Below are 144,179 nucleotides of genomic sequence, written 5' to 3' on the forward strand. Positions count from 1 at the left end.
CAAATATATATATTTACTGCCACCTACTGGAGATATCAATACCTTGAGTGAATAAAACGGTGGGGAACCACAGTAGGGGGCTCATTTATATGCTAAATGTGAGCATACAAAGTTTCCTAGATATACCTTTGAATGATTTATGTTGACGCCTGTTGGTGGTGGTGAGATTGATGGAGGGAGAAAGGCGATAGAGAGAGGAGAAAAAAGAGGAAAAGGAGCTTCTGAAAGTGGCCCGTTTTCTCCTCTTATCGCAGAGCTGGAAAACAAGCTGAGAAAGAGTACCAGACTAAAGCCGGATCACGTTGGACATTGGTCATAAAGATGTTATTGATTAATGAGCGATTCTTTAATAACGAGAACTTCTCCTTACGTTTTAGAACAAAGAATCACTTTCCTAAACACTGTTTTCATTATTAAACCAAACATTTTAGAGTGAAATTACCTTTAAGGACCTTAATGGTTTAGCTCCTGCATACCTAACTAGTCTTCTACCACGCTACAATCCATCACGCTCCCTAAGGTCGCAAAACTCTGGACTTTTGGTAGTACCTAGGTTAGCAAAGTCCACTAAAGAAGGGAGAGCTTTTTCGCATTTGGCTCCCAAACTCTGGAATAGCCTTCCTGATCACGTTCTAGGTTCAGATGCACCCTCTATGATTAAATCTAGATCTCTCTCTTTAGCCAAGCATTCACATAATGTATCTCATAACCTTGTACTTCAGTTACATCTGATCAAATGCACATCAACATTCTTTAGCTTGGTTGGAACAGCGGCCACGCTAATTAATTCTCTGTTTGTTTCTCTGTTTCTGCCACGGGATGTAACTAGGAATTACACAAGCTTCAGTCTGGATTCAGAATACCCGTGAAGAGATGATGCCAACCCCTCAAGGGACCTCTGATGATGCCAGCCCTGAAACAGGATACAGCATTACGAAATTTAGCTACAAGTTTGATTGCAACATATAATCATTACTGTTAATAGTGTTCATCGTCTGTTTGATTGCATCATTACTGATTTTACCATACATCTATGCCATATGTACATCAACTTGACATACAGTAGTTACCACTAGTAAGCTACTAAATATATTGTAGAAACCTAAATTTTCTGTACAGCTGCTTTGCAACGATTTGTATTGTGAAAAGCGCTATACAAATAAACTTGAATTGAATTGAAATTCAAATCAATTAATTTAAAGAATTTTGATTGAAGCATGATCTGAGAATAGCTGACCTGCAAGACATTTTGCTGCAAAGAATCTTTCATTCTTTAAAACCACCAAAAAGTGCTTAAAAGCTTGTTACCTCTCTACTGCAGTCTTGGCCAAAAACCTTTCAGATAACTAATAGTCTTTGGTTTTCCTTTTGCCACTGCTTTCTTCAAATTCAACCAAATATTTTCAGTGTGAATCAAATCTGGAGACTGAACAGGCCACTCAAGAACATTCTGTGACTGATCCCTGAACAAAGCTTAAGTAGATTTGGATGTATACTTTGAGGCGATTGTCCTGCAGGTAAATTCATTGATCATCAGCTTCAGTCTTTGCACCAAAGGCATCACAATTCTTGCCAAAATGGCCTGATACTTCAAAGAATCCATGATGTCCTTCATACAGTCATGATTTCCACTTCCTGCAACAGTAAAACAAGCCGATAACAGGTATGATCCACTTCACTGATTGATGATGGAGATGGTGTTCTTTTGCTTATAAGGTTTGCCTTTTTTGCACCAGACATACAGTACTGCTGATCCATGGGTCCAAAGAGTTCCAGTTTGGTAACATCACTCCATAAAACATTCTGCTGGAACTCCACAGGTCTATCCAAATGAATTTAAGCATTTTCGGTCAAGAGTGGTATTCGGCAAGGTGCCTCAACATGAATGCCATATTTACCTATTGTTCTTCTTATACACTGCATTGAAATGTTTTTCCTTTTTTTTTTGTTGGGTCATCTTGCAAGTCTTTGGCTGCACATTGCAGGTTTTTCCTCAGTTGTGAAACATTTTATGATGACCCTCAAAGGTTTTCTGGTACAACACATTTTAGCCTTAGACTTTCTAAAGTAATAAAATAATTTCTTATCTATAGCTTCTCTATAGCTTTTGTGAGAGCTCTCTTGACCTTGGCATATTTGTGACCCTGGACCACAAAACCAGTCTTAAGTTGCTGGGGTATATTTGTAGCAATAGCCAAAAATACATTGTATGGGTCAAAATTATCAATTTTTCTTTTATGCCAAAAATCATTAGGAAATTAAGTAAAGATCATGTTCCATGAAGATTTTTGTAAAATTCCTACTGTAATCATATCAAAATGTAATTTTTGATTAGTAATATGCATTGTTAAGAACTTATTTTGGACAACTATAAAGGTGATTTTCTCAGTATTTTGATTTTTTGCACCCTCAGATTCCAGATTTTCAAATAGATGTATCTCGGCCAAATATTGTCCAATCCTAACAAACCATATATCAACAGAAAGCTTATTTATTGAGCTTTCATATGATGTATACATCTCAGTTTTTGTAATTTAACCTTATGACTGGTTTTGTGGTCCAGGGTCACATTTACTACTCACATTTTAGCATGCATGTGCTAACTGTATGTATGTGTAACAGCTCAAGCAAAGTTTCTAAAGGTTTATTTGTGTTTTGAGACAATTGTTCCCCACCATACAAAAAAGCAGCAATGTTGAATAGGGGTTGAACAATTATGACATAGCTGTGTTTTATTAAAAAAATCCTTAAAAATATAAAAAATATTACATTATATATATTGACATTATCACTTTTAATATGCCAGTGAACTGTTATAGATGCAATTTATATAAAGTTCTGGATCTTCAGGAAAGCTTGTATTTGTAAAGTACTGCAGTCTCAGTTCATACTAATTTTATCTTTTAATAAGCCAGATTTGCCGTCATTAGAATTGGCCGCAGCATTGCTTCCCAGTCACTGTTTTCAACATCTTAAGTTAATTACAGACTACAAATTGGTTTTCAGTAGTCAAACGGTTTTGATTTGTGAACTAAGTCGTTATTTGAGAAAACAACTCCATCTAAGTGTCATTTTCTTTCTTTTAGCCTGGTCATCTCAAAAGCCTCCCCATGGAGATTGGACCAAAGCCACTAGAAGGCAAGCCTGCAACCTTTAGCCAAATAAAGTGTAATTGCTATTGCTAGAGAACAAAGAAGGAGACCAGAGGCCGATTTTTTAAAATGGATCTCAGTTTTAGGATAGGCTTTACTATGCTGAATAAACAGCTTTTGTGAGGAAACAGCTTATCATTTAATTAACCGATCTTTAACTTGTTTGTCATTAGACAATAGTTTTGGATTGAACTATTTTTAGAGTTTACACCAAAAAAAATGCCATTTTATAAGAGAATCCAACTTGTTGTGAACTGCTGTTGAAATATATTAAACATCAGACAAAAACGCTTTGCTCTAGGCACAAGAGCATACTTTCCAGCAGAGGTCAACATGAAGGGTACCACGCAAAGCTAATGACAGTGTAGTCACTAGGGATTCTCTTGTTCCCACAGACCATGACTTGCAAATTATAACAACTGGACCAGACCTGGCCTGTCACAAGGTCAGATGTTCAAAAAAGAAGGAAAATTTGTATTTTAAATAACACACAAAAAACACCTATAGCTTGAAAGAAAACTGGTGTAAAGTATAACTAATAATCAAAAGTCTCTCAGATAGTTTGGGATTGTCTGTAGCCTGATCCACAGCAGAGATTCATTCTGAAGAAGATGCATCTTCATGACTGGTTTAAGGTACGAGTCTAAGATTACCTAAGTGTTTTGTCATTTTTGGTTTAGTTTAATCATTAGCCATATAATCATTAACATTTTGCAAAGTCAGTGTATTTAGGGAAATAATGCTGTTTCTTTTTTTTGTTTCAGGTCATGGAGTAAGACATGAGGAACATCAGAAAACAACTCCTGTCAAGGCCAGCCAGTTGTTTTCTGTCTTTAGCCACCTTTGCGTCTGGCAGGCTGACATGAGTGGCCTTTCCATCCCTTTACTTTGCATATTATGTGGCTGGCAAGTCCTGGTGACGTCTGGCACCTTGACTTGAAGCAGCACTACTTGCAACTGGCAGTATTGCTTGCTTGGAGATGTGTAAATAATTGTAGTGTATTAGTCCTGCCAAAATTAGCGAGTTAACGCAGGCAATTAATTTTTCCAGTTTAACGGCGTTAAAAATATTTAACACAGGGGCGGGGATAGAGATAATGGGTTTATGTGAAGATTGTTTTAAGTTCACTTAAGTTAGAAGTTATTTTTTAAAGTCTAAAAAAATGTGAAATTGATAGCTCTCAAATACACTTTAATGTTGAGTGGCTGTAGTCAATGGTTAAATATTAGGAAAAATAACAATTCCTAGAGACATAAGTAATATTGGTATCTGATACCAATGACCTTCAGTCATAAAAAATTACAAATATTAAAAATATACTCTCTTTATGTTGTTTCTACATTAATTTGAAGATTGAATGTGAAATTATTGCAATATAAATTTATTTTTAAAAAACTCTGTTAGGTGGAAATAATCACAATTAATCATGATTATTTAAAAAAAAAATGCTGTAAAAAATAAATAAAATTATTTAATTTGTTTAATCGATTGACCACTTATTTACATAACTTTTTTTGTATCTTACAAAATGTTTTTATAAATTGTAAGACGATTTCGTAAGAATTCATAAGAAATTTTGATAAATAATAATGTTCTTGTTACACATTACTTGTACTTACTATAGTCATGAAAATAAACTATGCATAATTAATACATTTTGTAAGATGCATTTTCTTACAAAATGTTTTATAATTTATAAAAAATGTTGTAATAAATGTAAGAGAGTTTATATTTCGTAGGAATGTTAATGAAAATTTCCTAGGAATTTTGTAGGAAAACCTATATTATTTTAGATTTATATTGCACTGTTTCTTTGTAGAGTTTCAAAATACATTACCCTGTAAAGGTCACTTTTGTCACTTCTGATCTGAACCTGCTATGGCCCCAGAGCTCTACTACTGCCATCTGCCATATGCATGTAATTTGCTGTTTCTTTAGACTGACTTGTGCATATGTTCCATGTTTTATGAAGTTTTCTTTGTAAAAGGCAAATAGTTGATACTGATACTGATTTCAAAGTTAAGGATTATTTAGTCTAAATATACACTGAACCAAACACTATCTTAACATCTTAGTTGATCATTCAGTATACTTTATTTTTGACAACACATCCCATGTTTCATTTGTGACAGTAATGTTTTAGTATAGCGACCACATTACAGGATTTTAACTTGCATACTAAAAAAACTAAACATATGCAAAAAATGTTTGCATAACTGTACTAAAATGTTGTTTATTTCCCCCAAATAAAGGATTATGTGTTCCCTTTTGTCACTACAGAAACAATGATGACATGGTTCGGTCGTGACTGTTTCGGAAGTGACAATTTTATAGGATAACACCCAAAAAATCAAAGATGTCACTACTGAAACGCCACCAAATGTTTCGGTATAGTGAGTTTTTAGATTCTTTTAAACATAGCTCAAAAATGCTAATCAGCACATGGTTAGCTAGCACAGTTCTGAACAGTTGTACACATATAAAAACTAAATGTTATGGAATAACTCTCAGAAAAGTGTGTTTTTTATAGAAAAATGGTGTTCGGTAAGGATGTTCCTTAAAGTTACACACAGGTTTTTCATACTTTTGAACAGATCTACCTCAAAATGATGGGCCTATCTACTTACCATGTAGCTTTGAGAGAGAGAGAGACACAAATATTTCCTGATTGTAAATTTAGGGGCGTAGTTAAAATCGGTTTCAGTTAATGGACTAAAACATACACTGTTTCGGTAGTGACATTTAAAATGCAATAAATATATAAATATATATTTTTTAACTGCACTGTTTAAAAGAATCAAAAACATACTTTTAAAAACAACAATGGTAAAAAAATGCAAAAAGTATTTCAATATCATTTTCATAAGGATTTTTATTTTCAGGACAGCCACCTTTCAATTGAAAGTACCCAATAAACGATGATTTTGGATTTTGAAATGGTTAATATTTTACTTTTTTTCGACCTGCAATGAACAAATGTCATTTCCACATCTGTTATTTAAAAATAGAATAACTTTAATTTTTATATTAATTAGAGCATGATCTCATTTATTGTGGATACATTTTTAATGTGTGATGAGAACTTTTTAAATATTTAAAAAAAAAATGTGTGTGGTGGTGGAAATGACAGGGTATTGTGGAAATGCCAAGGAATTAACGTAAACGTAGGGAAGCTTCGTCCCAATGCAGGAACATGACTGTTTCTGGATTGAAACATTTGCAGTCATGCAAATTAACTCTTGCAATCCATATCAGTTGTACTTTGTAACCATGAATGTTATTTCCACCACAGAGGGCAGTGTGGTGGAAATGACATTTCTGTAGTTTTTTGTGAAAAAATGGAAGATAGCTTCACTGATTGGCTTTGAATTACTACTTAGCATTTCATGTATGTAAAATACTCTAATTTAACTTAAAAAAATTTTGCTTTTTAATAACACCCTTGAAGCTACAGCATGTGGTGGAAATGACGTATAAATATATTAACAGATTTCCATAGAAACCACCTAAAAAATCTTTCCCACAAACTTTTTAAAGATACATTACAGTGTTGTGGTGGAAATGATACCAATACTGTGCAACAGATATATTTTGTATAAAAAGTAATATTGATAGAGGTTTCACATTAAGTACTATAATGTATTTTAATAATTTTACTAGTGCTTAATTCAGGTACATTAATAGTTACCAGATAAGTCATATTTTTTAACTGTATTTTCATTGTTGAAGTTTAAAAGTCTGGGTGTGTGACAAGGAGAAAACACTGATTTTGACACCTATAAGGAGGTTGAAAAGTATAAAAAAAAATTATAATAGAAAGGTACTGTAGTAAAAAGTTTTTAGGGTGGTTTTATTGTTAGCTGGACAAAGAATTTGTCCAAAATTATATGTATTTTTAAAAATAAGGCCAAAGAACATAAAAGTGCCCATAGTCTAAGAATCACCCATATATATAGCCTATATTAAGCTTACTGATATTTTAAATATTACTGTGCACTGAAAAAAATGATTATGGCCCCAATTAAATTAAGCATGATTCAATTTCGCTAGTTTAAATAATAAAAAATTTAGTTTTTGATTTTAATTAATAAGTATTAATTGGTTTTAAGCGAATTACATGTGTTTTAAATCCAAGCCATGTGAATTAATTAAATTCAGTTAGAAAATATTAAGTAAACTTTCTGCGCATGCGCACAAATGCACATTCTCCCTGGCACCAAAAGGAGTTTCCAGTCACGACTCAGTCAGGTTCACGGTGGGAACTTTTCATTCCGGACCCGGAGTTTTCATCATTCGGTCGATTTACACGGTGAGTAATATTTATGTGAGTAATAATGTAGTGTAGCACTGTTTATTACAGTAAATAGTTTGTTCGCTGTATAAATAATATCTGCAAAATGAGTCTTTGGGAGAAATTCCACAGCGACCAACGGACGGTCACATATAACTTACACAAATAACACAAATAATACTTTTTTATGTGACAGAATGTACTTTTAAGATATTTTTGTATGAAAATGTAGTTGTATAAGCCTAAAATACGCCGTTTATTTGAAAGGATAGCGTCTATTTAAATGCTTAAGCGCTTTCGGAGATGCTCAGGCCGGTAACGTTATTGGTGTTCCCGCCTAGTTAACGTTACCACAGCCAGTCCTTCGGGAATCTGCCGGCTTCTAATGTGGTTAAACATGACATATAACGTTAAATCCTTTTGGACGGGTCATCTTTAATGTCCTTAACTTGTTTGTTCAAGAGCAGTTTGTTTTGGCTGAAGGTAAGGTAGTGCTTGCGTGATACCGAAAAAAATTATTAACTTCTGTGGCAACTATTGCATTTAAAGCAATGATGGGCAGATCGTATCCTTAACTGCGTGTTTGTACTGTAGAATTGTTTCCACAGACTCAAACTTTATTTGTGGTGTTACGTTAGATGTGTTTCGTTCATACTGGACACCATCACAACTCCAAATAACTATGCCTTGTAATAGAAAGTTCCGGGAAATCAAAAATATGGACGAAGGCATGAAGTTATGAGGGGAATTTCCAGTTAGTTCCTATCAGTAAATCTCACAATATAACATTGGATTTCTGAATGTTTTTAGTGTTCACAATTGTAATCATGTGAACATGCCCCTTTTTGCTAGCTTTAATGGTGCAGCATGTAAACTGTTTTAAACTAGCAATAATAATTATTGTGTTTTTACTTTCATTTGAGGGACTCTCTGCATGTTCCTGTGACTAGGACACATACCATTTCCTTGATGCCAAAGGAAGTTTCCAGGTTCGCCACTTTCCTGAAGTTGTATTATTCCAGCAATATGCACAGTAAGTATTTTTAGTATTAAAGCATTTTACAATAAACAGTTGACTTTAATGAAATATATCATATAATGTAATATGTTATGTTCCACAGATCACTGCTGTTTTCCAGAAAGGAGGTCTTACTGGGAGGAAAATGGTCAAATATTTCGGCATTTTACAGGAGGTATGTATTCATTTATCAAGTGTCTTTTCCTTTCCCATATGTATTATTATTTAACACAGTGATGTCAAATACAGTGTCCAGACAAAAATGTCTCTGCTTGAATTCAAATTCTACTTAAATTTCAAATACTAAAAGGGTTATAGTTGCCCAAAAAATGAAAATTCTGTCGTTAATTACTCACCCTCATGTCTTTCCAAACCCAGAAGACCTTAGTTTATCTTCAGAACCAAAAAAAATTAAAAATTTTTTTTAATGAAATCTGAGAGGTTTCTGGACTTGCATAGGCAACAATATAACTGGCCCAAAAACGTACTAAGGACATAAGTGTAACCATTTATGTGACATCAGTGGTTCAACCGTATCTTTACAGAGCTAAAGAATAATTTTAATGTGCAAAGAAAACAAAAATAACTTTATTCAACAATTCTTCTTCCTGCCTCCATTGTCAAGACTACAATGACATATGCGTGTGTTTTTCTTTGCTTATAAACATGGTTCAGCCCATGCATGTTCATGTCAGCAACACCAAACACTTGTGTCATGGTACTCTCATGAATGGCAGACGGTGGCGCGGAGGAGTCTGTATTTTTGTTTTCTTTGCGCACAAGTATTCTTGTAGCTTCATGAAATTACTGTTGAACCACTGATGTCACATGGACTATTTTACCAATATCTTTAATGTGTTTCTTGGCCTAAGAACATTTCAGTTGAGTTGCGTTGCTGTCTATGCAGGGTTAGAAAGCTCACAGATCTCATTAAAAATATCTGAATTTGTGTTCCATTTGCAGATTAGGAACAACATGTGGGAGATATACAAATAGATTTGTCAGTTTTCTTTCTCATCTGCTTCCTTTCACTTTAACTTAAAAAAAAAACAGCTGTTTATGATGACATACTGATTTGTTTTTGTGCATATTGGCTGGTAAATATCAGTTGATACCCAACCCTACTAATAACAGTTTCTTTTTATTTAAATATAGGACAGTCAAAGAGATGACTCCTTGAAAGACCCAGAAAACATCACCATGGGCATACCTGTAAAATCCATTACAAATTGCAGTTTGTTGCATGACATATGAACAGTTTTAGCACTATTGTTTTATTCACTATTGAAAAAATACAATATACTGTTTAATCACTATATACTGTTGCCTGTTTCCACATATTTTTATTAATTTTGCAATTCCAAGTCCACACTCAACAATGTGGCCTCTTTCACCTGTGAATTTTTGTTAATTTTTATTTTGTGAATGTGCAACGTTAAGTGATGTTTTTGAACAAATTTAGGGAGGAGCTCGCTCAGATAATTAACACGGCTGGTTCACCCTCAGCAATCATTCTCCATATCCAATCAACCCAGGAAATCCCTATAAATATCACAACATTCCTACCTTCACCATCTCTTGTCTCGTTAAAGCCCCTCCTCCACCCCGTCTCCTCACCTTCTGCCCTTAAGGGGGGAGCACTTATAGGGTTCGGGCCAGTGCTGAGCTCGGACCCCTCCCCCTGGGCGGGGGAGAGCCCCGGGCTCGGGAATGGCTACCGAGCTCGAGGCCCTCTCCCGGACAGCACGCCAAATACGCTCAACCTTTCACTCAGTTTATTATCTGTAAGAGGGAACTCGTTAAGTAAGCACTTGTCTTCCAAACACTTGTTGTATATACAAAGAAACTGTTACTGAATTTACATTTGATGACATTAAAAATAAATTCAAAACATTAAACTTGTTGTGTGTATTTGCAAAGCCATTTAAGAACCTCTCCTTAAGAAAAGGATTTTTTTTAAGGTAAGTGATTAAAACAATTTTGAAATTTAGTCAACAATATGTGATTATTTAAATGTAGCTAAAATAAATTGATTGCAACCACTTACCTTAAAAAATTTGAGTAAATTCAATGAATATTTTTTCTTCAGAAACAATTAAATAAATTAAGAGGAAGTAGCATATTTAAATTGGGCTGAAATTACTCATTTTTTTAATACTAAGTTAACTAAATAAAATTGTTTAAATCCAAATAAATGTGTTTGTTTAAATTTAGATCAAATCAATTGATTGCAACCACTTACCTTAAAAAAATTGAGTAAATTCAATGAATCATTTTTTCAGTGTGGGTTTTAATAGATAATAGAAGGATCTTCGGTAACTTCTAAGATTTAATTACTTAATGAGTATTGCCTATATCAGCACAACCAACACAATTTTTCGGCCTTTCAAAAAAGGCACTTTGCTCATTTTTTTTTTTCAGCATATACAGTTGTGGCCAAAAGTTTTGAGAATTACATAAATATTGGAAATTGGAAAAGTTGCTGCTTAAGTTTTTATAATAGCAATTTGCATATACTCCAGAATGTTATGAAGAGTGATCAGATGAATTGCATAGTCCTTCTTTGCCATGAAAATTAACTTAATCCCGAAAAAAACTTTCCACTGCATTTCATTGCTGTCATTAAAGGACCTGCTGAGATCATTTCAGTAATCGTCTTGTTAACTTAGGTGAGAATGTTGACGAGCACAAGGCTGGAGATCATTATGTCAGGCTGATTGGGTTAGAATGGCAGACTTGACATGTTAAAAGGAGGGTGATGCTTGAAGTCATTGTTCTTCCATTGTTAACCACGGTGACCTGCAAAGAAACGTGTGCAGCCATCATTGTGTTGCATAAAAATGGCTTCACAGTCAAGGATATTGTGGCTACTAAGATTGCACCTAAATCAACAATTTATAGGATCATCAAGAACTTCAAGGAAAGAGGTTCAATTCTTGTTAAGAAGGCTTCAGGGCGTCCAAGAAAGTCCAGCAAGCGCCAGGATCGTCTCCTAAAGAGGATTCAGCTGCGGCATCTGAGTGCCACCAGTGCAGAGCTTGCTCAGGAATGGCAGCAGGCAGGTGTGAGCGCATCTACACGCACAGTGAGGCTAAGACTTTTGGAAGATGGCCTGGTGTCAAGAAGGGCAGCAAAGAAGCCACTTCTCTCCAAAAAAAAACATCAAAAACATCATTCATGTGTGGGGTTGCTTCTCATCCAAGGGAGTGGGCTCACTCACAATTTTGCCCAAAAACACAGCCATGAATAAAGAATGGTACCAAAACACCCTCCAACAGCAACCTCTTCCAACAATCCAACAACAGTTTGGTGAAGAACAATGCATTTTCCAGCACGATGGAGCACCGTGCCATAAGGCAAAAGTGATAACTAAGTGGCTCGGGGACCAAAACATTGAGATTTTGGGTCCATGGCCTGGAAACTCCCCAGATCTTAATCCCATTGAGAACTTGTGGTCAATCCTCAAGAGGCAGGTGGACAAACAAAAACCCACTAATTCTGACAAACTCCAAGAAGTGATTATGAAAGAATGGGTTGCTATCAGTCAGGATTTGGCCCAGAAGTTGATTGAGAGCATGCCCAGTCGAATTGCAGAGGTCCTGAAAAAGAAGGGCCAACACTGCAAATACTGACTCTTTGCATAAATGTCATGTAATTGTCGATAAAAGCCTTTGAAACGTATAAAGTGCTTGTAATTATATTTCAGTACATCACAGAAAAAACTGAAACAAAGATCTAAAAGCAGTTTAGCAGCAAACTTTGTGAAAACTAATATTTGTGTCATTCTCAAAACTTTTGGCCACGGCTGTACAGTATATGTATCTTTCAAGTCTTAAGACTTAGAGTCAAGAAAATTATTATAATTAAGTGTCAGACAAAGGCTCATTGTGAGGTGAAGTCTTATCTCCATTGCCCTAGAGGTTTACACTCTGCAAATATACATATTCAACTCAAGTCCCCGTAGGGCCACTCCTCAACTGTTGTCATGGCAACGACCAAGAAGCCCCTTGAGGCTGCACCTCTTTTAGCAGTCAGGTACATAATTCGGTTTTTGGCTGATAAGAAAACTTCAAACTAAATGCAGTCTGTTTGATTCTTATAGGTTCAAATAGGCCTATATTCAGTTATACAGACAAGAAACACATCTATCATGAAGTCAAATTACATTTGAGCTACTCACAATCAAGTCTGTAAAACACTTTTTAAAACATAACAAAAAAATAACTCACCGTTGACATCAATGGCTCGCTCCAAATCCAGGTGTGACAAACTCTTAGTACTTGAAATAAAGGGAAGTGTGATATTAGTGTCTTTAGATTGAGTATATATGTTCAACTGAAGAAGAGCTCTAAGTAGATGGAGGAGCATTTTCTTCTTGTGCGCAGAAACTTTTTACTTCAGTCTTCAATGTCCAGTGGTATTCAGCGGAAGAAAATCTGGAATCCAAATAAATCCATTCAAGTAAGTCCAAGATATTTAAGATGCTGTTGAAAAAAAAATGGATGGAGTTATCTTGGCCTGAAAGCAGAGGTGAAACAAATGCATCAGTTCCAGCTATGTGGCTTTTGGAAATGACTACTGCCACTCTCTCTCTTTCTCTCTCTCTCTGTCTTTTTTCTGTCCATCTGTATCTAAAGATTCCCTAGAGAATCTGTTCAACAGATTGTACCAAAGAATCTATACGAAACATGTTTACCGACAGATCGCTTCTTTTGTAATTCTATGCAATTAAACCAGAGCCTCTTGCAAAGAAAAGAGTGCTGCACTATTAACTAACAAAAACATAAAACCAAGGAATGTGTTTATGAAGGCAGAATATAGGAGTCTATTGTCCCTGTGATGAGGTGCATTCTCACAGCTGAGGCTCACCTCATTGTTTCTTTATTCTCTCTTTTGTTATGTTGAATCTGAATGGCCAAGGGCCCCAGCAAAATTAAGGTTAAATCACTGATGTCACATGGACTGTTTTAATGATGATCTTACTACCTTTCTGGGTCTTGAATGTGGTATATTGCCTTGAAGGGTCAGAAAGCCCTCAGATTTCATCAAAAATATCTTAATTTGTGTTCTGAAGACGAACAATACTTATGGGTTTGGAACGACATGGGGATGAGTAATTAATGACAGAATTTTTATTTTTGGGTGAACACAGCTTTCATAGTTGGAAAAGTCCAAAATACCACTAAGAGATAGACAATGCTGTATTGTGCAATATTTGTACTGCTATTCAAGCATTAAATAATAATAAGAACCACTATTAATAATTGAGCACCAACTTAACATATTACAATTATTTCCCAAGAATCAGATTAGTCTGAAGACTAAAATAATGGCTGCTGTAAATTCAGCTTCGCCATCACAGGAATATATTTTAAAATAGAACAGAAAACAGTAATTGTTACATTTTCATAATATTACTGTTACTGCATTTTGATCAAATGAATGCAGCCTTATTAATAAAATAATCGAGATATGTTGTAATTGTCCTACCGTAAATAGGCCTATATCAAAACTGATTTTTTTTTTCAAAAATGAGTGATTTTGTGGTCCAGGGCTATATTTAAATAAGTAACAGAAGGATTTAATTTTGTACCTCGTTTCAATAGAACCACCAGGCGGCGGTTGTGTTGTTCCAGTGCAGCAATGTTGCCAAGTCGGCGGTTTTCCCACGGAATTGGGCTACTTTAACACTGTTGCCACGGGTGGTTTATCTTGTCCAAGGGTTGAAACGACCCCAAAAACGTTGTATTTATTCCCTGGAATGCGAACAATACCGGGGAACCCCTCCAAAAAACGTGTATTCTACCCCCCGAACGCGATTTTTACTGGGGGACCCCCTTCAAAATGCCTTTGGGTTAGTTTTGAGTAGCAATTGGGCGGGTTTTGTTGTGAAAACTTGGCAACCCTGCAGTGCAGGCCAACGGCGAGGGTCTTGAACACGATGCGGGAGACTTCAGGGTACGCAGACCGCCAGTGAACAAAAGTATTTTAGAGGCTTCTTCAGTGTCAGTACAATATATTACGTTCTAAAACAGTGAAACACTGGAGGAAATGCGTCGACACGTAGCCAGTGTTGCCAGATCGGGTTGACGATTTCCAGCCCAAAAGCTCACCAAAACCCGCCCACTTCAACAAAAACCAGCCCAAATTTTAACTGCCAAAACAATGAGAATTTTATTGCCATGTCAAGGTTGATAAGGACCATTTTTATCTCTTTAAAAAAAGAATAATGACAAAATAAAATAAAGATAAATCAATTTCACAGGATCAAAACAGTCCGAAAATATGGGTAAAATGTCTTCTTTTCAAAGAGGAAATTAACCGATGACTTTAACCCTGGGAAAAACACATGCATCATTTTCAATGTCCACAGTAAAAATATGCTAATTTCTGTGCAAAAAGTGGACAATAAAGTGATGAGAAACAAATGTAATGTAGCTGACATTTACGTTCATGCACACACCCACGTCTTCTTATTTCAGTTACAATTATATTTAGAAGTCTTCTATTCATCTCTCACCACGTGTAATCCACTTAAGACTTTTTTTTATCGTGTAACTTATATTTAGGCCACTTTGCCATGCAATTACTTAAAATGAATAAATGAATAAGCTGCATAATCAAAATCTTGCCCGTTATAGGGCCAAAACCCCGTCACTCACAAGTCATCACATCTCACTAACGTTAAAGACGTAAGTTGATTGACAGGTCTCTGTTAAACTAAACCAGTAAGGGTTGCGTTAAGCAAAAATGAGTTGATGACTGCACTACACATTATATTACTGTGATACTTTGAACTCGAAGGTATTAAAATAACAATGACTAATGATAAAAGCGAAGAAAAAAGTAGCTGATTGGGCGGCTTTTATTTTTTTAAAGCAGCCCAAATTTTGTCTACCCGCCCAATGCGTTATTCTCCGGTCCAAGCCGATCAAAAGAAGCCCAATTGGGCAATCTGGCAACACTGCACGTAGCTGGCCCGCTCTTTTCAGCTCAGGTGTGCTAACAGAACCTGCGGTGTCTCGGATGAAATGGCGGTCATAGCCATATTTTTTATATCAATGAGATTGCAGAAACTTTTAGGTCCGAGTTGCAAACCATCTTTATAAACACCAAGAGTGAGAAAGCAACAGGCTGTACAAGTAGGCTACATCTCTATCAATGTCACGTTTGGACTGACGTAGCTACTCTGGAAAACGTAAACATTTCCTACATTTATTGTATTTGTATAACATATTTTATATAACATAACACCCTGCTGAAAAAAACAATAAAAACTGTCACAGAATTTGTAATGTTTTTTCTGATTATAATGGGAATTGTACTGGCTTGTTAAACCAATAAATCCTAATAGAATATATCCCAAAACACAATACAGAAAACTTTTTATTTTTTATTTTTTTAATGGATTTAATGGCTAAAAGTTTCAGCGGGGCAACAAACAATAACAATAATAATGTTTTTTGTTACTGGTGTACCACAAACACACATGGAATGCAAAGTATTTACTTTACACAGCCACGAGCTGATTGTTTAGTGTGGAGGGCTGTCTCTCCTAGGGTTAGTTGCTATTAAGGGCTCTCCAGCCCATATGTCTGTGTGTACATGAGCTGTAATGGGTCAAAACCTCACTGAGTCAAATGTTTGGATTAATGGTTGCCTAATACCACTGGCAGTTATAGTTTTATATCAGCAGATTGTTCTATGTTATGGAGTCGGTTAAAGGTCAGTAAAGCTGTGTATGTTTGCCTTAGATATTAAACGGATTTAAAACCATTTATTATACAGCATATACAGTGTTTTACACAGTATCCTGTCCTAGTTGTCAAACACTTGTCACAGAGATATCTCAGTGAATTGCACAAATTTATGACACATTCCTTTTTTGGAAAATGAAATATTTTAAATGAATGTAGGCCTAATTTTGTTGTGTAGCAAGTTTTTGACATTTTTGGAGAGTCCTTCATGACCACAAGGTGGCAGAGACGACTTATATATTATCTGTTTAGAAACGTATGTTCAAATGAAGCTATGTTAAACATATATCACTTCATTCTTCAATTTTTGATTAAAAACTATTTCATTTTTAAATAGAAAGACAGTAAAAACAAAAGTACCATCAAAAGAATTTGTTAAAAATCTATAGAAGCCAAATATATGTTGCAGTCTTCTTCTTTTTTATTATTTTATTATATTTTTATTATAGACTGGTGTTTTAAAGTTCTTGTCTTATATAGAAAACATAAAACTGCACTATAAATAAAATGCCCATTAAAAAAATGAGAGGCAATTAGCTTAATAACAGTGGGCAAACCAGCATACAAATGTAGTTCAGTCAGTGTAAAATGATTAACCTCATGCCTAATAATCTAGTCAATAGGGGGTTCATGTAACCAGTTATCAGAAAGCACTTCCAGTCCATTTGTATGGAAGTAGCCTGTGATGCGCAAATGGCTTTGACCAAAGTGGCTATGATCAAATCCAGACAAGAGAAAAGACAAGCATCGTTGCATACAATTACAATGTATAATACTATATAAAACATTATATTATGCAGAACATGGATCCTAAAACATATTGTCATACATCCAAAATGTAGATGAGTTTGTTTATCAGAACAGATATGGAGAAATGTAGCATTACATCACTTGCTCACCACTGGATCCTCTGCAGTGAATGGGTGCCGTCAGAATGAGAGTTCAAACAGCTTATAAAAACACTAGATGTAAACTGAAGGATTGGAGTTGTGTGGAGTGCTTGTGGATTATTTTGACATTTTTATCAGATGTTTGGACTCTACGGCACCCATTCACTGCAGAATATCCATTGGTGAGCAAGTGATGCAATGCTAAATTTCTCCAAATGTCTTCCACTTAAGTAACACACTCATCCTTTTCAGCAAATTTTCATATTTTGTGACCTATTTCTTAAAGCATGGCATTCCCAGTTTTTTGTTTGTTTGTTTGAAACGCACATTATGTTCAGGCTGTGCTGTCTCTCTCTCAGTTGCATAGACAACATTGACACCCTGTAAAATCTTTTTATATATTGTCACTGCTTCATCAATCAACAACCATAAGATCTGATCATTTTTGCTCCTCTCCAAGAAGTAACAGTGCTGACAGCAGCTGTAACTTGCTGCCACTCAGTATTGACTTTTTTTAGTAGTGACACCCACAGACACCCCACATTTTTTTCTGGAATCTACTTTTAAATCTCTATTTATATGGCAAAATTTCTATGAATTTAAAATCAGTGCATAGAACATGATATATATATATTTTAATCCTGGTCATCCTGCTAGTAGTCAGTTGAATAAATGAATAGATTTTTCCGAATGTATTTGATTTCAAATATACTTAGTTCGCCGTCTGAAAATCGCTGTCAGGAAATGCATTCATTTGTACAGCGGGCTGCATTTTAACATTGAATAACTGAAAGGTACAGGGCCGGCTTGACTTACAACCAAGACTTCTAGTCCATTTTCACTTAATCACAGTCTTTGTGCCAGACACGTTGTACCTGTAGTTCACGTTAAGACAATCAAAGACCTGAGCTCACCAGTCCCCAATAATTGAGCAGCCCTAATGCATGAACTTCTGATGTGTTTCTATGGCAACCATCCAATCGGAGAGGGTGAGAATGAGCTTTGCTCGGGGTCTGTATATGCTTTCTCCTGTAGCCTACTGATTAGCCTAATATCACAGACCAAGTCATGTCATAGTGCATACGTGAAACAGTAATTGGTTGCTCCAACTCGCTCTGTTAGAAACTTACACTGAAAATGATTCTTGTAGGTCAAATAACCATAGGAAAATTTTCCTGATTATAATAATGCTGATTAACGGACTGTGATAGAGCTTTTATATAGTGTACTTTTTATTTTTTATCAACGAGCAGTTCAATTGAGGATCAATGCATTGTTTTTGGTTTTTTTTTTAGTTCAAATTAATCTACAATGAGAAAGAAATTGTTACCTGATTTAAATCCGTTCCCCATTATCCGTATGAGTTATTAATATACTTGTACTCTTGGTTTTGTTGCATGTTTTGTTGGCTTGTTATGTCAGGATGAGTTTGTTCCTGTTCTTAAAATGATCAGTTAGTTCATTGTGTGTTTGTGTGTTTCCTGATGATGTTGTAGGTCTATGTAATTGTTTAAATGTAGAACATTTACATAGAATTATACATAAGGAGGTGAATACAATATATTCAGTCATTATCATGGTAGCATCAAAAAAATATCCACCTTATTCTTTAGAGTATTTCTCTAAAGAATCTCTATAGAGGGTTTGCACTTACGTCACGGTTTGGTCAGTTATCCGGATGCGCGGCCATATTGGCGATACTCAGATGTAAACAACAGCATTGATTGCATGGTTAATCTACTACTGAATACATTGTTCTGCTAATTTATGCTGTCTAAACCAAGGAAAAAACATGTGGAAGCCACTAAAACATATAGAGAAGGCCTTAGTAAGCAGGAATGGGCGCAATATTTTTGCTAAACTAAAGTTTATAGGTAGTAAAGATACGTACAAGCAATATTAATTAAGATGATAGCTTAATATTTCACCTACCTGACTGGAAATGGTAAGAACAAACGAATGTTGTCAAAATTTTTGTCCTGGAAATCCTGGCCAACCACAAACGCTGTTTTGTTCCTCATACCGATTTTTTGCACTGTTCTCCTCACTTGTAATAACTTTTGGCAGTCTATAGTACTCCAAATGTTTTTTCAAAGTCCAACCGATTAGTACAGTCCGAAACATGACAATAATTGACAATTTAAAGCAGTAATAATCAGCTAAATATGCAAGTTTTGTTCGGTTCACTGGCATTGTTTACATTCAGTGCTGCTAATATGGCCAATTGAAGATGCGTCATGAAAACCAACGAGAAAAAATAACAACGTGCAATAAACGGTAAAACTGTTTGCAGTAGCCTACAAACCAGTGTGCTTATAATTAGGATAACACATTAAAACAATTTAGTAAGACATTTGCAATATCAAGCAACAAAAGGAGCTGTTTTGTAGCTTCAGCTAAAAATAGCTCGGCCATTAGACCGGAAGCCAGACCCATTACATTAAAAAAAATTGCAGCGTCCACTCTTAGGGGAAGAAAAAGGTGGATAGAAAAAAATATATCCAAATGTGTTCTAAACATTTGTTTTTATTTTTTATTTTGTATCTTTAAGAGTCTTAAAATAAATGTAACTAGTTCAATAACGTATGTTCGGTTGTATGTAATGTAGTTGCGATAGCAGATTTTGCGATACATTTTTAAATCATAATATATCATTTTTAAATAATATTAATATTCTGTTTATATTACAAAATTACATTGAGATAATTAAAGTAGTTTATGGATAAACTGGCTTTCCCTAGGGGATAATACAGAAGCGAGGAGCGCTCGTAACACCTGTAGGCTGAAAGGGGCGTGGCTTCCTGCACACATCTAGACTTGCAAAGGGGCTTCGCGCTCAGGTGACAAAAGCGCTTCAAACCATCCAAGAACAGCCCAAAACTTCAGCTATGAATGAGAAGACTTGCGTAACTGTCCGCAGAGAGCTTATTTAGAAGAAAGAACCACCGGAGCTTTCCAAAGAGCGTTTCTCCAAATGCCGTCCGCTGCGCGGATGAGAGAAGAGGAAGGAATGGGATTTATTTACAAGCTGGAGTCTAGTTCTCCTATCGGGGTTGAGTGAACTGATATACTCAGACAAAACAGTAATTTTAACAACAGAGGGAAGACAGAAGACAGCTCGGGGCAGAATAAGAAGAGCGAGAGAGTGACTGTCACTGGATGCTGTATGAGGTGTCGAGCGAGCCTTCGCTTTTTGAGGGGCGATGGAGATGCTGATGGACTGGAGACCTCCAACATTTCTGCTTCTCACAATGCTGTGGTTGTTTCCAGGTAAGACGAATAAGTAGAGAAATATCAGCTCTAGAGCTTTAACTCTTTACAATATAAATCCTACCTTTTTATAATTCGTAAGTGTAGGTAACGTATGTTGTTGATGCTGTGCTGAACGAACTCTGACAAAGTTAAACGAGACTGTTTCATTAGTGACGTCTCAAATTAATTTTCTTACTATGTTTTGTTTATTGTTGTATATTAATCTCATACAGTGAGATAACTGTTTAATATTGTAGTTAAATGTGTTAGCATTCAAGCAAAGTTGATGGAGAGACTCACCTAGGTGTACGTCCTCATAATATTTTTGTAGTTATGAAATATTATTCGATAAGTTATAAACGGATATTTACCCCTTACCAACATTGTTGTCCTTTGCGCATGGGAAGTCCTCACATTAACCCTTAATGACTTGAATCCTGATTTTCCCTAGTAAATCAGGTGGTAAAATGAAGATTGTTAACACAATAGAAACAATTGTAGCAAACACTTTAAAGTATTGACAGTGAACTCAGGTGCTGTGATATGACTATTGTCCTGACTAATCTCTAGCAAGCCTCAAGTCAGAAGAGCTTGTAATCCGTTGAATTACCCTGGCATTTTTACAAGCAAGGACAAGGTACGAATTCACTCTCTGTGCTGGCCGACGAGATTAAACTGTGTCGTTGTGTTGCAGTTTTTCCTTCCTTAAGCTTCAAAACTCACAGTTCATGGACAAGGTTGAATATTATAAAATTGCATTCACATGCCCTCATAACCTCTTGGATGTTTTGAAAGGTAGTGAGCCTTATTAAACTGGTATTGGTTGCTTTGTCAGGGTTTCGGTCAGTGTTTCCAACATGGCAAGTTGCTGATGTGATGGCGTTTTCTGTACCTCCAGGGAGGCACCATTATCGCATTTTATGGAGAGTGTGCCATATAATAGGGAAACTGCTAGATTACATTGCTGTAGCCTGCAAATATTTAGTTGTTTTGTGTGACCTGTCTTGAGTGACCCTGAAAGGATATTGCCAGCATATATGCTGCCTTGCTAAATTACTACATTGCAGTTACTTGTAGAATTAAGCATTAAGAGCTAATTCATCCAAAAATTAAAATAATTTAACAATTTACTCACCCATAAGACTTTGATAAATCTTTGAAACACAAATTAAGATATTTTTTAATGAACCTTGAGAGATTTCTGTCCCTACATTGAAAGTTTAGGTAAGGTACTCAGATTCTCAGATGTTATAAAGACCTTGTAAAATGAATCAAGATTAATCAAGTAGTTTAATCTAATGTAAAGCGATATGATTGCTTTATATGATTTACAGATTTAACTTTCATGTAACCTTTTATTCACATATAAACACAAACATAAAGCAAATCGTGTAGTTTGGTAAACATGAAAGATCCGTTACATGCTAAAACAAACCTCATTGGTTTTTACACGTCTTGCATCCACTTTTGAGCTTCCGTGTTTACCATGTTTGCTGTACTCTGTGTATGTGTGTCAGTCATTGTTTAGATGTAAATAATAGCCTTAATTAAATCTGTTCATCATATAAAGCAACTGTATCACAAGACTTTGAGTAAACCACTTGATTCACATAAATAATTTTTACGACGGCTTTATGACCATTTTGGATGTTTTGGAGGTTTGGTTTCCTGGACGGGTGGACAGCTCTGATTTCATAAAAAAAATGCATTACCAGTTAAAAGTTTTTGAACAGTAAGATTGTTAATGTTTTTTAAAGAAGTCTCTTCTGCTCACCAAGCCTGCATTTATTTGATTCAAAGTACAGCAAAAACAGTACAATTTTGAAATATTTTACTATTTAAAATAACCATTTTCTATTTGAATATATTTTAAAATCTAATTTATTCCTGTGATTTTAAAGCTGAATTTTTAGCATTATTACTCCAGTCACATGATCCTTCAGAAATCATTATAATATTCTGATTTGCTGCTCAAAAAGCATTTGTTAGTAGAATTTTTTCAGGTCTCTTTGATGAATAGAAAGTTCAGTAGAACAGCATTTATCTGAAACAGAAATCTTTTGTAAGATTATAAATGTCTTTATCATCACTTTTGATCAAAAATGATGGTATTTCTATTCATCAGAGAATCCTGAAAAAAGTACTCAACTGTTTTAAATATTGATAATAATGATAAATGTTTCTTGAACAGCAAATCAGCATATTAGAATGATTTCTAATAGATCATGTGACACTGAAGACTGGAGCAATGAAGCTGAAAAAATTAGCTTTGATCACAGAAATAAATTACATTCTAATATATATTCAAATAGAAAAGACTTGTTTAAAAAAACTTACTGTTCAAAAACTTTTGACTGGTAGTGTACATATATATAAATTTATGTTTGAAACAACGTAAAGGTCAGCAAATAATGAGCGAGTTTTCATTTTGGGTGAATTATCCCTCAAAGGTGGTCCGAAGGTTAAGTTCTGAGTCAAATCCTTATTTGTTATTAACAATGAAACATCACTTTGGCTTATTAATGCATGCTGTGAACTAAAATCTTCTGAAAATGAAAATGCCCAGGATTTAAATACTATGTATCAACTGCTTTTTAATCCTGCTTTTTAATGGCTTAAGTCAGTGTGACTCTGGGCTACATCTACTTGTGATTCTACAACCTTTGTGCAAACAGTGTACATCCTTTCTTAGAACGTACAAGGTCAATTGTGATTGTACTTTAGAAAAGAGTTTGAAATATGTCTAACATTTAGTACTCTGCAAAATTGTCATCTTTAGCAATCAAAATTGTAGAAAATAATGGGTTTCTCCAAGCACGAAACCACCTGTAGCAAATTGCGGCATGTTTAAACAAACTGTTTGATCCTCTGTGAAAAGCCGGAGGTGGATAATCAATGGCTGTAATTGAGTGCGGATCACTGGGCCTTCACAACAGAGATCTTTAGAAACGGTAATGCTCACTACCAGAGGCAATTATGTTTGCCCCCTGCACAGTAAAGAACATTCAATACTGGCAAAAAATCCATGTTTCAATTCATTAATCCTGCCTCCGGTCTATAGTTGAAATCAATCTTTTGATTTGTACTGATACAGATTATTATAAGATAGAGTTCGGCAGTTGGGCGTAAATCTTACGTGATGGCATAATATCACACTAACAGTACAGTATATGTCACTGTATAATTTGGTTTATTGAAAATGTAAATGCTACCTGATCTCATGGCGAAAATGTACCTTTCTTGCAAGATGCAAAAGATGTACCAATAAGTACATGTCTTAAGCTTGCTCGGTAGCTTAGCCAGCATAGAATTCGACTTGGATGTGGAATCCATGGGTACAAATCTTATAAAAAACATGACTCACGATGAAAGAGCTGAAAGATAGGAGACCGAAAAGCAAGCTAAAATGGCATGCTTGCAATTGCCTTTTTATGTCACATTCGCTTTTGTTCATAGTATATTATAGTTCATAGTATAGAGTAATAGCTCCACTAAATGGATATTTCAAGTCAGAACTGTGGTGACACATACAAAACCAACGTCAAATAAAACGTACCATATGTACGTTCATCTGTTCTGGGGGGGGGAAAACTAACACTCTTTTTGTGCCACTCAGTGGACATTTCTCATCCAATATGTCACAAAACATACATGGTGGTGTGTGTCTTGCAAAAAAGTTCCCACAGGTATGTTTTTGTCATGAGATCAATGTAAAATTTAAATAACCTTGTGGTAATGCTTACACTACACATTTTCATTAAAAAATTGCTAGTAAATTTTTACAAAAAATTACAAAGAAATGACAAGGAGCATTGAATTACTCATTCAAATTTGAAGTAGAAGGATGGAAATTGTAAATTTTTGTAAAACATACATAGTTTTATTTTAAAACTTATTTAAAAGTCCTTTTTTACATAGCTTTTTTGGGAATAATTTTGGGAATGAAATGTATTACAAATGAACAAATGATTTTTTTATTTGTAACTTTTGAACTTAGAGTAGGCCAACTTAAAACAGCAGATTATTCAAAACAAATAAAATGGATGTCTGACAGTGTAAGAATGGCTAACGTTTGTGCTAAAACAAAGACTTAAAATAGTAAAGCTAATATTGTAAAATTAGTTCTGACTCTAAATACTGATTGAATGAGGCACAACTGCACAACATTTTTTCTATATAAAATTTTGTATTAACATGTTGCGCTATTGCTCTAGTTTACACGTCCGTGCGGGACACGTCCCACTATGTATCTTTGGTTTACTCTCGTTTCTTTCACATGTGACATGTACATTTGTCTTGCCCACTAGCTATGCAAATATTCATACAGTTGAGGTAAAATGTTAATTATTTTACCAAAATAAGAGGTTATCATACAAAATGCAGGCTATTTTTTAATTTAGTATTGACCTGAAAAAGATATTTTACATAAAAGACATTTACATATAGTCCACAAGAGAAAATAGTAGCTGAATTTATAAAAAAAATGAACCCGTTCAAAAGTTTACATACACTTGTTACATGAACAATCCACAGCTGTGTTTTTTTTTTTGGTTTAGTGATAGTTGTTAATGAGTCCCTTGTTTGTCCTGAACAGTTAAACTGCCCCTATTTGAACCCTTTCCAGCAATGACTGTATGATTTTGAGATCCACCTTTTCACACTGAGGACAGCTGAGGGACTCAAACTATTGCAGAAGGTTCAAATGCTCACTGATGCTCCGGAAGGAAACGCGATGCATTGAGAGCTGGGGGGTGTAAACTTTTGAACTGAATAAAGATTTTTTCTTATTTTTCCCTAAAATCATATTTTTTTTCATTTAGTACTGAATGGTCAGAAGCTACAGAAGATACTTACATGTTTATCAGAGGACAAAATAAGTTAAATTTACCCTGATCTTCAAATTCAAAAGTTTTCACCCCCTTAACGCATCAATTTCTTCAGAAGCATCAGTAAGAACCTTCTGTAATAGTTGCAATAGTTGAGAGTCCCTCAGTTGTCCTTCAGTGTGAAAAGATGGATTCCAAAATCATACAGTCATTGTTGGAAAGGGTTCAAATGCAAAAAAATGCTGAAAATCCAAAAAATCTGTGATTTTTTCCAAAGAACAGTGGGCAGTTTACCTGTTCACTACAAACAAGGGACTCATGAACAGGCATCACTAAACAAAAACCAAAAATTTGTGGATCATTCAGGTGACAACACAGTATTAAGAATCAAGTGTATGTAAACTTTTGAACAGGGTCATTTTTATAAATTCAACTATTATTTTTTCTTGTGGACTATATGTAAACATCTTTTATGTGAAATATTTTATTCAGGTCGATACTAAATAAATAAAATGCATTTTGTATGATCCCTCTTATTTTGGTCAAATAATTAACATTTTGCAGATTCTACAAGGTGTATGTAAATTTTTGACTGTATGTTGATATAAATGATATAGCAAATTTCTACTGGATGATAAATGTTTTTGCTGTTATACTACCCATCCCTGTTTACATACATTTTGAATTAGCTATATGGCATATCTATATCTCAATATGTGCAGTCCTTGTTAACTCCAGGTTTAACCAGGAAACTATACGGCTGACAACCATTAAGCTCACATTCATCTGTCAAGAAATATCCAGACAGATCTGAGACAAGAGACAGATTCAGCTCTCATTAATGCTTTAGAAGAGACACAGTATCTCATGTAAGTGCTGCCATATCACACCTGCAGCCCTGTCGCCCTCCCCCTCTCTCTGCTACCTGCAGGAAGCAGTGCAGCGACAGGACGGATGCCCCTACCATACAGTTTTCTCAACATGATTTCTTAAATAATTATAATTGCACTCTGTTTATAAACTTACATGCAATTTCAACAGCAGATCAACATGGCATCATAGTTGCACTTCCCTTGAGAGCCCGCTGCGTATTCAAAGGTGCCGGTGTGTCGCCTTCCGGAGCGTAGGCGAGGACGGCGCTGTTTTACAGCAGGTGTAAGTTGGGAGAGCGGATACAGTAATGAGGATCTCAGCCATCTAAATGAGGCCATGGCTCCTCTGGGCACACTGCTGTGCGCCTGTGTGGGCTTCAGAGACACCTGGGAAACTGCAAACTAGCTGACCACACACTCCAGCATTTGACAATATATGCCATAGGTACTTCTATATAGTGTCATTGTATGCTCAGAGTATGTTTCATGAGGATTATTGGGGAGAAATAGCTATCTCAGCAGAATTAGATATCGAGAAGCTTATCCTTTCATTAGGCTGGACGGATCCCTGGCAGATAGATCAGCTGTCAAGGGTCATATAGATCTAAGGACCACAATAACACATGAGATATTACATGTGGCATTCAACCCAGAGCTATTTTTAATGTAAATAATATGAAGCATGTGCTGTATAGGACTAATATAGTGAAACTGTACACTGGAAAAAAAAAAAAAAAAAAAAATTTTTGGTAAAGAAAAAAAATGGCAGCTGTTTTTCCCAGAACTTTACTGAAACATTAAATTTACAGCGATAAAAATAAATAACAAAATAATAATAATGTTTATATAATGAAAATAATGTTGATATACTATATTACTAAAATCTGGTATATAAAAATAAATAAATATATACAAAATATTATATTTTTACCTTTAATATACTGTACAGTGGTGGCCAAAATGATTAGAACACTAGTATTTTCACCAGCTAAAATGGATATAGGTCAGTTATTTCTAATTTTTTTTTTTTTTTGTAGTGTGTCAGTGGGAAATATCAGTTTACATTTCCAAACATTCATTTTGCCATTAATTGTAATAATCCACCAAGATTTTTGTTTGCACAAGGAGTCTGACAAAAGCCAGTGCTCCACACAGAGATCTGATCTCATCATCATTTAATCTGTTTGAAATGACATGAAGAAACAGAACAAACTGAGACAGACTAAATCCAGAAGAACTGTGCCTACCTGCAAAGCTACCTGAAAAACTATGCGCAAGTGCACCTAGGGCAAAAGCTTTAAAAGCAAAGGATGATCACACCAAATGTTGATTTAATTTAGTTAATAGAAGTTAATTGATAAAGAAAATATATTTATGACATTATTTTTGACAGCATCCTCATTTTACAGCATTTTCACAGCATTTTTAGTGCCTAAATCCTTTGCTTTTTAAGTCGGTTTCTTGAAGCATCTTGGAGACGTTGCCATAGTTCTTCGGGATTTAGTCTGTCTCAGTTTGTTCTGTTTCTTCATGTCATTCCAGAAAGACTGGATGATGATGAGATCAGATCTCTGTGTGGAGCACTAGCTGTTGTCAGACTCCTTGTGCAAACAGAAATCTCAATGGATTATTACAATTAATGGCAAAATTAATGTTTGGAAATGTAAACTGATACTTCCAACTGACACACTACAGCAAAAGATAAAAAATAACTGACTTAAAACCATTTTTAGCTGGTAAAAATACTAGTGTTCTAATAATTTTGGCCACTACTGTTTAATAATATAATATTATATAATATAATATAATATAATATATAATCAGAGCTGGGTAGATTAGTTACAAATTGTAGTCTGTTACTTATCACATTTTACATGAAGAAAAATGTAAGGTAATCTAGTTTACTAATTTTAGATAATGTACTCACCGCCTTGTCATCCAAGATGTTCATGTCTTTCTTTCTTCAGTCGTAAAGAAATTATGTTTTTTGAGGAAAACATTTCAGGATTTCTCTCCATATAATGGACTTCTATGGTGCCCCCAAGTTTGAACTTCCAAAATGCAGTTTAAATGCAGCTTCAAAGGGCTCTAAACGATCCCAGCCGATGAAGAAGGGTCTTATCTAGTGAAACGATCTGCTTTTCTAAAAACATTTACATTTACAACTCAAATTCGGGGGCACCATAGAAGTCCATTGAGAGAAATCCTGAAATGTTTTACTAAAAAACATAATTTCCTTACGACTGAAGAAAGAAAGACATGAACATGTTGGATGACAAGGGGGTGAGTACATTATCTGTAAATTTTTGTTCTGAAAATGAACTACTCCTTTAATGTAAGAACTGCAGTTGGTTTGTGAGTTGATAAAAAGGAAAATTTAGAAAGGAAGTTAGAAAAGAAAATTTAAAGGAAAAAAAACCAATAATGTCAAATTTACCTGTGCCCTTCAGCAAGTAGGAACTATACAGGAATTGAATAAAGTTATACTAATACTAAATAAAATACACATGAATCCTTAAAGCTACAAAAGTTTTTCCTTTTTTTTGCTTTTGTTCTTTGATTAATAGACATCACAGCTGCTGGGTTATTAAGTCATTTGGCTGCTATTACTTTAAGAGCTACCTCTGCTGATGGTAACGCGTGTCTGACACACATTCTCGTAGTTTCATTCACACTTTAATATGAAATTATACAGTCTACAGGACGCACCGCTAAATTTGTGTGTGCAATATATGCAGTATAATGGCTGACAGGATGGGTAAATTTGTTTTTACTGACATGACCTGACAACATCTCATCTGACCGCAGTTCACTGTTGTTCTACTGCAGCTCCTGTAGCTTTTATTATCTTTACATTTTATAGTATTTTACTGTAAAATTACATGAATTACAGAGTATTAACCAATTAACAGGTTCTTAACAGGCATTTTTAGTCTTTTACTGTTGAAAAAATTATCATTTAAAACCTGGAATTGCAGTGCAATATATTGATTTTCGACTAGTATTCAGTGCAATTCGCTTAACCTACTGAACCTGGTACTAAAAGACGGTTTATGGGCAAGATTGGTCCTGGAGGCACATAATCCTCATTACCCTGAATAGTCCGAGGGGAACGACAGAAATCTTGTTTTTTTTAGGAGGTGTGACCTGGATTTAGGCAGGCCAGACCTGGTCGAGCGAGGCTAATAAGAGCCTAAAGGATCTGATCCGGGCCAGCCACCTCAGAATACACCAGGAGCAGCTGTTGCACCTTGCAGATTAACGCCGCTGATTGTTTAAAGCTTTCATCTGCCTCCCCCCTCACTCTCACTCTCTCTGATCTGCGACGGAGTCGTCCGTTCCCTTCTCTCTTATCGTGGCGGAGCATAACATCTCTCCCCCATCTCTCCTGAGCTCTTATTAAACCTCCCCCTGCCCTGCTGCTACATCTGTGCAGCTGATCCACATCCATCCAGCCGTCCTTCGTCGCACTGACTCTACGTGACAGACATCTTGCAAGGGGGGCCGCGTGTGTTTAACTCTTATCTAGGAGGGCTTTTTATTACGCCGTCCCTCTGATAGTAGTAGCAATTACTCTGATGTGCCCGAGGATGAGAAATGGCCATGTGAGATAATATCAAAGGTGGAAGAGGTTGGCCATGCTGTGCACCCATCACCTGCAAATGTAATTTGGGAGAATAATCAGGCACGGTGGGGCTGAGCTCGCAGTCATCTGTGTGGGGCAGCGATCAGCAGCTGCAGCAAGAAGCACAGTGATGACTTCATTCTCAATCCCCGATATAGCAGTTAAAGGTCCAAAGACAGTGATTATATCTAAAATTAAGCAATAACACACAATCTTATGTGCATATATTCAGTGCAACAGTTTTATAAACAAGAAATTGACGTAATATTAAAGATTTGACATTATATTTTAAAAAATTGGACATAACATCAGTAGGTTGTGTGATTTAAAGGGATAGTTCACCCAAAAATGAAACATCTGTCATTAAGTACTCACCCTCATGCCTTATGTTAAACTGCTTCAAATGACTTTTTTTCACATCAGTCTACACTCCATACATCATTTTGACAAAGCAAAAAACAAGTTAAATCTTTAACATCTTTGCAAATTTATTACAAATAAAAACTTAAATGATTCCATTGCATAAGTAGTCATACCCTTATCTCTGACAGTTGAAATTAAGCTCAGGAGCATTCATATTGCTTGTAAATGTTATTACACTTTGAGTGGACTTAATAGTGGCAAATTCAGTTGAATGAGTATTATTTGGAAAGACACACGTCTTAATAAAAGGTCTAACAGCCCAGAAACAGGGTTGCATCAAGCCACACATCTAGGGAAAAGTTCAGAAAAATTCTGCTGCATTGAAGGTTCATAGAAGCATGCAGTCTTCTGTGCTTCAGCCTTAATGGACAACTCTGTGAATGTCCTTGAGTGGCCAAGCCACAGCCCGGATTTGAACCCAATCAAATATTCCTGGAGAAACCTGAAAATGTGTGTCTGCCCCCATCCAAGCTGACAGAGCTTGAGAGGTGAACAGGTGAGGAGAAGAATGGCAGATAATTGCCAATAAATACTGAGTTAAGGGTATGAATACTTACGCAACATACTTATTTCAGTGTTTTATTTTTAATAAATTTACGAAGTTGTGACTATTTTGTTTTTTCTTTGTCATAATGGTGTAGACTGATGTGAAAAAAAAAAGTCATTTAAAGCAGTTTAACATACGCCAACAGCATAACAAATCATGAAAAATGAAGGGGTATGAATACTTTTGCAAGGTAGAGTTTTTTGTCAGAGCCCTTGTTATTCTTAAGTTTGGCATTCATTTTAATTTTTACACGACATAAATATCGGTTTAAAATATTGGTTACGGGTCTGCTTGATCTGTACTAATCTGTATCTGCATCAGCCCTGAAAAACACATATCGATCAACCTCTATAAGAATGATTTCTGAAGGATCATGTGACACTGAAGACTGGATTAATGATGCTGAAAATTCAGCTTTGCATCACAGGAATAAATTACATTTCAAATATGTTAAAATACAAAACAGTTATTATAAATTGTAAAACTATTGTACATTATTACCATTTTTACTGTAATTAAATAAATTCAGACTTGGTGACCATAACACTTTCAAAAACATAAAAAAATGTACTGACCTCGAATAGTGCATGTGTGTATGTATAAAAAACATACATCTATATTTGTAAAGTTTTTAAAGTTATAACACAGTTGTGCAGACTACTTAAAAAGAGTCTGGCTCCATAGCAAATGCGTCCAACTGGAAATTTGTTGTCATCTTTAAAGTTGTGTTACCTTCTCATTTCTATGTCAGGCCTCAATTTTCCCCAGCTTGGATGCTAAATTGATGTAGTCCCAGTTCCACGCACAGAGCAGCATCTGTGAAACCTGCTTGGACCTGATAAGCCCGGCATCCTAGTCTGTGGAGGTTTGGAGTGCTCTACATTCTGCTGTGGAAATTCTGCTGTGTACATTGAGCCCAGTGCTGTTTACTAACCATTTGCCCTTAATAATTTGATTGTCAAAGTTTATAACATAAAGCCAGATAAGGAGTAATAAACACAGCCATCAGTTTCCATAGTTACACTATGTTCCATAAACAGAAAACAGCCTCTGTTATGGTAAAGAGCGGATCTCTATTGTACTTTACAAATGAGAAGCAAGCAGGCTACTTGGGTAGTGATTATTTTTGTCCTACAAATTGAATTTCATTCATCTTGCCTGTATAAACAGCTTCCACAAGTCCCCTGGAGCTTTTTACCTTTTTCTTTAAGACATGCACAGTTTCTATTAATATTGATTATGCCGAGTCGAATGAACACCAAATTTGTTTTTTCCCCCTATTTTTAATTGTTCGAAAAACCTACTTTTTCGAACTCCTCCTAGACGGTTTGTCTGATTTTCACCAAAATTGGCTCGGATCATCTTTAGACCATGCTGGCAAATAGTTATGGAATTCAAGTTGATTAATCAAACCATTCTCAAATAATGTGCAAACGAATTCTACAAAAAGCACACAAAAAATGGATGTGAGGCTATATCTCCGCAACGGTTTGTCGTATTGAGACCAAACTTAGTGTGTGTTATAACAAGTATGACCTGCAGTGTTTCAGCACAGTGTCACCTAGTGGTCAGGACATACGAAAACTTGCTTTTTTTGTTTATAACTTCTGATCGGTTTGGCCAAAAATGCATTGACGTATCGTTACGAAACTTGGTATGTGTCTTCGGCAACATGCCCTGACAGTACTCAAAAAGTTTGGTGGTCAAAAGTTGAAAAATGCTAATAACTTCTGATGAAAATGGCTTATTGTAATGAAAGTGATTTAAAAATATTCCTTAGGTCATGCCGAGAACATTCCTTTCCGCCATTTTGATTGTTGTAGAAAACCTACTTTTTCAAACTCCTCCTAGACCATTGTTCCGATTTTCACCAAATTTGACTCAGATCATCTTCAGACCATACTGACAAAAAGTTATGGATTTTGTGTTGATATATGAAACCGTTTTCGTTTAACACATCAACGAATTTGCTGGAAAGATGCCAAAGTGCATCTGAAGCTGTATCTCTGCAAAGCTTTGACATAATGACACCAAACTTTGTGTGTGCCTTTTTCTCCTCACACTAAACACACCACATCGATTTGATAACAGTACTACCTGTTGGTCAAAAGTGAAATTAGTAATATGAATTAAATCATATTACTAACAGTTCTACATTACTTTTCTGTCATTTTGACTAAAATCATCTTAAAATGGCTTTGTTTACTCATTGTTGCAGTTGGTCTTGTGCTCCATGCCACGCTTAGTTCCTCATTTTCCATTTGGTGTGCTTGGCCCCGTAACTGCTGCTTGCAGCTATATTTTCAATTAAAGTTTGAGTGGAATAAATAATATGCGATTCCTTTTTTAGTACATTTTTTTCTTCCTTTCGGTACTAAATTTGCAGTGAAAATTCAATTACTGAAAGAAAACTTTAAAAAGAATCGTTCATGAATCAGAACCAGAATAGCTCAATTCCCAGTGATTTCCATTCCTAAGTGAGTGTCATTTTAAGATTGAAATGCGTTTCTCCTCAGGCTTCCAACATGGACTTTCTTTGAGGCAAATGAAGCAGTGTTTTGGTTGAGCATCTATTATTTCTGAGCAGCAGACTGTTACTGTCAAGCAGAGAAGCACGACGGTAATGCTTGGGAAAATGTGTGACTACATTAAATGCTTGCTAGGGCATTCAATTATAGCAAGACCCCACTTTTTTCACGATTTCAGTGACAGTAACCCAATGTGTCATTGTTTAGCTAAGACGAACACGTCTCATGCGAGTAGCTTGCTCAAGCTAGTACATCTTTCATGCACTGAGAAAACATTGTAGAATTTTAAAGCGAACTGATGGTGTGATCAATTATTTAGGGGAACATGTTTCCTCATCAGACCCCTGCGTTTAGGCTTGTGAAGAATTTGGTGGTTTGGTGGGGAAGTGTGTTATTCTCTTTCGATTAAAATAAAAAATTACCATCAGGTGTATAGAATAGGTTTTCTGTCTAAAATATAGGGCAAACGATTTCAGGCAAAACAGGACATCTATCCATCATATCAGGTGTGATGCATTTCCTGGTTATTTTTGTAGACAGCTTGCATCTTCTGTTTTCTGTTTTCTTTGATCTTTTTCTTCCTATTGTAATAATTCCAGGTAATAGATGTCTTATTTTATAAATGTTTGCTGGCAGCCTAGATAACCAGGAGTAGATTTGCTGCAATCCTCCTTGTGGCATGTGAAAAGGGGTTTCCGCCTACTCTCTGAATTAATAGCAATGCCTAATGCAATTGTTCTGGGAATTGAAAAGTCACAGATTAAGAAATGTTGTTCGTTAAGGCCAGAATCGGCCTGTCTTCTTCCTCCTAAAGACAGCTTGGGCTGCTAATGGGATTATAGTGTGAAGAGACAGCTTAGCTACATGGACTAAGGAACACAGTCCAATCCCCTAAGGATCCACAAAATGCCCCAGGAAGAAGTAGTCAGGGGGAAGGGTCATCGCTCTTGCTAGCACACTCTCACATAATATAACCCATTTACTGTAATCGCAGTGGGCGCTAATTGCAGTATCTTTCACACCACAGAACGACAACAGCTTCCCCCGTAATACTTACGGTTGCAGAGTCGACTCCTGACACAGCCTTATTTATGTACTTTATATTTTATATTTGGTAACTCAAGTTATGAACAGTTGTTTCCCAATGGAAGTGAAAATAGCTGTTTTTACACTACAAATCAAATTTGCTATTAGTGGTATTTTCGTGTTATTATCGTATTTCAATGTTTAAATTAGCTTTTTTATTTAAAACAATATACACAAGAAAATGTGTACTTTTTATTTTCAGTTTTTAAATTGTATTATAAGTGTTAATGGACCAATTCACACTATTAACTAGCATGCATATTACAAGCATTTTGGCTGTTTATTAGTACTTATACAGCACATTTTAATGCCTTATTCTGCATGATCTGACCCCATATCTAAACTTAACAACTACCATACTAACTATTAATAAGCAGTACATTTATTGAGGCAAAAGCAGTAGTTAATAGTTAGTTAATTGTGTGATTTAGACCGTAAAGTGTGATAATCAGTTTTAATTAACGTTTTAATAATGATTTTTATGTACCTTTAACATTTGTATTCGTTTTTTTATTTTTCTATTTAGCTATTAATATTTCAATTCATTTATTTTCATTCTTAGAAGTTTTAGTTTTTTCTAATTTTTACATTTTTCCTGTAATATTTTTATTTTATACTATTCCATATTTATTTAAATTACTGTTTTTATTTTTTTAATGGAAGGACATAAATAGTCTGAAATCCATAATATTTATTTATTCATAAATATTTCTATTATTAATTTTTGCTTTTAGTAATTTTTGTACTTTCAGTTAGTTGCTCTTTTCTAATTTTTATATTTTTCATATAATATTCATATTATTTTAGATTTATTTAAATGACTAAAACATGTTTTAATGGAAGTCATTGAAGGCTATAATAGTCTGAAATCCATAACATTTATTTATTCATTAATATTTCTAGTGAATTATTTACTTTCTTAGAAATTTCTCATTTCTATTTTTTTTAGTAAATAGAAGTCATAGAAGACCATAAATAGTCTAAAAAACATAACATTTAATTATTAATGAATATTTTTTATTAATTTATATATTTTTTTTAGTAATTTTAGTTATTTCAGTTAGTTGCTTGTTTCTAATTTTTAAGTTTTTCATGTAATATTTATATTTTATGTTATTCCAGATTTATTTAAATTAGTGAAAATTATTTTTAATGGAAGTCATGACAGGCCATAAATAGTCAGACATCCATAATATTGATTTATTCATTAATATTTCTATTATTGATTTTCTCATTTTTTAGTTTTTCATATAATAGTTAGATTTTATATTATTCCAGATTTATTAAATTACTGAAAACAATTTTAATGGAAGTCATGGAAGGCCATAAATAGTCTGTAATCCATAATATTTATTTATTCATTAATATTTTTAATAATTTATTTTCTATTTTAGTAATTTTAGGTCATTCAGTTAGTTGATAATTTCTCATGTTTACGTTTTTCATATAATATTTATATTATATTCCAGATGACTAAAAACTATTTTAATGGGAGTCAATGGAAAGCCATAAATAGTCTTTTATTTATTATTTATTATTTTTATTTAAATACATACATTTATTTATTAATATTAATTTATTTTCTTTTTTTAGTAATTGTAGTACTTTTAGCTAATTTCTAGTTTTTAAAGCGATGGTTCGGAGTAGATTTCACTACATTGCTATGCACTCCGAAACCCATCTAAATGCCCCATCCAAAGTTTTTTTTACCTTAGTCGAACATTGACGGAGATAGCCGAGCTTGTCGAATGGCTTGCTACAGCCGTACATGGTACATGTGATGTATCTCGTAAATTGCACCACTAAACGTGCAAGTAATCTTACCAAACTTCTACAGTAGTGTAAATAGGGTATGTACTCACAAAATGCTACATTAGAAAATTTGTAAGTCCACCATGAGTGTATTAAAAACAACTGTTACCCGATCCCTACTAGTCTTAAAAACTACAAATGGCGACACGTCGACGTCACTTCCCTGGTTTGGGAAAAGCACGTAAAAGACATCTGTGTGCATGTCAACGTAGTAGGTGGACTTTTTAAGTTTGAATTTTTTTTTTTTATATTTTATATTATTTCAGATTTATTTAAATTACTGATATTTATTTATTCATTAATATTTCTAGTGATTTATTTTCTTTCTTAGAAATATTAGTACCTTCAGTTAGTTTCTCATTTCTATTTTTTTTCATATAATATTTTGATTTTATATTATTCCAGATTTATTTGAATTACTGAAAGCTATGGAAGGCCATAAATAGTCTGTAATCCATAATATTTATTTAATCAATAATATTTCTTCTTATTAATTTTCATTTCTAGTAATTTAAGTACTTTTAGTTAGTTGCTAATTTCTCATTAAGTATTTCATATAATATTTATATTTTACATTACTGATTATTTTAATGGAAAGTCATAGTCTTAACATGTATTTATTAATTACTATTTCTATTATTTATTTTCTTTTAGTAATTTTTTTTAGTAATTTTATTACTTTCAGTTAGTTGCTCATTTCTCATTTTTATGTTTTTCATATATTTATATTTCATATTATTTCAGATTTATTTAAATGACTGAAAACAATTTTAAATTGAAGTCACAGAAGACCATAAATAGCCTAAAATTTTCTAAAATTTAATTATTCATTAATATTTTTATTAATTTATTTTCTTTCTTTTTTTGTTATTTCGGTTAGTTGCTAATTTCAAATTTTTACGTTTTTCATATAATATTTATATTTTAAATTATACCAGATTTATTTAATATACTGATTTTTTTTTTAATGGAAGTCATGACAGGCCATAAATAATCTAACATCCATAATATTTATTTATTCATTAATATTTCTATTATTGTATTTTCTTTTTTAGTAATTTTAGCACTTTCAGTTAATTTCTCATTTCTCATTTTTAAGTTTTTTATATAATATTTAGATTTTATATTATTCCAGATTTATTTAAATTACTAAAAATTTAACGGAAGTCATGGAAAGCCATAAATAGTCTAAAACCCATAACATTTATTTATTAATTAATATTTATAATAATTAATTTTCTTTTTAGCCATTCTAGTACTTTTAGTTAGTTGCTAATTTCTAGTTAAGTTTTTTTTAAATAATATTATTATTAATAATATTTTATATTATTTCAGATTTATTTAAATGACTAAATGGTTTTGTTTTAATTTTCAAAATGTTTTAAATTTCATGTTTGCAGCTTTCATTAGGAATATATCACAAATGCTCAAAATGGACTGAGCATGTCTAATGAGACAAGGTTAATGAGTCAGGCTGATTATGTCTGTTTTAGTATTTATGGTTTTCAAATCCATGACGCATACATCATTATAAATTTGCATCCGTATAAATCCTTCTCATTGGCCTTGTTTACTCTTGAGGCACTAATTTCATTTGCCTCAAAATATCCACTTGTTATGGTCTGTTATAGATTTTAGTCAGGAGCAGACACCATCTGTAATTCAACATGAATGAAAACAAGTTCACAGAAAGGACTGAAAACATTCTTTTCACACAACGTCAATAAACAACACTTTCACTAGTGGAAAGTAGATGTGACCTAGGTCAGTATGTCAAATTGAACGCACTGTACCACCGCCATCCCTCAGAGCGCTGTTTCCCTCAAATTAAATTTTGTGTTTCTAGGTCTATTGCAGGACATATAAACCTATTGTACATTCATAGCTTTGAATGCTAGTCTAATAGTAGCTCTGTCTAATGTCCTCGATGTCTGTGTGTGTCAGTGAACGAACACCTGCAGATTTCAGCAGATTCCTCCAGTCTGAGACAGTGTTGCATTCAGAGAACAAATAGTCTTGTGTTGTAGGGTTATCATTTAAACAGTAACAAGTTCTAATATGATATCAGTGGGAGACATTTTTACATTTGAGTAAGCTCAGATCATTTTTCTACAGTTGAGGTCAAAAGTTTACATCCTTCTTTCAGAATCTACAAAATGGTAATTATTTTAATGAAATAAGAGGGATCATACAAAATGCATGTTATTGTTTATTTAGTACTGACATGAAAGATATTTCACATAAAAGATGTTTACATATAGTCCACAAAAGAAAATAATAGTTGAATTTATTGAATGTATTCAAAACTTTACATACACCTGATTCTTAATGCTGTGTTGTTACCTGCATGCTGTTTGTCAGAAAAATCTTCAGGTCCCACAAATTCTTTGATTTTTTAGACTTTTTGTGTATTTGAACCCCTTTCCATCAAGGACTGTATGATTTTGAGATCCATCTTTTCACACTGAGGACAACTGAGGGACTCATATGTAACTATTACAGAAGGTTCAAACACTCACTGATGCTTCAGAAGGAAAAAACATGCATTAAGAGCCGGGGGTGAAAACTTTTTGAATTTGAAGATCAGACTAAATTTTACTTATTTTGTATTTTGGGAAACATGTAAGTATCTTCTGTAGCTTCTGAAGGGCAGTACTAACTATATGATAAAAATATGATATTTAGGCAAAATAAGAAAAATGTACACATTCTGTTCAAAAGTTTTCACCCCCCGGCTCTTAATGCTTGTTTTTTCCTTCTGGAGCATCAGTAAGTGTTTGAACTTTATGTAATAGTTACATATGAGTCCCTCAGTTGTCCTCAGTGAGAAAAGATCTCAAAGGATCTCAAATTCATACAGTCATTGTTGGAAAGGGTTACACAAAAAATACACAAAAATGCTGGAAAATCAAAGAATTTGTGGGACCTGAAGAATTTTTCTGAAGAACAGCAGACAGTTCAGGGCAAACCAGGGACAAAAAAAGCACAGCTGTGGATCATTCAGGTAACAACACAGTATTAAGGGCATGTAAAGTTTTAAATGTAAACCTTTTGTAAATTTAACTATTATTTTCTCTTGTGGACTAAATGTAAACATTTTTATGTGAAATATCTTATTCAGGTCAGTACTAAATAAACATTATTTTGGTAAAATACATAACATTTTGCAGATTCTGAAAGGGGGGTGTAAACTTTTGACTCCAACTCTGTCTACACATTGCACATTTTGCTCCCAGGTTTATTTCCGTGTCCAAGCAACGTGTGCTTGCGAGGAAACCTATTACTGTTGTGCCCTTGAGCAAAGCATTTAACCTCAGATTTGCTCCAGGGAGGCTTTTCTGTGATCGGTGTACTGTGTGAATGTCTTAGTATACTAACTAAACAGTGTCTGTGTCAGTTAGAGAAGGGAAACATATCCTGTGCCACCCTGTCCTGATTCAGTCTTTGCTAGTGTTTGTATCTGCTGACAGATTAAAACACAGCGCAGTGTGACAGTTGTGCGGCTCCTTCAGTTTTAAAACTCTTTTGAAAGCTGTTTTGTTTTAACATTTGCATGCCGTGCACGTCTTGCAGTCATGTATTATAGATATTGAGACAGTATGCAAAAAAGTGTGATCTGATGTTTAAAATTGTATGGGTTACATTGATAATAGCAAGCAACTTAATACGTAACTTGTGTGACAACTTAATACGTATCATGAAAATTTGACTTTTTCCATGTTTAAGTGCTATAATCGAGTCCCTGGTGCATTTACCAACCCAGAAAATGTGAAAAAGGACAACCCAGTAACTTTATTTTGGTAAGCCTTTCTCTGCAAGCAGGAAGGGAATCTTATTATAATATTTCCACCCCCTAATCTGCATGTTTTCACCCATGGCACCATCATTTTGTTTTCGCAAGTGAAAACAGAGTACCTGTTCTAACGCCATGGCAAAGGTTTGAGCAAAGCATGCTAACTGTTCTGTCTTTGGCTGCACAGACGAGCACAGAACACTATTTAGAGTCCCAGCCTCGGGAAAAGACAAGAGAGCAGTGGATTTATAGATTTATTTACCGTATATCACGCTGCTGCCACACAGATCTAATATAAACATGCAGTTTCTTTCCCTGCTGTTTGCCTTCACAGACATAACCAACAGTTTTTGTAACTCCTGTGTTTTTTAACATAAACTTGTGTGTGTTTGACAGTTTAAGCGCAATAAGACATGAAAGAGTTTAGTACTTACATGCCATGTGACAGCCGCTTTCTGTGCATATGCTATTAACTAATATGGTTTAAAATGCATTATTTCAGCATGATAGACGTGATAATCAAAACCAAAAAGATGTTTTTTGGTGGAGTATCTGATACAAGCTGTGAAGGCACAGCTCTATTCTGGAAAAGGGTACGGGGATCAGCAGCTTATTTGCATTTGAAGAGACTTTTGTATTTAAAGAGACACATTTTGAAGATATTTTTGATGAAATCCAAAAGCATTCTGACCCTGCATAGACAGTAACACAACTAGCACGTCGAAGGCCCAGAAATGTAGTAAGTACATTGTTAAAATAGTCCATGTGACATCAGTGGTTCAACCGTAATGTTCTGAAGCAATGAGAATACTTTTTGTGTGCAAAAACAAAATTCCACTTAAAATAGGCATTTTTAAAATTACATAACATGATGTGGGATATTTTGAGCTGAAACTTCACAGAAACATTCCTGAGACTTATATTAAATCTTGTACAAAGAGGGCATGATTAGTTTCCTTTAATACGAGTCTTCTAATTGCGCCCACCCTCGCAAGACCACACAATTAGAATTAATTTCAGAACTCATCATGATAATGGTCGTATTTATTCTTAATTGTTTTGTCAACAGGCTAGCAAATGTGCTGTGTAAAATCGCTCTTTGTCTAACTGCAAAGCACTGTGACAATATTATGCCTCCCTCTGGGCGCCCTGACCTGTCTTTTCAGCAGAGTCATAAACATGTCAAGTTTTTAATAAGATTCATTCATCTTCCAAGCTCATTCCTATGGTTTATCATCAAAAGGCAGCATGTGTCTCCAGAAGCAAAACAAAAGATTTAGGATCCTCGCATTAATATGTTTCTCTGCTCCTGTAAAAGCCTCTTCACCTGATTTGCGTGTTCAGTGAAATTGGCTTGCTGCTGACCTTTTGAATGATTACTGGACAATTTGTATGGTGTTTGTTTAGAGGTTGTCTTCAGAACACAAGTTCAGATATTTTTGATGAAATCTGAGAGCTTTCAGACACTGCATAGATGGCAACGCAACAGACATGTTCAAGAAATTGTTGAATAAATTAGTTTGTTTCGTTTGTATTCTTGTAGCTTCATTACATTGTGGTTGAACATTTTAAAAATGTCTTTACTATGCAGGGTCAGAAAGCTCTTAGATTTCATAAAACATATCTTAGTTTCTGTTCCGAAAATGAACAAAGGTCTTTTGGGTTTGGAATGACATGAGGGTGAGTAATTAATGACAGAATTTTCATTTTTGGGTGAACTATCACTTTAATACATTTTTAAAACGATCCACATGATCAGGTCAGACTAATGGTTTCAGTCAATGACGCAAACCATATGGATTCACAGTGACTCCTCATCTTTCATGAGGCCATCATCCCAGTTCCCGAATGATGCATCTTCTTGTTATACACAGATCAGATCAGATGAACAACCATAGCCATTTTTAAACAAATTAACAGTTTTATTCAGCAAGGAAGCATTGCATTAACCAAAATTGACAGAACTCATTTGTAATGTTACAACACATTTCTGTTTTAAATAAATGCTTTTCTTTTTAGCTTTTTATTTAAGAATCCTGAATTGTAAATTGTACATCCAAGTGTATTAATAAAATTTTATTATTGTTTTTTACTGTGTTTGATCATATAAATGCAGCCTTAGTGAACATACAAGATCAAAAAGTACCCAAACTTTCAAATGATAGAGAAAACTTGTAAGCTTCCTAGCTATTTTGTAGTGTTTTGCTTTATGTTGATAGTGTTTTACACATTTCAGATTCTGAAATGTTGTTTAAGTTTTATTTAATCTCATAGGACTGTGTTGCCGACCATATGTTATCCAAATTCCCATCCCTGGAGAGCATTCAAGTTATGTCACAAAATGGTAAGAGAGCTTTCAGACTGGGATGTGACCATAATTTGAAGCTTTTCCAGCTCTCTATTGGAGCGCATGACAAAACACTCAGTGTTCTGCATGCTAGCTTTGAGCTTCTCCGCTTATGCTTGGCAACTGTATAAAACACCTGAGCCTCAGCATGGGGTCCACTCTGTCCCACAGCTGTACAGGGCAGCCCTGTGGGATTTAGGCAAAGAACTCTCGCATTCATCCCAGCTCCCAGGGGCCCTCTTCTTCTTCTAGGTCAGATCAAGCATTTTAGTTTTGTTTGTAAGCCCTGTGTCAAATATTCACTTGTATTAAAAACTGTGCCATGTATACTTTTAACTAGCTTTTATTATATTTATTTGTTTTTGTTTTAATCAGTCATCATTGTCTTTCTTTTGTCCAGCAGCATAATTTACTCACCCCCATGTCATCCAAGATGTTCATGTCTTTCTTTCTTCAGTCGGAAATTTTTTTTTGAAAAAGGTTTTTGAGGAAAACTTTGCAGGATTTTTCTCCATATAGTGGACTTCAATGGGGATCAATGGGTTGAAGGTCCAAATTGCAGTTTCAATGCAGCTTCAAAAGGCTCTACGTGATACCAGCCAAGGAATAAGGTTCTTATATAGTGAAATAATTGGTCATTTTGGTAAAACCAAAGGTGTATATATATATATACTTTTTAACCATGAATGCTTGTCTTGCACTAGCTTGACTTCATGCACATTGGAAAGGTCAAGTGTGACATAGGCGGAAGTACCGAGTCCGACCCAGTGTTTACAAAGCAAACGCCCTTTACAAAAAAAGTTGGAGGAAAAACAGATGGAGTTTTTCGCCCTACACTACCTTTTTAAATGGAAGTACACATATGAAGAACTAACCACTTGTGACCTTTCCAACGGAATTTTGCAATGCGTAAAGACAAGCATGTGCATCGCATTTTTGGTCAAAAAGTATATAAATTTTAGAAAGTGATCAGTCATTTTGCTAGATAAGTGAACTAATGCTTTAAATTCATCTGTAAGGTTACAAAAGTTTTAGATTTTAACTAAATACAAATAATTTGAACTTTCTGTTCATCAAAGAATTCTAAAATGTACGTAATACACTTTTAAATATTATTTAAAATATTAACATTTTAAATATATAAAATATTTAATATTATAAGCAGCAGCACAGCTGTTTTCAACATTGGTCAAAAGTTTACATACACTTTGCAGAATCTGCAAATTGTTAATAATTTTACTAAAATAAGAGGGATCATACAAAATGTAGTACTTTTTATGTAGTACTGACCTGAATAAGATATTTCACATAAAAGATGTTTGCATATAGTCCAAAGAGAAAATAATAGTTGAATTTATAAAAATTACCCTGTTCAAAAGTTTACATACACTTGATTCTTAATACTGTGTTGTTCATGAGTCCCTTGTTTGTCCTGAACTGTTAAACTGCTCGCTGTTCTTCAGAAAAATCCTTCAGGTCCCACAAATTCACACAATGACTGTATGATTTTGAGATCCATCTTTTCACACTGAGGACAACTGAGGTACTCATATGCAACTATTACAGAAGGTTCAAACGCTCACTAATGCTCCAGAAGAAAACACGAAGCATTAAGAGCCAGGGTGGGAACTTTTTAACAGAATGATGTGTACATTTTTCTTAATTTGCCTAAATATCTTTTTTTTTTTTTCATTTAGTACTGCCCTTCAGGAGCTACAGAAGATACTTACATATTTCCAAGTGGACAAAATAAGTCAAATTTACCTTGATTGCATCGTGTTTCCTTCTGAAGCATCAGTGAGCGTTTGAACCTTTTGTAATAGTTGCATATGAGTCCTTCAGTTGTCCTCAGTGTGAAAAGATGATCTCAAAATCATATGTGACCCTGGACCACAAAACCAGTCATAAGGTTAAATATTACAAAACTGAGATATATACATCATATGAAATAAATAAGCTTTCTATTGATGTATAGTTTGTTAGGATAGGACAATATTTGGCCGAGATACATCTGTTTGAAAATCTGGAATCTAAGGGTGCAAAAAATCAAAATACTGAGAAAATCACCTTTAAAGTTGTCCAAATTAAGTTCTTAACAATGCATATTACTAATCAAAAATTACATTTTGATAGGCTTACAGTAGGAATTTTACAAAAAATCTTAATGTAACATGATCTTTACTTAATTTCCTAATGATTTTTGACATAAAAGAAAAATCAATAATTTTGACCCATACAATGCATTTTTTGGCTATTCCTACAAATGTACCCCAGCGACTTAAGACTGGTTTTGTGGTCCAGGGTCACATATAGTCATTGTTGGAAAGGGTTCAAATACACAAAAAAACTTTTAAAAGAAACATACTTCAAAATTTGCCATTTCTTTGCCATTTTGAAAATCATTCCTAGCAATTTCTGAGTGCAAATTGTTTCTATACTATTTTTTCCCAGTGTTTGATTGAACAATGGCCTAATTAGCCTCCCAAACTTTAAAAGATGATGTCAGCTTTGAGGTTGCCATAGCAGCTGTCTGATCTCCCCGGAAAAGATACATCCAAGAGATGAAAAGAGCGCATCCCCTCACTGACATCTAAATATTTACCCCACAGCCCATGACTAGAGAGATTTTAAGGTCTCTGTGATTTATTTAGGATTTCATTTTTGTCGTTTTTAAAATCCAGACAGCCCACCCTGGAGCTGAGCTTCACAGACCTGCGTACGATCCGATGATTGACATCTGATAAGTGCGTACAGATGGAGGGTGTCTAATAAAGCCAATTTCATTATACGAGGATCCCAACACACTCATGGATAACAAGTAGTGTTTGCAGTGGATATCATCTCTCTAGAATTAATATTCACTGAAAAGAATTCATATCCGTATTTATGACCCTGGGCCACAAAACCAGTCAAAAGTAGCATGGGTATATTTGTAGCAATAGCCAAAAATACATTGGATGGGTCAAAATGATACATTTTTATTTTATGCCAAAAATCATTAGGATATTAAGTAAAGTTCATGTTCCATGCATTGCTAAGAACTTAATTTGGACAACTTAAAAGGCGATTTTCTCCATATTTAGATTTTTTTAAACACTCAGATTCCAGATTTTTTAATAGTTGTATCTCAGCCAAATAGTGTTATTTCAAAAAATGACCCTTATGACTGGTTTTGTGATCCAGCGTTACATTTTGCTTCCAATCAGGATGTCAGTTGTGGTTTTTTGATGTGTCCAATCCTTCGCTGTAACTGCTTCCCAGGATTCAAAGCTTTCAGGTTTATTTAAACAAGAAGATAAATGCAAAACAAACTCAGAATCAGTAAGTACAACAGTTTATGAGCACACTTTGATAAAACCGTCCCTGCATTTTTTTACAGAAGGAAGGAGTGAACCCGAGGCAACATGCCGCCTCATCTCTTCTGATAGCCTTTTATGACCATTAAATTTCCTCTGTGACTCCAGCCCTAATCCTATCTTTGTGAATCACATCTCATCCACAGTCTGTAATGATCTTCCTTTTGACTTTCCTTCACCAGAACCTGATTTTGATGTTTCCCGTCAGACGTGCCGCTAGACTCGCAGAGTAATTCTCCTCCTTGAGCTGGCACTCTATACATAATTCAAGCCCGATCCATCTGCCTGTTGCATGGATTAATATTTTCTGCACAGATTTGTAGGAGGAGATTGTGTCCATATGCCGGAGGCTACGGAGAGAGTAGCTTTGTGGAACGGCATCATTTTCTTTCCGCAGACTTGAGTGGCAGAGATGGAGAGCACTTCAGAAACCGTCACATTCTGGCTGATTGATGCTCTCCACACTCTAGGCAGCGCTCTTTAGATTTATAGCGCTCTCGCGCACCAATACACCACTCAAAACAAAGCATGTGCGCCAATTTGAAAGCGGTCAGACATGCAAACAAATCTAATGATCTTAGTCGCAGCTCCAGATTATTTAAAGCAAGCCGTTACCTAAAGGTGTTTATTGAAAATCTATATATCTGCCTGTCTACTCGTGTTTTTTATGATCTGTTATTGACTGAACTTGTAAAGTCTATTAACTCTCCCTATTGAGGTATTATTTCTGTTGTTTGGGTGTCTCTGAAAGCCCAGCTGACAGCCTGGGTCATGATGACTGAGAGCAAAAACTGGTCACATTGATTTAAGACCGTATTTATGGCCGATAAGTTTTTCGCAAGCCCTGCAGTCATTCTATTTTAGCTTCTCCCATAATGTCATGTCGCAATATATGGCCTCCATTGTGCAATGTATTCTTTTGAAGATTAATATTAGTTATTATAGTGGTGTGTGTGTGTGTGTGTGTGCGAAAAGAGACAGGAAAAAGAGGAAAAAGCTCTGCTCAAAATTTGTGAGCTGACTACCTAAAGAGCATTTTAAGTCATCATAGGCGCATTGCTGACCTGAAGGCTGTTTCAAAAGATAGCCAGTTTCTGATATGCCACGTTCTGGTCAAGTTCAGCAGCACGGCATGCATCTTTCATGAACAGAGCAATCCCAGAAGGCTTTGCGATTGGCTTAGTGAAAAATTCATCTAGGATGACAGTTAAGAGACGTTATAAATGTACATATGTATTTTCAAGAAATGAATACTTGTCTTCAGCAAGGATTCATTAAATTGATCAAAGTGCCATTTTTCTACAAAAAATATAAAGAAGCACTACCTTTTTCAACAATGATAATGTGAGAAATGTTTTGTGAGCAGCAAATCAGCATATTGGAATGATTTCCGAAGGATCATGATGCTAAAAATTCAGCTTCGCATCACAGGAATAAATTACATTTTGAAATATATTAAAAAAGAAAACACTTATGTTAAATTGTAATAATATTTCATATAACAGTAATATTCAATATTACTGTTTTTATTGTAGTATTGTTTAAATAGATGCAGCTTTGGTGAGCATAAAAGACATCTTTCCATAACATTTAAAAAAATCTTTTTGACTATTAGGGGTGTGTGAAAATGACAAAAATAATCTCAATATTTTCTGTAATTTTGTCAATAGTGATTCGAATATATTTTGTGTGTTATTGTGCAGGTATTTTGTCAGGTTTAGGACTGATATTAATTTTGATATTCTTCATATTCTGTGAAGTGGTTAGTTTGCAGGAGTAACATAAATCCATTTTTAAGTTTAAATTGATTTTTAGCTTTTTTGGCCATTTTTACCTTTATATGGCCATTTTTTTCTAACGTAATAAATGTATGCATCATCTTTTGTGTCAAACTCTTAAATTAAATAACTAAATTCAAATATTAAGACACTATAGGGCTACTATTAATCACATGAAACACTTTTGAACAGTTTACATGCTGTTTAATACAGGACATGAATGCAATTAACCTGCAGTTACGAATGCATAATTGTGTTTTGATGTTTAAAAAACACTGAATACTGATATTTGAAATGATTTGGCTGAAAAAGTGAATATATACTTTACATATAAATTTAAAATTGACAGTAGGTGGCGGGAAATCACTGCATGAGTGAGTCATTCATTCAACTGATTCATTCAAATGGCAGATTGATTCAGTAACAACACACGGTTGTGTGTTGCAAAACAGTTCTGTTGCTTGTTTGGAACTATTTTCGTTGTCGAAATACAGCAAAAACAAGAACTGTTGTGTCTAAAATGTAAGTCACTTAGTATTAACTACTTGTTTATAGGACTGTTAATCAAATCAGTATCACATTTGCAGTTGTGCTGATATTTGGAGAAAAACTTCAAGTAGTCGCTCAATCTTCTAACCTACATCTCATAGTGTTTGCTTGCACTTTTTATTTGGCTTGATAATGGTTTGGTTTACTTGACAATGTCAAATCGCACAATAATTACGATATTATCATAGACGATATACTGTTGAAGTCAAAAGTTTACATACACCTGGGTATATGTGAGAGCCAGGGGTGTAAACTTTTGAACAGAATGAAGATGTGTGCATTTTTATTTTGCTTAAATATCATATTTTTGTGTAGTTTAGTACTGCCCTTCAAAAGCTACAGAAGATGTTTCCCAGAAGACAAAATAAGTTATATTTACTCTGAACTTCAAATTCTAAAGTTTTCACCCCCCCATCGTATTTCCTTCTGGAGCATCAGTGAGCGTTTGAACCTTCTGTAATAGTTGCATATGAGTCCCTCAGTTGTCCTCAGTGTAAAAAGATGGATCTCAAAATCATACAGTCATTGTTGGAAATGATTTAATACACAAAAATGCTGAAAAAAAACAAAGAATTTATGGGACCTGAAGGATTTTTCTGAAGAACAGCAGGCAGTTGAACTGTTCAGGACAAACAAGGGTCTGAGGAACAGCTATCACAAAACAAAACAAAAAAACACAGCTGTGGATCACAGTATTAAGAATCAAGTGTATGTAAAATTTTTAAACAGGGTCATTTTTATAAATTACTAAATAAACAATAACATGCATTTTGTATGATCCCTTTTATTTTGGTAGAATAATTAACATTTTGCAGATTTGGCAAGGTGTATGTAAACTTTTGACTTCAACTGTATATCTGTTTAGTTGTGGTTAGAATGCTGCCTATGTAGGTAATAGCTACTATATTATGCCCAGGGCCTTTGCTAAAATTCATAGGGCTTGGATAAGTAGGCTACAACCTAAAAGACCTTGACAGGCCTAGGACTCTGTTTCTGATTGTCCTCCCCTGATGACAGTCCTGTCCATGTCCATGTATGCATGAAGAATCGATCTAAACTCGCAAGGATTTAGAGGTCCTTTGATGTGACAACACACTGAAAATTGCTTAAAATAGCACTAGAGATAAAACTGATGTAATCCTATTTAAAGGAACCTTCACCAAATGTTTATTATTCTATTGCCATCTGCCAGAAAACTCTTGCTTAACCTACAAACTCCTTCTTGAGGAGATTATGCATTCATATTTGCCTATCAGCCTTTGCAAACTTCATTCAGTGTCACCATATACCGCTGACCTCGCTCTCAGCACTCAAGGTAAACTCTCCGATAATTAAACCCTGCGATCCCCAACAACAGAGTCTGGAATCAGATGGGAAGGGTCGGTCGTACTCATCAGACCTGAGCCGCGTCGCCCATTCCTCAGTTAAGTGCTTTCTGATGTGCAGCTGCCTAAGATTAGCAGGTATTTCAGGGCTGGCTCAGATCGTTCATGCTAAAGCTTTATCAGACAAACCTTGTGAGCCGGAGACAAGCAAAAGAGGAGATTATATTAGAAGACAATGGGTCTCTGTTTAATGAGAGTAAGCTCATATCAAGGCTTTTTTTTTCAGGAAGGACATTTGATAAAAGCTGCTTGCCTGTTTTTGAGCACCTGGGATGTGCCAGGGGACTCCAGCTTTTGCTTTTAGAGTAGGCCTATCCACCTTTTTTCTCAACGTGGAAGTAAGCCTATGAGTGAGACTTCTGGTTCATTAGCCTCTGTAGGGAAATAACGAGAAAAATAACAATATGCAGTAAACAGCAAAACTGTTTGCACTATAAGCCAGTGTGCTCATAATTAAGATAATACATTAAAATAATATGGTAAGACAGACCAATTTGTAATATCTAGCAGCAAATCAAGCTGTTTTGTACAGCTAAAAATAGCTGGACGCAGATGAGACCGGAAGCCAGACCCATAAATTTTACAAATGGCTGGGCCCACGCTTACGGGAAGGAAAAGGTGAATGCATTGACAGTGAATCTTTGGATGAAGTTAGTTACTTGTAGCCTAGTTGTTGCCTAGAAATTTACTTCAATCTTGTGCTTATTTACTCACCCCTTTGTCTTTCAAATCTCTTTATTTTTTTATTTTTTTGTGAAACACAAAAGCAGAATTTAGGAGTGTTTTAAAGAACCTTTACATAGCTTTTTTGTTTCACTATATAACAGTTCTTGCTGCTCTAACAACATCTGTCCACACCTCTGTATTGCAAAACTATTGAAGCCATTTGATTGCCTTGTGTGAGGAACAGACGTTTTTAGTTTTTCCCCTCCAGTGAGCTGTAAACTAAAGAACTGTTTCGACTGGATCACTGAGCCAATGAGTTGAATCGGATCAGTTAATTCACTGGGGAACTGACTCAGTTGTTGAGTTAAATTATATACATCAATAAAATTTGTAAAAATGAGCACAATGTACAGGTAATGTATTAAAATAAAGAAAGTCTTCATATGGATTTGTTTTTTTACAGGTGTTTTACCTGTATTTTGGAGTTCGCACTGCATTGCGTTAAAGTTAAAGGAGTAGTTCACTTTCAGAACAAAAATTTACAGATAATGTACTCACCCCCTTGTCATCCAAGATGTTCATGCCTTTCTTTCTTCAGTCGTAAAGAAATTATGTTTTTTTTGAGGAAAACATTTCAGGATTTCTCTCCATATAATGGTCTTCTATGGTGACCCCGAGTTTGAACTTCCAAAATGCAGTTTAAATGCAGCTTCAAAGGGCTCTAAATGATCCCAGCCGATGAAGAAGGGTCTTATCTAGCGAAACGATCGGTTATTTTCTAAAAACATTTACAATTGATATACTTTTTAATCTCTACACAGAGTACACACAGAGCTAGACAAGATGTGCATTTGATGTTAAAAAGTATAGAAATTGTAATTTCTTTTAGAAAATAACCGATCGTTTTACTAGATAAGACCCTTTCATTTAGTGCCCTTTGAAGCTGCATTTAAACTGCATTTTGGAAGTTCAAACTCAGGGGCACCATAGAAGTGCATTATATGGAGAGAAATCCTGAAATGTATTTCTCTAAAAACATTTTTCCTTACGACTGAAGAAAGAATGACATGAACATCTTAGATGACTGTACATTTTTGTTCTGAAAGTAAACTACAACATAAATGTCTGAAAAGTAATTAAAATAAATGTAATTAAAGTAAATGAATAAAAATGATTTGATAATGTCCTGGCAGAAAATTACCAGGACAATTTCATGTATTTTTACAGTGTATATATAATATATTATAATGAAAATTGTTAGTTAAATGTAATTAATTGTGTGTGTATATTAAATACTATTATTTACAATTTTGTGATAAAATTAAAGTGATAGTTCACCCAAAAATGATAATCACCCCATGATTTACTCAACCTCAAGCCATCCTAGGTGTATATGACTTTCTTCGTCCAGACAAATACAATCAGAGTTATATTAAGAAATGTCCTGTCTCTTACAAGCTTTATAATCACAGTGAATAGCTGAGTTGAGATTTTGAAGTCCAATAAAGTGCATCCATTCATCATAAAAAGTGCTCCACATGGCTCCGGGGAGTTACTAAAGGACTTCTGAAGCTTATATCAAAATCCTCCAACATTTCTCTTTATAAATCCTCATTTTGTACTTCTAATTCATGACTGGTGTTTTGTTTTGTTTTGTTTGGTTTTTGTTTTCTATTTTTTTTTGATTGTACATCATCCGCTGAAACACCACTTTCTCGTGAGGTGTGTACAACAGTTAGCAAAAAGTAGAGATTACAGTTTATAAAGTTTTAAATATAGATTTTTCGTACACAAACATCGATTCACTTCAGAAGGCCTTTATTAACTCCCCAGAGCCATGTGGAGCATTTTTTTTTTTATGATGGATGGATAAACTTTATTGGACTTCAAAATCTCAACAGCCATTCACTGCCATTATAAAGCTTGGAAGAGTCAGGGCATATTTTAATATAGCTCCAATTGTATTCGTCTGAAAGGAGAAAGTTATATGCATACACATTGTGAAACCAAAATGATTCTTCTATAGTCTCATTGTGAAAAGACTCTGGATTAAAATTGCTGCTTTATAGACTGTGATCTGATGTGGATTTCTGATTCTCTTGAAATCATATGAGACTCAGCAGCATTGATATATACCCTGTTAAATCTGTTCATCTAACTCATCTGTCACCTTTTGTTCTCATTCTGTAGTATTGTGCTGCCCTCACTAGGTGGCCTATTGTAACTGCAATATTGTAATTTGTAATCTCCATTTGGTTTTTAATTTTAGGGGGTGATATTTTCCACAATATATGCCTCACCAATTGTTTTGTGCAGCTTCTCTGGTTTTCACCTTCTGAATATCCACAGTAGTACTGTATATAACACTATTGGAAATCTCAATCCTGGAGCTAAATGTCAGTGTCAATCAACAGCAGCTGATTGTTTCAACAGTACAAACTGTGCATAGCTTGCTAGTTTCTTCTTCAGGATGAAGATCTGATCTTTTAAATGAGTTCATCAGTGTGTGTGTTGTGTGGCCATGTGTTAATCCCCGAATCAAGGTGTCCGTGTCAGGCTTTCCACCTTGGTGCTGCGTGTGTGTCTAGAGCAGCACAGATGGAGCCAGGGATGGGATTAGGGAAGATTTTCCTTGATTTAATAAACTACTATGGCTCAGAAATGTAAGGGATAAACCTGGGCACACAGAGACAGTTGCCGAGCGCAGCACATCAGAGGGCCACCCCACATAGACACGCCGCTTTCGCGAGCCCAGGCGACGCATGTCCTTCTTACACCCCCTCCAAAGTCCCAGGCCGGGACGAAGGGGAAGATTGAGCTTTCACCACTAAAAAGATTAAAGGTTGACAACGTGCAAAACAAATCTGGCAGACAGAAACAAGTACAATACTGTTTTTGGATAATACTATGATTGAAACAGACCATCCGTGAAGTGAATTTTGATCTTTGAAACAGTCAAGGAAAGTTGTAAATACATTTTAAAAATTAATTTTACAGTTTAGTTGTAATTTATTTATTTTTACAAAAATGTATATTCGTTTATAACTAAAATTATATTATTAATAATTATATATAATTAATTGTATATATATTAAATCTGTTAAATATTAAATTAAATATCTATTTTTTTTTTTAAATACACTTAAACTTTAAATACAGTTTATAGTTTAGCCTTTATAGGAGTAAGAAAAATCTTTTAGTGATGAGATCTTGTACTAATAAATAGCTCCCCCTGTGAGGCAAATAAGGATAAATAAGGAATGTTGTTGTGAGTTGTGAGTTTAGATCAGTTTCCCATTGGATCCTTTAATCTGGCGGGTTTATGAGAATATGAATGAAGACAGTACAGCAGTGAAAGCGCTCGTCAAAGGAGCCGTCGGTTACATCATCTTTAAGTCCGGCTGAGCTCGACTTGTTTCTCGTGAGCCGGTAGAACGCGTGGCGAGATTGAGCTGCAGATTGTTGGAGGATTACTAGTCCACATTCACAACAGAAATTAAAAAATGGAGAGATGGGCGCAGTCTCATGAGCAATAACAAAGCAGCTTGAGGGCAACGTTCAGCCTAATGCAAGACGCCGGCGTCTTTACGTCACAGGCAGATTCAGTTTAAAGCTGAAAGTAAAGGGAACATAGCAGCAGTGGCGCGCAGCAGTTCAGCTCAGCAGAGCTCCACCACCACGTCTGTCTGTGAGTAAGCCATCCATCCACCGCCAAACTGGCTGAACAGGACAGTCGGGAATGCTGGGATCAGTTGATCCACCTGCAGCTGAGCAGCTCAGGAGACTTCCTGCCCTGTGAGTGATCTCTGACTTTGGATTGGGTTTAAATTAGTCTCCTCAGGGTATTTAATTCTGTGGAAGCTTTGCATGTGGGCAAAAAACTGTTTACTTTTTACTGTATATTTAGTTTTCTTGCTCTTTGCTCAAACTGGCTTGGCAATTAATTGTGAACACTTGCTGTTTATTGCGGAGCACATTAAATACTTTAATTATATTAACTAGTTTTGGAGAAGTTCTTTGTACTAAATCCATCAAATGAAGTCTTATCACAGTGGCTGGATGCAGCTTTTTTACGATGCATTTTTTTCACAGGACTGGTGAAAGAGATGCCTTATATTACCTTATTAATTTTTCATTACATTATTTTCGTGAGCCAAAAGGTTTTGTGTGTGTGTGTGTGTGTGTGTGTGTGTGTGTGTGTGTGTGTGTGTGTGTGTGTGTTTGGGTGGATTACGAATTTTGCCTTTGTAGGATTATGATTTTTTTGTCAGATGTACTGTTACCTTAAAGTCAAGTCCTCTTGCTGAACCTGTCCTCTGAATTCCAGGATAAGTCTCAACTTTGGCTGTTTCACTTCTGTCACAGGTGATTCTCAGCGGGTCGAGATGCCACGGAAAGACATGGAGGTAATCATGGGACAAATGGTTGTTTTGGAAGCTTGGTACACCCCCACTACCTCCATTGAGAAGAACGCCGTCATCTGGACTTTCATGGCTAATGACTCCAAACAAGTGAGTTTATTAATGTTTGAATGTAAAATTGAGAGAAAAAAAAATAGAATGATGCTTTTAAAAAATAAAACTAAAATTACCAGTAGGTGGCAGCAAGCCACTGTCTTAATGACTGAGTTGTTAAGTCATTTATTCAGTTGATTCCAGGGTTGGGGCCATTCATGAATTGAATTGGGAATGAATGGTAAATTCCAATTCACTTCCTGGAATGGAATTTGAATTGGAATTGCATGCAGCTGACAGGAAATGGAATTGGAATTGAATTGGAATGTCAGGAAACAGAATTGAAATTCAAAAAAATTCCACTAAATTCCACTTGAGTTGCTAAATAAAATAATTTGACTTGATTTGCTTAATAGTTTATAGTACATTAAATATTGTAAATCACATAAACAACAAACATATAAAAGAAATACAAAGTACTGTATGTATAGTATGTTAAGCATGATCATTTCACATGCCAAATTTCAGGAAATGATGATAATTCGATGCAATAAAAAGTGAATGAAATACATGAATGAACATGACTCATTTTTTTTGTGAGTTAAGACATATATTATGTGGTAATCATATATTGAATGTATAGTACATCCAGAAACTTATCACCACTGTCATTCAATTATTCATTCATAATGTACAGTTCTCATTTTTATTTACTTGCATTTGATCAACTCTATTTCCTACTTTACTTGGTATTTGTAAAGCATCATAAATAAAGTTCAAATTTATGTCTCTAAATGTAATCACAAATAAATACTCAGAAACAGCAATAAACGGAATTCAGTGGAATTTCCCTGAATTGAATTCCACTTCCTGTAATTCCAATTCAATTCCAACTCTGTTTCCTGTAATTGTTGTTCAATTCCAATTCCAATTCCATTTCCTTCTTTGAATTGGAATTGTTGAGTTCATTCCTGAATTGACCCCAACCCTGGTTGATTCATTCAAAACTGCTGATTCATTCAGGAAATTAAATAAGAAACTGTTTTTATGAGGGAGTCAGTGAATCACTTTAGGAGACGTTCACTTCCAGAACAAAATTGCACAGATAATGTACTCACCCCTTTGTCATCCAAGTTGTTCGTGTCTTTATTTTTCTTGAGGAGAACATTTCAGGAATGTTCCCCATTCTATGGTGCCCTCGAATTTGAACTCCTAAAATGCATTTTAAATGCAGCTTCAAATGGCTCTAAACGATCCCAGCTGAGGAAGAAGGGTCTTATCTAGCGAAACGATCATTTTTTTCCCTAAAAATTCGCAATTTATTATTGATTGGAGATAAGAGGTAGACAAGACGAGCATTTGAGGTTAAAAAGTATATAAATTGTACTTTTTTTTTTTTTTTAAATAACCGATTGTTTCAGTAGATAAGACCCCTTTTCCTTGTCTGGGATCTGAGCCCTTTGAAGGTGCATTTAAACTGCATTTTGGAAGTTCAAACTCAGGGGCACCATAGTAGTCCACTCTATGAAGGCAAATCCTGAAATGTTTTCCTCAAGAAACATAATTTAATTATGACTGAAGAAAGAAAGACATGAACATCTTGGATGACAAGGGGGTTAGTACATTACCTGTATATATTTGTTCTGGAAGTGAACTTCTTTAAGGCTCAAATAAGGCAAATTCATTCAGTAATGAAAGACTACTCTGTGCTTTGGCTTTGTTTAGAACCGTTTTCGCAAAATAGAGCAAAAAGGCAATATTTTCTCTATTTAAATCACTTAATATTAACTTCTTGTTTATTGAATTTTTGTAGCCCTGACATTTACTGAATTCTGCCACAGACCATGCTAAATGTTAAACAATCTGTTCATATAATCGTTTTAAATGAATGTGTGTCCTAGAAAGTCTGTGCATATAATACCATGATTCTATGTAACAGTAATCTAATTTTCTACAGTAACAGTAATCTAATTTTGACAGATGGTGAGAACGGTATTATGAATTTATAGGCTACAGTAAGTTAAAGATACCTGAAGCAGCTGCATTTTGCTGTTTAAGTGCTGGTTTAATAGATATTTTAATGCAGATGAAAACTCTCTGTCTTGATGCTCACAAGACATGGTAATAAAAAAGTTAGGGCTTTACTGAAAACATTCAGGGATTCAGCCCCCTTAGCTCATAACATCACAATCTTGAAGTTACATTTTAAAATACAGTATTTTAAAAATATATATACACATCTGAGTCCATGTTATGTATAATTAATTTATTAATAATAATGAATTGAATGTATATATATTAGATATTTAACCCATAATGTTTGATGTTAAACTCCTTGTTTTATATGGGCCATTCTACAGAATTGACTGCTGTTCCACAAGCAGAATTTTTTTTTTTTTTTAATCCAATCTTAAACTTTTACCCCAATTTTAAATCCATCTTAATGTTGAATTTAAAACAAGTCCATTTCATTGGTCAGCTATCCATTTCCTGTCCTTTGCTGTCATTTTGAAAAAATAGTGGGATGGATTACATTTGCGAACAATCTGTTGTCCTCCATCAGCAGACTAATAAATTACATGAACCGGACATGTCAGACCCAGCTCCCCTCCGCATCCTCTTTAACAGCCTCACTCAACAGATGGCTTTCACTTTAATGTCACAGGAAGAGTATGGAACACTTGAAAGGTCAAAGACTGCTTATGAAAATACCATGATGAATTTGATGGATGGGCGAGAAGTGGATTAACTCGAGCCGTTATCGCTGAGGGTTTTAGATCAAGATGTAAATGTCAGCTAATACATCCTGAGGTGTAAGGTTATACCGTGGTTATATGTGTCTGCCAGCTATCACACGCAACATACGCATGTGTATGAATGATATTTCTGATGCTTATGATAATCTGTAGTTTCGCTAGTTTCGTAACTAAATGGAAAATCAGGCTAAAATTTGAAATTGACCATCTGCATTTATATCTGAGGCTAATCGCTCACCAGTGCCAGAAGCCTCTCATTTGAATGTTTTACCATATGTGACCCTGGACCACAAAACCAGTCATAATTGTACATTTTTTAAATTTTTTATTGAGATTTATACATCAGCTCAATAAATAAGCTTTCCACTGATTTATGGTTTGTTATAATAGGAAAATATATATATATAATATTTGGCCGAGATAAAACTATTTGAAAATCTGGAACCTGAGGGTGCAAAAAAATTCTAATAAAACTTTAAAGTTTTCCGAATGAAGTTCTTAGCGAAGCATATTACTAATCAAATATTAAGTTTCGATATACAGTCAAGCCTAAAATTATTCATACCCCTGGCAAATTCTGACTTAAAGTTACTTTTATTCAACCAGCAAGTTTTTTTTCGACCGGAAATGACCCAGCCTTCTCCCAAAAGATAATGAGACTTTGTACATAATTGGAAAAAAAGAAAATACGTATCAGCTTTGATTTACATTTGAACAAAAAGTGGCATGTCCAGAATTATTCATACCCTTCTCAATAATCAATAGAAAAGCCTTTATTGGCTATTACAGCAGTCAAACGCTTCCTATAATTGCTGACCAGCTTTTTGCATGTCTCCACTGGTATTTTTGCCCATTTATCTTTAGCGATGAGCTCCAACTCTTTCAGGTTGGAGGGTCTCCTTGCCATCACCCTGATCTTTAGCTCCCTCCACAGATTCTCAATTGGATTTAAGTCAGGAATCTGGCTGGGCCACTGCAAAATGTTAATGTTTTTGTCTGCTAACCATTTCTTCACCACTTTTTGCTGTTTGTTTTGGGTCGTTGTTGTACTGAAATGTCCACTAGTTTCTCTGCAGACTGTCTGATGTTGTTGAGTGTTGTTGAGTTTACTGTGATTAGGTTCCCTGGTCCACCGGCTGAAAAACACCCCCAAAACTCACCACCATGTTTGACAGTGGGGACGGTGTTCTTAGGGTTGAAGGCTTCTCCTCTTTTATGCTAAATGAAGGCTACATCATTGTGGCCAAATAATTACATTTTCGTTTCATCTGACCATAAAACAGAAGACCAGAAGTCTTCTTCTTTGTCCAGATGAGCATTTGCAAAGGCCAAGCAGGCTTTTGTGTGCCTTATCTGGAGAAGTGGTCCTTGGTCTGCGTCCGTGGAACCCAGTGGTGTGCAGTGTCCATTGGACTGTCTGCCTTGAGATGTTGCCACCAGCAGAGCCCAGATACATCAGGATGGCCTTGGTGGTGATCCCTGGATCAGTATCTCCACTATCCTCCTGGCCAGCACAGGTGTCACTTTTGGCTTCCGACCACGTCCTCTGAGATTTTTCACAGTGCGGAACATCTTGTATTTTTTAATAATACTTTGCACTGTAGCCACTGGAACTTCAGAACATTTAGATATGGTCTTATAGCCCGTTCCTGACTTGTGAGCAGCCACAATGCGCAGCCGCAGGTTCTCAGTGAGCTCTTTTGTCTTAGCCATAACTGTCCACAAACCAACAGCTTCTGTTTTTCACCTGTTGAGTTGATTAAAACAGCTGTTCCCAATGAATCAGGGTAATTAGGATGCTTTAGAATAATATTGGAGCCTGTGTCATTTTCAGGCAAAAACAAACTTGCTTGTTGAATAAAAGTAACTAAGTCAGAAATTGCTAGGGGTATGAATAATTTTGGGCTTGGCTGTATTTACAGTAGGAAATTTACAAAATATCTTCATGGAACATGATCTTTACTTAATATCCTAATGATTTTTGACATAAAAGAAAATTAGCTAATTTTGACCCATACATTTAAATATACCTATTCTACTTAAGACTGGTTTTGTGGTCCAGGGTCACATATGAATCTATTAATATTCAATAATATCTACATATTCAAATAGAAAACTGTTTTAAATAGCAATAAGTCAAATAGTTCAGACAAACAGTTTACAAATGTATTGCAGGTCATCTCCTACTTCTCGGGACAGATTGGCATCGGTAGCACTGACTTTCGGAGGCGGGTGGGTTTTGCTATGTCCATGCCCTCTGCCAATCTGTCTATCTACATCAATAACACGCAGGAGTCTGACTCTGGGCGCTATCACTGCCACGTCATCATTCCTGGAGCTCCAGGCCTGTCCGGAGAGCTACACCTCAGTGTTAAAGGTACCACATTTTAGGAGTAGCTAGTTACGTGTGACAGCGTTACGTAATTTAATTACAAATTAAATGTAACTGTAATCTGTTACAGTTAAGGTCTGTTTTTGTATGCGTTTTTTCATTTTTTTCATATTCGTCATCCTTTCTTATCAAATTGCTTTCTATGGATGTGAAAACGCAGAAAATGTAACGTGATCCTAATTTTTCGGAGACAGTGTATAAACATGATTGACACAATGTGTGGTTGTATTTATTTTTTAACGTGCAAAAATTTCGGATTCAGTGTGCAGACCTGTACTGAGAAAAAATGTGTAATTAAATTAGTTACTTATAAAAATGTTAATAATTACAATTATTAACATTTAATAATTAATAATTAAGGGTTTTAACATCTGAATATTAATATTAATATGTATTAATATTTACTATGTCTTGTTATGATTTTAAATCTGTATTTAACCTTAAAACGATCTCAAAGTAAAAAAGAGGAGCTAAAGGTGTTTTCAGGTTTTGTGGTGGCTATGCTTAATCTTAATTCAGTTACTTTATTCTAATTTTATCCAGTCGCTTTGGATAAAAGCATCTGCTAAATGACTAAATGTAAATGTAAATTTAGAAAAGTAATCAAAAAGTAAATAAATGTAATCAGTTACATTACCTTACTAAAGTAATTGAAATAGTTACACTTATTACATTTTAAATAGGGTAACTTGTAACCTGTAACCTATTACATTTTTAAAGTTCCAACACTGATATTTACATATCACATATTCTTTCTTTCTCTGGTTGTTCTAGTTCCTCCATCTACGCCTGTATGCTCCATGACAGGAAATCCTGTACTGAGTGGCAATGTAACACTGAGCTGTAAATCCAGCTATGGCAAACCTATTCCTCAGTACAAATGGACCAAAGCTGCTCCTCTTTCAGAGGTCTTCTTCTCTCCCATGCAAAGTGAGTCTTCTTTATCTGAGGAAAATCTTAGGAGCTTCTGTGGATTCATTAAAAAGATTTTTTGATTTTGTTTTTCATACATTCATGATACCGAAAGGTACAATTTTGTTTAATTTGCTGTATGAATTGATATATTTTGACTGGATAAAATGTGGTTAATTTAAATGGTGCATTACCATTCAAAAGTTAGGGATCTGTAAGATTTTTAAATGTTTCTTAGATACTGTAAAAACAGTAATATTTAGATATATTATTTTTTATTATTATTATTTTAATATATTTTAAAATGCTGTTTATGTGATGGAAAAGCTGATTTTTAAGCATCATTACTCCAGTCTTCAATGTCACATGATCCTTCAGGAATCATTTTAATGTGCTGATTTGCTGCTCCAGAAACGTTTCTTATTATTGTCACTGCTGAAAACACTGTGATCCTTAATATTTTTGTGGAAACCTTTGATGAACACAAAGTTTATTTAGTTGAAGCAGAAATCTATCTGTAACATTGTAAATGTCTTTATTTAGATCAATGTAATGTATCCTTTCTGAATGAAAGTTAACTTCTCTAAACAATCTTACTTAAAGAGATAAACTGGCAAAACTGTCTATACTAAAGTCATTGTACTTAAGCAAACTTTAGACATTCAGACTACAATAAGTGCTCAAATAGCATAATTGTGTGTCAGTTTTACAATTGAACATTGGCTGTTAAATGAATAAACTAAATTGATAAACTATGTTAATCAACAATTATTGTCATCAACAAATATTATTTGCTATGCTGCATTAAATGATTTTAATCAAAGATAAATAATCAAGTTCTTTTTCTTATGGTACACACACACACACACACACACACACACACACACACACACACACACACACACACACACACACATATACATATATATATATATATATATATATATGTATATATATTTCTTTATTTTTTAATTGCTTTAACATAACGCACAACATAACTAGATATAAAAGGAATTTGTAGACCAACCTGGAAGGCTAATTTACCTTGTGTCAGGAATTATCTTTGAGATTTGGGGAATTTTTATGCTATAAAAATTGGTCAACTGTTTTAGACTTGATGTTGCTACTAGTTAACAACTATAAACCATACAGCAGTTTTAGAATTCATGTTGTTTGACTGTAATTTATGTTGTGGTCTCTTCAAGTAATGTCAAGTGTTTATTTTACTCATACTATAAATAAAAATGTTAAATTCCAATGGGACCAATTGACCAAAAATGCTGTATGTTTTAAAGGGTAGTAAAATTTGTATGGTTTAATATAATGTAAATGATGTCTCTTATTGAAATATGTAGTAGAAAACCCATGAAACACTTAAGTTATTTAAAAGAATCCACATCGTTTTATACATATTTTGGACTATAATGGGCACCATTATTTCAATGATGTCAAATGGTTGCACTCTGTGAGCTACTGGTGCTACCTGTTGATATTTTTACCACAACACAACTTGAAAAATAAAATACTGATACGATGCCACTTTGTGTGGCTTTTGGTTGTAATTTTCATTCGAAAGGCAATGAGAGAAGCGATGTAAGTCTTAATGGCTTTCCTAGCAAGAAGAGGAGAAAAAATGGGAAGATGCCTGTCGACGAATACAAATTCCTAAAGACCTACATCTTTGTTCTTTCTACTTTAACTCCGATGCCTTTGAGGATTTTAATAGACCACTAAAAGAGCTTACAAACAGCAGAGACAAGAAACGCTAGATGCCATCCTGGCAGGATGTAAACAAAAGACGCTTTTCATGATGCTACAGACACTAAAATAGTTTCTCAGCATGGATTTCACTCGAAATTCAGGGGTGTTTAGACTTCTTGTGGGGAGAAATCAATGGTACGCCATTTGATTTGAGCCTATGCTTACATCCATCACCACTTATAAGCTCTTCGAGAAGCTGTGGTCTTCATATCCTTATTTTATTTTGGAGTTGTGTTGTGGTAAAAAATAGCAACAGGCAGCACCAGTAGCTCACCGAGTGCAACCATTTAACGTCATCGAAAGATTGCCGCTCCCCATACTCCAAAATATGTATAAAACGATGTGGCTTTTTTAAATAACGTAAATCTTTAATGGGTTTTCTACTACATATTTCAGTAAGAGACATCATTTACGTTATATTAAGCCTTACAAATCTTAATACCCGGGATTCCCTTTAAGGCTTAAAAACTGAACAGCTCTATTGATAATTCTGACCTACTGTAAGCAGAAAAACGAAAACAAGTACCTTTTTTTAATAAATAAATAAAAGTACTTTTATATACAGCAAGAAAAATGTATGACAGTTTCCACACAAATATTACGCAGCACAACTGTTTTCAACAGCAGATCAGCAAATTTTTCTTGAACATATTAGAATGATTTCTGAAGCATCTTGTGACCAGGGTTGCCAGGTTTTCACAAGAAAACCCACCCAATTGCTACTCAAAACTAGCCCATTCACGTCCCGGGAGGTAAAATACACTTTTTTGATGAGGGTTCCCCTGGTAAAATTCACATTCCAAGAGCTAAATATCACGTAATTGGGGTCGCTTCAAGCCACGGACATAAAAAACAACCCACGGCAACAGTGTTAAAGTAAGCCAATTCCACGGGAAAAACCGTGGACTTGGCAACACTGCTTGTGACACTAAAGACTGAAGTAATGGCTACTGAAAATTCTAGCTTTGCCATCACAGGAATACATTATGTTTTGAAAAGATACAAAATGGTAATAATATTTCTCAATATTATGATTTTTAAAGGAACCGTATGTAAGAAATTTATTTCAGTTAATCATAAAATAGACATCATGTTCATTTCAAATACTTATATCACTGACAACAGTGGTCCGGCCAGGATATTGTCATTTAAAAGTGAAAGTTGCAGCCCTCAACTGATGTTGATGTTGTTGGGTTTTGGTCTGAGGCTCCACCCTCCAGCTATCTACTAATCACGAAGTCAGTCGAGTTTCGTCATCCGGGTTGCCAGCTCTGCTCTAGTTACAGCTGCAGCTACGAACGTGTCAGATAAAACATGTATAACGTTACGAAACCTAACTTCGCAAAACATCTCTCGTGAAGCATAAACATAATTAACAGAAGAAAAAAAAAATACTGTGAAGGACTTGTCACTTGCCATTGGAAGCACCTTGTAGCAGCCTACGTTCCTGCTGGATCCTGCAGCGCTGGCAACCTCGAGTCAGGAGGGAGGGGGAGGGGATACACCGTTCTACAGTATTTTGAAAGTGACTGCAGTACCAGTTTTGGCCACAATCCTACATACGGTTCCTTTAATGGTTTTTTTATCAAATAAATAATAAAAGATTTTGTTCTTCAAAAATCATACAGATCGTAACTTTTAAAAGGTAGCGTATGACTGTTGAATAGGTTTCATTTTGTTATTGTTGGATCATTTTGAGATGCTGTTTTTTCTCTGTGTGTGATCTGTTCATTATCTCGATGAGATTGGTTAGATGCTGTGTAGAGAGGAAGAGCACATGCATCATTTATCACTGATTTAGCGTGTCTTTCTCTCTTTGGCCTGAGGAGAGGTGGAAATGGCTCCATTGCCCTCAGAGCAGCCAGACAGACACTTTCCCATCTGCCTCTAAACACGGTTTGACCTTGACTGAGTGCCAGGAACATCTTGAACTTTGGAACACTGGAACTCCATATCAAACGATAAAGAAAGCATGACATACTAAAGTTACAGAAATCGAAAAAGTGCATTAATATCTAAAAATGCATTTTTTCCAATTTCTGTTGACATGTTTGTTCTGATCGGCACAAATCTTTAGTCGAAATACACGGCTGTGCCAGCTGTTTGCGAAAGCTGGCTTATACTTATCAACCATGCAGCAAATTTTCTTCTTGATCCCAGGCACGTGGGTCTCCCTGACATGGGAGTCCTGAGGGAGGCGAGGTGCTCAGTAACTCTCGCCTCAGGAAAGACAAGCGTATCATGTTGTCCTGGTCATCTGTCTTTCTCTCATCCTCTCTCTGTCACTCTCATCCACGCATTCACAGAGTGGAGGTCCTGCCCCCAGCCTGTGCTTGTGCTGGGATACCTGGGTAAGGGAATAGACCCTAGAATAGAGAAAACATTTTAGTTAGAGAGTTTAGTTTATTCCTCAACGCTTGTTTGTGTACATATCTTGAGTAAAGGAATGATAAACCCACTTGTACTATCATTTGAAAGTCTGTGGTCAGTAAGACTTTTTTTTTTTAGAAAGACAAATACTTTTATTCAGCAATGATGGATTAATTTGATCAAAAGTGACAGTAAAGATATTTATAACGTTACAAAAGATTACTATTTCAAATTAATGCTATTAAGCAGCAAATTAATATATGTGACCCTGGACCACAAAACCAGTCATAAGTAGCGTGGGTATATTTGTAGAATAGCAAAAAATACACTGTATGGGTTAAAATTATCTATTTTTCTTTTATGCCAAAAAATCATTGGGATATTAAGAAAAGATCGTGTACCATAAAAATATTGTGTAAATTTCCTACCTTAAATATAGTAAAACTTAATTTTTGATTAATAATATGCATTGCTAAGAACTTCTTTTGGCCAACATTAAAGGTGATTTTCTCAAAATTTTATTTAATATCCTAACAAACCATACATCGATGAAAAGCTTATTTATTCAGATGTATAAATAAGGAATAATTTCACAAAATTGACCCTTACGGCTGGTTTTGTAGTCCAGGGTCACATATTATGATTTCTGAAGGATCATATAACACTGAAGCTTTGCATCACAGGAATAAATTACATTTTAAAATATATTCAGATAAAAAAACTATTTATTTTAAATTGCAATAATATTTCACTTTTTTACAGTTTTTACTGTATTTTTGAGCAAATACATTTTCTTTAACTTTTTTTTCTTAAATCTTACTAACCTAAAAACTTTTGAATGATTGTGCAAGTGTTTTTTTAAAGGTACACTCAGCATTAAAAAAAAAATTAAGTAAGATGTTTAAAACTCTGTAAGCCCTTGTAATGGGACATTTTTAGTTGAATGAATGGTTGACTGTGAATACAATGCTGTGGATAATCGAAAACAAATTGCACTTTTGCATGATTCTGAGGTGTTATTTTGAGTCAAAGCCATTGTTAAAATATTGTAAGATATAAATACCTAGAGATTTGTTTGAAATGTGGCCTGGCAGGGTTTGAATCTGGCTAGGGTTATTTCCCGATCCCACCCATCATGTTCTTCATATCATTCCCTGAAAAAAAAATGCAACGTTCATACACTGTTTTGAGTCTCACAGCACCTCTAACCTTCACAGAGAGAGGTTTACCATCTGCACAAAATCTCTGTCAACAAGAAGGAAAAAAAACCAACCTAAAAAGCTTAAAGCTTGATAAGCATTTTTAGCAATCAGCCATTTGTATCAATGTGTGTCAGTGAGATTAGAGTCATTCAATATCCCAAGCATATCAGTCTAAAAGCATATTAAACATCATCCTACCCCTTTCATCTTTTTCCTTCCCTCCCATTGTTGAAATTATGAATTGTGTGGTGCTGTACTATTAGTGTGTCTAGCTAGAGAGCTAAAATCAGTCCTGTGTCTCGTAGCTTATTCAGTGTAGAATGTTTTTATGAACATACCACTGAAGTGTTGATTTTATGCAGCCAATCATTTTAAGTGACACTTCATTAGTATAAAAGTGGCTGTGAAATCTGTGAAGCCCAGACTGCCGGGTCCCTGGACGTCTGGCCTCGGCTCTGGGTCACTGAGGAATTTGAGTTTGGCTGCTCATCACTGCAGGCCAATCAGTTTGTGGACAGAAGCTACTGCAGCAGATGGTCCGACTGCGATCTCTGCCAACGCTGTAATAATGGCAGAAATGTAATGTTTGTTCTCTGTCTTTATGGTTTTAACTTCTCATCCTTCTTGCCAGTGTCATGCAGTGAAAATAGGCGTAGGATTGTCAACATAACTGTTGCCAGATCTTCAACACATATGTCCCAGATTTGGTTAGTTACCCAGATCTGCGGCCATATTGGAGATACTCAGATGTAAACAACAGCATGAATTGCACGGTTAATGTATACTGAATACGCTGTACTGTTAATTTATGCTGTCTAAACCATGGAGAAAACGTGTGGAAGCTAGTAAACCATACAGAGAAAGGCTTAGTAATATTTTGACAAACTAAAATTAATAGGTGGTAAAAATACGTACCAGCAGTATTCATTAAGATATTAGCGTAATATTTCACCTACCTGACTGGAAATGATAAGAACAAACACCTTTTATTCCTCAGAAGGTTTTTTGCACTCTTCTCTTTAAATTGGTAAAACTTTTGTATAGTACTCCAAATGTTTTTCCTAGTCTGACTGATTAGTACAGCCCAAAACATGATAATAATTGACCATTTTCAGCAGCAGCAATAATCAGCTAAAAATGCATGTTTGGTTCAGTTCAGTAGCACTGTTTACGTTCAGTGCCGCCAATATGGCTGATTTATTGACGCTTCATGAAAACACTCTATATGTGTCAGTCATGACAAAGTGCTCTCATTAATAAAGATTTTCAACGGATTATACTCTTTATTTACTGTCTGTTGGTTAAAAAATATTGATTTCTCAATTTTATTAGATTAGTAAATTCCAAGAATTGATTAGTCTAGCCTGTTTTGAATTAACAAATGGAGCATTATAGCACACGTTCCATCCAATAAATTGCAATAAGCTTTGTGCTCTCAGGGCTCGAAATTAACTTTTTTACTTGGTAGCACTGGTGCTCCCAACTTCAAAAAGTTAGGAGCACCAAAAAAAAATGTAGGAGCACCACAACTGCCAATTGAACAGATCCGCCAGCACTCATCCCAGCATTTCTTTTTAGTAATGCACCAAACTTAATTCTTCATGGCTGATTCTGCTTGCTGATGCTTTACAAGCAAATGGGCTGACTCTAGATTCTAAAAGGCTTTTTTAAAATATTTATTTTAAACCTTAAGCAAGGGACAAGAATAACAAGATGTTTATTTTCTCTATTATAGGTAGAGCCATTTAAATTAGAGGCAACCACTGCATTTTTAAACTATCTATGGTAGAAATAACAAAAAATAAACTACACAATTCTTTCTTAATCCTATTAAGTGCAAACAATAAATGCAGCCATAATCAAAGTAGGCTACTCTCTCAATTTCAAAGTGCAAATAGAGACCAAATTTTTCAAGCATGATACAGAGCTTTAGACAAATACACAACCTATTATAACCCACATAACTAATAACAGCCTAGATATGTTATGTAGCCTAATTTGCGCACATTGGGGAGTCGTTCTCTAAACGTGATGTATCAAAATTGTCTTTGAATGCGCGTGCGTGTTTTGCTTTCGTTTTCGTTTTGACGATCGCACGAAACTCTCGGCGGTGCTGAGCGCGCATTAACACATTAATTTAACAAAAGATTTTGAAAGTGGGGGACCACAAACGGGATTTCGAAAAGTCTGATGTGAATGTATGCCTCATTGTACATTACTGAGGCGGAGGCGCCAGAATTGCATCTGACAGAATGTGCACGATACTATTTTTCTTCATAAGCATACTGTGAAGAGATTTTAATGGTCCACAATCAAAAATCACAATCAAGTCACATTACACCCTTAATTGCAGTGCAGTTTGTGCAAATCCGAAACGGAGGTTGAGAGAGAAAACATTTGGAGCAAAAAACCGTTCGGTTTCAGCGGAGCGGAGCGCAGTGTCAGTGACGGAGTGATTGACGGCTAATATCTCAAACCTGCATTAAAGTTAAGAATTTAAAGATTATGTTTAATTGGTTATGTAATATTGGAGAGAGAACGGCCAGGCTGTCACTGCATCAGCTCACAGCAGTCTGTGCAGTAGTTAGGCGAAAGTTTTGTAAAGAAATGAAAACAAATCGCACCACAACAATTTCTCGCACTCGCACAAATGCTCCCAAATATATTTAGAGGTCCAAATATATTTTTTGGGAGCATATGCGACCAAAATGGTCGCAATTTCGAGCCCTGACTCTGTTACTGTTGATTCATCAGACAAATTGAATACTAATGTGCCACTCTTTATAGCTTCAGGTGATCCAAATCACATGACCAAACACCATGTTACTGACCAATACATCAACAGCTACAATAAATCTACACCCAAAAATATGTAAAACTATGCAAAATACAACAATATTGTTATTAATGTACACTTCAAAACACACTTTTCTTGATTTTGTACCTGCAAGTATACATCAAATTAATTCATTAAATGAAATTAAATGAGTCACACCCAAACCTTTGATATATTATACACATTAAGAGAAACACACACCCATATGTATAGACATAATATGTTTTTAAAGAAATGGACGAATATCAAAATCTTCATTAAGTCCTCAATGTGTCTAAAGTAAAAATCCAAAAAGCCTCACGCTGTAAAAGCAATTTATCAATATCACCTCCGCAACGTGGATACTTAACTACCTCGATGCCTGTATTGAAGAGTAGAAACTGAATGTCTAAAGGATGCAAAATGCTGTGCAACTGGACTTTTTGGATCATGGTGTCTAATTGCACATCGATGTTCAGAAATGTGATTTTTCAAAGGTCTACTGGTCTTACCAATGTAACATAAGCCACAAGGGCAACGCAGCATATAAATAACATTATTACACGGCTCTTTGGAATGCTTGATTCTGATTGGTCAGTTGAGACATTTGCAGGTTCGTTCTTTTCAAATAATCACCGCTCCAAAGTAATAACGCATAGCCGGTACTACTTGTATGTTTAAAATCCCTCCGTGCCAACAAAGATTACCGTTTGGCGCCATCTTGTGACAAACACTGGACAACCACAATTAACAATGGAAAATTTCGACATTAATCTATTTAAATTGTCTTACTAACGTACATAGTTTGAATGTTAGTCACGTGGTACTATATCGTTTCGCGGAAGGATAAAAATGTTAATTTAAAACAAATATGCCAATAAAAGATTTCAAATTCATATTCATGTCCAGTTTTCTTCCTAATGTGGCAAGTAGCCTTGTAATAAGCGGGATAATGTACAGGCAGCCTGTAGTTATCGCGAAATAAGCCCCTTCAGTGTGATACAAGATCCTGATCACACTGCCGGGGCTTATTTCTGCGATAACTACCGGCTGCCTGTACATTATCCCTTACTTGGCCGTCTTACACGAAATGGTGCTTCGAATTTTAAACATTTTTGCCAGGTATATGAGCAATATGGTATATGAGCGATATGGCTGTATATCGGCACAGTTGTGATTCGCCGTAGGCACGAGGCCGCAGGCCGCAGCCATATCTCAAGTCTACTCGTGTGATATTGCGTTTATACAACAGTTCGACGGCACGAGTGTGTAAATACATAAAAAAATAACAATGGGGTGTCTTTAAAAAACCTCTTTTGTGCGAACTATTCCTTCCGCCATGAATTCAAATCAAAGTTTGACGGTTGATCAGCTGAGCATAAGCTTCGTTACTAATTCCAAAACGTCACTTTGGAACTAGTAACGAAGGAATGTTGAGTTGCTTCATTGAAAGCCTATTGTATTACTGCTTTAAAACCTCACTGTATCATATTTGAGTATTATCACAGAGAGATGGACTGAGCGAGTGATTAACGTACCTGCATCTGATAGAGCTGGGGTCGTCAACTGGCGGACCGCGGTCCAGATGCGGACCGCAAGATGCGTCCATGCGGACCGTGAAAGCTTTTGACATATTTAAATAAAAAAATGCCAAACGCTAATTTCTAATACATAAAATTATATCAAGCACACCAGGGTCAGCGTTTGGGTGCAATCTTACATGCAGTCATGAGAACAGAGATCGGCGCATTGCGTACAGACAGATGTAGCTTTCACTGTAATTCAGCTAGGCAATATGTTAAAGTTAAAGTGAAAGTAAAAACAGCGACGTGCACATTCTCTCAGAGACAATGATAGACGAGTATACTTAATATGCTGATATTAATTTACTTCCCTAATATTTCTCTTGTGCGCCGAACACAGTGGGGAAAAAATAAAAAGAATGTATTTCGTGTAGGCTAAGGGTTGTTTTTGAAAGTCTGTGTTTAAAATAATACATTTTCATTGATGACTGCAGTATTATTAGGGGTTAAGAAAGTCTTAATTATGATTTCAGGTGGTCTTAAATGTGGGGACTAAAAGTAAAGAATTGCGATGAAACTTTATAAGGCTATCCATTGAATAAATATGAGCGCTGCACGTTTCAAAGTCAGCTGCGGCGCTGCTTTGTGTACCATTCTGATAGCGCCTCCTGCTGGAAGAGAATGATCTGCCATTTTTAATCAGCTCGTATCAATCTTCTGTTGTCAAAAAGACCAATGTGAAAATCAGTCCTAGTTTTAGGCAGCAAACACGTAGAGTTGTAAATGTGAACTGATGGATCGACAAGATCATGTGTTATATAAATTTAAACAATTAAGGCAGTAAAATATGTATATGTTAATTAATATAATACTTGATTGACAATAATTGTTTAAAATAATATACAAATTGATACTTTTGACTCTTGAAGGCTGGAATGCTAAGTTTATAATTTAAGAAATCTTTTTTGTTTTGTGAAACCTGCATCTGAATTGTAAATCATGCTTTTTACAGTCATTTTATTTATTTATTTATTTATTTTTTGTTCAGGTCTTTAAAAAGGTATTTAAATGTCTAGAATTTAAGCTAAAATATACTGAAGAAACTCTGGTCTCGCAAAAAACATAAATAGTTTTTTTTATATATAATAAGCCTATTTCACAAAAATCGGAAACTACGTCAGCGCAGGGTAAAGTCAGTTCCGCTACAGGTCTGCGCCTATTATATTAATATGCTCTTGTCTCAAATAATGCCTTTTACCTTTTCTGTTTTGTCTGTTTTCCAAGTTGTTGTTATAATCAATAAAGAAACAACATTTTTACTTGTTTGTGATTTATATGGGTACTGAGATCGCTGACTCGTCAATATAAAATGCGCAACATAGCGCCAGCTATAGTTTCTGTTCTCAATCTCTGGTATATTTAAGCTATTTTCTCAATTTACTCAGTCATTTCCCTCGAATCACTACATCATGGTAAATAATGACAGCATTTGACAGCCTTTATATCCAAATGCACATTTTCCCAAGATTAAATTAAACAATTCTGAGTCCGGATGATGCCTAAACTCAATACAGCAACGTAATTCAGATCCAAATGGAATAAAGCCATTAATCGGAGTATTGTCTTGTTTAGTATTATTTTATTATGTATATCCCTGGGCACATTATGCAACGTACATTTACACCGTAAAATGAATAATGCAAAGGAGAGCAAGTAGAAAATACAATATTACTTTAATAATAATAACAACATTAATAATCGCGAAAAAAAACTGACGTGAAGAGTCATAATGCAGAGCCAGCACCAAATAGACAGAACGGCAAAACTCAAAACTGTACTGTATTATAAGTGCTATCATTCATAATTAAATAAACATAGTCTTTGTGATGACCAGAAGCTGACACAAAGTTTTTGAAAAAAATGTTTGCTATTTTTAGAGTAAAACCCGGTATATATCATAGTATCATAGTATCTATTTTGTAAAAATAGACTTTGATTCCCGAACTTACGCATGTTAAGTACGGCCGCTGCTGTTACCGGAAAAACTTTTCCCTGCGAGCGCCAATCCGGAAGCCAGAAACACGGAAGTGTGAAAAAGGCTAATTGTCCGGACCTCGGCTGGTGAGCAGGGTTCATTACTGGACCTCGAGCCGTTTTAGTTGAAGACCCCTGTGATAGAGCATTCATTATTCATATTCACGATGAGATGACATTAGTTACTTTGAATGTTTACTGAAGAAAGCGTTAATATCTGTTCATCTATTAAGGGTGATTTTGCTGCTCAGTGCATTTATTCGCTGTGGCAAACTTGTTGAAGCTAAAAAGAACTTCCGCTTAACTTCAGTTTAAAAGTCCCAAAGTCACTATTAACTGCTCACTCATAACACGGTCTCTTGTCGCCATCTAAAGGCGGAACAATGTAACGTTAACTAAAATCACCATCACGAATGTAAGCACGTTACTCAATACTAAGTACTATTATTAAATACATTATTTAAAATATAGTTTATATACATTTTTATTTATTGAGTAATAATATTTAATAAACAACAACAACAAAAACAGCCATCAAAAAGTTGCTAGGCAATTCAGTCAAGAGTAAAGGCAGCATTCAGCATTGAATTTACATAAACATGCTACATGAAGTATCTTCTTCTCTGGAACAAATAATAAATTAATGAGATCAAAGACTGCCCGTTAGATTTACCCAAAATGAATTACATGTCATGTGTAACCACTACAGAGACATCAGAGCCAGCTGTAAATTCCTGAAGATCTGGCCGTGGTGAGAGCGCTCTGAGCGGATTGATGAGTGCAGAAAGCCCCCTGACGTTATGGGTCTCGCACGTCCGAAAACGACGAAGCTAATTTTCAAACAGACGTTATCTTTATTAACAAACTGCATATTTGAACTATAAACAAGTACATTCTCGCCTGAAAACCTCTTAAAACTACATTCCGTGACACACAAAGAGTATTATTTATAAAATGATACGGGATTTGGACGTCCGCCATGACACTCGGAAAAGAAACGGTCCCGGCTAGAACACGCGGAGTGATACAAAATTGTGAAAGGGCGTTCCTGTAGCGATACCAGTAGAATATCTCACGGTTCTCAACCAATCAGATTTGAGAACCAGAAAGAACTGTTGTATATATATATATATATATATATATATATATATACAGTACCTGGTGAAATTATTCATACCCCTTCATTTTTTCACATTTTGTTATGTTACTGCCTTATGTTAAACTCATAGACTGTAAAAAATCTACACTTCGAGTGGAGTTAAACTGTGGCAAATTCATTTGAGTGAGTATGATTTAGAAAGGCACACACCTCTCAGAAAAGGTCTAACAGCTGAAAACCAAGTTCTGAGGTCAAGATAACTGCCTGTAGAGCTCAGTGACAGACTTGTGTTAAGGCAATGATCTAGGGAAGAGTTCAGAAAAAAATCTGCATTGAAGGTTCACAGAAGCATGTAGCCTCCATTGTCCATAATGGAAGACGACTGGAACAACTAGGACTCTAGAAAATGTCTGCCAGCCCCCATCTAAGCTGACAGAGCTTGAGAGGTGAAAAGGTGAGGCAAAGAATGGCAGATAATTGCCAAATACAGATGTGCAAAGCTTGTCACATCAGACCCAAAAAGACTTGAGGCTGTAAAGGTGCTTCAACTATGTACTGAGTTAAGGGTATGAATACTTATGCAATGTACTTATTTCAGTGTTTTATTTTTAATACATTTGTAAAATTTGCAAATCTGATTTTTGCTTTGTCATTATTATGGTGTATGGAGTGTAAATTGATGTGGGGAAAAACTAATTTAAAGCAGTTTAACATAATGCTGCAACAAAACAAAAAGTGAAAAAATGAAGGGGTAAGAATACCTTTGCAAGGCACTGTATATATGGATCGAATTGCAAGCTTTGAATCAAAATCAAATTGAATTGTGAAATTTTGTGTCAAACCCCAGCCCTAGTACTATACTGTTCAACAATGTTAGTGACAGTGGGAAAGTTTTTTTCTAAGTTTAATTTCTAAAAGTCCTCAAGACCGAAAGTGCCTGCAATGGAACAAATACCCATAAAAGTAGAACAAGCAGACAGACACAGAGAGGTGAAATCATGAAAAGACACATTTGATGTTTGTTGATGGCATAGTGAATGTTTGATTCTATTTTCAGACGAAAGGCAAGGCACCCTTCGACTTAGCAACCTCACCAAAAGCATGTCCGGCAAGTATGTTTGTCGTGCCAGCAACACGGCTGGGACTGACAGCTGCCACATCAACCTGGAAGTCTCCACCCGTAAGTATTATTCAAAGCATTGATGCAACATTTTATAATGTAAATTTCATTGCTCACTTCATTTAAAACTGAACTATTCTTTTTGTGACAGCAGCTAACAATGCCTGGGTGATCGCCGGGGCCACGGTTGGCTCTGTGGTGGGTCTGATGGCTCTAGTTTTATTCCTGATCTTTATCCTGAGAAGAAACCGTGACACTGAGGAAGAGATGGCCAATGATATCAAGTGAGCATGTATCTTATATTTTTTAATATTTGTGACCCTGGACAACAAAACCAGTCTTAAGGGTTAATTTTTTGAAACTGAGATTTATACATCATCTGAAAGCTGCATCCCTTGTCATCCAAGATGTTCATGTCTTTCTTTCTTCAGTCGTCAAGAAATTATGTTTTTTGAGGAAGACATTTCAGGGTTTTTTTTTCATATAGTGGACTTCTATGGTGCCCCGAATTTAAACTAGCAAAATTCAGTTTAAATGCGGCTTCAAACGCTCCCAAATGCAGTTGTAAATGATCCCAGCTGAGGAAAAAGGGTCTTATCTAGCAAAACGGTCAGGTTTTAAATTTTTTTTATTTCAATTTATAACCTTTTTAACTTCAAATGCTCATCTTGTCTTGCTCTGCCTGAACTCTTTTTTTTTTCGGTTCAAGACAGTTAGGGTATGTCGAAAAAATCCCTCAACTTCAAAATTGCCCTACATCACTGTTTTACCATTTTTGTTAAGAGTGTTTGATCTTCTTTGCATATTCACTTTGCAAACACTGGGTCGGTACTTCTGTAGAACAATTTTTAAATGATTTTTGAAGTTGAGGGAGAAAATAAAAAGGAAGTTTACGACATACCCTAACTGAACAGAATTCGGGTAGAGCAAGACAAGACAAGCGTTTAAGGTTAAAGTATATAAATTGTAATAAAAAAAAAATTGATAAGCCCTTCTTCCTTGACTGGGATCATTTACAACCACATTTAGTATACATTGAAGCCGCATTTACACTGCATTTTGGAAGTTCAAACTCGGGGCACCATAGAAGTCCACTATATTGAGAAAAATCCTGAAATGTTTTCTTCAAAAAACATAATTTCTTGACGACTGAAGAAAGAAAGACATGAACATCTTGGATGACAAGGGGGTGAGAACATTATCTGTGGATTTTTGTTCTGGAAGTGGACTTCTCCTTCTGAAAATCTGGAATCTGAGGGTGCAAAAAAATCTATATAATAAGAAAATCGAATTTAAAGTTGTCCAAATGAAGTTCTTAGCGTGCATATTACTAATCCAAAAATGTTTGATTCAACAAGTTTTTATATATTTACAGAAGGAAATTTACAAAATATCTAATTAATATCCTAATGATTTTTGGCATAAAAGAAAAATCTACATTGTATGTAAATTTTTTTGACCCATTCAATGTATTTTTGGCTATTGCTACAAATGTACCTGTGCTACTTGTGGTCCAGGGTCACATTTTATTAGGATATCTGTATGGATTAGATGTGTATATTACAGTATCTGTTTTGTATTGCTTTCAGGGAAGACGCTCAAGCTCCAAAACGTGTCTCCTGGGCTAAAAGTGGCACAGGATCGGACATCATATCAAAGAACGGCACATTGTCCTCAATAGCCACCAGCCCTCCTGCACAGGACCATCAGAATCCACTCCAAAACAACCATTACCCATACCCTCCGGGTGCCTTGGACACTGCCTCCATCCTCACCACTTCCGGTAGCACAACCACATACCGCCTCCGCCCAGGAGAGCCCAACCCACTACACGGCCTGCCCGGATACAACGGCAGCGGCACACCAAATCACACACACCGCCACCATCACCACCATCGCCATCACACTCCCGCAGTCCCCAATCCCAACAACTGCTCCACACAGAGAACTGAAGGGCCGCAGCCACAACCGCAGACCCTGCTGCGAATGGGGGCTGTACCCATCATGGTGCCCACCCAGAACCACGCCGGGTCACTGGTGTAACAGCCCTCAAGACAATGTGCTAACGACTAGCCAAACATATGTGGGGAAGTGTTTCAACAAAGGTTGCGATAAAGATGAACTTATAAACTTTTTATACAGATTAAAGTTCTAGAAGTACAGTAAAATGTTTTGAATTGTTTTTTTAAGTATTACATGTTTTTTTAATGAGTTGAAAAGGATAGTTCGCCTAAAATGAAAATTACCACATGGTTTACTCACCCTTAAGCTGCCCTAAGTGTGTATAACTGTCTTCTTTCAAACGAATACTATCAGAGTTATATTAAAAAAAAATGTTTTGGCTCTTCCATGCTTTATAATGGGAGTGAATGGGTGTCGAGATTTTGAAGCCCAAAAAGGTGCATCCATCCATCATAAAATATGCTCCACACGACTCCAGGGGGTTCTAAAGGCCTGAAGTTGCGTACACAGTTTCAAAATGGATATTTTTCTTAGACAAACACATTGCTTTGCTTCAGAAGGCCTTTATTAACCCTCTGGAGCTGTGTGGAGCACTTTTTATGATTGATGGTGCACTATTTTTCGCTTCAAATTCTCAACAGCCATTCACTGCCATTATAAAGCTTGGAAGAGCCAGGACTTCCAAAAAAATATCACTCCGATTGTATTCGTCTGAAAGAATAAAGTCATATACGCCTAGGACAGCTTGAGGGTGAGTAAGTCATGGTGTAATTTACATTTTTGTGTGAACTATAACTTTTAAAATCTGTGTTTTGATGCCTAAACACTCTGTGAAGTTCTTCTCGTCATCTTTTCGAACCGTTACACTGACCGAGAACAGTATTTTTCATTAATTTAGTCAGTTTTACAGTGTGTTATACATTATGATGGGATATAGTCCACTTTTTGAAACAGTTGTGTTTATGGATTCAGATTTGTCCAGTTATTGAGACATTCAGTTCAATTTACAACAATAATCTTTAGCATCAGCTATTCTTGTGCCTCTTGTGCCTCTGTTTCTCTCAGGAGTTTTTGCTTTTTCTGAAGCAGAGCCATTTTTTGACCATTCAGAGGAGAATTTCAAGTAGAAAATAAACTGAAAGCCCATGAAAGTGCTGTCTTAAAATGTCTAATGATTTGTCTCGTACTTGTTTACTGGAGCAGGAAGGACTGTAAAAGATTTGATCATGTAAGTTACATGGAAGTGTCTATTTATTCATTCATGTGTTCATGATATTGTACGAAAAAACTAGCCTTGTGGTTTAATGACTTGAATATTGGAAGCAATGTTTTATCATTTTTTAATTTAGTGTTAATGCTGAATGTTATTGTGAGTATTCTGGTTGAAGATATTGTTTATTCTGTAATTAGGCCTTTTTTGCTCATTTTGTTATGTTCAGTTTGGCATTATATGAAATTGAAAGTACAGTAACTGTCCACATGATGGAAGCAGAGAGGTAAGAAACAGGCTCAGAGTGGAAAATACCTCAGTAAGGTTCAAGTGTTCAAGTGTTGGTGCTTGGTTTGGTTTGATCGCATACCATAATGTTCTGCTTATTAAACCAATACAAAATTGCATTGTAAAACTGTTTAAAATTGTATCAGTTTTTAAAGAGTTAAACTAGCACATTTCTTAAAAGTGGCATTTGATTGACCCTGCATTAAACAAACTTTCAGTTCTCGGATTGATATCCCGGACGAGCCCCCAATTTCTGTTATGGCCATAACGTAAATACATTTTTTTTTCTTGTTAATGTCATGGGAACCAAAATAGCTTTAGACATAGGTATAAAATGAATATCTTTTTCCAGAAAAATATTGGTCAGCTTTTTAATTTTAAGAATAAAGGTGCTTTAGTGAAGAATAATACTAAGCCACACCTGCCTCCCCTTTTTGCAAGCATACTCTGGACATTGTTGTGCTTTCTTTTAGTCAGAGCCAGCCAGTTATGAGCTGTTCCTTATCTCAGCGCAAGAACAACACAATATTAAAAGCATGGCATATGGTCACATTGTCTTCGCAACATGCATTTTGTTCCAGTACGTTGGTGAGTAATTCCTTCACCCTTTTTTTATTATGTATTAAATAAATTCTGCGAGATTTTTTAATGTTTTTGAAAGTCTTGCTCGCTATGTCTGCAGATATTTGATCAAAAATGCAGTAAATAGATAACTGTTTTAAAATAACTATTTTCTATTTTAACATATTTGAAAAAGTTTATGCCTGTGGTGACAAAGCTGAATTTTCAGCATCATTGCTCCAGTCTTCAGTGTCACATGATCCTTCGAAGATCAACTAAACAGCTGAAAACAGTTGTGCTGCTTAATATTTTTTTGTTGAAACGGATTCTTTTTTTCTGAAAGTGTAAAAGAACAGCATTTACTTTTGATAACATTCTAAATGTTTTTCTTTGTACAGATGTAGTGATCTCATGGCAGGCGGTTGTGGTAAAGCCCTCAGTGTTTGTCCGATCAGGGTCGTCGGCTGAGCTGACCTGTACGTATAATACACACGCCTCAGAGGGCTTCACCCTGGAGTGGCGTTACGCAGCTCCAGGAACTCCTGCCGTCCAAGCCAAAAGGGTGAGAACTGCTGTATTTGGTCATTTACAGTAAGTCAGTTACAATACAGTGCCTTTTGAAAGTATTTATACCCCTGTTTTATTATGTTGCTGCTTTATAATAAACTGATTTAAATTACTTTTTTCCACATGAATCTACAGTCCATACACCGTAAAAACACAATTGTCACAACTTTCTGAATGTATTACAAATTAATAAACTGAAATAAGTACGTTGCATAAGTATTCACACCCTTAACTCAGTACTTAGCTGAAGCACCTTTACAGCCTCAAGTCTGTAGGAAAGGATTGAGTCTTGCCACACCACCATAAAGCCCAGATCGCTGGAGTGTTGCAGTCATGTTTGTCCTTCTGTAGGTTTCTCCTATCTCCACATATGATAATGGAGCTCAACTAGAGTGACCATCAGGTTCTTGGTCAACACTCTAGCCATTGGTTTTTGCTCTGATAGGCATTTGCAGCTGTTAGACCTTGTGTGTGCCCTTCCAAATCATGACCATTCAAATGGATTTGCCACAGCTTAACTTCATTCCAAGTGTAATAACATCTACAAGCAATATGAATGCTCCTGAGCTAAATTTCAACTGTCCCAGATAAGGGTATGAATACTTATGCAATGGAAAAATTTAAGTTTTATTTTTAATAAATTTGCAAAGATGTTAAAAACCTGTTTTTGCTTTGTCCTTATGGTGTATGGAGTGTAGATTGATGTGGGGGGAAAAGTCATTTAAAGCAGTTTCACCTAAGGAAGCAACTTGACAAAATGTGAAAAATGAAGGGGAATGAATACTTTCGCAAAGCACTGTAAACCATCATATCAATGTCCTGTTTGACACAGGTGCTGTACTACAATGGGAGGCTGTACTGGGTGGACTCTTGGGAGGGAAGGATGGCTCTAGTGCAGAACCCTCCAGTGCTGGGCATCGCTTCTATCAGGATAACAAGTGCCGAAATATCTGATGCTGCGCTGTATATATGTGAGGTGACCAATCCGAGCAGCGGACATGGTCTGGTCAACCTCACTGTACTGGGTAATACGACCTATATAATGGGGTTTCAAACATTATAGACCACCAACTCTAATAACCCCTTTAAATTTGTCCAAATTAAGTTCTTAGCAATGCATATTACTAATCGAAAATTAAGTTTTGATGAGAAATTTACAAAATACCTTCATGGAACATGATCTTTACTTAATATCCTAATGATTTTTGGCATAAAAGAAAAAAAAAACAATCATTTTGACCCCTACAATGTATTGTTGGCTCTTGATACAAATAACCTGTGCTACTTAAGACTGGTTTTGTGGTCCAGGGTCACCTAATTTCTTTTATTTATTGTTAAAATATTAATAATAATTGATTTTTATCTCTTTTTTTCTGTGGTCTTTAAAAACCCTGCCCTACATGACTGAACTATTAATTATCCACTATAGATATTTATCTCTATATTCTATCATATTGTTCTCTCCATCATCAGTTCCTCCATCTGTGCCAGTTTGTCAGCTGCATGGAAACACCAACAAGGGGAATGATGTGACGCTGAGTTGTCATTCCTCTCAGGGTCTCCCAACACCCATCTATTCGTGGGACAGAGAGCAGAACGCAGCCCGTCTGCTGCCAGACAGTTTTGTTGAAGGTAGGAAACAATCAACTGCTGCCACAACACTCATTCTGACACCGGAAAACAGAGCACGGGTGGCACAGACAGCACACATTTGCAGATCGTTTGACAGCCCTAAACACTTACTAACCATCCTAGTAAAACTACTAAAGAATTAAAGGTGTAGTTACTTCAAAAATGAAAATCTACCCGATGCATTAAGAGCCAGGGGTGTAAACTTTTGAACAGATCATGTACATTTTCCTTATTTTGCCTAAATATCATATATTTTCATTTAATACTACCCTTCAGAAGCTACAGAGGATACTTACATGTTCCACAGAAGACAAAATAAGTTAAAGTTACCCTGGATCTTCAAATTCAAAAGTTTTCACCCCCGGCTTTTAATGCATCGTGTTTCCTTCTGAAGCATCGGTGAACGTTTGAACCTTCTGTAATAGTTGCATATGAGTCCCTCAGTTGTCCTCAGCGTGAAAAGATGGATCTCAAAATCATACAGTCAATGCTGGAAAGGGTTCAAATACACAAAAATGCTGAAAAAGCAAAGAATTTGTGGGACCTGAAGGATTTTTCTAAAGAACAGCCAGCAGTTCAACTGTTCAGGACAAACAAGAGTCTCATGAACAATTATCACTAAACAAAAAACAAAACAAAAAAAAACAGCTGTGGATCATTCAAGTAACAACACAGTATTAAGAATCAAGTGTATGTAAACTTTTAAACAAGGTAATTTTTATAAATTCAACTATTATTTTCTCTTGTGGATTATATGTAAACATCTTTTATGTGAAATGTGTTATTCAGGTCAGTACGAAATGAAAAAAAAAATAGCATGCATTTTGTACGATCTCTCTTATGTTGTGTAAAATAATGAACATTCTGCAGATTCTGCAAGGTGTATGTTTATTTTTCTGTGGTGTGTAAACTCAGAACAGATATTTAATATTGCTTTACATGCACTTTAAAAAAATCTCCTACAGGACAATAATTAACAATCATGTCTCATTTGTGCTTCAGATCAGCACACTGGTTCTCTTATGTTACACAACCTTTCTGATGCCTTCGCTGGTACCTACACATGTAAAGCGTCTAATGAACTCGTTCAGGCAGCGTGCAGCGTAACCCTCAGAGTGACCTGTGAGTACAACACACACACACAGCTTTAAAATCACTGAACACTGAGATAATTTGACATGGTGCTCTATTGTTAGATGGGGGAGCCGCAGCTGTGATTGGTGGAGTGTTGATGGGAATCTTCCTCATTCTGCTGCTGATTGGGGTAACGGTCACTTATGTGAACTGGAACAGAAAGAAGCATGTTCAAAATACATATGCAAATGAGCTTAGGTGTGTATTTAAAGCGCTGTGTACTAGATGTGATGTTTATTGTGTGATGTTCAACATTTTCATTTTTTTGTTTCTTGTACAAGTCAGGTGAAAAACAATTCAGCACCTTGTCAACAGAGCGGAGTGAACCTACTACCCTTTCAGTGAGGTACTGAAGACCAGTCGGACTTGAAAGTGTCCCGCTTTAGTCCAATTGTTTAGCCTCCTCAGATGTTTCTTTTGCCTCTGTTTCTGCTTGGTTAGGTTTGGTACTACTATAATGATGGATTAAGATATTAAAGGTGACATGTCATGAAAATCTGATTGTTTGTTAGTCGGGTCCCCAGTGCATCTACCAACCCAGAAAACATGAAAAAGATGATAATCAAAACCAAAAGGATGTTTTTTTTGGTAGAGTATGTGCTCTGTTCTGGAAAAGGGGGCGGGGAGCAGCAGCTCATTTGCATTTAAAGAGACATGCACAAAAACATGTTTCTGCTTCCATTTAAAATGGGCATTTTCAAAATAATATAATAAATGATCTGTGGCGTATTTTGAGCGGAAACTTCACAGACACATTCTGGGGACACCTGACACTTATTACATCTTGTAAAAAGGGGCATAAAAGCTCTCCTTTAGGACTTTTGTAATATATAGCATTTTAATTCTCATCTACTTGGGGAACATTATAAACCCATGTTGACAAGACATGCAAAAACAGATTTTCAGGTGAAACCCAAACATCAGCCTTTGTGGAAAGTTTCATCAACACCTTTTTATTATCTCACAGGGTGTACAACCGTTTATGTAGCAAGAGTTTTTTTTTTAAAAAACAACAACATGAGGAGCAGATTTATACATATTTTGTAATGAGAACAAACAATATCAAGCCTCACTTGAGTTGATTCGATCTTCTTCTTTGAAAATGATTTCAGCTGACAGTTGTCTGTGATAAAAAGGAAGTACTAAATATTGAATTAACCTGATATCTATTTGTACTTAAAAGGGTTAGATTTGGGAATTTATTAGCCTTAATCACAATTATATGATTTCAACTAAACTAGTGTTTCAGTAACTTGTAAATGTTTCATTTTAATGTTATAGCCAGTGTTTCTCTTTACATTGTTTTGTAACCTGCCAGTATTTTGACCCGAAACAAACCAAATTCCTCTGTGTTATTATAACAAACACTGTAATCTAGATTTACTTATTCACAAGTTTAAGGCACAAACTTTCTAAATGTTCTCCATGAAATACTGTCAACATCTCATGATCAAGATCAAGACTCTGGAGTGTGGAAGATCAGTAATCTCTATAGTCATATGTGGAACATATAAATATATAATTCACTCAACCTTATACCTGTGGTGGACATTTTAGACAAAGACAAACTGTTTTGTCCTGTGAGAATCAGGATTCCGTGAGCAAACTTCTTGCAATGATCATCCTCATCACTTCATTTGTACCTAAACAAAAGAAAAACAATGTTAAAATCTATATCTATATCTATCTATAAATAATAAGGATGGGTTTTGACACAAATTTCACTATTTATTTCTATTCATAAGCTTGCATTTCGATTTGATATTGATCATTCTGGATATATATCAGGTATAGTACATGTCAAATTTTCTCAAGGACTAATGCTGTAAAATATCTGAGAGTTTGGTACTACATTACTGTAATATTTAAGGTTAAAATTAACTGATTTGCATACAAATGCTTAAATTACACTCAATGAAGTTTTTATAATAATAAAGATAAAATTACATAATCATACTTCTACTTCAATTCGTTTTTTGAAATATAACGATTTAAATGGTGGCTGTTTATTCAAACATGAATTAAACATTGAAGAACGGTAAAATTATAATGAATATGTTATATAGTTTATATATTTACTCTCTTAAGTTAATTTTTCTAGCTGACTAAAAAAAGAGTTTATGCTCACCGAATGTTTTTTTCTTCTTCTTTGAGGTAGGGCTGGGAATCGATTCCAAAAAGAATCGATTCCGAGGCATTGGGAATCGAGAGTCGATTCCAACGTTTGGAATCGATCCTCTCATGGGGAATCGACTCCTCGTTCAGAGCCGTTTTCAGTTCAACACTTACCTCTTAAACGGAAGGCTGCATTCCATGAAGGCTGCATATTTCGGCTGTAAGTCATCAAACGTCGATTGACGAAAATAAACGTAATAAAAACGACTCATTATTAAACTCGTCTGAATTTAAGGATGCAGCCTTCAGTTTGAGAAGCACCCATTAATTTGCCTCTTGCTCGCTAATAGTTATTATAGTCTGATACATTTCCACAAAAAGATTCGTTCGGATAGATCATTTAAATGAACCAGTTCAAAAAACGATTCAGATGTTATTTTACGGGAGAACTGGCTCATGATGTCCACAATTTTGAGCGCTGCACGACAGAATAGATCATGACGTGTCTTGATCTTATTTACATCTTAAATAAATGCTATTTTTAATCTTTCTATCAGCCAACGATAACTCTGAAAAAAAAACGCAGAGAGCACGTCAGTGGCAGAGGGCGCATCTGATTGACAGCTACGCCACGAGCTCTTATATCATCCTGCATTTATTGCGAAATTATAGCTCTTATATCAGTGTTGCTGTTAAAGTTCTGTTTATTTCGTTTCAGTGTATCATTTGCTAATTTTGTCATTTTATACACGTCACGTCTTGTTTTACACATGCAATAAATGCATGTCCACTGCTGAGCTGTGGGTTATGACTCATTTCCTGGGCAATGAATTACAATTTGAAATCAGTCAGAGCTACAGAAAAATAGTATATAATATATATATATATCTTTTTTTTTTTTTTTTTTTTTTTTTTTACAAATGAAGCTTCATATTATGAGAAGGTAACTCTATACGACCTTTACATCCTGTCTTTATTGCGAAATTAGCTTCCTCCAGTCTAAAAAACAAGAATCGAAAAAGAATCGAAACAACAGTGAGGAATCGATTCTGGAATCGAATCCAATCGATTCCAGAACCAGGAATCGGAATCGATTCCAAAATTTTCGGAATCGAACAGCCCTACTTTGAGGTAAATGTGACGTTACGCGACATTGTTTACATTGTCTTTGCGCGGTTGAAACACTGATTGAGCGATACATGTGACAGGATACGGATTTCGGTAAGTCGTACGGTTTTTTAAAACATACTTTCGGATGTTTATTCATGTTTATATCGTGCTGAAACTGGTATTAAAGCGGAGGAGACGATTAGTTAACGTGCGTTTCTCTTGAACTTGAACTGAGGCGTTACAGCGATCTGTCATTCTACAGTAAACAGCGCCAAAACGGCGTTTATTGTTTGAATACATTACTAAAATAGACAGAATTTGAAATCTGAGACTTTGTTTCATATCAAAAGCAACAAAGCACAAAACCTACTGCGATTTATTTGATGGCAGGTGTGCTATAATATTCCATTCATTCACTAATCAATTAATGGGATTTAAGAATCAATATTGTTTCAAATATTTTAAATATATTATTAGAATTAGATATATTACAACTTTTTATATAAGGCAAAAACACTTTACCCTCCAATATCTGATGTACTCTAATGTCTCTGACATACTGCTGCACTGCATAGTCCTTTAGGTAACCATAACCTCCATGTATCTGTAAGGCCTGGTTACATATCTGAAAGAGGTGATCACAAAAACCTTAATGTATTTATGTAACAACATCAAACAGCTCATCTCAATCCAGAGCAATGTGTAAATACACCTACTGAAAAGCATTCATCTGTCACGAAGAGTTTGGCCATTGAGCAGAGCGAGACTGCCTCTGGTCGGCCCTCCTGCAGAGCCTCTGCCGCCTGACGCACCAGCAACCGAGAAGCTACCAGCTTAGTGGCCATCTCAGCCAGCCTAAACTGCAGGAACTGAACACAGATATGAATAATAACTTCCTATTTCTGATTTGACTGAATTAGATCAGTGCTAGACAATTGAGCTGGTACCTGGCTGTTCGCTAGTGGTTCTCCAAACTGTTTCCGCACACACATGTAATCTCGAGCCAGAAGCACAGATGCATGAGCTGCTCCAAGAGAGCAAGAAGCTGTGGGTACGAAATAAATAGCATTAAAGGAATAATTCACCTAAAAATTTAAACTCACCCTCATGTCTTTCCAAAACCATAAGACCTTTGTTTTGTCTTTTCTTTGTGTACAAAAAGTGGCTTTATAACATTACGGTTGAACCACAGATGTCACATGGACTATTTTAACACTGTCCTTACTACCTTTCTGGGTCTTGAACGTTTTAGTTGCATCTCTGTCTATGCAGGGTCAGAAAGCTCTCGGATTTCATCAAAAAAATCTTAATTTGTGTTCTAATGACGAACAAAGGTCTAACGGTTTTGGAACAACATGAGGATGAGTAATGAATGACAGCTTTTGTATTTCTTTTTTAAACCAATTGATCACAGGCCTCATACAGTAGGTCTCACCTTATGCATTTCAATTTTCGAGTGAAAAAAAGCATTATTTCTGAATACGTTTGGCAATGTGCAAAAAGGAGGGGGAAAAAGTCCCAATAAAAGTATGTTACACCCTGTGTCAATAAGTTTAAGTCCAACGCGATAACATTAACTAGCATTTTCAGTACAAAGAAAATCCTCCCCAGGGCAGAAAGACCAGAGCACAAATCTGTCACAAAAAGGCTTAAAATATAAAGGTTTCAAATCAAAGTTATGAAACAATTCACCAATATTAATTCTGCCTCCGTTTAGGCCTTTCATGGCAATGTTGAAGCCCTCCCCCTCTGCTCCAAGCCGATTGGTCACTGGGACAGCGCAGTCCTCAAATATCACGGCTCTGGTTGGCTGTGAGTTCCATCCTACCTGAAAGATGTTGGTACACTGATTATAAATCACAACAGTGACAAAATAACTCAATCCTGCCATCTGCTGGACAATTTTTACTTCTCCTTTAAAGGGATAGTTCAGCCAAAAATGAAAATTCTGTCATTAATTACTCACCTTCATGTCGTTTCAAACCTGTAAGACCTTTGTTTATCTTCAAAGCACAAATTTAGATATTTTTGATTACATCTGAGAGATTTCTGACCCTGCATAGACAGAATAAAATAAAATGTTATGTTCTTATTACCTTTCTGTGCCTTGAATGTGTCAGTTGTGCTGCTGTCTATGCAGGTCAGAAAGCTCTCGGATTTCATCAAAAGTATCTTAATTTGCATTCAAAGTTGAACAAAGGTCTTATAAGTTTGGAACAACATGGGAGTGAGTAATTAATGACAGAATTTTCATTTTTGGCTGAACTATACCTTTAAAAAAAGTCACTCTATTATGTTCCCGTTCCAAATTACACACTTATACTGAAGATGTTCATTACCTTCTTCTCTTTTTTGCCAAAACTGAGTCCAGGGGTTCCTTTTTCAACCACCAGACAGGAGATGCCCTTAGATCCCTTCCCACCTGTCCTGCACATGACCACATAAACATCCGTGTCTCCACCTCCACTGATGAACGCCTGACCAGAAACAGCAAAAACTGATGGGAAACTGCAAGGAGATTTTTGTCAATGTCTTAATCATTTCTCAAAATACCTTGCTGCCATTCACGATATAATGATCTCCTTTGAGGTTTGCGCTGGTAAGAAGTGAAGCGGCATCACTCCCGCTACCTGAGATTAGGGAAAAAAAAAAAAAAGGTTTGTCAAAATATTAAAAGCTCTTTCCCTCTCACAATCTCTATATACACACAAACATCTAAACACACGTTTAGTAGTTTTTTTTTTTTTTTTGCTAGTGTTTTATATTTCTATTTAGCTTTATTTTCATTTTGTGTTATGTAAGTTGCATAAGGCAACATTTCTTTTTCAATCTAATATTTACACTACCAGTCAAACGTTTCTGAACAGTAAGATTTTTTAGAAGTCTCTTCTGCTCACCAAGTCTGGATTTATTTGATCCAAAGTATGGCAAAAACAGTAACATTTTGAAATATTTTACTATTTAAGATAATTGATTTCTATTTGAATATATTTATATTTAAGATGAATTTGAGCATCATCACTCCAGTCACATGATCCTTCAGAAATCATTCTAATATATCTGCTCAAATAACATTTATTATTATTATTATCATCATGTTGAAAACAGCTGAATAGAATTTTTTCAGGTTTATTTGACGAATAGAAAGCTCTGACGAACAACATTTATCCGAAATAGAAATATGTTGTAACATTATAAATGTCTTTATCACTTTTGATCAATTGAATGCATCCTTGGTAAATAAAAGTATTCATTTCGATATTTTCTTTCCACAAAACAAAAGAAAAAAATACTGACTCCAAGCTTTTAAATGGTATGATGTATAATGTTACAAACGCTTTTTATTTCAGATAAATGCTGATCTTTCTATTCATCAAAGAATCCTGAAAAATATTATGATAATAAAAATGTTGCTTTAACAGCAAATCAGCATGTTAGAATGATTTTTGAAGGATCGTGTGACAGACTGGAGTAATGATGCTGAAAATTCAGCTTTGATCACAGGAATAAATTACATTTTAAAATATATTCAAATAGAAAGCAGTTATTTTAAATAGTAAAAATACTTCACATAATTACTGCTTATGCTGATCAAATAAATGCATGCTTGGTGAGCAAAAGAGACTTCTTGTAGTGTATATTTTTTTTATTTAGCATTAATTCTTTAGGTTAATGAAACAACACTGATAATTCCCACAAAGCAAAACGGAAAAAAAAAAAAATGCGATTTTAAACTTACCAGGTTCTGTGAGACAGTATGAGGCCAACTTCTGCATTGAGCAAAGATCAGGGCAGAATTTCTCCCTCTGCTCATTGTTTCCAAATGTGTCTATCATCCAGGCACACATGCTGTTTCAAACAACCAATAAACACGTTGTAAAAACCATTGAACCATTAAAATGAAAACAACGTAACAAATCTTGTCCAACCTTACAATATGTATTACTATGACCTTTAATGTTTTATATTAGTAAGCTAGTAGAACATTCATGAGATGGCATAGGAGACTCACTTGTGAATACTGATGTATGCAGTAGTGCTGACACAGCCTGTGGATAAAGCTTCAAATATGATAGAGGTGTCTAGACGAGACAGTCCAGACCCTCCAACATCAGGGTTCACATAAATTCCACCAAACCCCAGCTGGGCGGCTTTCCTCATGGCCTCCACTGGGAAAATTTCCTACGAGTGAAGATATCAATGACGCTGAATATAGGTATATGTTTAAGCTTTAAATAGAAACAATAAGCACTATAATCAGATATTTAGGTTACCTTTTGGTCCCATTCTGCCATATGTGGTGCCATCTCATTGGCAGCAAAGTCAAATGCCACCTTTTGAAACTCTTTCTGTTCATCTGTGAGTCCTATAGAGGCTGTGGAAATATAAGCGGAAATATAAGCTGTGGAAATGTTTTTTTTTTTTTTTTAAGTTTCTTCTGCTCACCAAGCCTGCATTTATTTGATCTAAAGTACAGTAAAAACAGTAATATTGTGAAATATTTTTGCTATTTAAAATAACTGTTTTTGATTTTAATATATTTTAACATGTAATGTATTCCTGTGATCAAAGCTAAATTTTCAGCATCATTACTCCAGTCTTCAGTGTCACATGATCCTTCAGAAATCATTCTAATATGCTGATTTGCTGTTCAATAAACTTTTTTTTTTACTATTATTAATATCAATATTTAAAACATTTGAGAAGATTCTTTTCAGAATTCTTTGATGAATAGAAACATAATTTAACCTATAATCAAAAGCCTCTGTAACATACACTAACATGCATTAAAAAGAGTCAGTCATTTTTGGGAGGGGTGGGGGGGATTGTAGAAATGAATTCCTTTATTTAGCAAGGATGCTTTAAATTGATCAAAACTGATGATAAGTAATTTATAATGTTACAAAAGTTCTATTCATCAAAGAACATAATACATAATAATATGAATATGAATAATAATAAAAAAAACTTTGTTGAGCAGAAATTAGAATATTAGAATGATTTCTGAAGGATCGAGTAACACTGAAGACTGGAGTAATGATGCTAAAAAATGAGCTTTGAAATTACAGGAACAAATACAATTTTAGTAATAGTAAAAAGAAATGTATATTTTACTGTTTTTGTTGTACTTCGGAGCAAATAAGAACAGGCTTGGTGAGCAGAGGAGACTTCTTCAAAAACACTAAAAATCTTTTACTGGTAGTGTAAATATTATATATTAGTTTACATAGTTTATGTACAGTTTGTATTAGCAGCAGCATCTGTTGTAATGAGATGCAAGATCAACAAGGGCGTCTGATATGAGCCAATCAACTGCGCTTATCACACACCCCCAAATATGATTGGTTGAGCTCATTAAAAGCCAACCAATTGCGTTTGCACCTGATTAAATTTACTAAAATTAAATTTCCCTTAAATGTAAATGTTTTTAAAACGTAAGATTTCATAATTCAAAATAATAATTTATTTCATTTGTTTATACATTTGACAAAATATTTCAGTAATATTCCAGGAACACTGACGTTTAATGAAGCGTTATATTGACTCAACAAATATGCACAAGTGAGTTTACTAAACAGAAATGTAATTAAAAAGATATGTCAATGTATTACTTCAATAAAATTCTAAATAAAAACAGAGTGTTTATCAATAAGACCAAACGTTCAATGTGACATGGAGTCCATTTTCACAAAAATTATGTATCGACAGGTATTTAAAATCATAAATATGCAGCACAATGACATATCATCATAGATTTCTACTAACTTTAATACAACCACAGTATTTGAACCATACTCACTCTAGACTTAGGAGTCATAAATGACTGACTGGCTCGGCTCTCAAAGAGCATTATTATTATAATGGTCTTTAAATAATTTAACTTACGATCAATGCAAGCTGCTATTCCTCGTTTCTGTACGCTGTTAAATATTAAACTGCGACTTCTTCCGATGCTATATGAACCCAATCGGACACCTCTTGCGAGTGCCCTAGCCGCCGCCATGTTGATTGCGTGACCCTTTGCGTTGAATAACCGCGGTGATTATGGGTAATGTAGTTGTAAACAGTTTGGACTTGAAACAGGTACCTTCATGTGAATCATGTATGCGTACCATAAACGCAGCTTTAGCTATTTTTATACTACAAGAATGAATTAAATTTAAGTTGCAAGCCGTTTTAATAATTAGAAACACTTTTATTTGTATATATCCCACATTCACTGACTGGGTGTAAATGAAAGACTAAATCGAGATATGATCCTCCAGGCCACATGTGATCAACCAGGGCGCTGTTTGAACACAAATGCTTGTATAACATTTCCTCGTATTTGCAGTGAAACATGCCACCCAAGAAAACAACACGAAGCAGCGCCAAATCTACTAAACACAGTAAGTAATTTGTGTAATATAAGGGTTGCGTCGCTTTTTAGTTTTATGCGAAACAAGTCATCACTTTTAATTAATTGCTTCTTGTTTTAGCTGATGCAGACGCCCAACAATGTGAGGGGTCTGATGATGTTGCACAACGCAAAACTGGCAAAAGAAAAAGGTCAGCAGGAGTAAAAAGTGATGTGGAGAAAAATAAAGATGATGACGCAGGTAAAGCATTTTACAGCCACTGGCTCATGAAGTCAGAACCTGAGAGTCGGATTGAAAATGGAGTGGACGTGAAGGTAAAAAAAAAATGTCTCAACAACTGTTTTGTTTGTTTGCAAAAGTTTAACTTAAACAACAGTACATTACAGAGAAGTACAGCAAGTGGGATGTGGATGCCTATTTGCACTGCATAAAAAAGTCATGCTTTCGTAAATCAAAATTATGACATAAAACATAAACGTAAAATTTCTACATTCTAACGCATAACTCAGTCATTAATAATTAGTATCTCATAACTTTGATTTGCCTTATAATCACAAATAGAGGGTTTGCACTTATGCTGTTCACGCCTTTTCGTAATCACCCAGATGACAACACGTGACGTTCTAACGTTACTCGGAGCTGTTCCGAGTAACTTAACGTCCTCGGAATTATGTTTTTTCTATGGCAACACTATCAATGCCTAAACAGAGCCTACGTTGGTAAGGTGGTACAGTCATATCTTTCAGAAGACTCCCAGTTCACAACTTGTAATTACAAGTTCTATGAGGACGTGAACGCTTTTTATAAGCTAAATTGGCGTGAACGCACGGTTTGTTCCGCTACCCTGATGCGCGGCTATTTTGGCAATACTCGGATGTAAACAACAGCATGGATTGGACGTGAAATGTACAATTGTATACGTTTTCTCTGCTAATTTATGCTGTCTAAACCACGGAAAAACGTGTGGAAACTGCTAAATCATATAGAGAAGGACTTAAAGTAAGACATGGCGCAATATTTTGACAACCTAAAGTTAATAGGCGGTAAAGAAACATATGAGCAGTGTTAATTAAGATATTAGCCTAATATTTCACCTACTTGACTCGAAATGATAAGAACAAACTGATTTGCCAGATTTTTATCCTGGTTCAGTTTGACCAACCACAAAGCCTTTGATTTTTCATAACTTTTGGCAGTCTATAGTACTCCAAATGTTTTTCCCGATCCGACCGATTAGTAAAGCCTAAAACATGACAATAATTGATCATTTTCAGCAGCAATAATCAGCAAAATATGCAAGTTTGATTCGGTTCAGTGACACTCTATTAGTCTCTCACATTCCTGACATTTTGTTATAATTATAACTTTGCCATTTTTTAAAATCTCGATTATGACTTTGCATCTTATCATCTTAAAGGAACACTCCACTTTTTTTTGGAAATAGGCTCATTCTCCAACTCCCCCCCCCCCGAGTTAATAAGTTGATTTTTACTGTTTTGAAATCCATTCAGTCGTTCTCCTGTTCTGGCGATATCACTTTTAGCATAGCTTAGCATAGATCATTGAATCCTATTAGACCAGTAGCATCGCGTTCAAAATGACCAACGAGTTTCAGTATTTGTCCTATTTAAAACTTGACTCTTCTGCAGTTATACCGTGTACTAACAGGGTGGCCGCGGATCCTTAAAAAGTCTTAAAAAGTCTTAAATTCCGTTGTCCTAAAATAAGGCCTTTAAATGTCTTAATTTGTCTTAAATCTAAATCCAAGGGTCTTAAATTTTTTACACTTTGAAAATGAAAAGTTTATCGTTTTGAGGAGAATCTCCTGTGCAGGTTCTAAATCTGCTCTGTTGCTAGACACGCGCTTGCTTGACAACGCCTCAGTGTTGCCAGATTTAGCGGGTTTCCGCCCAACTACACGCATTTGAATCGCAGATTAGCTGTTAAATTTAACCATCATAGAGTAAAAGTTTATAATTAGCACATGTTTTTACGTTGCCGCACACAACTGGCGCGAGCACGCGCAGAGAGAGAGAGAGGAGAGAGAGGCGCGCGGCGCGATTCACACAGATTGATTCCTCTTTAACTGCTATTTGAACGGAAACGTACATACCAAGTCATGTCTTGATACCCGTTTTGGTATTCTGTTTAACAGTCGTTTATGTCTTCAGTGAACCGAAACAGCTGAGAAAGAGATGCGTGCCAGTATTCGGTTTGGGCATTTGGCCTTAAAGAGACAGCGTCCTATAAATACCTGCAGTGAGAAACACTAGTTATTTTACAATTAATTATTAAATTTCCCCTCCTGAATACTAGTGTTATTGATTTTATTACTAACTTTATGTTGTATTCATTTACACTTGTCATTTGTGTAATTGTTCTTGTTTTGTTACTGAACTTTAGTTCAGATAGTAGTTTTTGCTGTGGATTAGAAGTAGCCTACCTAAAGTAAGCATTCAGTAATTAGGAAAAAACAAACTTGAAAAATGATCCGATCCATGACTCAAAATCCGTGTTTGTTACACTGTTACATTGGCTTCAAAGTGTGTGAGAGCCTTGACTTTGTCATGGAATAGAAAATAATTTCTTCTTCTGGAATAGTGTTTTCTGTTGAATATTCCCAAGAATAATCAGTTAAATAAAATAATAATTTAAAATATCTTCATAGTTTTGTGCTAGACTTTTGCGGGACTTTCAATTTGGTCTTAAATTTTGTTTGAAAATGGTATTAAAAAGTCTTAAAATGTCTTAAATTTAACTTGGTCAAACCTGTAGACACCCTGACTAAGACCGGCGGAAAATGTAAAGAGGAAAGAATCAAGTTTTAAATAGGACAAATACCGAAACTCGTTGGTCATTTTGAACGCGATGCTATTGGTCTAATAGGATTCAATGATCTATGCTAAGCTATGCTAAAAGTGATATCGCCAGAACAGGAGAACGACTGAATGGATTTCAAAACGGTAAAAATCAACTCATTAACTCGGGGGGGAGTTGGAGATTGAGCCTATTTCCAAAAAAAGTGAAGTATTCCTTTAAGTTTTATGAATAATGTCATAATTATGACTTTTATTTCATAATGATGATTAACTCAAGCATGATTTTTTTTTCATATGTGACACAAACTGACTTCATATGAGGAGAAACATCAAGTTAAATGTTCAATAATGCAGCTTTTTTAATTAAAAGAGATTTTAAATGTTGTTAATAGGTGAAGGTAAACCTAATTATCCAGATTAATAACTTAAATGTGAAGTGATGCTATATGATATGATATAATATTTTGTCATCCTCTAACTGCAGTTTGGAATTGAGGACCTGAAAGCCCTTCCCAATCAGACTGGATGCTGGGATGGAGTGCGGAATTATCAGGTAGATAACATTATGTTTATCAAGAAGTGTTTTCACAACGCTTCATTAATCTGCCATATTGTCAGCACTGAGGTAAACAATGCCACTAAACTGAACGAAACTCGCATGCTTGGCTGATTATTGCTGCTATAAATGGTCAATTTTTGTCACGTTTTGGGCTGTACTAATCAAGGAAAAGAGTTCTTGACAACATTCGTTTTTGTTTTTATCATTTCTGGTCAGGTAGGTAAAATATTAGGCTAATATCTTAATACTGCTCGTACATATCTTCAGCACCTATTCACTTTATTTGTGCCACTTCCTGCTTACCAAGTCCTTCTCTGTATGATTTAGTAGTTTCCACGTTTTTTCCATGGTTTAGACAGCATAAATAAGCAGAACATCGCATTCAGTAGTACATTAACCGTGCAATCCATGCTTTTGTTTACATCCAAGTATCTCCAATATGGCCGTGTATCCTTGTAACTGACCAAACCGTGACATAAGTGCAAACCCTCTATACTGATACTTGAGACTCTTCTCCTCAGGCACGTAATTTCATGAGAGATATGAAGGAGGGCCAGGAGGCTTTCTTTTACCACAGTAATTGCAAAGAGCCAGGTATTGCTGGCCTCATGAAGGTAAGGAGTCACTACAGTAGAAGCTTTAACATTTTTACTAAGCGCATAACAATAGTTAGAATGATATTCATGAACTGTTTTTACAGATTGTAAAGGAGGCTTATGTCGACCATACACAATTTGACAAGAAAGACGTGCATTATGACGCCTCCAGCAAAGCGGATAACCCTAAATGGAGTATGGTATGTCTTTACACAGCCCACAAAAAGATTCATTACGATAACTTTCTATTTTTGCCATCAGAACTGACCGCAGGTTAACTGTACATAGGTTGACGTTCAGTTTGAAAGGATGACCAAGCGTTTCATTCCTCTGACCGAGCTGAAGAAATATCACCTGCAGCACAAAGCTAAAGGCGGACCCTTAAAAGATATGGCCCTCTTCACCAGGGCCAGACTATCAGTTCAGCCCCTCACTACAGGTTTGTTGAAATTAAAGGTATAGTTTACCCAAAAATAAAAATTGTGTCATTAATTACTCGTCCTCTTGTCGTTCCAAACCTGTAAGACTTTTGTTCATCTTCAGAACACAAATTAAGATATTTTTTAATGAAATCCGAGAGCTTTCTGACCCTGCATAGACAGCAATGCAACTGACAAGTTCAAGGCCCAGAAAGGTAGTCCATGTGACTTAAAGTCCCCCTGAAATCAAAATGGAAGTTTTTTGGCTTTTAGTATGAATATATTAGCCTTAAGGTTATCTATAAGCTAGTGTGCTTTAAAACAACGACAAAATTCGCGTTTACAAGATATGGGCATTCAAAACTTACAGTCTCGTCACTTCCGCCAATATGAATCAACGATTGTGATTATATCACCGTGCACTTCAGTTTCTCATCAAACGTTCTGTCCAATCAAATGCTCTCTAGAGTCCGTAGTGTCCCGCCCCCTACACAGAGACGCAATAACATGGAGCAGATCATATGCACGATCGGCATGTATTAAACTACACAGCCTCAGTATGATTATGATCACTATTTTGTTTTAGCAAGAGTTTCATATTGAATCTGTGGGGTCATTTATTAGTCTGTGGCTGTCATAAGCTTACAAATGCGGCTTTACCGAGCTTGACGGCTCTGGCCTCGAACAGATATAAATGGAACGCTATTGGCTATTCAAAATAAGTGGGCGATATGTTTTTGTTTCAGTTAAAAGTACATCACCACATAGAATAACGCCGCGTGTTTCAAGGCACTTCAGTGGACCTTTAAGTGGTTCAACCTTAATTTTATTAAGTTACAAGAATACTTTTTGATGTCACATGGACTATTTTAATGACGTCCTTACTACCTTTCTGGGCCTTGAATGTGTCAGTTGTGTTGCTGTCTATGCAGGGTCAGAAATCTCTTGTATTTCATCAAAAATATTTTCATTTGTATTCTGTACTATCCCTTTAATACATAAGCGAGTAAAATATATTCTCATTTTCGTGTAGTATTATTTACAATGTGATTTATTAAGATAAAATGTATATATTAACAATTAAAAAATAATGAAATTATTTTAAATACGAAATTTGTTTTAGCTGAAATATTATATTGTATTAAATTTATGTTATAATTTATGAAAATTGTTTGTAAAAAATCCAAATTGATTCAAGCTGTTAAGCTATTTGGATTTGTGGACAGTAGTTTTTTTTATTTTTAAACAATTATCAGCTCATGCTTTTTTTTTTTTTTTTTTCAGAGGAATATGACTTTGTCCTTAGTTTGGAGAACGAAGATCCAATATGAAAATCATCATAAAAGTCTGTTATATCTCATCCTGTTATGATTCTCTCTCACTTCTTTAAAACTTTTATAGAATAAAGTTGTATAATCAGTTATTTCTGTACGTATCCTATACTCATGTAACCTCGAAATACCAAACAGTAAAACATTTTTTGTTGATAAAATATTTGCTCACCTCTTTCAGAAAAAAAGGAAATCATCTTGAATGCAGAGGTTAGTAAATTTTATTACAATGGGGCCGATTAAATGCGCCTTTAGCAGAAGTTTTCACGGTTGCATGGCTGTTTATAGACATTCCTCATCACCTGAACAGCTAAATATTTAGTATAATACAATGACATACACATGTAAGAATGGAAAATTCACTTTAAAAATGAGTAGCAAACAAAGGATTTTCTCTGTTACAGATTTTAACTGCACTCTTGAGAATACTGGAAAACCTTATGGTGCTGATGATTCTGCTGATTCTTATTAATAGGAAATAAACATTTAAGACACCAGATCAAAAAATCTTCAATAATAAAAATATTCATGGAAAGTTTGTTAGTCGTTCCCTTATTAGACATTCCTGTGATGGCCTTCATTTGTAATACCCTAATGACAGAATAATACTGTGCAGAGCTCTATTAAGAGTACATGAAGCGTTAGATTTAGAATACAAAAGATCACAGTAAATCTCATTTTTGGGCTCATTAAACAGGACGAAGTATAGAAGCTAGATTCCAATTTCTCAGTGTACTAGACTAAAGCAAAATTTAAGCATAACAAGAAATGGCTTACAAATTCATGACGCACAAATCAAGCATGAAAACCGCAGCGTACATGTGAAAAGACCCTATCATTTCAAAACTGTTGGTCACTATTGTATAATGGAAATGCACGCAGTATTGGAAAGACAAATAAAAAAATATTTTGTAATCTATATACTTAAGTAGTTAAGGACTGCCTTTTACAAGCTCGATTCTCATTTTTGTTCTCAAGAAGTGATTTCACTGTTTTCGGCAAAAATCACTTGCCACACTGATCCCTTTGAGACTTATAAAACATGATTTTGATGTAACAAGGTTCGTTTGAGCTGTTGAGGAAACATCATCTTGTGTTTAGTCAGTCTCCTCTTTGGCTTTTGCTGACGCAGTTTCAGAGTTTGATCCCTCATATCTCTGGGCGGCAATGGTGGCCTGTTGGGACATACTTCTTCTCACAATATCTCCTTTCCTCCAGAGTGTGATCTCCTGTTGAGAAGGAACAGCAATGTGTATTACTCCTACTTCAAGATGGAGAGAAGTAATGTGCTCAAAATATTTCGACTTTATATTTGCAAAACAGTTTGACGTTATTCTCGCAACACTTCAACTTTATTTACTTTATTTAATATTTTGACTTTAATCTCATAATCATACTTTTTTTTTTCAGGCGGTACTAAACACTGTTGTAAAATATTAATATTTTTGTGAATATAAAAAAAGGTATATTGTTAAATATTTTTAATACTGTTAAACTGGAAAGTAATCGCCTGAGTTAACTAATTTCGACAGCGCTAAATTAAACATGATCATTACGAAACACGAAATTAGTTTTTTTTTCAGTTTTCAACTTTATTCTTGTAATTTCAACTTCATTTTCGCAATTTCAATGTAAATCGCAAAACATTTAGACTTTTTTTTTTAAACGTGGCACTAAAATGCTGTTGTAGTATCCCTGATACTCTCCTTCAGTTGTAAAAAACATGCAGTTAAATAAATATTAAACATACTATCTTTATGTTGCATCTACAATTATTTGAAGATTGAATGTGAAATTATTGCAATATAAGAGTATATTTAAAAATGTTAATTTTAGGTGGGATTAATCATGATTAATTGCAATTAATTAAAAAAACAAAACGTGTGATTAGTTAATTTTTTAATCGATTGACAGCCCTAGTTACATTACATGTGGAATACCGGACCTGTTGTTTGAAGTATCGTCGCTCTTCTTCATCTATAAGGACTAGGTTCAGGTAGTAACGCACAGAGAACTTTTTATTGATGTCCCTCATGGTGGGCGTCATCTCGTATCCGGCAAGAAATAAGCGAATTGGGATCGACTCGCCTGAAAGAATAAGAAAGCAAAGCCATAACATTAGTGCATGAGAAAACAATACATTTCAGAAAACTGTTTAAAGGGACAGTTTATCTAAAAATAATGTCTTCGGAACACAAATTAAGATATTTTTGATGAAATCCAAAAGCTTTCTGACCCTGCATAGAAATCAGTGATTCAACCATAATTTTTCGAAACTATGAGAATAGTTTTTGTGCGCAAAAAACAGAAAAAATAACGACATTGTGGTACTCTTGAGAATGCGTGTGGAAGACTGACACAAAAGAGTTGAAATTGTTGAATAAAGCCGTTATTTTTGTTTTCTTTGTGCACAAAAAGTATTCTCGTAGCTTCATAACATTACAGTTGAACCACTGATGCCACATAGACTATTTTATCAATGTCCTTACTACCTTTCTGGGCCTTGAACATGTCAGTTGCGTTTCTGTCTATGCAGGGTCAGAAAGCTCTCAGATTTCATCAAAAATATCTTAATTTGTGTTCCGAAGCTGAACGAAGGTCTTACAGGTTTTGGAACAAAATGAAAGTGAGTAATTAATGACAGAATTGTGATTTTTGTGTGAATTATGCCTTTAAATTGAAGCCAGTATGCTCTATAGTATCATAAAATAATACAAAGTTTAGCTTTACCTCTCACCGGTGCCCCATCCATGATCTCATATTTGGCAATGGTGTCATTTTCATGGTACACACTGGGTCCCGTTCCAGTCGTTTCCCGTTTTATGATATCGATTTCCATGTGTTTAATCTTTATCCTCACAAGAAGGAAGTAAATCTTTCCTACGATGACATCCCTCAGATGGTATCTAAACAGGACACAAGAAATTACATTATGACAAGAAATCGTCATAATCGAGCATCAGCGAGCGGTTGAACCTTCTGTAATAGCTGGATAAGAGTCCCTCAGTTGTCCTCAGTGTGAAAAGATGATCTCAAAATCATACAGTCATTGTTGGAAAAGGATCAAATACACACAAAAGCTGAAAAACCAAGACCTGAAGGATTTTCTTTTAAAACAGAAGGCCAGGACAAACAAGGGACTCATGAACAACTATCACTAAACAAAAATCAAAAAACACAGCTGTGGAGCTTTCAGGTAACAACAGTTTTAAGAATCAAGTGTATGTAAACTTTTAAACAGGGTAATTTTTATTAATTCGTCTATTAATTTCTCTTGTGGACTATATCTAAACGTCTTTTATTGTGGTAAATAATTAACATTTTGCAGAATCCGCAAGGTGTACGTAAACTTTTGGCTTCAGCTGTATATCAAATGGTACAAAATGAATACTCACTTGGATTTGTTGTACTCAAACTCAATATGAAGACAATCTTCAATTCCTACTTCCATCTTGATGGAAGAGTTGAGCTCTGGATATGTGCACAGCGTTTGCACTACAATATCCAACTCTTTACTGATATCGTTCAGCCTTCTGCTGATCGTCGCTCGCAGAAAGTACCTAAACAGATCAGAATGAAGAATTTCAGGTACGTTCTGTACCTCCCAACAGGACACACTGCTGTATTGTTAACATATAACAACATGTATGTTCTACGCTTACTGTCTTACTACAAGCACCAGTTCTAAATGCTTTCTGACAGATTAGTAACTTTGGTAATGAAGCACTTGATAGATTTACCTCAGTTTGACATTCTGGCCAGTGTAAGATTCATAGGGCTTTTCCACATGGGTGAACTCAAAGTCAAAGCTCTGGGACTGTGAAAGCTCACCAGGTCGTGCAAGATCCTTCACCAACGAGACAAACTCATGGTGGTTCCCTCTGTCATAGTACAGCTCTGTGAATCACAAGACATGTTTATGTATACACGAACACTTCTGAGCGGATGTTCACGGAAGGATAGCTCACCTATCTGTCCGACAAACTCGATTTTGATCCCATAGTGCTCCAGCCTCTTTCCAGGAGTCTTGAGAGTCACGTTAACTTTCCCACTTACAGTTTCGCCGTCGTAGAAAAGGAAATATTTGTCCTTTTTCCCATCTTCGGTTTTGTGCTCCGCTTTCTTCCTGGTCTCGGCGTCATTCAACACGATGTCGATTTCAGCGGTCTGTCCGAAGCCAAAGAAGCTCATGTCTGATGGACGTGTGTCAGTGTCACTGCTGTACGATCATAGATCACCTGATTGACAGCTGCTAATGTTACAGGTGGCTGTGCGCTTCTCTAGCGCTCTGGTACCTTTCACCTAGTGGCCTTCGAAAACAAGCGCATACGCTATTTGGTTGTTTTTTATCCGCGACTAAATAGAAATCTCAATATGTTATGCTCGAAATCTGACGCATATTTCTTTGTGGTTTAATTAAGGTGGCTGAATTGACAGCAGGACAGCAGACAGGAAGGATATTTCCCCATAAAGTAACTCCCGCACTTCCTGGATCTTCCTGCAGGTGCGGTTTCAAAATAAAAGTTCAGTTGTGAGATTGGGAAACAACGTTATTATTTAATATAAGAATTTCTTTATTATTAAATAACAATGATCAGAGAAAACCGATTACATGACCACATTAATTGTATACATACATGGTCACTTTTAACTGTACCTGAGAATATTATAATCTAAGCATTATATAATGGATTATTTATTGATAGTACAATAGTGTAGTGGCATTAAGAATTGAACATCTCGGTGGTAATGCTATTCAGACAGCATTTCATCTCTAATAATGTGTTTTGATTTCACATCACACAAACCACACAGTACAGATAATACAAAAATAACTGGACAACAGTTTAACATGTGACAGGTTCTCTTATAATAATATACACTGCAAAAAAAAAAACATCTTAAAAAATCTTAATATATAATATTTTTCTACTTTTTTATTTTACTATTATGCAAAAAAAAAAAGCATAACACTGAATTTAAACAAGAACGAATATTAAAATAATACAATATTGATTAAGAGTTTTTTTTTTTTTTGCAGTGTAACATAAAATATTAAGGATATACATTCAATATTTAACCATAGCTGGAATGTCAGGTAATTAATTTTTATAGTAACTTTTTATAGTAAGAGTCAAATACAGAATTGTTCGGAAAAACTGATTGAGCAAATCCAGCACTCTTAAAAATAAAAATTTCCAGAAGGAGGTTTTCGTTGCGATGCTATTAAGAAACTATTCCCTATTTCTGAAAATAACTATATTCTGTAATGGTGTAAAAAAGAAGTTTATTAATCTGAACAATGATCAGAAGATGGCAACAAACAACCTTTATTTTTAAGAGTGGGTTCATTGTTGATTGATTCTGTCTGCCCATTGACTGGCACTCAATAGTCTGAATAGGTACAAATTGTATAACTCTGAGTCTTAAATAAAAAGGTACAATTAAATATTTTGCCATCAACCACTTTGAATAATTCGATAAGAGATGCTGTCTTTATATTTGTTTACATATTGGAATATACAGTATCTGGCCCCAGTCTGTTCTGTATAAAAAGCCTGTTTCCGTCACTGAATAAATGGTTATTAAATAATTAAAGGTAAGTTAATTATGACTTTCTATTTCACAATTCTGAGACAAAAAGCCAGAATTGTGAGATGATTGCGAATTAAAAAGTCAGAATTGCAAGATATAAACTTGCAATTCTGACTTTTATCTCAGAAAAATTATGTGAGATAAACTCGCAATTGGGAAAAATAGAATAACTTTTTGGAAATACAGTGATTTTTTTTCTTTCAGTTTCAAGTTTTTATCTTGCAATTCTGACTTTTTTCGCTAAATTGTTAAAAATTTGTAATTGCCTGATAAAAACTTGCAAATGTGATGAATAGTAATTTTTTTTTTGAAAATTAAGTGACTCTTATTTTCTCACAAATGCAATTTGTATCTTGCAATTCTGTAATTTTTTTTCAATTACAAGCTTATATCTTGCAATTCTGACTTTTTAATATCAGTTTATTATCAAAATTGCCTGATATAAACTCGCAATTGCAAGAAATAGTCACTTTTTAACAAAAAGTAATTTTTTCCTTGCAGTTATGAGTTCTTTTTTTCTCACAATTAGTTTTTTTATTGTTATGAAGTCAATAGCGAGATATAAACTCAAAATTGTGAGATAAAAAAGTGGCTTTTTCTTGCAAATGCAAGTTTGTATCTCGCAATTCTTAAGGTTTTTCTAAGAATTGTTATAAAGTTGGAATTGCCTGATATAAACTCACACTTGCGAAAAAGTCTCTTTTTTGAAAAAAAAAAAAATCTTTTTTTATTTTTTGAAAAAATATTCTTTTCTTGCAAATGCAAGTTTGTGTCTTGCAATTCTGACTTTTTTCTCAGACTTTTTTCTCGCAACTGCGAGGAATAGAAATACATTTTGAGTGTTTTTGTCCTACAAATACAAGAGAACTGACTTTTTTTAGAATTGTTATGAAGTCAATTGTGAGATATAAACTCGAAATTGTGAGAAATAAAGTCACTTTTGAAATAGTCACTTTTTTCTCGCAATTGACCTTTTTCTCCGAATTGTTATAAAGTCAGAATCTCCTGATATAAACCCGCAATTCAGACTTTTCTCGCAATTACAAGTTTATATCTTGCAAATTGGAATTATTTTTTCATTATTCTGACATTTTTTTTTTCTCAGAATTGTTATAAAGTCGGTAATGCCTGATATAAAGTCGCAATTGCAAAAAAGTCACTTGTTTGAAAATAAAGTTTATATCTCGTCATTCTGACTTTTTTCTTTCAATTACAATTTCATATCTCGCAATTCTGACTTATTTTCCTGAAATTCTGACTTTTTTTCTCAGAATTGCATGATATAAACTCGCAATTGCAAGAAATAGTCACTTTTTTAAATAAAGTAAATTTTGTCAAGTTTACATCTCGCAATTCTGACTTTGTTCTTGCAATTATGAGTTATCTCGCAACTTCTTTTTTTTTCACAATTCCGACTTTTTTTTAGAATTGTTTTGAGTCAGTTTTGAGAAACTCGAAATTGTCACTTTTTTGGAATAAAGTGTCATTTTTCTCATAAATGCGAGTTTGTATCTCACAATTCAGATTTTTTTTTCTCAAAACTGTGAAATATAAATTCTCAATTGAGTTACAAAGTCCAATTTTGAGGGGGAGGGGGATGATATATGTTCTCAGAATTTCAAGTATATATCTCACAAGTCTGACTTTATAACTTCCAATTGCAAAATTTTAAATCACTTTTTTAAATAAAGTGACTTTTTTTCTTGTAAATGTGAGTTTGTGTCTCACAATTTTTACTTTTTTTTCTCGCAATTCCGAGTTCATATCTCGCAATTCTGACTTTTTTCTTGTAGTTATGACTTCTCAGAATTGTGTAATGTAAACTTGCAATTACGAGAAATAAAGTCACTTTTTTGGAATAAAGTCACTTTTTTTCGCAAATGCGAGTGTGTATCTCGCAATTCTGACTTTATTCTCCAAATTGTGTAATATAAATTCGCTATTGCGAGTTATAAAGTCCAGTTTTGAGGGGGAGAAATGTTATATGTTCTCAGAATTGCAAGTTTATATCTCACAATTCTGACAATAATTTACAATTGCATGTTATAAAGTAAGAATTGCGAGATATAAACTCCAAAAACAGAAAAAAAGTCATAATTTTGAGTTGTCTTGCAATTCTGACTTTATAACTCGCAATTGCAAGTTTAATCATGCAATTCAGAGAAAAAAGTCAGATTTGCAAGTTTATATTTCACAATTCTGACTTTATAACTCACAGTTGCGAGTTTATATCTCATAATTCTAAGAAAAGGTCAGAATTGTCAGTTTGTATCATGCAATTCGGAGAAAAAAGTAAGAATTGCAAGATGTAAATGCTCAATTGCAACAAAAAAACTCAGAATTGTGAGATAAAAAGTCGCAATTACCTTTTTTTTTCAGTGGACGGAAACGGCTTCCATAGTTCTGACAGGATTTGTTCTGTTCCATTCATTAAATTAGACTATTTTATTAAATTCAGCTGTATGACATATAAAGTACAATGATGGAACCCACGCTCTCTTGTTCATTTGTTTTTCTATAAACAATTAGTCGAACTGCTTTTAGACAGTGGGACATGCCATGAGGAAGACTAATATCGATTGTCAAATGACTAAAAAAAGTGGAAGATGAAACGAATGAGTTTATTTCTTGTTCCTGTTTCCAAAGGTCAAGCTAATAACTCTGCAAGTATTTAAAAACAAAGTAAATTTGCTGTTCCAATTACATATACAGCTACATGTTTTAAAAACAAAACGAAAGGATAGACAAATGTTGACTGCTTCCACATAATCAGTTTTATTCTTGCGACACGGCCCACAGTCTATCTAGCTACTACTCCGGAGTGAACTACAGTATACGTCGATTTTATAAATAGATTAAAACAATAACACCGAGTCAAAAAACCTGGACAATATGTCCAAAACGTATAAAACAATTAGAAAGCATCGAAGGTCACTTAAACACAGAAATGGCACTCTGAAAAAAAACAGAAGTGCGTAATCTGTATCTAGAGGAGTATTTCAAAAATGAAACTAAGTAAATGAATCATCTTGCACAACCAAGTCCACAGACTTTACGGAGATGTTTGATTCAATCTCAAACTAAAATGCTACTAATTTATCGTTCGTCAACTAAATAACTACTACTGAAACACTAACACAGAAAATCCTCTTGTCAAAAGTGACCCAGATAAAACAGTCTTGGCATGGCATTGTACACATTTACACTGACAGGATTCTGCACATAGTCACACACGCTATATTTCCAGTGGGAAATATAAGATTTACCTTGAGGACATGTCAATTCTTGCACTGGTATTATGTGTCGGGCAAAAATACAGCAGCACCTGGATGCATATCAGCCTTGCTACAATTTGAAGTCTGCAACTGACATTCAGAAATTCACAATTATTTGGAAAGACTCAACAAACTCATCTTTTAAGTTGAGTCCTTCTTGATTTGCTTGCTTTGAAACTGTGATTTTTTTACTTAACAAGATGCATGTAATAGCTATAAATCTTAGTATTGTTCAACGTCATTTGTATATATAAACTGTGGAGTTTGAAGTAAACCTGTTTGTTTAAATCAAAAGAAGGGGAGTAAAAATCCCTGTTAAACACAGTAGTTTTCGTTTTGTAATAACTTTGGCAAGCCATGAAGCTCAAGTCGCACCTCTGCGTAAAATCCACAATTTGACAGTTCAAAAGTCAGCTCGCAAGGCCTTCACACAGCTGAAGCGTTCGTCTCCTCTTCTTTGAGTTTAAATCACAAAGGAGGACTTGTGGCGGAAATGTCCCTGAGGAGCAATCAAATGATAGACAGTAGTTAAAATGCGCCACTACAGAAGCAAAACATAAATCCAGCCGAATATATACAGTGTTCATACCCCTTCATTTTTTTCCACATTTTGTTTTGTTGCAGCATTATGTTAAACTGCTTTAAATTAGTTTTACCCCACATCAATTTACACTCCATACATTTACACCATAATAATGACAAAGCAAAAAACAGATTTGCTAATTTTACAAATGTATTAAAAATAAAACACTGAAATAAGTACATTGCATAAGTATTCATACCCTTAACTCAGTACATAGAAGGACCTTTACAGCCTCAAGTCTTTTTGGGTATGATGTGACAAGCTTTGCACATCTGCATTTGGCAATTATCTGCCATTCTTTGCCTCACCTTTTCACCTCTCAAGCTCTGTCAGCTTGGATGGGGGCTGGCAGACATTTTCTAGAGTCCTAGTTGTTCCAGTCGTCTTCCATTATGGATAATGGAGGCTACATGTTTCTGTGAACCTTCAATGCAGCAGATTTTTTTTCTGAACTCTTCCCTAGATCACTGCCTTAACGCAAGTCTGTCACTAGGCTCTACAGGCAGTCATCTTGACCTCAAGACTCTGATATGCATTTTTAGCTGTTAGACCTTTTCTGAGAGGTTTGTGCCTTTCTAAATCATACTCACTCAAATGAATTTGCCACAGTTTAACTCCACTCAAAGTGTAGCAACATCTAGAAGCAATATAAATGCACCTGAACTAAATTTCGAGTGTCCCAGAAAAGGGTATGAATACTTACGCAACAGGATCTTTTCAGTTTTTTATTTTTAATAAATTTGCACAAATGTTAAAAACATATTTTTTGCTTTGCCATTATGGAGTAGGGAGTGTAGATTGATGCGGGGAAAAAAAGTAATTTAAAGTAGTTTAACATAAGGCAGCAACATAACAACTGAAAAAAATGAAGGGGTATGAATAATTTCGCAAGGCACTGTATGTATTTTTTTCTCCATGTGGAGATTTTACTGAGAGATTATTTTGAGGATTGCTCTAATACCACTTTGAGCTTTGCTAGCATTAATAAAAAGAAAATATCTGCAGTCAGAGAAACGCAGCGGTGTCATCTGAGAAGATAAACACTACCAAATCTTGGATGATATTTCATCCATCATTGTAAGAACATTTCAAAGTGTTGACTACAGGGTCTAAATGCGCACTAATGCATGAAAATGATATCTGTGGTGCTTTATCGTGGCACAAATCTACAAAGCCTTACTTCATCTGGACTGGCGTAGTCCATCCTGTTGTCATGTTGGGGTACTTTGTAACTGTATGAAACAGAGCATTGCAATCTTAACAAAAGTGCATTAAATTTTAGATTAAATCAGATTAGTTCTAATTGTAATGCTGTGAGATTCATTTTGTGGTTATGTTTTTTACTTACTTGGTTTCCCTGTGATCCTTGCAGGAACAGTAGCCACTTTTCTGAATCTGACAGAAGCCCACAATGACAAATATGAATGCTGCCACCCCACCTAACACCTTTAGGAATATTCCCACAATGTCCAGATCATCTAGACAGAAATGATGTACAAATGAATAAATAGCTCAGGAACATTTTTTACAATTTCATTATTTACTCACCCTTTGTGTTTCTTCATATACTACCAGTGTGTGAATTATTCTTTTTTTTATTGAATACATTTTAAAATTGTATTCCTGTAATGGTAAAGCTAAATTTTCAGCTCCAGTCTTGAGTGTCACATGATCCTTCAGAAATCATTCTAATATGCCGATTTGCCGCTTAAGAAACATTTATTATTATTATCCAAGAATCCTGGAAAATGTGTCACAGTTGCCACAGAAATTTTAGGCAGCAGAAACTTTACCATAATAGGAATAAATTACACTTTAAAATATAAAAAACGAAAACAAATTGGTGTACTTTTGATCCAAAAATATATATTTCAAATATTTAATAAATGTTGTCACTAATAATTGTTTGTTTATGGAGAAGAGTGGAGTGAATAGATAGTGTTTTTGCATTCCACTAAAAAAAAAAAATACAATAAAATAACTACATTTAAAACATCATAAGCTTGAATAAATAACTGTTTATTTAATAATGACCTTAATAAGATATTTCAGAAGTTTACATCTCCTTGATTTTTAATACTCTTTTGTTACCTGAATGATCTACAGCTGTGTTTTTTTCTTTAGTGATAGTTGTTTATGAGTCCCTTGTTTTTCCTGAACACTTAAACTGCTCACTGTTCTTCGGAAAAATCCTTCAGGTCCCACAAATTCATCCCCTGGCTCTAAATGCAAGGTTTTTCCTTCTGGAGCATCAGTGAGCATTTGAACCTTCCGTAATAATTGCATATTAGTCCCTCAGTTGTCCTCAGTGTGAAAAGATAGATCTCAAAATCATACAATCATTGTTGGAAATGCTGGAAAACCAAATAATTTGTGGGACCTAAAGGATTTTTCTGAAGAACAGCAGGCAGTTTAACTGTTCAGGACAAACAAGAGATTTGTGAACAACTATCACTAAACAAAAAAAAAAAAAAAAAAAAAAACCGCTGTGGATCATTCAGGTAACAACACAGTATTAAGTATCAAGTGTGTGTAAACTTTTAAATCAGGTCATTTTTATAAATTCAACTATTATTTTCTCTTGTGGGCTATATGTAAACGTCATTTATGTGTATCGTTTTCAGGTCAGTACTAAATAAACAATAACATGTATTTTGTATGATCTTCTTATTTTGCTAAAATAATTAACGTTTTGCCGATTCTGAAACGGGGGATGTAAACTTTTGACCTCAACTGTACTGACCAGCATATTTAAAGAGGCCACACTTACACACTTCCATGGTCTGAGGACTGCATTTTGACCATCCTGCCTCATTTCTGGCCTGGCAATGATATTCACCTGCATCCTCTTTCTTCACTGACCTGAATTTCTGTAGATCAAACACACAAGCCCAGTTAAAACTGCTAAAATATAACATCAGTTAAATAATGTTCAAAAATCCAATTAAATGATTCATTTTATTCATTTATCATTTTTATTATGCTTTAATATTTTATATTCTTATTATTTTCTTTGCTTATGCATTTCTATTATTGGTCAATCTCATGACTGTGGAGTTTCATGAACTGTTTTGTCTGTGTGAATAAGAGATAAGAGGGAATGTTTATGGAAACTCAAGGAAACTTTACTTGTTGAATTTGTGTTCATCAGACGAAGTCTGAGCATTGAGACATACACAACTAAGATTGTAAAAAAATTCAGCTTCTTTTTTACCATCATCACTTCATCTGTTGCTTCTGCTTTTCTCTCGCTTTCCTCAGTCAACTTCTTGGCTGATAGAAAATTGTTAAACGCTCGTTTTGGGTGTTTTTGGATACGAGACAAGACTTGTTAAAGGGTTAATTCACCCAACAATTAAAATTATCCCATGATTTACTCACTCTCAAGGCATTCTAGGTTTATATGACTTTCTTCTTTCAGTAGAATCTAATCAGAGATATATTAAAAATGGTCCTGGTGGGTGGGTGTTTCTGATTAACAGTTCACAGGAAGTCAAATAAAGCGCATCCATCCATAATAAAAAGTGCTCCACACGGCTCTGGGGGTTGAATAAAGGCATCTTGTAGCGAATTGATGCATTTTTGTACAAAAAAAAAACATAAATATTAAAAATGTAATCACTCATCTCTAGCTTGCGCTTATTGTTGTACATAGACGCCATTTCGCACTGGAGGATTCCGATATAAGCCAAGAGGAGACTGTTTTTTTTTTTTTGCTAAAGTAATGAAACTTTGTGCTGTAAATGAACCTTTGCTGCTGTAAACAAACCTTTGGTTTTTGCGAGATCAGCAGCACATGCGCAACACATATGTCCTACGTTATCCGCCCAGAACTGCTTACACGTATGACGTATGTTGGAGCAAAGTAGAGAAAAGTAATTATTATGGTTTAAATATGGATATTTTTCTAAAACACTAATACACATCGATTCGCTACTGGAGGCGTTTATTCACCACTGTGAGGAGCACTTTTTTTTATTATGGATGGATGCGCTTTATTGGACTTCTTTTGGACTGTTGAACAGAAACCCCTGCCCACTGCCATTCTAAAGTTTGGAAGAGCCAGGATAATTTTTAATGTAACTCAGATTGGATTCGACTGAAAGAAGAAAGTCATATAAACCTACAGTCGTGGCCAAAAGTTTTGAGAATGACACAAATATTAGTTTTCACAAAGTTTGCTGCTAAACTGCTTTTAGATCTTTGTTTCAGTTGTTTCTGTGATGTACTGAAATATAATTACAAGCACTTCATACGTTTCAAAGGCTTTTATCGACAATTACATGACATTTATGCAAAGAGTCAGTATTTGCAGTGTTGGCCCTTCTTTTTCAGGACCTCTGCAATTCGACTGGGCATGCTCTCAATCAACTTCTGGGCCAAATCCTGACTGATAGCAACCCATTCTTTCATAATCACTTCTTGGAGTTTGTCAGAATTAGTGGGTTTTTGTTTGTCCACCCGCCTCTTGAGGATTGACCACAAGTTCTCAATGGGATTAAGATCTGGGGAGTTTCCAGGCCATGGACCCAAAATTTAAACGTTTTGGTTCCCGAGCCACTTAGTTATGGCACGGTGCTCCATCGTGCTGGAAAATGCATTGTTCTTCACCAAAATTGTGAGTGAGCCCACTCCCTTGGATGAGAAGCAACCCCACACATGAATGGTCTCAGGATGCTTTACTGTTGGCATGACACAGGACTGATGGTAGCGCTCACCTTTTCTTCTCCGGACAAGCCTTTTTCAAGATGCCCTAAACAATCGGAAAGAGGCTTCATCTGAGAATATGACTTTGCCCCAGTCCTCAGCAGTCCATTCGCCATACTTTTTGCAGAAGATCAATCTGTCCCTGATGTTTTTTTTGGAGAGAAGTGGCTTCTTTGCTGCCCTTCTTGACACCAGGCCATCTTCCAAAAGTCTTGGCCTCACTGTGCGTGCAGATGCGCTCACACCTGCCTGCTGCCATTCCTGAGCAAGCTCTGCACTGGTGGCACTCCGATCCCGCATCTGAATCCTCTTTAGGAGACAATCCTGGCGCTTGCTGGACTATCTTGGACGCCCTGAAGCCTTCTTAACAAGAATTGAACCTCTTTCCTTGAAGTTCTTGATGATCCTATAAATTGTTGATTTAGGTGTAATCTTAGTAGCCACAGTATCCTTGCCTGTGAAGCCATTTTTATGCAACACAATGATGGCTGCACGCGTTTCTTTGCAGGTCACCATGGTTAACAATGGAAGAACAATGATTTCAAGCATCACCCTTCTTTTAACATGTCAAGTCTGCCATTCTAACCCAATCAGCCTGACATAATGATCTCCAGCCTTGTGTTCGTCAACATTCTCAGCTGAGTTAACGAGACGATTACTGAAATGATCTCAGCAGGTCCTTTGATGACAGCAGTGAAATGCAGTGGAAAGTTTTTTCGGGATTAAGTTAATTTTCATGGCAAAGAAGGACCATGCAATTCATCTGATCACTCTTCATAACATTCGGGAGTATATGCAAATTGCTATTATAAAAACTTAAGCAGCAACTTTTCCAATTTCCAATATTTATGTAATTCTCAAAACTTTTGGCCACGACTGTAGGATGCCTTGAGGATGAGTAAATCATGGGCTATGTTTCATTTTTGGTTCAAATAACCCTTTAACAGGTTTTGGGTATTGTTCTGTTACCAGTCAAAACAGATATTTTCTGACAGGATCTGGTGTCTGTGGCTGGATCTTAAAGATCTGGCATAGAGACTTGATTTAACAGCAATTCCTTGCAAAATGCTGGTGGCACAGAACGTAATCTAAGCCTCTGATTTTAAAAGAAAAGAAGAAATGAGTTGTTTTTAGCATGACAGTACAAAACACTTACCAGCGAACCAGTCTCAGTATTCATGGTGTATGAAGAATTGTAGAACTTGCTGCTGGTTTTTGGGTCTTCCGGCAGCTCCTCGCTGTTTTTGAACCACTGATACTGTGACTGTGGAAAGCCTTCGTTTTCAATACATCGCAGTTCAGTGCTTGAACCAACTGTAACCGCCTCTGGCACACTACACCTGGGCATTACCGGCTTCACTGCAACACATCCACAACAAAACAACAGCTTTTTTTATGTTTCATTACTAAAATACCAATCTGTTCAGCACTATAGAAGTTTACCAATAAAGAATAAATCGCACTGAATAATAAAAAAAGATTATTGCGAGTTTTTATAAATCGCAATTCTGACTTTTTTTCTCAGAATTCTAGACTCCCAATTGCAAGTTAAAAAGTCAGAATTTACGAGTTTACATCCTGCAATTCTGAAAAAAATGTCAGAATTACAAGTTTATATCTCGCAATTCTGACTTCATTTCTCACAATTCCGAGTTTATATCCTGCAAATTTGACTTTATAACTCGTAATTGCAAGTTTATATCTCGTAATTCTGACTTAATTTCTCAAAATTGAGTTTATATCTCTCAATTCTGAGTTTATATCCTGAAATTCTGAAAAAAAAAAAAAAAATTGAATTACATGTATCTCACAATTGTGACTTTATAACTCGCAATTTTTACTTTATAACTTGCAATTGCAAGTTAATATCCTGCAATTCTGAAAAAAGTCAGAATTACAAATGTATATTTCCCAATTCTAACTATTTAACAATTGCGAGTTTATATCCTGCAATTCTGAAAAAAGTCAGAATTACAAATGTATATTTCCCAATTCTAACTATTTAACAATTGCGAGTTTATATCCTGCAATTCTGAAAAAAGTCAGAATTACATGTTTCTATTTTGCAATTACGAGTAAAAAGTCAGAATTATGAGATATAAACTCACAATTCTAAATTAATTTCTCAGAATTATGAGTTTATATCTGGCAATTCTGACTTTTTAACTTGCAATTGCAAATTTATATCCTGCAAATCTGACTTTATAACTCGCAATTCTAACTTTATAACTTACAATTGCAAGTTAATATCCTGAAATTCTGAAAAAAGTCAGAATTACAAGTTTATATCTTGCAATTGCGAGTAAAAAGTCAGAATTATGAAACATAAACTCACTATTCAGACTTAATTTCTCAGAATTGTGACTAAAACTTGCAATTGCGAGTTTACAGAATACTGCGATTCTGAAAATAGTCAGAAATTCTGACTTCATTTCTCAGAATTGTGAGTTTATATCTCGCAATTCTAACTTTTTAACTCACAAATGTGACTTTATATCCTACAATTCTGACTTTATAATTAGCAATTGTGAGTTTACATTCTGCAATTCTGAAAAAAAGTCAAAAAGAAAACAGCATTTGCACTACATTAAATTCCCTCTCAGCTTTATGTCCCAAACAGTACGACCGCAATTATAACTAGAGACACTTTTTGTGCATCCAGAGGAATCATGTTGATCAGCTCAACGGATTCATCCTGCCCTCAGGCTCACTGAAACCTCTTTGTCCGGACAGTCCAATCAGTTCTGTTCTCATGGGGCAATTCAGTGCAATGTCACTGAGAGGTATATCCATGGATTAAAACTCAGAGAATGTTTCCCTTGCTGAACCTGAAAGGAACTATTCCAACAGTACCTCTTACAGCGAGACTGATTAGTATTTCATCAAAGGGCTTCTGGTCGTCGATGGCCGCCACCTCACAGCGATATTGAGCTGTGTCCGATCTGCTGGCGTTCAGGATCAGAAGGTTTGCAGGCTCTCTTAACAAAGCCCTGTGCTCCAAGTCACCTGAGAACATTAAGCAGCTCAGTTCAGTTGAATTTAGATGAAATACTGTCGTCAATTAAATTCTCAGAGAAAGAATATGTTACCTGAAATTTTATTTTGGAAATACACATAACTAGGTACACCGTTTTTAATTTTCTTCCATTCAATTCTGGGATTGTTGGTAGAAATGGACTCTATCAAGCAGGTCAGCTCAATCGCTTCAAAGAAATAAGAAATAGAAAATCAATTAATGCACATGTTAATAAAGCAATCTTATTAAACAGCTTCATATAAGACTTACACTCAAATTCATTTGTCCATACTGACTTTTCAGTTGTTCTGAGTATTACAGCAAAAGCTGTACTGTTGCCTGTAACAGATAAAGAACAGATAACAGATGTGTCAAGAATGGTTCAAAAATCATATTTATAATTATAATAAATATATATTATGGCGTGCAAAAATTTGCGATCATTAAGGTTTTTTTTCTGCTCATTAAGGCTGATTTTATTTGATTGAAAATACTGAAACAGTAACAGTAATACTGTGAAATATTATTGCAGTTTAAAATAGTGGTTTTCTATTTTAATATACATTAAAATAAAATTTATTCCTGTGATCAAAGCTGAATTTTCAGCATCATTACTCCAGTCTTCAGTGTCACATGACCAATTTATAATCAGTGTTAGAAACAGTCGTGCTGCTTAATATATATATATTTTTTATTTTGGAACCTGTGATACTTTTTTTCAGGATTCTTTGAATAAAACGTTAAAAAGAACAGCATTTATTTATAATAGATTTTTTTTTCTTTGTCTGAAAGAAATTACTACTTTTATTCAGCAAGGGTGTGTTAAATTGATTAAAAAAAAAGTGATAGTAAAGACTTGTTAAATAAAAGATTTCTATTTTGAATAATTGCTGTCCTTTTTAACATTTTATTCATCAAAGAATCCTGAAAAATTAATCACTGGTTCAGAAAAAATATTAGGCAGCACAACTGTTTCCAACGTTGATCATAAAATTAATAAATCAGCATATTAGAATGATTTCTGAAAAATCACGTGACACTGAAGACCAGAGTAATGGCTGATGAAAAATCAGCTTTGCATCACAAAAATAAATTATATTTTAAAATATAATAAAACCGAAAACTGTTATTTTAAATTGCAATAATATTTCATAATATACTTTTTTCTGTTTTTAAACAAATAAAAGCAACTTGTATTAGCATAAATTTAACATTAAAAATCTTACTGACCTCAAACTTTTGAATGGCAGTGTGTGTGTGTGTGTGTGTGTGTGTATATATATAGAGAGAGAGAGAGAGAGAGATACATTTTTAAATGAAAAAGTAAATAAATAATTTAATAGACATTACTGTGCCACCTCTTTACTCATTTATCGTAATTTATATTATATTATAATATTATTAAAAAACACATAGCTCTATTACACTGTAATATTTGTTGTACTGGCTTTAATTTATTCTGATTTTAATAAATAATATTCTGTGCAGGCAGGATCATTTTTCATCCCTGTACTACAGTAATGAGAATATAATGATAATCATTGTTGAGAATTAATATCAGATATGACCCAGTTCCAGACATGTTTTTGTGAGATTTATTTATACTTTCATGTTTAAAAAAAAAGCTAATCCTCTACAGTGCAATTATAATAATGATCTTATTTCAATCCTACATCTTTGAATATTTTAGTAATGGGTGCCTCAGTTTTAGCGTTTTCATTTTTTATACATTTATGGAAAGCGTAACAAAAGAATAAACTTTGTACATTTCTTTGGGAAACTACCCGGACTTGAACAAATTTCTGTTGAAAACCATGGACAGATTTAGAGCTTGTGTGTTTTTTCAGTGTCAGTCTGTCCGCACCACCTCCAAAAGGCCAGACAGCGTGACATAATGAAAAGGCAAATATGAAACAAATGACTTGGCAAAGCCTGACAGTCCCGATAGACTTCGCTCATATGAGAAAATAATTTGGGGTTTAGGGCATTTGCTATTTCCAGATGCATTTTCCACTTTCACATAATCTCATGAAATCCACAGAGTGTATTTACAGTGATCCATATGTGATAATCTGTGGCTTTAGCATCAGATTAAAATCTTACCATATGGACTCCTGCAAAGCATGAGACAGACTTCACTTATCACAAGCCAAACATCTGTGGCGTTTTATCATCACCTAGACTGTCAGCTCGAGGAATAGCTACAGTTCTGACAATACTGACCAAGCAAATCCTGCTGCATTTAACCACTCTAAAGAGGCACTTTATGGGAGACTAGAGCAAAGAGTCATATTGCCACAGCTGGGCGACTTCAAGGTTTCCGGTGACGTTTCCAAGGCTGACTTTCCCATCGCATGCATCACGATCTATTTTTACATCTGCTGTTGACATTTCCCGATTAGACAAGCTACATTATCCACCACTGAGCAGCATGCGCTCACTGTATGGAAGCCACAATGTTAGAAAGGTCGCTGTTTACATCAAACAAAAGAATGTTGCATAAATATGAGATTATTTTTTCAGCTAAACAACTTTAAAGATTAGGAAAAGCTAATGTCATGTTGGAAAGGTAGTTTGTAAAACAAAACTTTTTTTTTAGTTTTATGTAATTTATGCTTTATGTTAATTTATGCAAATTAAGATTCTGGTTTCTGGTTGTTTTGATGCCATACTTTGTGGACAATTACTGGAATAGACAATAGCTGATTGTTGTAGCATCAAACAGACTAACTAAAAGTGCTATTCCAGGGGCCTCATTTATAAAACGTTCTTACGCACTGATTTGATCTTAGAGTGTTCGTATGATCAAATCCACGTCAAAGTACAGATTTATAAAAACCGTCTTTGACGTGGAAAAGTACTTATCTCCACGTCAGATTCCAGCTTGGCGTACGACCGTTTCCTTGTGGCAATGCCTGGTATTGCAGATAGTTCAGCCTCACTATAATTTGATTTCTTGCGCTTCTTTTTACTTGCCATTGTCACAGAGTTTTTGCTTTAGGAAAGAGCTCATTTTATATGTTAATTAATTAAGCAGGGGCGTTTCGACGGCGGAACATTCAGCTGCACACAATTCCACGATCATTTGTGATTTATAACCGAATGACTGGCGTACGCATGGATTTCGTGGTACGTTCGTTTTCTCTGAATCGCTCTTACGATCAAATCAGAAAAGTTCTTAGATAAAATCAAGGATGGTTTTTACGCAAGTCTTTATAAATGAGGCCCCAGACTTTACAAAGAAGTGACCTAAAAAGGGACAGGAAAAGCTAGAGTGGGAGAGAAGGGGGAGGTGGTGGTGTGATCTTTGACTTGAGACGTTCTTTATCACATGATTGTTTACAAAAACAGTTCTGACTGCGTTTTTTTGATATACAAAGATCCCGACACCGGACAAAGTGAAATTAGGCTGAAGTTGAGCCCCGGTTTGGTATTCAGGACACTTTGACCAACAGCAACGGCTTTGAGAATGGATGAATGAAGCTACACCTCTTCACACATCACACAACTTGCACAGAGACACATTTGTGCTGCTGAGAAGAAAGTGAAAAGATCTGGTTGTATGCAATAACATGTGACCTGCAATACCTCAAAAAACATGTCAGCTACAATGAAATCATTCAACAATGAACTTAAATGGTGAAAAAGAAGTGGGCTTAAAAGAATAGCTCACCCAGAATTGAAAATTCTGTCATTAATTACTCTCCCTCATGTCGTTCCAAACCCGTAAAACCTTCGTTCATCTTCAGAACACAAATTAAGATATTTTTGATGAACTCCAAGAGCTCTCTGGCCCTCCATATGAAGGTATGAGAATACTTTTTGTGCACAAAGAAAACAAAAACAACAACTTTATTCAACAATTTCTTCTCTTCCACGACGGTCCTGGTATTTTTGCTTGCTTTGCACATAAAAAGTATTCTTGTAGCTCCGTAAAATTACAGTCGAACCACTGATGTCACATGGACTATTTTAACAATGTCATTACTACGTTTCTGTGCCTTGAACGTGTCAGTTGCGTTGCTGTCTATGGAGGGTCAGGAAGCTCTAGGATTTCATCAAAAATTTGTGTTCCGAAGATGAACGAATGATATTGAATGTGCACGTGAAAGTGTACTTTAAATCTTTAAAAGCATTTTCGTTAGAAAACTGCATTAATAATGTAATATTACTCAAATAAAAAGACACTTTCATGGCTGTTTCTTAACACAATTCAACTTTTAAAAAGTGAACTTTGAAATATCAAATTAAAAGTTTACATTTCCATTTTAAATCATTGTTTTAATATTTACGTTTTTGTCATGATTTAAGTACACTTATTTTAATGTGTTGACACTAAATACTAACATAATAAAGTACTTGATTTTAATTCAACTGTAGTGTGTTATTAAGTATTACATTTAAAATGACCATATTTTCAATGCACTAAATTGCGTCTTTATCATTACAAATGTGTTATCACAAATATATTTAATGACACATATTTCAATAGAAATTTCACCAGATTTTAGTTTCCCATAAGTGTCTGCCAATATACTTTAAAGGAGGAGTTCAATTCCATGGAAAATTCCTTATAACTTACTCACCCCCATGTCATCCAAGGCGTTCATGTCTTTTTTCAGTCAGAAAGAAATTAAGGTTTTGGAGAAAAATACTCCAGAATTTTTCTCCATATAGTGGACTTCAATGGGGATCAACGGGTTGATGATCCAATTTGCAGTTTCAAAACAGCTTTAAAGGGCTCTACACAATTCCAGACGAGGAGTAAGGCTCTTATCTAATGAAACAATCGGTCATTTTGTAAAAAGAAAACAAAAATGTAAATACTTTTAACAACAAATGCTCGTCTTGCACTAGCTCGACCTCACATATTACGTAATCACGCATATGTGACGTAGACTGAAGTACAGACTATGTGTTTACAAAGCAAACATGCGAAGAAAGTCAAACACCCTTTACAAAAAAGGTAATACAATGATATTGGATGATTTTGAAGTTGGAGGAGAAAATGAGATGGAGTTTATGTGTGAAAATAGGATTCTCACAGAACTAGTGCATGAAAAGCATTTGTGGTTAAAAATTATATAAATGTTCACTTTTCTAAGCAAAAGATCTATCGTTTAGCTAAATAAGACCCTTATTCCTAGGCTGGTATCGTGTAGAGCCCTTTGAAGCTGCATTGAAACTGCAGTTTAGACCTTTAACTTCTTGTCCACAATTGAAGTCCACTATATGGAGAAAATTCCTGGAATGTTTTCCTCAAAAACATAATTTCTTTGCGACTGAAGAAAGAAAGACATGAACATCTTGGATGACATTTTCATTCTGAAAGCAATATGTCAGAAAACACTCTTAAGTTGCATTTAACATACATGTAAAAAACAATACGTTTTCATTTAATTGTAAAAAGCATCCAGTTAATTATATTAAGTTCACTCTTTTCAAATAAGCAAAGTTTTACTCTAAAAGTATGCTATAATGTACTTCTTTTTCACAAGGGTAATCTAATTAAAACCAATCTAAATTAGGCTATTAATACACAGACAGCATACAAGCGTGAGAACATGCTGAGGAATACAAACTAGAGCTGTGTCTCAACCCCTACCTAAACAGCATCTTCGATTGAATGATGTTCATATTCGCATATTCGAACGCGCCCAAAAATGCTGTCAAAGCAATCAGCTCTCTGGGTTTTGAATCACGGTCGTTGTATTCCCCCGCTGGGCGATATAAACCAATTACTCCAGCAGTGAGTAACATCCCTATCTTACTAGAAACCGCGAACTGTGTTTACACTAAAACTGAGCGTGGCGTTAAATGGCTAACGTAACGGTAGTAAAGCATTAGCAGCAGGGGTCAGCGCTAGAATGCCATTACACGGATCCACAGCCGCCTATTCAACAAGACCTTCTCACTCATTTACAGCAAAAGAAATACTACTCACACAGCAATGAGAGGAGCACCAATGAAAGCGTTTGACGCCGGATCGCCATTTTGAACCGAGGTTTTACATACAAATTTAGCTTAGCTGTCCAGACGACGGGGTGGACGAACTGGAGGATGCTGCCGCTGATGAGTTTCCATAGCTACAAGGACATCTGAGCGGAAGAGAGAGGAGGGGCTCAAGGCAGCGCTGGTGGACTTCCGGTTGATGATGGGCATTAACGTAAGATAGGCTATATGGATTAAATAGGAAAAGAAGGTATTAATATAGTACTTAAGCGTATTTGAGATCTAAATAGAGATTAATGTGAATATGTGGTAATTAGCATTAGGAATATTTCTCGGATAAAAGCGATACATGTACGCCTGAGTGTAAATATATGTATCCCCCCTCCTCAATAGTTTAAAAGGGATTTAAAAGCCAGAGTGAATACAGAACGAATGCATTTACATTAAAATGATCAGTCGAATTAATGCGTCTATCATAATTTTCACAGTTCAACACCAGGTGGCAGTGTTAGAGAGGATAAAGAAATCATCTGTGGTCTGTACACGTAAATATCATTATTATTTTTTATTATTATATCTAAAATATTTGAATAAACTATGCTGTCTTAACCACAGAAAAATGTGTGGAAGCTGCTAAATCATATAGAGACGGACTTAGTAAGCAGGAAAGGGTGCAATATTTTAACAAACTAAAGTTAATGGGTGAAAAAGATACGTACGAGCAGTATTAATTATAATATTAGCCTAATATTTCACCTACCTGACCGGAAAGGATCAGGATTCAAGGTAAAGATTCTTGCCCTGGAAATCCTGGTTCAGTTTGGCCAACCACAAACGCCTTTTGTCCCTTCTCCTTAACTTTTGGCAGTCTATATATACTCCAAATGTTTTTCCCAGTCTGACCGATAAGTACAGCCCAAAACATGACAATAATTGATCAATTTTAGCCGCTATAATATACAAAATATGCAAGTTTGGTTCAGTTCAGTGGCATTGTTTTTTTATGTTCAGTGCCACTAATATGGCATTACACTCAGTTGTTGTGATGATTACTGGAGTATAAGTGTATAAAAAGTATGTGATATTTTAAGCAGGTTTTTTTGCACACGATTTTTCGAGTTGCCAATAAAAGGGAGTTCTGTCTGCATCCCAGCTGAGCAACTTCACACCTCACACACACCTGGTTACACCTTTTTCCTTTTTTTGCCCTAAATGCTAATGAAATATTAAATCACATGGAAAGAATATATTTATTTTTACCTAAAATAATAATATAACCCACTGCAGTAGAATAAAGAAGTACAACAGTCAAAAGTTTACATACACCTTGCAGAATCAGCAAAATGTTCATACAAAATGCATGTTATTTGTTTTATTTAGTACTGACCTGAATAAGATATTTCGCATAAAAGACATTTACATATAGTCCACAAGAGAAAATAATAGTTGAATTTATAAAAATGCACCTTGTTCAAAGTTTAAATCCCCTTGATTCTTAATACTGTGTTGTTACCTAAATGATCCACAGCTGTGTGTTTGTGTGTGTGTGTGTGTGTGTGTGTGTGTGTGTGTGTGTGTGTGTGTGTGTGTGTGTGTGTGTGTGTGTGTGTGTTTTGATAATTGTCCCTTGTGTGTCCTGAACAATTAAACTGCCCACTGTTCTTCAGAAAAAAATCCTTCGGGTCACATAAATGTTTTGTTTTTTCAGCATTTTTGAATCCTTTCCAACAATGACTGTATGATTTTAAGATACATCTTTTCACACTGAGGACAACTGAGGGACTCATATGCAACTTTTACAGAAGGTTCAAACACTTACTGATGCTTTAGAAGAATAAATGTTGCATTAAGAGCTTATTTTGTCTTCTAGGAAACATGTAAGTATCTTCTGTAGCTTTTGAAGGGCAGTACTAAATGAGAAAAAATATGATATTTAGGCAAAATAAGAAATTTACACATCAAAAGTTAACATGTGCAGCTTTTAATGCATTGTGTTTCCTTCTGAAGCATTAGTGAGCATTTGAACTTTCTGTAATAGTTGCTTAATAATAGTCCCTCAGTTGTCCTCAGTGTGAAAAGATGGACCTCAAAAATAGTTGGAAAGGGTTCAAATACACAAAAATGCTAAAAAAAACTAAGAATTTGTGGGACCTGAAGGATTTTTCTGAATAACAACGGGCAGTTTAACTGTTCAGTGTATGTAAAGTTTTGAACGGGGTCATTTTTATAAATGTTACCATTATTTTTCAGATGAATACTATTTAAAAAAATAACATGCATTTTGTATCATCCCTCTTATTTTGATAACAGTTTGCAGATTCTGACTTCACTTGTAAATATGTATTTAATATGTGTTATATCGCCACTTTCATCAGCCACTTTTAATACACACACACACACGTTGGGTTTACATGTTTTATGGGGACATTCCATAGGCGTAATGGTTTTTATACTGTACAAACCATACTCTGTCGCCCTACACCTACCCTACACCTAAACCTAGCCCTCACAGTGTCACGACCACACACACAGATTTCAAGGTGTTTATTTACAGACGTGCACACTTCAAACAGGTGAGTATAGACTTCGGGATCCGAGTCATCAAACACAGTTCGATAAGGTAAACACAAGTTCTTAGGCAATCGCCAGCAAGAGTAACAGTCACTTCCCTTAAAGTGGTTAACGTATGTTTCACAGGTTGATCCAGATGCAGTCCGAGAGGAGCACAGGAGAATCGAGAGAAGGAGGAGAAGATCCAAGGAACTATGTCCATGTAACTATGATTCCAGCCGGTGAGTGAATGGCAGAGGTGAGTATATAAAGGGAGTGCTGATTGCGATTCCAGGTGTGGGTGATTAGAACTCTGGTGATGGTTCACGGGTGTGGTGCAGTGGTGATTGGCTGGTTGGTGATGGATCACGGTGATTGGGGCTGAGGGAACGTGCTGAGGGTGTGACACACAGGAGATTGTGCATACTTTTACTTCCTCAAAAAAACTCATTGTGCATGATTTATAAGCCTGTTTCCTCATGGGGACCTGAGAAATGTCCCCACAAGGTCAAAATCTACTGGTATTCCTATCCTTGTGGGGACATTTGGTCCCCACAACGTGATGAATACCAGGTACACACACACACACACACACACACACACACACACACACACACACACACACACACACACTGCATATAACATGGAGAGGACAGTCATATAGAATTATGAGTACAGGTTAAAGGTCACCCTGAAGGATTTAAAATGTCTTTTATGTATTTGACATTATGTTAACAATGTCTTTGTGTGTATTATTAGTGTATTTAAATGTACTAATTCCCTGGTCACTGCATTCGTTTTTCTTAAATAATTGATTTATGTCATGTTATAACTTGAATGCATTATTCACTTCTTGGGCTCGAACCACACTCAACTAGGGACTTGTTGTACAATACTATTCACAAAGGCAAACTAAGAGAATCAATTATTAAAGGCATTTTAATTAGGACAATGAATCTTATTAGTCTTCATTTGATAACAACATGGGATGTTCATGCAAATTACTTCATTATTATTAGACTTCATTTAATCAGGTACAGTAAGTATTTTTTTCTTAAACAAACCTTTTTTTTTTTTTGCATTTAGCAACACGTTTGTGCCACTGGAGCACAGCCGAAGAGACAGCCTGCAATCACACCCCCTCTCGCCACTGTTACACTGTGTTTGCACACACTGTGACCAAACTGTCCAGCTCTATCAGCGCCTGCTGCGTCTGCTCAGAGTAACTAACGCTTTTAGTCCTCTAGAGAACAATGACACCTTCAGAGCTTCATTCATTCTTGGCCTAGTATATATTTATTTATATATGAATACACATGTCTTGAATACACATTCACGTGTGTGTTACTGCGTTCAGTGATATGCCGTCCTGGATGGAATCATCCAACGGTGCACATGAATCTGAAGATCATTTCAACAGCTACTTGATCTGCATCATCAGAACATATGTGACCAGGAAACCATGGCAACCATCTCAGGTGCTCTGGCAAGCTGGAAACAAGGCCAAAGGAATGTGTTTCACAAGCCCGCATTAGTGTTAAATGGTGTTACACCTCGCATCAAAGGCAAATGTGGAGAAAGATGCTAAGGTCATTTAGATATATAGTGTTGATAACTGGTATTTGCTATATCATTCAGTAAGATAATACGTCAAATTTATTTTTAAAGTGCATTTCACAATACAAAGCAGCTTATAGCAAGTCATACTATGTCTACATTGCTTTTAATGATATATGTGACCCTGGACCACAAAACCAGTCTTAAGTCGCTGGGGTATATTTGTAGCAATAGCCAAAAATACATTGCATGGGTCAAAATTTTTGATTTTTCTTTTATGCCAAAAATCATTAAGAAATTAAGTAAAGTTCATGTTCCATGAAGATTTTTTGTAAAATTCCTACTGTAAACATATCAAAATGTAATTTTTGATTTGTAATATGCATTGTTAAGAACCTAATTTGTACAACTTTAAAGGTGATTTTCTCAGTCTTTTTGATTTTTTTGCATCCTCAGATTTCTGATTTCAAATAGATGTATCTCAAATAAGTCAAATATTGTCCTATTGTTATGAGTTAGCGTGCTGGAGAAGACGAGACGAGATATACAATAAACACTATTACATTTAATAAAGTCTTTAGAATCACAAGCAGGAACAAAAATACATCCACACACGATCAACATCAAACATTTGCAAAGACCGACAGAGAACTCAAGAACCAAACAGACTTATAAAGGGTGACTAATTGCAAAGACAGGTGCCGGGAATCACACACACGATGGGCTAGACCAAAAGACACAGATCAACAGGGGGAGACAATGGGCGAAACCAAATACATAAACAGACATAACTGTGACATTACGCCCCCCTCCGAATAGGCGCGTCCTCGCGCCGTAGAAAAAGACAGACAAAACAAAAAAGGGCGAAAAAACAGAAAACCAGAGTCCATAATGGAGGGGGCTTCGGCGGAGGACGCCACCCCAGGAGGGGGACCAAAACAAAAGTCCAGGTGAGAAGACAGACAGTCCAAGGGGGCGACGACGGTGGGAGGAGCCAGGGAGGATACAGGAGGGATCCAGGGCAGGAGGAACAGACCCAGACCACAGCCAGGATGACGGCCCACGGAGGAGCCGACGGAGGGAGGAGCCATGGTGGAAGAATGCATGCCGGCTCCATGGGGCCGACCGACGGAGGCGGAGCCGGTGGAGGAGGAGCCCGAGGCGGAGACGGAGAGCCGAAGATCCAGGGTGACGCCGAGGATCCGGAGGGCCAAGGTGGAACAGGAGGCTCTGGCGGCCGATGCGGAGGCGGAGATCCGGAGGTCCGCGGCGGAGCCGGAGCGACAGAGGATGGAGGCTGTGCCCGCAGGAAGGAGGAGTCCCAAGGAGCCGGTGGGACGGCGTGACGAGGCGCAGCCGGAGGAGCAGAGTCCTGAGGAGCCGATGGGGTGACGACTGACCAGGGCGGAGCCAGAAAGACGATGGAGCCCGGTGGAGCTGGTGGATCGACGGGCGATGGTGGAGAGGAGGGCGTCGAGAGCCGTGGTGGAACCGCAGGGTCGAAGGGCCGAGGCGGAGTCCTGGACTCGGAGGCTGGAGGCGGAGCAGAGGGATCCTCCAACCTAGACGCCGATGGAAACTGGCAGCCCCGCGGCGAGCCCACTGCACAGGTGGTGAACTGAGGGTGAGCTGAGGGGCTGTCATGGGACAGCGGTGTGCAGACAGACATGGGTGTGGGCTGAAGAGGGTGGGTGGGTGGGAAGTTTATGTCTGCCAGTGGTTCCGTGAAAAAGTCTATTAAATCACATGATTCATGCACAGACACTTCAGAGAAAAAGTCAATTAAGTCCCCAGAATGATACTCAAGCTCACCCCCAGTGGTGGTGCAGTGGGCAGGGCTCTCTATCGCCCTCTCTTGCTCCACTTGACACTCCACCGTCACGGATGTTACAGCCGGCTCTCGCACCTGGTCCGATGGCTCAGGCTCTGGCTCTGTCGCTCTCGGCTCTGGCTGTCCATCGTCGGTGGGCTCGGGCTGCCACTCCGCCTGTCGGGGTGATGTTGGGCTGGGTTCTGGGTCTGGAGTGGGGCTGACGTCCTCTTCGACGAAGTCGATAGTCCAGGATGATTGACAGGACGCCAACACCCACTCTATGTAGTCCGGCAAGCTCCCAAGAGGACCCTTCCCGGATAGCAGCGCTTTGGTGGTGGAATTTAGTCCACAGTGATAGTAGACCATAAGGCTGCTATCCGGGGAATGAGACTGGTTTGCCAGGAGGAGAAACTCACGTGTGTGGTCCTCAAGGGAGCGTTCCCCCTGCCTCAGGAGGAGAAGTTGCACTGTAGTGTCCATTTAAATCAAAAAACAAAACACTGAGAAAAATGAAAACGGAAAAATAAACGCAGGAGAAGGTGCCGGGTAAACTGTTGTAGGTCGGTCTTTCTGTTATGAGTTAGCGTGCTGGAGAAGACGAGACGAGACGAGGTATACAATAAACACTATTACATTTAATAAAGTCTTTAGAATCACAAGCAGGAACAGGCAGGAACAAAAATACATCCACACACGATCGACATCAAACATTTGCAAAGACCGACAGAGAACTCAAGAACCAAACAGACTTATAAAGGGTGACTAATTACAAAGACAGGTGCCGGGAATCACACACACGATGGGCTAGACCAAAAGACACAGATCAACAGGGGGAGACAATGGGCAAAACCAAATACATAAACAGACATAACTGTGACACCTATCCTAACAAACCACACATCAATAGAAAGCTTATTTATTGAGCTTTCATATGATGTATAAATCTCAGTTTTGTCAAATTTAACCTTATGACTGGTTTTGTGGTCCAGGGTCACATATAACAATGATACAAGTGGTCCTCCAGTTTCACATCTAGTGTATTGCAGCACATTTTTTTCTTTTCTTCATTTTTCAGTATTGGCCAGTAATGTTCTGTTATGAGATTTAAATGTTGATTGGTTTTGTTCTCAGTCAGAGTAAGTGATTCTCAAAAAGTATTAATTTGATCAGTTGTTACAGGAGAAGTCCAATATTCATTTTGTATCTTTATAATGTACTAATAGCCACCAAAAAGGTAATTAAAAACACACATTATGAATCAAAGTTCATCAACAAATTTCTTACAAGTTCAGATAATACCAAAATATAGAAGTGTAACACACAACACTAACATAATGCAATAAACATTCATTTAACAACATAATATGTAATATTAAACTTTGATGTGCATAACTGCTAAGAAAAAAAAAGCTGTCACACAGGGAATTCTGGGAATGTCAATTTATGGTTTTTCACTGTAAATCATAAGATGACTTAGTCTTTTTCAGTTTCTTAGTTTCTTTTTCTTAATTAAAACTGCACATATATATCTTTAACAGCTATTAACATTAGTTTGTCAAAATATTGCACCCTTTTCTTGCTTAAGAAGTCCTTCTCTATATGATTGCTAAATGATTGCTATATGATAGCTTCCACATGTTTTGTTCTGTGGTTTAGACAGCATAAATTAGCAGAACAATGTATGCCGTAGTACATTAACCGTGCAATCCATGCTGTTGTTTACATCTGAGTATCTCCAATTTGGCCACACATCCAGGTAACTGACCAAACCACGACGTAAGTGCAAACCCTCTATAAAATTTATAATTTTTCACCATATATAGTAAGAGAGCTTGCCATTAACCAATTACCAGGTTATACTGTAGCATTTTTAACATTTAAAATGTATTTATTCATTCTTTTTATTACCCTGAAGTCACTATATCGCGATTTCATTCCTTAAAGCAACTATCCACCTTATTTTTTCCCATGGCTTGGCCATTTGTAAATTTGATGGGTCTGGTTTCCGGTCTCATCTGCGTCTAGCTATTTTTAGCTATACAAAACCACTTGATTTGCTTCTTGATATGGCAATTTGGTGTGTCTTAGTTACCATAGTATTTTAATGTATTATCTTAATTATGAACACACTGGTTAGTAGTGCAAACAGTTTTACCGTTTACTGCACGTTGTTATTTTGCTCAGCTAAATTGGAAGTCTCGTCCATGGGCTTACTTCTGCGTTGAAGAATAGGGTGGATAGTTTGTGTTTTTTTGCCACTTTGGAGCCCCCTACTGGTAAATTCCCTGTCGTAAATATATGTCGCTGTTGTATTTACAGTGGATAACGTGCATTTGTTGCTGTTGTGAAGGAATAAGCTCTCGTTCACCATATTTACATACTCCCACAACAGACGTTTGGAGAGCGTGGGAAAGAAACAGTGTAAATTACCGTCAGAATGATTGAAACTACTGATATTTCAAGGTAAAGACGGACCGTTGCTTTATTGTGGTTTACAAATACTTACATTGAGGTAAATATTTAGGTTGAAGTTGCCTACATTAAAGATTTTGGCCATATCGTCAAACTAGTTTGAAACAGCGAGGTGCAAAGTCAACACATACAGAGGTGGCCAAAATTATTAGAACACAAGTGTTTTCACCATCTTAAAAATAGTTTATAGTCAGTTATTTCTATCTTTTGCTGTAGTGTGTCTGTAGGAAATATCAGTTTACATTTCCAAACATCCATTTTGCCATTAATTGTAATAAGCCAGTGAGATTTTTGTTTGCACAAGTCTGACAACAGCTAGTGCTCCACACAGAGATCTGATCTCAACACCATCATCCAGTCTGTCTGGAATGACATCAAGAAACAGAACAAACTGAGACACACTAAATCCAAATGCTTCAAAAAACCTACCTGCAAAGCTACAGTACTGCTAAAAGTTTTAGACACTTGTGAAAAAATGCTGTAAAATGAGGATGCTGTCAAAAATAATGTCATAAATCGGGTTTTCTTTATCAATTAACTTCTATTAACTGAATTAAATCAAACTTCACGTTTAAAGCCGCTTTTGCCCTAGGTGCACTTGCGCATTGTTTTTCAGGTAGCTTTGCAGGTAGGTTTCTTGAAGCATCTTCTTAGACGTTGCCACAGTCATTCTGGATTTAATCTGTCTCAGTTTGTTCTGTTTCTTCATGTCATTCCAGTCAAACTGAATGAGATCAGATGCCTGTGTGGGGCATTGACTGTTAATCTCACTGAAATATTACAATTAATGGCAAATATTATAATATTTCCTATAGACACTATAACAAAAGATAGAAATAACAGACTTAAAACCAGTTTTAGCTGGTGAAAATACTAGTGTCCTAATAATTTTGGCCACCGCTGTACAGTAATAAACCCTGCATATGCAGAGCAACAAACACCTCATTTACTCTGTAGCTCTAGTTTATATTTGGAGAATCACATGCCGGATGCTTTAGCGTGGACCTCCTGAGCATGTCTGGACAGTACCACTACCATAGCTGGCTTATTATGAGACACATCATTACAGGATAAAGTGGATTAGAGATTTAGTCATGGGTATTTGGGCTTTTTCTATTCCTATATGGGGGGATTTCGCAGTGGACAGAATTACACATATAAATACTTCACAAATGGACATTTTGTCCGGCTTTTAAGCATGTATCTAATGTATAACGAAATGTATATGGGCTTTTCATGTGTCAAAAGATGGTTTTCGCCTAATGCCATGTCATTAGGCCTCCTCCATCACAGCACAATTACATTAGGCAGTTCACACACCTTCCTGACAGCACGTTTTTTTATGTTTCATGGTGTGTTTGGTTGCTTGGTAACAGTGGGTTTTCGCCAAGGCTCAACTTATGGTGCGCTCCCTTTGATTGTAGTGGATACGCAGCAGTTCCCACTCGAGTTCAGTCTCTGACATCAGTAGTACGGCGCATGGCATTTAGACAGCATTAAGTCTGTTACATCAGTTGTACGTCTTGCTTTAAATTATTATTTTTTTGGTTAATGCATATAGGGCACACTTATTTTCATATGCATTTTTTAACTAGATTGCGGTACACAGATGGCAGCTCAAAGTGTTACAGTAAAACCAACCAACAGAAATGGAAAACGGCGAAAGAGAAATATTCGTATTGCTTGTCAGTTGCAGGTGGAGAAGGAAGGAGGGACATTCACATTCTAGAGAGGATTTGATTGGACGAACATTTGGCCACGCCCCTGAGTTACACAGGTAAGCATTTTTTTCTGACCCAAACTCATTTTATTCTTGTAGAACAGTACAAAAAGCACTGTTGAGTCACACCATGTGAAATAAATAATAAGCTTTTACTAAAATGCACTAGTTTATTTAAGATGCAGCATCCTAGTGCACTTTCAGCAGCTTATATATTCACACAGTGAAGTTCGTGTACATTGTCGTGTTCGTCTTTTTACAGCCGCATGTCTGAAATCATGCATATTTGTTTGACAAAACACCCGTATCATTGCAATTTCATGCCTGAATTGGGAGCATGAAAACATTAGTGAAAGTACACCATGCACAGTACATGCTCACATACTTACACCCACTCTTTTAAATGGACAAATGAAGTTGAGGGAAAAACGTCTGTTCTGCTCAGCGTCAGTAGCAGTAGCAGAGGCCGTGACACACTGCGGTTGCCAAGAGTTAGTCTTTTCTTGGTATTACTTGGCAACCTCACATCCCTATAGAAACAGAGTGTGTCAAGGGCTCACGCTTTAGCAATAAATACTCTAGGGTAAAAATACGAAATCGTTTTTGCTGACATTAAGGACAAAATGACATTCCCATCATATCTTTTCCAAAAATGGTTAAACTCTGAGGGGTAGAGGCCTGTAGCGTGAGAAAGCTTTATGGAACTTAACAGATTTACAATGAAACTATGATATGAATTTGACAACATAATAAAATATGTTATTTTTTAGTATAACCAACAAGTGTTAACACTTTTGAAAACTATTTGTACTTATTATGATAATGATGATGATGATGATGATGATTATTATTATTATTAATAACAGTTTTAGCCTTTTTTAAACTATTTATACTTATTATGATAATGATGATGATGATGATTATTATTATTATTATTATTATTAATAAAAGTTTTAGCCATTTTCTTGTTCTCCATCTTTTTTATTTATGATTTTATTTTATTTATTTAATATGTATATAATTATCAGATCTATTAACCACAGTCCATAAAAATAAAATAAATAAATAAAATAAAAATATAAAAGCAACTTTCATATTTTTATTTAATTTGGTATAACTGTATATTGGCTAAATTAATTTTTTTTCTAAATTTTCTTTAAATCTCAATAAATTTAGCACAGTCTATGAATGAATTAAATGAAAACTCCTGTATCCTTTTTAACTTAATAAATCTGTATTTTATTTTATTTTATTTCATTTTATTTTATTTTATTTTATTTTATTTTATTTTATTTTATTTTATTTTATTTTATTTATTTTATTTTATTTTATTCTAACCAGATTTTTTTTTACCACAGTTTATAAAAATGTAAAAAAAAATAAATAAAATTAATACATTTTTATTTTTTTTATTTTTACATTTTTATTTAGTTTAGTATAACTGTATATGGCTAAATTGTATTTTATTTCATCACATTCATTCAGCACAGTTTATTTCATTTCATTTTATATACTTCAGATTTTATATACTACAGATCTATTTAGCACAGTCTATGAGAATGTAAATAATAAATAATAATAATGATTAAACTAAATAAAAAAAGCAGCTTTTATGTTTTTATTTTTAATTTTGTATAACTGTATATTGGCAATTTTTTATTTTATTTTTATTTTATGTACTTCTATATCTATTTAACATCTATAAAAATGTAAAATTAAAATAAATACATAAATAATAATGTTAATAATAATAATAATAATAATAAAGCAGATTTTATGTTTTTATTTAAGTTAGTATAACTGTATATTGGCTAAATTGCACAGTTTATGGATGTATGAAAATAAAATAATAATAATGGCAGCTTTTGTCTTTTTTAATTTAATAAAACTGTATTTAATTGTATTATTTTAATTTACATGTATAAACTTATCACATCTATTTAGCACAGTCTATAAAAATGTAAATGTAAATGATAATAAAAATAATTATTAAAAAATACAATAAAAAGGTAGCTTTTATGTTTTTATTTAATTTAGTATAACTGTATATTGGCAAAATCTTATTTTATTTTGTCACATGCATTCAGCACAGTCAAGGAATGTATGAAATTAAAATAATAATAATAATGGAAGCTTTTGTGTTTTTATTTAGTTTAATAAAACTGTATTTTATTTTATTTTATATACTTATTAGATCTATTAAGCATATTCTATGAAAATGTAAATAATAATAAAATAAAATGTATTTATTATTTAATTTAGTATACCTGTATATTGGCTAGTTTTAATTTAATTTAATTTAATTTTGTTTTATACTTTTCCTAACAATGTCCTGTCCAAATCAAGGCTCATACTAATTTATATTTGTATTTTTAATACGATCAAGTCACTGAGCTCTCCTTTTTTAAATGATAGATAATTGATACAACTTTATTGCAACATGGTGGATTCTATCATGCGTGTCCTTGCTTAGGACAACAGATGTTCAGAAAAGCATCTGTTGGAGAGGCATCACTGTAAGCATTCGGGAAAGGCTGTTTAATTCCTAATTCAAGCTGCCCTTGTAGGAATCACGTGAGGCAAGGATTACACACATTACAGCCACTGCATTTTGGCACTTCTTCTATGGCAGATGAAGCCCGAAAGCAGATAGTTGGACCATGACAGCACTGTCACCGGACAAACATTCAAACATGTTTAAAGATGTCTGTCACCCAGTTTTTAACCTAATTTGATGAATTGTGCATTACTATTTATTCCTGTTCTATCTTGCACTACAAACCAGTGTGCTTATAATTAAGATAATACATTAAAATAATATGGTAACACACACCAATTTGCAATATCAAGCAGCAAAACCAGCTGTTTTGTACAGCTAAAAATAGCTGGACATGGATGAGACCGGAAGCCAGACTCATAAAATTTACAAATGGCTGCGCCAAGTCTTATAGGAAGAAAAGGGTGGATACAATTAATTGATTGAATTCACAGTGAAAATTAGGCCTGCAACTATCAATAATTAGTTTTCTCCAAGAGAAAATGCAGTGGTCTTTAATTAAAAGGTGATGAGTCAGTGTTTCTGAAGGTGACAGTGATTGTAAATGAATAGGGTAAGAAGTGACACTTAAGTGGTGCAAAATCATTAAATGAAAGTCAAACTATCAAGAGAGTTATACTTTATGGCCCGGTTTCCCAGACAGGGCTTAGACTAAGCCAGGATTAGACCATAGTTCAATTAGGACATTTAAGTAATTTTTATAAACATGCTTAGAAAAAAACATTACTGGTGTGCATCTTGAGACAAAACAAAGGCACTGATATATTTTACAATCAATCAGTGCAATTTTATTTCAGTTGAAACACCTCAGACTTACATTTTAGTCTAGGACTAGGCTTAAGCCTTGTCTGCGAAACCGGGCCTATACATTTAAATGTAAGTTTATTAGCTTCAACAGTCAAAGCCCTTCTGACATCTTTCTTACTTCAGAACCCGCAACTCTCTTAACAAGCTAAGAAGGTGATAAAAATAATGTCTAGTTCAATAAATAATGATGTCAGCAACATAATATGACTTAAAATATCCATTAAACATGCTGTGAGACATCATTAGACACCTAAAAAGTGTTGCCACCAATCCAAACACTGTATACACTCTCAGAGTGAAGAACATTTTAATGCTCTAAATAGCCTTTTTCCACTAAGGACCTTTCGGGAAATGAAAGGTTCCATGGATTTTCATGAAACCATAAAAATGCCAATAAAGAACCTTTTTGTTTAAGAGTTTAATCAGGGACATACAGTTGAAGTCAAAAGTTTACATACACCTTGCAGAATCTTCCAAATGTTAATTATTTTAGCAAAATAAGAGGGATCATACAAAATGCATGTTATTTTTTATTTAGTACTGACCTGAGTAAGAGAAAATAATAGTTGAATTTATCAAAATGATCCCGTTCAAAAGTTTACATACACTTGATTCTTAATACTGTTGTTAACTGAATGATCCACAGCTGTTTTTTCGGTGTTTGTTTAGTGTTAGTTGTTCATGAGTCCTTTGTTTGTCCCTAACAGCTGTTCCTAAGAAAAATCCTTCAGGTCCCACAATTTTTTGTGTATTTGATCCCTTTCCAACAATGACTGTATGACTTTGAGATCCACACTGAGGACAACTAAGGGAGTCATATGCAACTATTACAGAAGGTTTAAAGGTTCTCTCACTGATGCTTCAGAAGGAAACACAATGCATTAAGAGCCAGGGGTGAAAAATGTAAAGATCAGGGTAAATGTAACTTATTTTGTCTTCTGGGAAACATGTAAGTCTCTTCTGTAGCTTCTGAAGGGCAGTACTAAATGAAAAAAAGTATGATATTTAGGCTAAATAAGAAAAATGTACACATCTTCATTCTGTTCAAAAGGTTACACCCCTGGCTCTCAATGCATTGTTTTTCCTTCTGGAGCATCAGCAAGCGTTTGAACCCTCTGTAATAGTTGCATATGAGTCCCTCAGCTGTCCTCAGTGTGAAAAGATGGATCTCAAAATCATACAGTCATTGTTGGAAAGGGTTCAAATACGCAAAAATGCTGAAAAACCAAAGAATTTGTAGGACCTGGAGAATTTTTCTAAGGAACAACGGGTGCAGGAAAAACAATGGACTTATGAACAACTATCACTAAACACAGCTGTGGATCATTCAGGTAACAACACATGTACAGTACAGACCAAAAGTTTGGACACACCTTGGACACATTTGAACCAAAGTTTTCTTTATTTTCATGACTATGAAAATTGTAGATTCACACTGAAGGCATAAAAACTATGAATTAACACATGTGGAATTATATACATAACAAAAAAAAAAAAAAACAACAACTGAAAATATGCCATATTCTAGGTTCTTCCTTTGCTTTGATTACTGCATTCTCTTGATGAGCTTCAAGAGGTAGTCACCTGAAATGGTTTTCACTTCACAGGTGTGCCCTGTCAGGTTTAATAAGTGGGATTTCTTGCCTTATAAATGGGGTTGGGACCATCAGTTGGGTTGTGCAGAAGTATATATAGTATAAATAGAATTAAATATTTTATAGAATTAAATATAATTCCACATCTGTTCATTTATAGTTTTGATGCCTTCAGTGTGAATCTACAGTTTTCATAGTCATGAAAATAAAGAAAACTCTTTGAATGAGAAGGTGTGTCCAAACTTTTGGTCTGTACTGTATGTAAACTTTTGAATGGGGTCATTTTTATCAATTCAACTATTATTCTCTCTTGTGAACTATTTGTAAACGTCTTCAATGTGAAATCTTATTCAGGTCAGTACTAAGTAAAAAATAACATGTATTTATGATCCCTTTTATTTTGATAAAACAATTAACATTTTGCTGATTCTGCAAGGTGTATGTAAACTTTTGACTTCACCTGTAAATGAACGTTTTTATAAGTAATTGTTCTTTTTTTGGCATCTGTGGTTCTATAAAGAACCTTTAACATTCACGGAATCTTTCCATCACACAGAAGAATCTTTAAAGATGTTAGATCATTAAAATGTTCTTCTTCACCGTTCACTGAACGGTTCTTTGTGAGATCATTCTTCTATGGAATCGCTGCGAATCAAAACGCCATTTTGGAACCTTTATTTTTAGAAGTGTGGAGTAAAATCAAACCCTCAGGATGTGCGATGATGTAACTATGAACAGATTTGCATACAGTAGTCCTGGTTCAAATTTTTCAGTCGTACCCATCTTCTGATTGAATATCAATGTTTCCAGACACTCTTGTGTTTGAAATATAAACTTACAACAGTGTAAGGTCTAAATACCTGACTTTAGAAACACAGAAATCAGCTATACTGGGAATAAGAACCATTATTTTTAGGTTATGAGAATCAGGGAAGATTGACTTACAAACAAACAGCAAAGGACACAAGCAATTACAGTTTCATCTATATAGCTGTGTTATGATGGAGATTTTCTCAAAAAATAAAAAATAAAAAAGATTATGTATTTGTGCATCTATAATCTTGATATTGTAGAATAAACCTCAGCAATTAGGAGAGATTAATCTGATGTGTAGTTAAGGCTCACATGCAGATATGTGTGGTGCCTCCAAGCAGAATGATTGTCAAACACAAGCACAGAGTGCAGTTTATAGTCTGTATTTTCTGGTTCAAAGCATTCATTATCCTAGATAATTGCTTTCTCATGGGACAATTTTGTTTCCTTGTGGACTGAGCAGACCACAAAGGACAACTGTCTCACAAAATAAAGGTTTACAGTCTGTCTGTACATAAAGTTTTATTTCAGCTTAAAAATGAAAAGTTAACACTCTGCCTGCAGTCCGTGTCCCCTGACAATAGAAAACTTGACATCGGCAAGGACAAGACTTCAGATCAAATCTAAAATCTGGGTCCTGATGATTAATGATCTCATGATTTAATGACTGGCATGATTTAAAATTCTAGCTGTTTGATCATGTAGACCAGGGATCCTCAAATCTTACCCTGGAGGTCCAATGCGCTGCAGAGTTTAGCTCTAACCCTAATCAAACACACCTGAGAATGCTAATCAAGGTCTTCAGGATCATTAGAGAATCACAGGTAGGTGAGTTTGATCAGGGTTGGAGCTAAACTCTGCAGCACATTGGACCTCCAGGGTAAGATTTGAGGAACCCTGATGTAGACCATGAATTGTACAATCATGTGTTTTTTCTCAGCTTGACATTTTAAGAACACCACTTCAGAGACTGCTAATGCCCCTTACCACGTGCCTTATGACTTTCTTTAAAGCAGTGAAAGAAAACAATTCACATTTCACAGACCTATTATGTTTGCTAAACTATTATTATACATAAAATTAACCTATCAGAAAAATTACAGAAAATAAATCCATATAATGTAATAACTTCTGTAGTGAAAAAATATTGCAATAATGAACATTTGATTTAAAAAAAAAAGTAAACACTCACACAACAATGACCAAAGATCATGACAAATGCATTCCAACACAAAATACAGATACATCTAAACATAATAAATAAATAAATACATGTATGTGTACATTTAATAATAATAATAATAATACAAGACTCATACTTGCATAAATTTTAGGTTAATTTTGAGCAGCGGTATATGACAACCTATAAGCAATAAATAAATAAATAAATGTTTATATTTAAAGATAATGATAATATAAAAGAAAACAAACAAATGATTAGGTAAATGTTTATATTTAATAGTAATATCAACAATAATAGTAATGATAATTATAGTAATAATAATAATAATAATAACAACAACGAAAGACTCATACAGTACTTGCAATAATTTTAGGTTTATATTGACCAGCGGTATGTAAATACCTAAAGCAAACAATAAATAAATAAATAAAATAATAATTAATTATAAATAAACAAATAAATAAATGCCTGGTGGTATAAATAATATACAATAATAATAAATAATAAAATAAAATAAAATAAAACAAACAAATAAATAGATGCTCGGCGGTATAAATAATAAATAATAAATAAAATAAAATAAATAAAACAAATAAATAAATGACTGGCGGTATGTAATAACCTATAAGCAACCTTTAAGCAAAAATAAATCAATGTAAATTAAACAAACAAATATTTATATTTAATAATAATAATAATAATAATAATAATAATAATAATAATAAATTCCTACTTGCACCAATTTTAGGTTCATTTTATTATCATATTGATAACCTATAAGCAATTTAAAAAGAATAAATAAAACAAACAAATAAATAAATGTCCGGCAGTATAAATAATAAAATAAATCAATCAATAAATACCCAGAGATATGTAAAAACCATAAGCAACCTCTAAGCAAAAATAAATAAATAAACAAATACATAATAAAACAAGCAAACAAACAAATAAATGTTCATATTTAATAATAATAATAATAATAATAATAATAATAATAATAATAATAATAATAAAAACCTCATACTTGCAACACCTTTTAGCTTAACGTTGACCGATGGTATGTGATAACTTATTAGCAACCTATAAACAGATTAAAATAAAACAAAACAAACAAACAAACAAACAAATGTTTAATAATAATAATAATAATAATAATAATACTAATACTAATAATACTAATATTGAAACTCAAAAGTTGCAACAATTTTAGGTTCATATTGACTGCTGGTATATGTCAACCTATATGCAATTAATGTATACATAAGCAAATAAATAAATAAATAAATAAATAATAATAATAATAATAATAATAATAATAATAATAAACAAATAAATAAATAACAAACAAATACATAAGCAAATAAATAAATAAATAATAATAATAATAATAATAATAATAATAATAATAAACAAATAAATAAATAACAAACAAATGCCTGATCAAACATGTTAATTATGTTTGTTGATTTTATTATTTCAATGGCCATAATTTTAATATTTAGCTGTTTTCTGCATTCATGCATGCATGCCTGTTTATTTTTTTCTCATAAATAACATTAAATAAATACTAAATAATTATCTGCATAATTGCTCAGAACATAATAGTTAACACAAACATTGTATAAAATGAATAGTAAATAAAAAAGGCAAAATTAAATTAATAAAAAAGTTCTGACCACCTGAAGTTGCCAACAAACAAATCAATACTTTAAATAATAATAATAATAATATATAGTAATATAAGTTATGTATATATAATATATATTATATATACATAATATCAGGGGCGGAGCGGGGGGGGGGGCTAATTGGGCTTAAGCCCTGAATGTTTTGTCAAAAGCCCCGAATCTTTTAGGTTTTTAGCGCAATTTTCCACCGGACAAAATTGCGATTGTTAACTCATGATTTCTGTTCTGTCTGTGCGCACCAATCTTGCACTTCTATCTACTCCTCAAACAGACCACTTAGAGACTTCAGGCTTTTGGCATTATGATAAGGAAGGTACATCTCGGGAACGCACAAAAAAAAAATCCAGGAAAACATTTACTATCTCTTAGTGTTGTGATCCCATGACGTGAGAAAATTGCGCTAAAACACTCACTGAGTTTTTATTACTTGTTTAAAATAACTTCAACTTTGTTTCATTTCCTCTTGTAGGCTCTACTGGGTGAATTTTTTTTTTGTTTTTGTTTTTTTACTGAGTACCCTAACTATCATCATTTTCCCAGATAGTGTATAGATTTTTAGGCATTCTATTATCTCAAACAGCCTGAAAAATAGTGCATTTAGCTGACGTAATTGGGAAAAAATCTACACGGGGGAGCATGCCCCCGGACCCCCCCAGGGTTTGGGCTAGGCCCCGAATGTTTACATCGTCTGGCTCCGCCCCTGCATAATATATATAATATATATAGTTTCTGGTGTTGAATTTTAGAGAATTAACACTAGTTAGTGTAAACAGTGCCCTCTGGCCGGTGTAAATACCGAGAGTTCACTTTATTAACACTGTTGAGTGTTATCAGTCACATCCGGGATATTTGCTCGTGTGCGCGCCTCGCCCATCTGAAATATTTTTCACAGACGCCATTTTTTTTTTTTTGCTCGCGATGCGGAGCATGTGGGGACGGGAAACAGCGAAATATATCGTTTAATCTTACTCACAAATGTGTTTTGCAATATCATATCGTTTAATAACGACATGTGTGTGCTGTATGCGGCTAAACTTTTCTCAATGACTTTTCTCTCAGAGTGCTGTGTAGTGTACATCACTACTAACTTTTTCTCAGAGGTATTTTCTTTCATTCACGATGCGGAGGAGGCAGGTTCTATCAAGGAAACACCGAAAGTAAGTGTTTTATCTCAATTGCGATATGTATTTTATAAGATAATACTTCATGATATTGATATTCATAACCTTATGCTGTTCGCGCCTAAACCAGCCTTAACGTTTCTCACAGATTTGAATTGCGATGCGGTGCTGACGCAGAGGTCGCTTTAAACAGAGAAACATATGAAGTAAGTGTTTTACTTCATTTAAAGTATGTATTTTATAAGGCCATATTTATTTATATTGATATTTATGTATTTCTCAGAGCTACATTTTCTTTAACTCCCAATACAGATTTGAATTACTATGCGGTGCTGACGCAGAGGTCGCTTTTAAAAGGGAAATGTAAGTATTAAGTGTTTTAGCTCATTTAAAATATGCATTTTATAACATCACATTGATTAATAGTGATATTTAGTGATGTTTGTGCACTCTTAAACGTTTTTTCAGAGATATTTTCACTCATGATGTGGAGCAGACGGGGAAGTTGGTTTTATCAAGAAAAACACAGAAAGTAAGTGTTTTATCCCATTTACATTATGTATTATATAGGATATTACTACTTAATGATGATAGTTTTATGCTGTTTGTGCCTAAACCAGCCTAAATGTTTCTCACAGATTTGAATTGCTATGAAGGTTGCTTTTAACAGTGTTTTACCTTATTTAAAATATATTTGTGAACGTCATATTGATTTATAGTGAAATGTATGTGTTGTGCACTCCTAAACTTTTTCTCAGAGAGATATTCTTTCTATTCTTTCTTTCAAGATGATGTGCTTGAAGAGTATACTCTAAGTGGGATGAGAAGAGCTTTGTTAGGACACATGCTAGATAAATGGGTAAGCCACAACTGCATATTTTAAGATTATTGATCGTCATGCCTAATGTTTTGATTATTGAACAATAATATTAAAGAGTCTGATCTCCTTCCAAAAATGTATCAATTGTAAGTTCTTGGTATGTTTGCACTGTCATTTATTTATGAATTATGACTTTGTTGCATCGTAAGAAAGAATGGCATCTACAATAATACTAGTCTGTTTTGTTCTTATTCCGAGGCCACTGTAGCCACCCAGATCCAGACTTTATCCAGATCAGATGGTCATTGCAGTCCACTGGATCCGGACGACCTCTACAGCCCTGAATGTCAGCAGAGACCAGGACAACTAGATGAGCCCAAGAGACAGGTTCACCCTAATGAACACCTCGTCAACTACACACCCATTGGCACAAGACCACAGGAACCAGACAAGTCCTCTACTCAATCTGACTTTATTGCAGCCTGGATTTAAACTGCTTAAACGGTTTCGTCAGGCCAGAGGAGAATGGAGCACTATCTCAACACATTATTTCCCTGTTTAACATTGTAAACCTACTTTGACACAATCTGCATTGTAAAATGTGCTATATAAATAACGGTGACTTGACTACTGTACTTGATACTTGTCTCTGATATTTCACCTGATAATTGGATGTGAATATTTTCGTTATTTAGTTTTCCGATTTTACTGGAGCACTTTTATGATGCTGCAAATGTGAGTGGCTATCTAGCTTGACTAAGAACTGCAGAGTAATACATCTCGTCATGCTGAAAACAAAGAATGAGACTACTCTCTCCAACGAGGTCCAAACTCTTAGCAAAGACTGTTGTTTGCTGATAAATGTAAGCAGTACAAACCTTATGACATTAAAAGCACATATGGACCAAATAAGAATGTGTATTTTGTGCATTTGTATTGATTTGCCTTGACATTATGATGTTTTAATTGTTGTAAAAACATGTATTGAAAACACTGAATGTGAAGACATTTTGGTGCAGGGAAAAAATATTTAAATTAAATAATAAATAAATGTAAACGTGTATTGTTTTGTGGGTTTATTTTTTAATATATTCTCATGAACACTGGTGCAGTGTTAACTTTGAACACCAAACTTGGTGTTTTTTTTTGGTCACCCATTCTGGTGTTAAAATTTTACACTGTAAGAGTTTGTTTTTAACACTATCAGGGTGTTAAAAATGTTAACACTTTCAAGTGTTAGTTTAACACTTTACTGGTGGTATCCATATATACACTGGCAAAGTGTTAATTTTAACACAGAGTTAAATTCACCCTTTAAAATTTGCATATATATATATATACAGTAGTCAACATTCGAAGTGGATCAAAACCTTTCATCAAATTTGTCCTAAAACCAAAAAGAATACCCGTTCTTATCTTAGGTCAACTTTGATGAACTTTTTTGATCCACTTCGAATGTTGACTACTGTATATATATATATATATATATATGTGCGTGTGTGTGTGTTTCAGACCCTTTTTAGACAATCTCATGAAAGAGAGCTAACAGATAAATAAATGATATAAAAAACAGCTGTTTTTGACAAGGTAAAAAAGGTGTCGTTTTGCACGACCATTTAGGAATTTTAACCAAAGTATGATGCAGACCCTAAAGCAGCGGTTCTCAATTCCAGTTCTTGCGCCCCACCGCTCTGCATAATTTGGTATAAAAAAAACCAAACGTGTTAAATGATGCTGATTGTAACACATTTAAAACTCTGATGATACTGGTTGCCACACCCTTTGCTTTAGTGTGTGTACGTGTATGTGTGTGTGTTTGTGTAATGTTGATGCACCCTTTCCATCAGCATCAAAATGTCATGCCTGAGAGAAAATGTGCACAAGTGAAGTTTGCAGGCGCATTACAGGATGAATTTAAACCGCACGGGTCAAAGCTCATTATAACCCACTCTCACTACAGTCTGGTTCATATCTGCATAGATCCAGAACAACATATGTGCCATTCAAAAAAGAGACACAATAGAGAAGATCCAAAGAGGTGCGGACTTTGGTTTCTGTTAATGCGCATGATACTGCAGCAGTTGTACTACACCAGCACACTCCAACTCACCTTGAATAAGAGCATCTGCCATGCCACTTTACTACCAGGGGGCGGATGATTAACCAATACACGCCCCAAAGCGCCTGGCGCTGGCCAATCAGAACGCGGCGGGGGCGGACCCAATGGCTACATTCCCACACTTGGTTTCACTTTGCACTTCGGAACATCTCCGTCTTCCATAAAGGCGCTGGTGCAGGTGCTCTGTCTCTTCGGGGGAGGATGCCACAGGAAGGACGGGCAGGGGAAAAAAATGAAGGAAAACGCTGAGAGAGGAGAGCGCAGGATATGAGAAGCAGGGTATCAGACTGGAAACGGAGGAAATTGAATATGAAAGATTTATTGAAAGGGGCACTTTGAGCTATTATTCCTGGTTGGCAATAGTACTATGATTTGGTATGTGGCCACTTTGATAGCAAGTGTTTTCAGCACCCGAGGAACGGCAGCTCAAGGTGAGTTGAAGTGCAGTATTTTTATTCTGCATCATTGTGGTGAAACACATAGGCGTTTCGTTTATGTGTTTTAATAGCGCGTTAAATGGCACTTTTATACGTGCATTATGTCTCAAGCTATACATTTTGTTCCAATATGAACGTTTACTAGGATCGAACCCGCGACTTTAGCGTTTCCAGCGCCATGCTCTACCAGTTGAGCTATATCAATGCGTTTCTTTAATATTTCAGCAAATGCATTCATTCATTTGAAATAAAACTGAACAATTCAGCCTCGCATGATTTCTGATAGTATTTGCATCATCTCATATTAGGGCATGAGCGAGACAATTGAAGGCGTGTTTTGCAATCGATTGATGCTCTTTTGATGACAAACGCTTTTTGTGTGCCATACAGAGCGTTTATGCATGCATGCATTGATCATCCATGATGTATGCCGTGATTCGAGACGTTAATGTAGAAAATCACTACGGTGCCCGCCAGGGGACACCTTCGGTTCACTTATGTTTGTCGTGGCCACGACATAATATGACGTTCCCACGAGTTAATATGACGTTCCCACGAATTAATATCTCGTGGCCACAACATAATATCATGTTCCCACGAGTTTATATGTCGTGGCCACGACAAACATAAGTGAACCGAAGGTGTCCCCTGGCGGGCACCGTAAATCACAGATATTAGACTGTCCAGAATTGCAGTTAATGCTGAAAAGGGGCGTGCGGCACTGAATGGAGACATGCTGCGATTG

General features: G+C 35.2%; 7 protein-coding genes and 1 long non-coding RNA gene across 14 annotated transcripts in view; 5 read left to right on the forward strand and 3 right to left on the reverse strand.

The window, feature by feature from the left end:
* Nucleotides 1–7,378: 7,378 nt before the first annotated feature.
* On the forward strand, nt 7,379–9,650 carry LOC141285436 (uncharacterized). The gene is made up of 3 exons (XR_012338606.1): nt 7,379–8,477; nt 8,566–8,637; nt 9,618–9,650. It is a non-coding gene; the product is annotated as an uncharacterized lncRNA (long non-coding RNA).
* Nucleotides 9,651–19,990: 10,340 nt separating this feature from the next.
* esamb (endothelial cell adhesion molecule b) lies at nt 19,991–76,913 on the forward strand. 3 transcript variants are annotated; one of them, XM_073818399.1, is made up of 8 exons: nt 19,991–20,379; nt 54,320–54,465; nt 59,340–59,541; nt 60,331–60,486; nt 64,536–64,580; nt 74,330–74,452; nt 74,547–74,676; nt 75,982–76,913. In XM_073818399.1, the coding sequence occupies exons 1-8, from the start codon at nt 20,313–20,315 to the stop codon at nt 76,433–76,435; spliced, it is 1,323 nt and encodes a 440-aa protein (XP_073674500.1). In that variant the 5' UTR covers nt 19,991–20,312; the 3' UTR covers nt 76,436–76,913. The 3 variants fall into 3 exon arrangements, with proteins under 3 accessions (XP_073674500.1, XP_073674501.1, XP_073674502.1); XM_073818401.1 differs by lacking the exon at nt 19,991–20,379 and adding an exon at nt 53,556–53,749; XM_073818400.1 differs by lacking the exon at nt 64,536–64,580.
* A 1,475-nt stretch (nt 76,914–78,388) lies between these two features.
* Nucleotides 78,389–82,551, forward strand: LOC141284343 (V-set and immunoglobulin domain-containing protein 2-like). Its single transcript, XM_073817345.1, has 5 exons — nt 78,389–78,440; nt 78,812–78,975; nt 79,813–80,005; nt 80,454–80,612; nt 81,615–82,551. Exons 1-5 carry the CDS (start codon nt 78,389–78,391, stop codon nt 81,761–81,763), a joined length of 717 nt encoding a protein of 238 aa, XP_073673446.1. The 3' UTR covers nt 81,764–82,551.
* Nucleotides 82,552–82,672: 121 nt separating this feature from the next.
* On the reverse strand, nt 82,673–91,015 carry acad8 (acyl-CoA dehydrogenase family, member 8). The gene is made up of 11 exons (XM_073817196.1): nt 90,858–91,015; nt 89,246–89,346; nt 88,984–89,153; nt 88,711–88,820; nt 87,525–87,601; nt 87,311–87,448; nt 86,664–86,799; nt 85,919–86,016; nt 85,688–85,840; nt 85,494–85,596; nt 82,673–83,389 (listed from the first exon to the last, which is right to left on the reverse strand). The coding sequence occupies exons 1-11, from the start codon at nt 90,973–90,975 to the stop codon at nt 83,334–83,336; spliced, it is 1,260 nt and encodes a 419-aa protein (XP_073673297.1). The 5' UTR covers nt 90,976–91,015; the 3' UTR covers nt 82,673–83,333.
* Nucleotides 91,016–91,089: 74 nt separating this feature from the next.
* On the forward strand, nt 91,090–97,589 carry thyn1 (thymocyte nuclear protein 1). 2 transcript variants are annotated; one of them, XR_012338367.1, is made up of 8 exons: nt 91,090–91,360; nt 91,451–91,644; nt 94,634–94,702; nt 95,230–95,322; nt 95,409–95,504; nt 95,593–95,743; nt 97,008–97,264; nt 97,459–97,589. XR_012338367.1 is itself a non-coding variant. In XM_073817199.1 (7 exons), the coding sequence occupies exons 1-7, from the start codon at nt 91,312–91,314 to the stop codon at nt 97,052–97,054; spliced, it is 699 nt and encodes a 232-aa protein (XP_073673300.1). In that variant the 5' UTR covers nt 91,090–91,311; the 3' UTR covers nt 97,055–97,589. The 2 variants fall into 2 exon arrangements, 1 of the variants encoding a protein (XP_073673300.1); XM_073817199.1 differs by having other exon boundaries at nt 97,008–97,589.
* Nucleotides 97,253–101,501, reverse strand: vps26b (VPS26, retromer complex component B). The gene is made up of 6 exons (XM_073817197.1): nt 101,023–101,501; nt 100,795–100,951; nt 100,450–100,614; nt 99,785–99,960; nt 99,000–99,142; nt 97,253–98,283 (listed from the first exon to the last, which is right to left on the reverse strand). Exons 1-6 carry the CDS (start codon nt 101,243–101,245, stop codon nt 98,152–98,154), a joined length of 996 nt encoding a protein of 331 aa, XP_073673298.1. The 5' UTR covers nt 101,246–101,501; the 3' UTR covers nt 97,253–98,151.
* A 121-nt stretch (nt 101,502–101,622) lies between these two features.
* On the reverse strand, nt 101,623–120,307 carry jam3a (junctional adhesion molecule 3a). The gene is made up of 9 exons (XM_073817198.1): nt 120,175–120,307; nt 114,501–114,569; nt 114,304–114,417; nt 114,068–114,220; nt 112,371–112,573; nt 109,278–109,377; nt 107,856–107,985; nt 107,688–107,739; nt 101,623–106,423 (listed from the first exon to the last, which is right to left on the reverse strand). The coding sequence occupies exons 1-9, from the start codon at nt 120,221–120,223 to the stop codon at nt 106,388–106,390; spliced, it is 906 nt and encodes a 301-aa protein (XP_073673299.1). The 5' UTR covers nt 120,224–120,307; the 3' UTR covers nt 101,623–106,387.
* A 22,863-nt stretch (nt 120,308–143,170) lies between these two features.
* The window catches only part of igsf9ba (immunoglobulin superfamily, member 9Ba), a 93,322-nt gene continuing 92,313 nt past the window's right edge, over nt 143,171–144,179 (forward strand). For all 4 annotated transcript variants that reach the window (XM_073817684.1, XM_073817681.1, XM_073817682.1 and 1 more), the window contains exon 1: nt 143,171–143,428. In XM_073817684.1, coding sequence (XP_073673785.1) covers nt 143,365–143,428 — 64 coding nt within the window. In that variant the 5' untranslated portion in view covers nt 143,171–143,364. The remainder of the gene's footprint in view (nt 143,429–144,179) is intronic.

The sequence above is a fragment of the Garra rufa genome, chromosome 14 (genome assembly GCF_049309525.1).
Source record: "Garra rufa chromosome 14, GarRuf1.0, whole genome shotgun sequence".
Classification (NCBI taxonomy): domain Eukaryota; kingdom Metazoa; phylum Chordata; class Actinopteri; order Cypriniformes; family Cyprinidae; genus Garra; species Garra rufa.

Coding starts and splice junctions, on each gene's coding strand:
- thyn1 (XM_073817199.1), top strand. CDS start 91,312: ATGCCACCCAAGAAAACAACACGAAGCAGCGCCAAATCTACTAAACAC. Junction 94,703..95,229: donor ATGGAGTGCGGAATTATCAG/GTAGATAACATT, acceptor TCTTCTCCTCAG/GCACGTAATTTCATGAGAGA. Junction 95,505..95,592: donor ATAACCCTAAATGGAGTATG/GTATGTCTTTAC, acceptor AACTGTACATAG/GTTGACGTTCAGTTTGAAAG.
- acad8 (XM_073817196.1), bottom strand. CDS start 90,975: ATGGCGGCGGCTAGGGCACTCGCAAGAGGTGTCCGATTGGGTTCATAT. Junction 86,800..87,310: donor TTGGCAAAAAAGAGAAGAAG/GTAATGAACATC, acceptor AACATCTTTCAG/GTAGGATGGAACTCACAGCC. Junction 85,841..85,918: donor AACCACTAGCGAACAGCCAG/GTACCAGCTCAA, acceptor ATCTGTGTTCAG/TTCCTGCAGTTTAGGCTGGC.
- jam3a (XM_073817198.1), bottom strand. CDS start 120,223: ATGGCGATCCGGCGTCAAACGCTTTCATTGGTGCTCCTCTCATTGCTG. Junction 114,570..120,174: donor GGTGCTCCTCTCATTGCTGT/GTGAGTAGTATT, acceptor TATCTGTTACAG/GCAACAGTACAGCTTTTGCT. Junction 109,378..112,370: donor ATACTGAGACTGGTTCGCTG/GTAAGTGTTTTG, acceptor TTTGATCTACAG/AAATTCAGGTCAGTGAAGAA.
- LOC141284343 (XM_073817345.1), top strand. CDS start 78,389: ATGGCATATGGTCACATTGTCTTCGCAACATGCATTTTGTTCCAGTAC. Junction 78,976..79,812: donor CTGCCGTCCAAGCCAAAAGG/GTGAGAACTGCT, acceptor TGTTTGACACAG/GTGCTGTACTACAATGGGAG. Junction 80,613..81,614: donor GCCAGACAGTTTTGTTGAAG/GTAGGAAACAAT, acceptor TTTGTGCTTCAG/ATCAGCACACTGGTTCTCTT.
- vps26b (XM_073817197.1), bottom strand. CDS start 101,245: ATGAGCTTCTTTGGCTTCGGACAGACCGCTGAAATCGACATCGTGTTG. Junction 100,952..101,022: donor CGAGTTTGTCGGACAGATAG/GTGAGCTATCCT, acceptor TGTGATTCACAG/AGCTGTACTATGACAGAGGG. Junction 100,615..100,794: donor GGCCAGAATGTCAAACTGAG/GTAAATCTATCA, acceptor TGATCTGTTTAG/GTACTTTCTGCGAGCGACGA.
- esamb (XM_073818399.1), top strand. CDS start 20,313: ATGGAGATGCTGATGGACTGGAGACCTCCAACATTTCTGCTTCTCACA. Junction 20,380..54,319: donor AATGCTGTGGTTGTTTCCAG/GTAAGACGAATA, acceptor CTTCTGTCACAG/GTGATTCTCAGCGGGTCGAG. Junction 64,581..74,329: donor GCTTGTGCTGGGATACCTGG/GTAAGGGAATAG, acceptor TTCTATTTTCAG/ACGAAAGGCAAGGCACCCTT.